General features: G+C 49.2%; 2 protein-coding genes across 4 annotated transcripts in view; both read right to left on the bottom strand.

Annotated features, from left to right (window-relative positions):
• The window catches only part of H1-10 (H1.10 linker histone), a 1,384-nt gene extending 217 nt beyond the window's left edge, over nucleotides 1–1,167 (bottom strand). Inside the window, exon 1 of the mRNA XM_082664931.1 lies at nucleotides 1–1,167. This exon is cut by the window's left edge and continues 217 nt beyond it. Within this exon, the coding sequence (XP_082521057.1) occupies nucleotides 202–843 (642 nt within the window). The 5' untranslated portion in view covers nucleotides 844–1,167 and the 3' untranslated portion in view covers nucleotides 1–201.
• A 21,759-nt stretch (nucleotides 1,168–22,926) lies between these two features.
• RAB7A (RAB7A, member RAS oncogene family) lies at nucleotides 22,927–117,269 on the bottom strand. 3 transcript variants are annotated; one of them, XM_082663068.1, is made up of 6 exons: nucleotides 117,098–117,269; nucleotides 39,003–39,063; nucleotides 36,205–36,331; nucleotides 28,577–28,795; nucleotides 26,971–27,099; nucleotides 22,927–24,308 (listed from the first exon to the last, which is right to left on the bottom strand). In XM_082663068.1, exons 2-6 carry the CDS (start codon nucleotides 39,053–39,055, stop codon nucleotides 24,213–24,215), a joined length of 624 nt encoding a protein of 207 aa, XP_082519194.1. In that variant the 5' UTR covers nucleotides 39,056–39,063; nucleotides 117,098–117,269; the 3' UTR covers nucleotides 22,927–24,212. The 3 variants fall into 3 exon arrangements, with proteins under 3 accessions (XP_082519194.1, XP_082519193.1, XP_082519195.1); XM_082663067.1 differs by lacking the exon at nucleotides 117,098–117,269 and adding an exon at nucleotides 81,803–82,003; XM_082663069.1 differs by lacking the exon at nucleotides 117,098–117,269 and adding an exon at nucleotides 61,376–61,399.
• Nucleotides 117,270–120,558: the final 3,289 nt, after the last annotated feature.

Consider the following 120,558-nt stretch of genomic DNA (forward strand, 5'->3'; position numbering starts at 1 on the left):
AAGGGCGAGAGCCAATAGGAGCATCGCCAGGGCCGTTTCAAAAATCTAAAGCAAACAAAAAAACGCTCCCACGCGGGGGATGGGCAGCCCGGTGCGGGCCCGGGTCCCCTGAAGTTGGAGCGCGCACGGCGGCCCGGGCCGGTGCCCCGCGCAAAACCTACGTGCAGTCGGGGTGGAAAAGCGGGCGCCGGTACCCCGCGTTCACTTGCGGCCCTTGGGCACTTTGGGCACGCTGGGCTTGGCCGCCTTCTTCACCTTCTTGCCGCCCGCGGCTGCCGCCTTCTTGGCCTTGCTGCCTTTGTCCTTCTTGGAGGCGGCACCCTTCTTGTGCGAGCGCTTCTCGGGCTGCGGGCCCTTGGCGGGCTTCTTGTCCGCGCGCCGCGCAGGGGCCGCGCTCGGGGCCGCCTTCTTGGCCTTATGCGCAGCAGGCGCCGGGGCGGAGGCGGGCGCTGGAGCTCCGCGCCGCTCCCCGCCGCCCTCCAGCTTCTTGCGGTTGAGCTTGAAGGAACCGTTGGCGCCAGTGCCCTTCACCTGCAGCAGCGTATCGTTCTGCACCAGCGCCTTGATGGAATACTTGAGGTAGGTGCGCCCGTTTTGCTGGTCGAACCATGCCACCTTCTTGGCCTCCGCGTAGATCTTGGCCAGCGACGAGCCGTTGCGCTCGCCCAGTCGGCGGATGGTCTCCACCACCAGCTGGCTGTATTTTCCTGGTTGGTTCTTCTTCTTGCTATTCTTCCTTTTTTTGGACGGGGACAGCGAGGTCGAGCCGCCGGCCTTGGCCGCCTTCTTGGCCGCCCCCTCGGCGGTCGTTAGCGGCAGGGCCTCCTCCAGCTCCACAGACATGGTGGCGAGCGGGTTGGTGGCGGGCGGGGCGCGGAAGCCCGGGGGCCGCGCCGGGAAGAGAAAGGCGAGGGGCCGCGGGGGCGCCGGGGGGCTGGGGGCGCGCGGCGGCTCCAGGCGGGAGCGGCCGCGGCCGTGCCTGGGGCCGGGCGGCAGGGCTGGGGTGGGGGCCGGGCCGGCCGGAGCGGGGGTCCCGAGCCGGGGCCGGCGCGGGGTCGGCCGGAGCGCAGGAGTCCGACGCGAGGTAGCCGAAGCGGGGATCGTCTCGGAGCGGGTTTAGTCGGCCTCGCGAGCGTCGCCGCCTCCGCCAGAGCTCGTTGGGCGTGCGCGCTGGGCTCTGGTGAGGAGGGCGCCCCGCTCTGCTTTTATGGCTCTACGGCGGACCACGTTGAGAACAACAACAGCCTGGTCCGGGGCCAGCGCCAACTTGTGCTTCTTGGAGCCCCTTCCCCGGCCGCTGGCTTCCCAGACCGCGCCTCCCCGGCGCCGCCGCGCCCGCCGCCGTGCGCCCCGGACAGGGCCCGAGCCTGCGGCGTGGCGGAGAGGCGGCCCGCGCCCAGGAAGGGCTCGGCAGAGGGGAACGGAGGGGCGCACCCCAGGCTGCGGGAGCGCGAGAGGAGGGGGGCACCCCATTTAGGGCCGAATAGCGCGGGCCCCCGGGGAGGCCCCGCGGCCCGGAGCTCGGCGGCAGTCAGCCAAGAGTGGTCCACGGGCCCCCGAGGCCAGACCGCGTCCGGGGGGGCCCTGGCCTGCCCGCTAGACGCGCTTTAATTTGTCCGAACTAACACAGGGCACGCCCTCACGCGGTCGGCTAGGGCAGTGTGGAGGGAGCCGGGACGGCTTCGAGGGGGGTCTCCGCCAGAGTGCAAGAGGAGAGCGGATGCTGGCGCCCTCCCCTGCGCGCCCGGGGTCTCCTTACGCCTCGGGGGCCTGGGCAGGACGCGGGAGGCGGCGGAGAAGACCGCAGGTGCTTCTCTGGGGACATTTCCTAGCCGCCGTCCCCCCCCCGCCCCCGCCCCCGCCCCCGCCCCCGCCGCAGATGCTACAAGTGCCCCATTTTATGGTGGGTGAGCAGCCTCCATCATTCCCCCCCAAAGCCAAATGGCGGCTCCGGCTGGGAGAGAGGGGAAGGCCGCGGACTCCGGACGGTTTCCCGGAGAGGATGGGGGAGGGGAGTTGCTCCTCGTTCCGGGCCACACCCCTCCCCCTCCCGTGTGGGGAGCGCAGTTGAGAGCGGGGGCTCCCTCTCCGGGTACCACGCGGAGGCTTGTGCAAATCTGGTGGCCCTGCCGCTGGGTCCAGTATTGGGGGTGCGGAGGAGGCGCTGGACCATCTTTCTCGAAGCCAAAGGAGCCCCCACTTGGGGAGCTGAGGCCACGGGGAGACGCTCCGGGAGGAGGGCGGATCCCTTTGGGGTGAGTGATTTAGGCCCGGATCCTGCGGCCGCGGCCACGGCCACAGCAGGATAAACAGTTCCCTGAGGCCCGAGCATGGAGGAGAGGGGGTGGGACGGGGTGGGGGTTGGACTGGAGCTCCAGGGGTGAGAAGAGGTGCAGCCCGTGAAAGCCAAAAAAGCGGGGTGCGTTTCGGGCCTTCTGACCCAGCAGGCCCCCTGAGCGGTCTGTGCTTCCCCCTGTCACGGCGGTTGTCCGGCCCCCATTTGCTTTCCGACAAGCTGGGGAATAAGCCCCAGGGGAGAAGGAAATTGAGGCTGGTGGGGTGTTTGCGGGGATCAGGGGCTTGAGCCACAAAAGGGGGCAGAGAGTACAGCCCGTAGGAGAGGGAAGATGGATCTCAGCCCGGGCTCCTGCAGAGAAGGCCAAGACCCTCTCCCAGGGAGGAGGGCCGCTTAGCGAGCCCAGCCCAGGTGACGAAAGACCATCCGAAGTTCCTAACGTGGGGGGGGGGGGGACACGGGTCTGTGAGAGCTGAGCCTTGGGAGGAATAGGGAGCAGTGGCAAGGAGCTTGCAGATACTGCATGGCTTGAGCAAAGATCTTGGGTTCCGAAGATGCAGGGTGTGTGCAGGGTGAGAAGCAGCGAGATGTAGACCCCGTGCCCCCGAGGGGTCTGCCTGGGAGCAGAAGCCCTGGGAGTGAGCAGAGGGTGGGTGTGCTGGGGGTGGGCGTGGCGGCCCTCCCAGGAGGACCAGGGCGCACTGAGGTCGAGTGGGAGCAGGGGCGCCCACGAGAGAGCTGGCCCAGGGCCCCCGGGCGACTGGCACGAGGGGCTCCAGCTTGGGTCTCTGAAAGGTCAAAGGGAGAGCAGAGGGTGATAGCCCAGAAGGACCCCCGACTGAAACCTGCCCAGCCGTCGCCGTGGAGGGGGCCAGGTCGCTGGAAATGTGAATCGAGCTGGTTGCAGCAGCAGGCGGGGTGAGGGCTGTCTCCCCGGGTCATCGGAGGGGAAGGAAGGATGTGGGGCTGGCTGGAGAGGGAGGCTGCCCATTGGAGACAGAGAAAGAACGGTCAGAGGGGAAGGGACGGCCAGGCGTGGCTGGTGTCCTGGAAGCCGAGGAGGAGAGAGTTTCAAGAAAGAAGGGCCGGTCTGTCCAGTGCAGCTCCCTCAGGAAGCTGCTTGGTCCTCAGAGCCGGCTGCTGAGACCCTCTGCCTGGACCCTGCCTGTTTCGCCTGGTGTTTTACTAAGACCTGAATTACTTCCAGGATTTAAAAATCAGGCGATTTCAGTAGAAATGCAGTCCAGATTTCAGATTTCCCTTTTAAAAATCTGAAGATTTGACCGGGGTGGGTTGGGGGGAGTGGGCAGAGGGTGCAGGGCCTGAGTAACAGTTCAGTGAAGGGTGCCGGGAGGCTCCCTTGCCCTGGGGGAGGCCTGGCCGTAACTGGAGGAGAGAAGGAATCAAAGCAGGGAATGGACACATGCAGGCAGGGCAGTCCACAGGGAGGACACACCGGCCCTGCTGGGCTCCTTGGCCTGCCCGGAGGCGGGTTGCTGCCTGGGGCCCAGGGCTCAGGGAGACTAATTCTAGGCTTGGGGAGTGGGCAGGGAGGCGATTTCCTCCCAGTGACCTCATTATACAAGTGGGGACACGGAGGCCTGGGTGGCAGTTAGCAGCTTTACCCAGTTCTCCAGGACGCTAGGCCTTCAGGGATGCCTCTTGAACCGAACGCGCCTGGGTAGCCCCCTGCCATCCTTCTAAGGACGTCACAGGTGGGGAAGGCCTCACGTGGCCAATGGGAAAATGCCAAAATATGGGAAAAGGAGCACCTGGAATTGGCCAGGGCCTGGTGGAGAGGGCCACCCCTTCCCCGGGGCCGGGGGTACATATTCTCCCTAGGCAGGCTCCTCCAGTCCTGGGCTCCAAACACCATTCGTACACTGGTGACGCCCATTTCTGTCTCTCTCCCGAGTAACAGGCGCCGCGGACTGCCCACCGCTTCCCCTGGGATGTCTAAAAAGCATCTCTTCTGTGTCCTCGCTGAAACAAAAACTCCCCATTTTCTCTTGCAATCCTGCTTCTCCCCAAACGTGCAGAAAGCATGGGCCCCTCCTCATCTCTTCTTCCCTCTCCCCCCACCCATAGGTGCCTGTGTGCACTTCTCCCCCAGCCGCCGCGCTTGCCGCCCTCCCTCTCCAGGCTTTTTGTTCCTCCCACACACCAGGGGCTCCCACCTTGGGGCCTTCGCACCTGCTGTGTGGCTAGCTCCTTTCACCCAGAACCCACTCAGTGCAGCCTCCAGGCCAGCCGGGCCAAGACGCCTCTCTGGGATTCCTGTCTCGTTACCCTGCTTTATTTTCTTCATAGCACTTAACGATCATCTGACCCTGTTTTGCGTATTTCTGGGGGGGCTCCGAGAGCGTAGCTGGGTCTGCCTTGCTCCTTGCCGGCCCCCGGCCCCGGGCACACCCTGCTTGGCGACGCAGCAGCAGGAAGGTGGACTCTGGGAGTCAGGAGCTCCCCTCCCCCAAACTCCCTGTGTGACCCACCTGCCTGGGCCCCGGGTGGTCTCAGTGTTGCCATCTGTATAAGGGGTGCACGCACAAAAGGGCAAACAGAGGCACCTCCACCTCGGAGCGTTTCTGACAGCCTGGGCAGGAGCCCCGGGTGGGGAGGCCCAGAGGGCTGTGGGGTCGCCAGCCTGCTGTGGGAAAGGCCCAGTCGGCTGTGGCTGGGCTGCTGGGGTAACAGTTAAGAGGCCAAAGGGTTTGTCTCCCCAGAAGCTGTTTTAAACCGAGAGGTTGGCTCCAGCCTTAGCCTGGGCTGGGCCCAGTTTGGGGTTTGAGATGTAAATAAGAGGCATTAAGTGCTTTTCAGTATTTAAGGGGAGAAAAGGGGGAATTCACCAGACGAGGCTGCGGGGAGGTTGCCTTTAAGATGCAAATGTGTATTGTGAAGCCCTGAATGGGGACGTGGTGAGGGCCTCTGGCCGCTCACCCCCAGGGCCGGCGGTGGGGCGGGGTGGGACCGCCAGGCGGGAGGCTGAGGTCAAAGGAGCGGACGAGTAGATGCTGACGCTTAGAGGAGGTGTAACGGGGGGCTGAGCTGCCACCGCGTCCTGTCCTGTCCCCGGGGCCCCGGCTGCCCACCACCTCTGCAGACACCCCCAAAGTGCTGCTGTCCTTAACGTGCAGGTTGTCAAGAAGGGACTTAGGTGCTTCTCAGTGTGGAAGGAGCCAGACCTCGGCAGGACCCGCCACCCCCTGGCGCTGTGTGTCAGGGTCAGAGTGAGGGAGGCCCCCACTCCGGGGGACTGAGGACCGTGGGTGCCGAGTAAGGACCCCATCCTAGAGACGGGCCTGCAGTGCTGATCAGAGGCGCGGCGTGGAGAGTGGAGCCCATACCCTGGGACGTGAACAGTGGCTCGGCTCCAGGAGGGGTCCTACCACCTCCCTCTTCCGCTTGTGCCCGAGCTGGGGATCTTCTCCAGGACTTTGACTTTTCTTTCCTTTCATTTCTTTAAGTGCTGGGTAGTTTTTTCTTGGTGAAGTTATTTGTGGTATAAAACCCAACGGGAGTAGAAGGATGTGAAGTGAAAACAAAGCCCCCGCCCTTGGCCCCAGCTCGCGAGCCGTGCGCGCACAGGGCTTCGTGTCGCTGACTCTGGACACCGGGGCCGCGTCCAGGTCGCCTGTCCTGACGGCTGCAGCGCCAGCCGTCTGGTCGTGTCCTCCTGCGGGGCAGGCGGGGCTGTTACTAAGGTGTTTCCGTGACTGTCCTTTGTTCACGAGCCCAGAAGTAGCCGCCAGATTCACTGTTATAAATCGGGTTAAGCCTTGCTGCCCCGCGACCGTGCAGCCCTCTGAGCGCCCCCTCCTCCCCGCACCCGCGTCCCCCATGAACGCCCATCCCGGCTTCTGTGACTCCACCCAGCCTGGCCTGTGTGTGTCCCCACCTCCCCGCCCCATTTCAGGCACCGCCATCCCCCCGCCCCCGTGACCTGGCCGCCTCCTCAGGGCTTCCTGACCCCTCATCTCTTCTGGGCCGCGGCCACCAGCCTTTGGGGGTGTGAAGGGACGTGGCATCCTGCCCCCCTCACAGCCTGGCCCTGCCGTCCCCACCTTCCCCTGCCCTTCCTTTCGGCCTCTGCCCAGCCCAGCCTCCCCAGGGGCCTCCCCTGCGGGGGTCTCTGCCTGGCTGGGCCAGGTCTGGGGGGAGCAGTGGAGTTGGATGGCGTTTGGGCCCTTGTTTCAAGGACAGGGGAGCCGGCGACTCTCCTGGCCCAGGAGACGCGGGCTCCCGGCCCCCCTGTCTGCGGGGCAGGGGTCTCCTGGGACCCAGGCTGCCTGCTCCAGTGCCCCCCGGCGAGGGAGCCGGCCCAGTGGGCGAGGCCAGACTTGTCTTCCAGCCTGGGGCTGTGGTAGAGCTTGACATCTCTTCTCCAGAAGGCCCGGGGTTTGAGGCCCGAGGAGCCCGGGCGGGTTTGCGATGGAGAGACCATTTGGGGAGGGGCCCCGGCGACCAGGACAAAACGCTACAAAGAGAGAAACCATCTTCCATCATCGCCCTGCGGGGCGGAGGCGCCGACAAGGGAATCTTGGCTTTATCTCCTTTCTTACAAGTAGCCTCAGCTGTGGAGACGCTCCCGTGGGGGCCTGGGCGGGGAGGGGGGGACGCGCAAAGCCCTACAGGGGGCGAGAGCAGCCTGGGCCCAGGCGCCGGGCATCCACCCATCCCGTGCGGCCGGGGCTGCGTTTCTGCCTGCGGTGGAAAACCGGGACCCAGGAGAGACTGGGTAAGGTCCCCGGTGACCCCTGGCCAGGAAGAGATGGCAGAGCATTTGCTGTTTACCTCGTTTCAAGGCGGCCCCCCCACCCCACTTTTTAGCACGTGGTCTTACACCACCTCTCGCTTTCTCATGCCTGCCACCCCCAGGAGAGCAGGGACCCGATCAACCCATGCTGCACGAGGCCTGGCACGTAGTAGGTCCTCAATAAATATTCGTTGAATGAATGAGATGGGAGTCAAACTCTGGCGGGCTTCCCGTCCCAGTGCGAGTCTGCGCGGTTCCAGGGCCGAGCCGAGAGCCCGAGGGGCCTGCGAGGCTCGCAGATGCTCATGTCAGTGTGACTGGCGATCCCGACATTCTCTCCTGGTCAAGAACAACTCACAGCTGCCCTGAGAGGCTGGGACTCCACTCCCTAACTGCCGTTGTCCGGGGGGGCTGCCACCCCCCAGCCCGGGCCCCCGCCCTCCCCGCTCAGGACCCTCCAGGGCTCCCCGACCGTCCTGCAGCACTCGGGCCTGCTGACCTCTTCAGACTTTATGTCCTGGCGCCCCTGCCCTCCCCGCGGCCTCCCTCCCAGAGCCCACTTCCCACCCCTGGTTTGACTTCCATCGGCTCCTTCAGTCCTGTCATCCTCATTCCTTTTCTCATAAGTTTTCTGTAGCTAAAGTATCTTTTGTTTTAGCATCTGTCCCCCACCCCCAAGAGCTTGTCTGTCTTGTGTAGCATTGAATGATGAGAATCTAGAAAGGAATCTAACTCCAAACTCAGGAGTTAGGTCCGTTAGGACTCAGAATTATATTTGTGAAAGGGGGAAACAAGCCACCAAACCAACACCTAGTCTAGAGCTCGACATAAACGGCTCTCCAAAAATGAGTTCCCTTACTTTATTTCCCTCTAATCAGATATTAATTCCTGAGCGCTTTGGGACCGTCGATGGATCCAGTGGGAAGGACCCTTTGACCCTGTCTTGTGTCCTGTCTGCCCTGTCCGCACCTTACATGCAGAAGCTGAGGTCCAGAGAAGACGCAGGGCTCACACGGTGCCACTGGATTGCGCTCCGAGTCTGATTCCTAGTGCGGGGCTCTTGCCCTTCCTGACACTTCATCTGTCCAGTTAGCCAGGGCCGGGGGAGGGGCAGCAAGGCCAAGGCTAGGTCCCAGGATGAGGACAGGTGTTCGCCAAGCTCCAGCCTGGTTTGGGTGCAGAAGTCTTTCCATCCGGGCCAGGCCCCGGAGCCAGGGAACGGCGGAAGGGCAGCCGGAGGAGGGCCAAGCAGTCTTGAGGCATCTAAGCTCACTCTGGACCTGCCTGTTAGGCGCCATCTGCCCCAGAAGACTGAGAAAGCCTCAGAGTGGATCTCCCTGTTGCCACATCTTCACAGAGGCCAAGGTTTTCTCAAAGCCCTCATTGGACCCCATCAGATCCTGCCCACCCCTCAAACACGCCGGCAGCTTCCCATCACACTTAAGATAAAATACAGGCGTCTCCCCACGGCCTTATGCGGCTTGCCTTCCTGTCCCTGCCCTGGACAGCCGGCCCACCCCACGCGGTGTCTTTGTGCTGCTGTTCCCTCCTCCTTGGACTCTCAGGCCCTATTCCTTCTTGCCAGTCAGGTGAATAACACCTCAGGGAAGCCTTCCCTAAACACCCCGTCTGAAGTAGGGCCACCCACCCCCATCTTTCCCCATCACTTCGACAAGTTTTTCTTTAAAGCGCTTATCACTACTTGAGCTTTTGCATTTATAGCCTAGTCTCTCCTCCCCACCTGGAGTCAGCTTGTCTGGTGTGTGGGTCACCGAATTCTCTGTACTTAGCATACAGTAGATGCTCAATAAACATTTGTTCGAATAAGTGACAGAGAAAGGGCCCTCACAGGGAGTAGTGAGATTCGGCCCGTTTTTTCTGCCCAAGGTATTAAACTGCGCGCCTGGAGAGCCTGGGGGTTAGGTCCAAGAAAGCACCTTCCCCTGCCCTCCCCCAGACCCTAGGCCTTTGACAAGTGAGCGGTTGGCTCCAGTGGAGGAACTAGCATTTCAAACGGGAGAGAGGTTGGGGCCTTGGGGCAGCTTTCTGTGTGGGGAGCGGGGACAGTTCTCGGGAAGGACAGTCTTCACCCTTAGGGTGAGTAACGACCACGGCCGGGGTCAATCGCTGTGGAGGGGACTGAGCGGAAAGGGTCCCTGGGATGCTCGGGAAGGATGCTCGTCTCTGCGTCAGGGGGAGCGGGAGCCGGCGCCCAGCTTCTGCGTTTTCGGCTGCCCAAGTCCCCTCCGGGTTTAAGGGGCGCGCCGCGTGGTCTCACCCGCGTCCCCGGCCCTTCCGCGCTCGCCTCCCTCCCGCCTCGCCCGTGCGGCTGGACTGCCCAGCGGGTAACTGCGCTCGGCCGGCGGGCGTTGGGCGCGCGCCCCGCCCCGTCTCCATGGAAACCGCTGGCCAGCCTCCCTCCCAACAGCCCACCGGCTGCGCGGCTCTGGGGACCAGACGCGCGGATCCTCAAGCCCGGAGACGCATGTCAGCACGGGGACCCCCAGACCCCCTTCTCGACAGGCCCAGGAAGGGACGGGGGGGAGTCTCTCGTTTAACAAAGGGTCGATGCTGGGGCAGGTTTAGGAAAAGGAATTGACCCAAAGCCTGGCGAGCTTGGACCCCTGGGTACTGTTGCTGGTCCAGGACCTGCGCTGGAGCTTTCCTGCCACAGGTCCTCCTGAGGCCTTGCCAAGGTTTCCCTGGGGTGGCACCGAGGCCAGACCCCAGGACTTCGTCCCCTGGGCACAGATCCCTCTGGTCACTCCCCACGGGGCTGCACTGGACGAGGCTCTGAGATGAGGTTCTGTGAAGGACGCTGCAAGACTCCCCCCGACGCCGCCGGGCAGCCACCAGGGAAGGCGTCCCGCTGTGGGGACCGCTTGCCCCCATAGATCCCAGCCAGGCTATGGCAGAAGCTCTGCAAAGCTGACGTTGGTCTTTGACCTCTGCCTGGTAGGCTCAGAGAACAGCCTAGGCCATATCTACGCCCGCCAAGGAGACCAACTGCTGGTTTCCTCCCAAGACCCGCACCCTGCACAGATTTTTAGATGTCCACAGCCCCAGTAGAGGACTGGCTAACCTGAAAGCTGACTTCTCCCGGGATATGGCCAAGTGACCGCTGGTGCACACCTGACCTGCCACTGCACCAACCACTAGAGCTGGCTTCCAGAGTGACCTTTTAACTGGTCCTCACTGGCCACTCCCGATGCTGCCTTCAAGGCCTGTACAGTCGGCACCTGCTGGCCTTTGTATGTCAGGAATCCACGCCACCAGCCCCTGTGGTGACACCGGACACTGGGGACCAGAGCTTTGCAGATTTGCCTGATGGTAAACCACCAGAGATCTGTCCTCGTGTGGAACCACCACACTGCACACCTCTGTGCCTTTCTTGTCCACCTGTCTGGGATGCTTTTCTATTCCAATTTTGTCCCAGGAAACAAAAAAAAGTCCAAACCAAAACAGAAGACAAAAGCATTAATTTTCTCTGTCCCGGGGTTCACAGACTTACAGGCCTACCTGGCCAGGTAGAAAATATCAATGAATGAGATGGTTTGCGAGGGACTGGTGATCTGAGGGGCACGGTGCGCCCATAAGGGGGGCAATGAGCCCAGCCCCCGCTGCTATGCCAGGTAGAAGGCAGGCCCCGGGCTGCAGAACACTCTGAAGACAAGTGGCAAAACGACATTTTTTAGTCTATAATCTCTTCTTCTCTCAACATTATTCAAAATTCAGATTAAAAGACTTCCCTGGTGGCACAGTGGTTAAGAATCCGCCAGCCAGTGCAGGGGACACGGGTTCTAGCCCTGGTCCGGGACAATCCCACATGCCGTGGAACAGCTGAGCCCGTGCGCCACCACTATTGAGCCAGCATTCTAGAGCCCGCGAGCCACAACTACTGAGCCCACATGCTGCAACTACTGAAGCCCACACGCCTAGAGCCCGTGCTCTGCCATGAGAGGAGCCACCGCAATGAGAATCCCGCGCACCACAACGAAGAGTAGCCCCCGCTCGCCACAACTCCAAGAAAGCCCGTGCGCAGCAACGAAGACCCAACACAGCCAAAAATAAATAAATAAAATTTTAAAAAAATTTAGATTAAAGAAAAAATTGTAAGAAGTAAGACAAGGCACGTCTGCAGCTCAGGGTTGGCCTGCCTGGCTTGCTAGCCTGGACTTCAGCGCAGATTCAGCCCTGTCTGCCCGTGATCTTATGAAAACTCCACTTAAGCCTGCTGTGTGCAGACCCCCTGGACACTGTTCTTTGCATGTGCCTGAGCCCCAGAGATCCCTCCGTGTTACTGGCCGGCTGGGGGCTCCTCAGGGTGGGACCCTGTGCCTGGCCCAGCTCCCTCACCTGCTTCTCCCTGAGAAGCAAGGGCTGCCCAAAGATTCTTTACCAAACTGATCTGCAACCAGTCTAGAAGGAGATGGAGAGGGAGGTGGGGGTCTCTGGGCCTCTCAGCACCAGGTGCCAGGCCAGCCGCAGGGCGCACTCTTCCCGCTTTGAGTTTGGCCCCAGACTTGTGAGCCGACTTTCTCAAAAGCCCCTCCCAGCCCCTGGACCTAGAGGTCAGCGTGGAAAGAGCAGCACAGCAGCTTGGCTTCCAAGGCAGCTTCTGGCAGCATCCGCGCAGCACTGAGATTCCCAAACTCAGCCCTGAGAATCTGCACCTCGTTCCTGGCCCCTTTCCGGATGGTTTATGTGCTACCCAGCGACGTGCACTTGTGCATAAGCCAGCGCCCTGCTCTGGGGCCCCAGTGGGCAGCTCAGGGGCCCTGTTGCTCCGGGGAGCCCTGGGCGCCTCCAGGTCCAGGTGTGACTTCCCAGGGGGACGGTTCCTGTGCACAGTGAGGGGCGTGTGACGGTAGTTCCTCGGGCTTCAGGCCTTGACTGAGAAGGGAAGGGGGTTTCTCTCTTCCCCTTTCCAGAAACGTACAAAACAGAAGTAGAAACCAACTGCTGTGCCCTCTAATACTTGTCTGCTGCCAACCCGCCATCTTGCAGGACCACGGACACTGGAACACGATGACCACGGTGACGCCAGCTCCTTTCCTAGTTCCCTAAGGAGCCTTGGGCCACGGCCTCTGCTGATTGGTCACAATCCAGAAGAGTGGTTCTCAACCTGGCTGCCCACTCAGATCACCTGGTGAGCTTTAAAAACTCCCAGCGCCTTCTCCCAGGACAGTGAAATCCACAGTGCCAAAGGTAGAGCCCAGGCATGAGGATTTTTTCTTCCAGTTTTATTGGGATATAATTGACGGGTACTAGGATTTCCGGGGGGGAGGGGGGCATTACCAGAGAAAGAATGCCTGCCTCGGGGCAGTGGAAACACTGCCCTGCCCCCAGCGGGAGGAGGTGAGCCCTGGGGCTCCCTGTGGTCCAGGGGGCAGGCTTCCCAGCTTCCAGGATGCCGGGTGGGTGAGAGCCACTCCAAGGGGGGGGGATGGGCGGCAATCTGAGTCTGGGGCCTTTCTCGGGGGAGGGAGGGGTGCCTGAGGGGGTGTTCTTTGGCCCCCTCCGCTTCCACCTCCTTCAGGTAGTGAGGCTGGCAGGCCTTGCCCACTGGCTCTTTTAGGGCTTGATGGCCAAAGAAATTAGTCCCACACCACTGCGGCCTCCCACCCCTTGGAAGAAGCTCGTGTTCTCTATATACACGGGGGAGTGGCAGCAGAAGTCGAGCTGGCCGAACTGTCTCGTGTGTGGTGTGGCTTTGCCCACACAGGGCGCTTCTGCCGAAAGGGCACCCCGCGCAGGGACATCACAGAGGATGGAGGATGTTTGCGGGCAGAGGCAGGGGCCCCTGGGGTTCTGTGAGGCTGAGGCCTCTTTTCAGGTTTCGTGAGCTGCAGACACTGCCTTTGACTTCTTTAGCTCGGCAGTTTCCTTTTTCCCCTTTTTTAAAAACAAAAATGAAATGCACGTAACAAACTTTTTACCATTTTAACCGTTTTTAAGTATACAGTTCAGTGTCATGACATCTATTCACAATGTTGTGCAACCATCACCACTGTTTATTTCCAGAACTTTTCCGTCATTGCTAACAGAAACTCTGTACCAACTGAAGAGTAACTCTCCATTCCCCCACTGCCCACAACATCTATTCTATTTTCGGTTGATAGGATTTTTCCTATTCTAGCGCCTTCATCTAAGTGAAGTCATACAATATTTATTTTTCTATGTCAGGCTTATTTTACTTAGCAAAATGGCTTCAAGTTTCATCCATGTCGCAGCATTATTCAGAATTTGTTCCATTTTTGTGGCTGAATAGTATTCCGTTATACATATATAAACCACATTTTGTTTACTCATCATCTGTTGATGGACACTTGGGTTGTTTCCACCTTATAGCTATTGCAAATAATGCTGCTATGAACTTGCTATACGACCATCTCTCTGAGTCCCAGCTTTCAGTTCTTTTGGGTAAATACATAGGAGTGGAATTGCTGGCTCATATGGTAACTCTATGTTTAAATTTTTGAGGAATGACCAAACTATTTTCCACGCAGGCACACCATTTTACATTATTTCCATGTGCACAAAGGTTCCAATTTCTCCACATCCTTGGGAACACTCATTTTCTGTTTTTTTTGGGTGTTTGTTTCTTTTGTTTTGGTTGCGTTGGGTCTTCGTTGCTGCGCGCGGGCTTTCTCTAGTTGTGGCGAGCGGGGGCTACTCTTGGTTGCGGTGCGCGGGCTTCTCATTGCGGAGGCTTCTCTTGTTGCAGAGCACAAGCTCTAGGCGCGCGGGCTTCAGTTGTTGTGGCTCGCGGGCTCTAGAGCACAGGCTCAGCAGTTGTGGCGCACGGGCTTAGTTGCTCCGCGGCATGTGGGATCTTCCCGGACCGGGGCACGAACCCGCGTCCCCTGCATTGGCAGGCGGACTCTCAACCACTGCGCCACCAGGGAAGCCCTATTTTATTAATTTTGACGCTATCATAAATGGAATTTTTTTTTGGATTGTTTATTGTTAGCATATAGAAATGCCGCTGATTTGTGTGTTGATTTTTGTATTCTGCGATGTTGCTGAAGTAGTTTATCATCTCTAGTTATATCGTGGACTCTTCAGGGTTTTCTATATATAAGACTGTGCCATCTGGGAACAAAGATACTGTTACGTCTTCCTTTCCAATTTGGAGGCCTTTTATTTTTTTGCCCTAAGTGTTCTGGATAGAACTGCCGGTGCTCTGCGGAATGTGGTGATGGAAGGGGGCACCCTTGTCTTGTTCCTGACCTTAGGGAAAAGGCTTTCAGTCTTTAACCGCTGAGTATGATGTTGACTGTGGGGTTTTCATATGTGGGTTTTATTATGTTGAGGCAGTTTCCTTCTATTGCTAGTTGACTCAGTGTTTGTTTCACAAAAAGGGGTTAAAGTTTTAAACACTGGTAACTGACACCTACCATGACATTAGTTTCAGGTGTACCGCTATTTGTATATACTGTGATCACCACAGTAAGTGTAGTCAAATCCGTCACCATACATCGTTACAAATTTTCTTTTTCTTCTGATGAGAACTTGTAAGGTCTAGTCTCTTAGTGAAACTGCAGGGACTGCTTAGTTAAATCCATTTCACCTGTAACCTGCCTTGACTCATCAAGGCGGTTTTAATTGTTGCTACAAAAAGACCTGCGTGTCCTCCACGCAGCCTAACAGTGTCCGGAAAGCCCAGAGTCAGCTGTACCCGGTTAGAGCTGAGCCGGTTGAAACCGGTTAGGACCGCCGGCCCTCCAACTGGGCCTGCGCAGCTGTTCCCGGGGCGGCCTTTTGAACCTGCAGAGGCCGGGGGCCTAGTTCTACCGGCTCACACCCTTCTTCCGTCACTTTTCTCCGCGCCCCCCATGCGCGGACCCCGCCCTGCTTCCTTATTCCTTATCCCGAAACCACCCGGGCCCCCTGCCTGCCGTGGCGTCTATTCTCGTGTCTCCTCGCTCGGCTTTCCGACCTCGGCATCTCAGCTTGTGGCTTGCCGCGCGTCAGGTAAGACAGCTTGTTTCGGCAGCTTTGAAATATGCAGTCGAATATGACTAACCCTGGTCGCCATCCAGGACGTTACATTCCCAGGACCAACGTTGTAACCGGAAGCCTGGCCCTCTTGACCCATTTCACCCCCCACCCCCGAGCCCCACCGCCCACCCCCCACCCCCGCCAGCTCTGGCAACCTCCAGTCTGTTCTCTGTGTCCGTGGGTTTGGCTTATTTACTTATTTTTAGATGCCACATATCAAGGAGATCATACAGTATTTGTCTTTCTCTTACTTCGCTTAGCCTGATGCCCTAAAGTCCATCCACGATGACATAAATGTCGGGACTTCCTTCGTTTCTTACGGCTAAGAGTCCATTGCATCCGTGTACCACATCTTTATCCGTTTATCTGTTGATGGACACTCGGGTTGTTTCCATGTCTTGACTGTTGTGAATAGTGCTGCGGTGAACATGAGGGTGCAGCTGTCTTTCGAGTTGTGTTTTCACTTCCTTCAGATAAATACTGAGCAGTGGAATTGCTGGATGGGTTGATAGTTCTATTTTTTAAATTTACTTGTTTGTTTTACTTTTTCACAAACCCCTGTGTCGAGGGCCGATTTTCAGTAGATCGCGGCGAGGGAGCCGCTCTGCTGCGTTCGAGGCCCGACCCAGAAGCAGCTCGTCTGCAGACGGTTCAGCTCCAGGTTCCCCACAAACGTGCGGTGCATGATTCTGTTATTAATTTTTGAGGAACCTGCATACTCTCTTCCACTCCCACCAACAGTGCACAAGGGTTCCCTTTTCTCCACATCATCAGCAACACGTGTTATTTCTTGTCTTTGATAAATAGCCATTCTGACAGGTGTGAGGTGGTATCTCATCGTGGTCTTGCCTCGTTTCCCCGATGTAGTGACGTTGAGCATCTTTTCAGGTACCCGTTGGCCATCTGTGTGTGTCCTCTGGAAAAATGTCTCTTCAGATCCTTTGCCTGTTTTTATTTTTATTTTTTGCGGTACGCGGGCCTCTCACTCTTGTGGCCTCTCCCGTTGCGGAGCACAGGCTCCGGACGCGCAGGCTCAGTGGCCGTGGCTCACGGGCCCAGCCACTCCACGGCATGTGGGATCTTCCCGGACCGGGGCACAAACCCGTGTCCCCTGCATCGGCAGGCGGGCTCTCAACCACTGCGCCACCAGGGAAGCCCCTCTGACCATTTTTCAATTGGATTGTTTGTTCTTTTGCTTTTGAATTGTATGAGTTTTTAAATATATTTTGGATATTAAGCGCTTATCAGCTGTATGATTTGCAAATATTTTATCCCATTCAGTAGGCTGTCTTTTCATTGCGTTCATGGCTTCCTGTGCAGAAACTTTCTAGTTGAATTTTTTCAGATGCTTTTTCTGCATCAGTTGAGATCATGTTTTTTTGTCTTCATCCTGTAAATGTCGTGTATCGATAGACTTGAGTATGTTGGATCATCCTTGAATTCTAGGCGTAAATTCCACTTGGACATAGTGTATAACCCTTTCCATATGCTTCAGCAGTCTCCGTTTTTACAGCGAGAATAGCCAGAGAATCAGTGACCTGCCAGGATTCTCAGGATCCCCAGGGTAACCTGAGTTGATCTCAGAGTTGGAGGATCCTATCCCAGCGCCAGAAATGGGGGATGGCAGGCAGTTTCCCTGTCCTTCCACAACCCCTGGACAAGACAGCCCCCAAACAGTCCTTTCCAGGCGTGGAGGGCTGACGGGAGAGAGAACCAGGGTCTTTTTTTTTTTTTTTTTTTGATGTGGACCATTTTTTAAGTCTTTATTGAATCTGGTACAATACTGCTTCTGTTTCATGTTTTGGTTTTGTGGCTGTGTGGCATGTGGGATCTTAGCTCCCCCACCAGGGATCGAACCTACACCCCCTGCATTGGAAGAGGAAGTCTTAACCACTGGACTGCCAGGGAAGGCCCCAGTGTGCTTCTCTGAACTAACAGCCATGCTGGCTTCTCCAAGGAGAAGCAACAGATACAGATACACGTGCAGACCCCAGTTCAGCCAGTTGGCTTTCCTCCTCTAAAGCGAAGGGTTTATTACAGCCCTTACCCTTCCTCCCCTCTGGCCTAAAGTAGGGACTCAAGGTTCACCCATGAGCTAGACTAGACCCTAAGTGGTAATGTACTTCCAGCGCTGGCTCCTTTCCCTGGAGCTCCGGCAAAATGGCGAGTGCCCAGCGACAGGGGCGGTTCTAGCCCTGCAGTGCCAACTGAGGCAGGACTCCCGCCAGCGAGCTCGCTTCTCCCCAGACGTCAGGAAACTCGGGAGACTGAGCCCGCCTGGTGGAGCAGCGCCTCCATCGCCTCGTTTTGTCACACACCAGGGCTCCGGCAGCACCAGGTGGCAGTCACACGCTTCTTGGCCAGCACGTGCAAGTGACACTCACAGGGAGAAGGCAAGTGTGCAACGCGGTGGGTCCTCCAGGGCATGAGGGATCTTCCCAGACCGGGGCTCGAACCCATGTCCCCTGCATTGGCAGGCGGATTCTTAACCACTGAGCCACCAGTGAAGTCCCATCAGAGAATGTTTTGTGTATGATCTCTCCTAGGAGTTTTATGGTGTCATGTCTTAAGTCTTTAAGCCATCTTGAGTTTATTTTTGTGTGTAGTGTGAGGGAGTGGTCTAACTTAATTGATTTACATGCAGCTGTCCAACTTTCCCAACTCTACTTGCTGAAGAGACTGTCGTTTTTCCATTGTATATTCTTGTCTCCTTTGTCAGAGATTAATTGAGCATAGGTGTGTGGGTTTATTTCTGGCCTCTCTTTTCTGTTCCATTGATCTGTATGTCTGTTTTTGTACCCATAAAACTTTTTTTTTTTTTTTTTTTTTTTTGCGGTACGCGGGCCTCTCACTGTTGTGGCCTTTCCCGTTGGGGAGCACAGGCTCTGGACGCACAGGCTCAGCGGCCATGGCTCACGGGCCCAGCTGCTCCGCGGCATGTGGGATCTTCCCCGACCGGGGCACGAACCCGTGTCCCCTGCATCGGCAGGTGGACTCTCAACCACTGTGCCACCAGGGAAGCCCCACAACACTGTTTTGATTACTGTAGCTCTCTAGTATTGTTTGAAGTATAGGAGAGTTATGCCTCCTGCTTTGTTTTTTCCCTCAGGATTGGTTTGGCAATTCCGGGTCTTTTATGGTTTCATATAAAGTTTTGGATTATTTATTCTATTTCTGTGAAAAATATCTTGGGAATTTTGAGAGGGATGGCGTTAAATCTGTAGATTACTTTCGGTAGTATCGCCATCTTAGCAATATTTTTCCAATCTAAGCGCATGGGCTATCTTTCCATTTCTTTGAATCCTTTTTAATTTCCTTTATTAATGTTTCGTAGTTCTCAGGCTGTAAGCCTTTCACCTCCTTGGTCAGGTTTATTCCTAGGATTTTGGTTCTGTTTTAGAAGTTACTTGTTTTTTCCATTCCCTTTCTGATATTTCACTGTTAGTGTAAAGAAATGAAACCGATTTTTTTGTCTTGTTTTGTTTGGCCTCACCTCGTGGCATGCATAACTTCCCCAATCAGGGATGGAACCCATGGCCCCTGCAGTCGAAGGGCTGAGTCTTAACCACTGGACCACCAGGAAGGTCCCTGCAACTGATTTTGGAATATTAATCTTGTATCCTGCTACTTTGCTGAATTCATTTACTAGATCTAGTAATTTTTGTGTGGAGTCTTCAGGGTTTTCTATATATAGTATCATAGCATCTGTACATAATGAGCTTTACCTCTTCCCTTCCAGTTTGCATAACCTTTCTTTTCCTTGTCTGACTGCTGTGGCTAGGACTTCCAATACTATGTTGAATTGAAGTGGTGAGAGTGAGCATCCTTGTCTTGTTTCAGATTTTAGCGGGAAGGCTTTCAGGTTTTCACATTATATTGGCTGTGGGTTTGTCATAAATGGCTTTTATTATGTTGAGATGTGTTCCCTCTATTCTAATTTGGTAAGAGGTTTTATCATGAATGGATGCTGAATTTTGTTTTTGCTTTTTCTGCATCTATTGGGATGATCATTTGGTTTTTGGGTTTTCTTTTGTTAATGTGGTATGTATCACATTGATTTTGCAAATGTTGAGAACCCTCCTTGTGAACTTGGGTTAAATCCCACTTGGATTCAGACTTGGGATTGTGGTGTATGATGGTTTTTTATGTGTTACTGGATTCGGCTTGCTAATATTTTGTTTAGAATTTTTGCACCTATATTCAAAGGTCCTGGCCCGTAATGTTCTTTTTTTATGGCTGAGTAGTATTCCAGTGTATTTATGTACCACGCCTTCTTTATCTATTTATCTGTCGACGGACATTTAGGTTGTTTCCATGTCTTGGCTATTGTAAACAGTGCTGCAGTGAACACTGGGGTGTGTGTGTCTTTTTGAATTAGAGTTTTCTCTGGACATACACCCATGAGTGGGACTTCCAGCTCATATGGTAGTTCGATTTTTAGATTTCTGAGGAACCTCCATACTGTTCTTCATAGTGGCTGCACCAACTTACATTCCCACGAACAGTGCAGGAGGGTCCCCTTTTCTCTGCACCCTCTCCAGCATTTGTTACCTGTAGACTTTTTTTGTGTGTGTGTTTGTGTGTGTTTTTTTTGCGGTACGCGGGCCTCTCACTGTTGTGGCCTGACCTGCCGCGGAGCACAGGCTCCGGACGCGCAGGCTCAGCGGCCATGGCTCACGGGCCCAGCCGCTCCGTGGCATGCGGGATCCTCACGGACCGGGTCACGAACTCGTGTCCCCCGCATTGGCAGGCGGACTCTCAACCACTGCGCCACCAGGGAGGGAAGCCCTAGACTTTTTTTTTTTTTAAGAACAGCTCTCTTTTTTTTTCTTGCCCCCACACATGCAGGATCTTAGTTCCCCGACCAGGGATTGAATCCCCGTTCCCCTTGCAGTTGAAGCATGCCTTCCTAACCACTGGACCACCAGGGAATTCCTGTGGACTTCTTAATGATGGCCATTCTGACTGGTATGAGTAGTTTTGATTTGCATTTCTCTAATAATTAGTGATGTTGAGCATCTTTTCATGTGCTTGTAGGCTATCTGTATGTCTTCTTTGGAGAAATGTCTATTAAGGTCTCTGCCCATTTTTCTACTGGGTTTTTTTGTTGTTGTTGAGTTGTACAGGGCCACTTTCAAATGTGAGGTCAAGTTCTTGCTTATGTGAACTTCAAGGAGGACTGAGGCCAGGTGACTTTCAGTGCACAGGGTCAAGGTGAAGTTCAGGATCAAGCTGAAGAGCGAGGCACAGAACCCTGGCCCGAGGTCAGGTCCAGGTTAGTTTGAAGCTTACCCAAGGTTGCTTCACGGGGATTACGGTCAGGAGCATCCCGGTGTGAAGGACAAGACTGGAGTGGAGAAGTTCAAGGTAAAAGTCAGTTTCTCAGTGTGAGACACTGGCAGCATGATCTGGGCCAGGGGTGAGGGTCAGTTTCAAGGTCAACTTCAAGATGATCAAATTCAAGGACCAGTTCAGCACTGACTTCGGTTAACGTGCAGCATCAGGAGGGTCATTCCAAGGTTGTAACGTAAGTGTGACACAGGGTCAAGTTCAGGACAAGGTAAAAATCAGGGCAATTCACAAGGAACACATATCCATAGGGTGAGAGACTGGATCAGGGTCAGGCTCAGGGTCAGTTTCAAGGTAAACATCTGGTGTGAGGTGAAGCAGGAAGTCACCTAAAATTAGGACATCATGTGGTCAGGTCATTCGGAAGGCAAAGACGCGGCAACATCAGCGTGAGGTCCAGGAAGATCTTTAGGGTCGTGACAAGGCAAGAGGTTCAACCTGAGTGTGTCTGGCTGAGAGTCAGGGTCTGGGTCAGGATTAATGAAACAAGGTGAATATACTCAGCAGTATACTTTCACCCCAACAGCAAGCTCTTGCTGAGAGCCTGAGCCAATTAGGATGAGTGTAATTAGTGGTAATGGGGAGAATCCGTATTACTGTAAGCAGCTTAGTCTCAACCACTGCAGGTCAGCGTAAACCGTGATGGACCTACGTTCAGCTCTAACCAGTGCTACTAGATATGTGCAGACAAGCTCGGCCTCAGGCATTCTTCTCAAAGATAAAACCTTATTGCTGGTTAGTGTTAACTAACATGAACGGAAGCAATGCAACACACCTTCATCTAAAGGCACTTTCTTACTGCGAGGTAGGAGGAATTAGGACCAATCTGAATAGAGGTTTTGATAAGAACTCCCATCAGTGCAACAACGTCAGTCCCAGACTCCTTACAGCTTGTTGGAGTGAAGTGAACGCAAGCGCAGCGATGCACAGTCACAGGGCGACTGGGTTTGCATCAAGCTGAGGAGTACTACTGAGATGAATTTGTATCCGTGCAACTAATCATTCCCATTCTTCTCAAAAGTAACTTCCTCTTGTTAGAACAAACTGAGATGAATGTAAACACAGCAGCACACATTCGTCTCGATTCACATTCTTACCGGGAGGCACAGCAAATTCAAACGAACTCAACTGTGTTACTGAAAAGAATTTGCATTAGTGCAAACACTCCAAATCCCATTCTCCTCAAAAGCAAATCTTACTGCTTGCTGGAGCTAACCTGCTTCTCTCAAAAGCACGTGCTGATGCTGACTCTTAGTAGGAATGTGGGAAAAGATGCTGTATTAGTGCAGAGTTCAGTCTCAGCCTTACTTCTTACTGTGGAGAAACCCAATCTAGGTAAGTGTAGCTGTGCGTACGGAGTTTAGGTAGATAAGGTGAGACCAAGGTCAGCCAGCCATTGACGGGACGTGGTGTGGACTAGTCTCAGGCTGGAGAGGAAGGCTGTCATGGGAGGTAGGCTTCAGTGTTAACTTCAGTTTGAATATGACAGGGTCAGGAGGAGGGTCAGATTCAAGGTCATTTCAAGGGGGACCATGTTTAGGATGATTGTCAGTGACAAGACGAAGCTGAGCACAGAGTCAAGGTCGGTTAAAAGTCAAATTTCGAATCAGCCAGCTACGGCTGCGATCAGGGCCACAAGGTTATGTTCGGGCTCATTTCAAAAATAAAGCAGGTCAGTGTAAGGATGGTCACCAGTTTTAGGGCATGGCTGAGGTCAGAGGTCAAAGTCCATTTCCACGTCATGTTCAGGGTTAGGGCGAGAGGGACCCGCTCTGAGAACAGCAGCCTGGTCCACACAGCACGGCCCAGCACGAGGCCGCCAGCTGGGAAGGACTCTGCTCCTCTTGAGGCCAAACAGCATACCCCCAAGCCCAGCCCAGGGTGCGGGGCCGCAGCAGGGGTAAGCCCCGCTGGCCGCGGCGGCGCTGTGGCTGTGAGCTCCTGAGGACGCCACTTTAACACGTGAAGTCCGGGCCAAGAGCAGCGGGGGAAAGACACGACTGAGGGGCTTGAGAAGTGGACCCAAGTAGAATCCAAAGGCTACGTCTGCAAAACCTACACTGTCCTGCTGCGGGAAACACTAGTTCGTACAGTTGGCTCTGGGCGGCATCTACTCAGTCCCGGCTGTTGCTTATCTATGTTGGAACACGGGGCTGGTGCTGCCAGGTCTTCCTGTCCTGATCCAGAACTATGTGACGGTCGACCATCACAGCATTAAAAACAAGCAGCACAAAGACCGAGTGACACTCCCAGGCTGTGCGTGGTGGTCCATGGGTCCCCAGCAGCTCGTGGTTGCTCCTCTAAAGGGACAATGCTCTCTCCATGCAGGGTCCCCCCCCAATACTGTGATTAAAAATGCAAAAGACAAAAGCCAGGGGCAGGTATGCAGGGCTGGAGAGGAGAAGGCCTTTCTGCCTCAGAGTCCTGCGGGCCCAGAAAAAGCAACGGCAGTGATTAGCTAACAGGGTCTCTCCTGAGCCCGAGTCTGGAAGAGGGAAAAAAGACAGGGCGAAGACAGATGGTCTTTGTTCTTGTTACATTTTATTGGCATCACGTTCATCTCTTTACAGAAGAACTTGGCCCACACCCTAGAATGCAGGCCTCTGGAGAGAGGGAGGTGCTCTGAGAAGCAAGCTACAATGCGGGGCAGGTCCTGGGGCACAGCTGCCTGGCTCCACACCCAGGACACAGGGAAGGCATGGCGGGTTGTACTGGGAAGAAGGAGAGAAGGTCTGCTCACCTAAGGATGCCACAGCCCCGAAAGGAGCACCTTCCAGAACAAAGGTAAAGTCCCTAGGACAGGTCTGGTAGGATTTTCCTTTTCCTTTCTCTCTTGTACGTGGATGCTGATCTAATAAGGGAGTTTCAAAGTGTGGAGCAGAGAAAAAAAAGAAAAATGAGAGTTTTATATTTCTGAAACAGCCGTTTCTCCATTGCACACACCATGGTATTATGCAAATCAACCTCTTGGAAGAATTTAGATACAGAAGGGAACTAGACAGTTTTCCCCCTGGAGAGATGAAAAGCTTTTTGGCTCCTAAGTCTTTGATTAAAAGGCGTACATGATTCTCGTGTCTACTGTACAGAATACTGCCTCCAGCTGGATTTCTGAAATCTGAGTGGCTAAACACTCTGCGATCCAGACAGGCTTCACCCTCCATCTCTACGCCTGCATCTCAGGACTTAAACACGTAATCCAAGAATTTCTTACACTAATTTATACATTTTTAATTGGTTGCATATATTAACATGTACTATAAGATTCTTTTCTAAGAAGCATTACATAATAAATGGATACTGTAAAAAGATCTGATTAGTTAAAAGTAACAAGCATTAACAGATACATACAAAACTCAGCCTGATCAGACTGGGTGTGAGCCTGTAATGAAGCGCAGGGCACCCGCCTTCCCAAGTGGTAGCCTTCACGGGGGTGGGGGGGTAAAAAGACCACAAGACAAGTTAAAAAAACCAGAACTAATTAGACACAGGTTGACTGTAAACAGTTCTCTCTCTCCAGTGGACAAAAAGAAGTCGTCTCCGAGGCCGACTCCAAACCGGAACGATTTCTACAGCCGGCCCGTCCTGCTGCCATCTGAGGGCTGACGCAGGGACCCCGATGGAGCCGGCACAGGCCTGGGCTGTGGAGTGAGTCTGTGTCGGGTGTGTGTGCAGGGGAGACTGTGTTGGGGGCTCTTCGGGCAGCTGGATGTGCGAGATGACCGACTGTGGAGAGGAGAGGGGCTCGTGGTGGAAGGCCTACTTGTGTGCTTGGTGCGCGAAGGGCTCTGCTCTGCTCGCTCTGCCGCCTCAGCAGCTACAGCTCTCTGCCGAGGCCTTGGCCCGGTCGTTCTTGTCCAGTTTGATGGGCTCGGGGAATTCATTGTACAGCTCCACCTCCGTTTCCTGGGCAGGGAGAGAGAGACAGGCTGGTTAGTCCAGGCTCGGGGAGACTCCCGAGCTCAGCCCGGGCAGATGGGGGCATGGGCACGGAGCAGGCCCAGCAGTGCAGTGAGGGCCCTGGCAGAAGGTGCTCGAAGCCAAGTGAGCGGAAGATGGGGCAAGGTGACACTGAGTAGGCAGGCAGGACAGGCCGACGCGCCCTCCGTGTGACGTCAGCCTGCGGGCCGCCGCCTGCTCCGAGGCTTCTACCAACGTCTGACAAGAAGGTAGACGCTCCCGTGGCCTGGATTTGGCCGCTCTGAGCCAGCATGTCCTCAAGGTTCCTGGGCGCTCTTCCTGGGTGCTCCTCCGGCCCCCTACCTGCTCTCATCTTTCTGGACTCAGGGTCTAGCTTCCTTTTTGTATCTCCAGATCTGCACACGCAGAGCCCAGCCGAGGACGGATCCCTTTGTCTGGTGGGGATACAGACTGGGGTCAGTTCAGCGGGCCTTGCGCTGATGAGCATGTCTCCAGGGAGGAGCAGCCTTCTACTTCCTGATGTAGAGAAGTAATTTGTCACTTAAACACTGAGCACCTGTGCAGCAGGAACTGTTCAAGGATTCGGGAAAGCAGGGACTGGTTCTATCCATCAGAAGTTCTCTAGGAAAAATCATTCCATTCACAATTGCTATAAAAGTAACAACCTCTAGGACTACATATTTTAAAAAAAGCTCTGCTGAACACAGCAGTGTGCGTGTGCCGTGTTGTTGGGTATATTCAAAAGTTGCCAGCCGCCACCACGCCGTGATTCCAGGACACTTCTGTCATCCCCAAAAGAAAGTGTGCGCCATGGGCGGCCACCCCGGACCCTATCTGATGCCCTCAGCCCTTCCCACACACTTAGCTACTTCCTGTCGTAACAGAGTCCTCACCGGAGATCGGATCTGCTGGCACCCTGATTATGGGCTTCTGCCTCCAGAGCTGAGAGAAAATAAAAGTCTATTGCTTTAGCCACCCAGTCTGTGGTATTTGTTAAGGCACCCAGAGAGACTAATACAACGGCTGTAATGCAATTCCAATCAGAATCTCAATAAGGTCTTATTTGGAGGGAGGGTGAAGAAAGAAAAAATGAACAAAATGAACCAAAAAGATAAAATTAGTGAGGGGAGGCCTGCCTGATCAGGGGTCAGACGCAGAGGCAGTGAAATCAAGATGGTCCAGGCAAGGAGCAGGCAGACGGCCAGGACAGACCCCAACGTATGTGAATACTGCATACTCAACTAAAAAATTCTCTATGGCCAAAGGAATTGAAAAAATCCACTGCAGTAACAGGTGAAGTGAGGTTCAATTCAAAAGCGCTCCTGAGCACTGCGGGGTCCCGCGGGAGGGCTGCCTACGGGCTCTGCCGTGGGGAGTGTCAGCGGAGCTCCAGGGGGAGGCCCACCGCGCGCTGGCAGGAACTGAAGGATTACTACTGTCCCTGGGAAGCCAGGTGGCGCTTGCCCGCAAAAATACACACACCTTGCAGTCTAACAATCTCACTCCCAAGATGCCAGCTCGCCACTGTAATGAGGCTCTAGGGACAGCAATATTCAGAGAGGAAAACTCCAACAGTGATGCCAGCCAACAGGGAACTGGTGAAAAACGACTCCTGTACAGCCCGCAGGCCAGGTGCCCCGACTGCTGAGAAGCACGCCTTCTGTAAACCCGCTCCCAGGAGCTGCAGAACCACCCTGCCCTCTGCAGCTGCCACGGGCCCTTTGCCTCCGACCGCACCCCTCACCTGCCCACTACAGACAACTGACAATGCTGGGACCTGCCTCAATGCACTGGCCCCAACAGAGCTGCTGAGTCACAAAGTCTTCAACTGGCCCTTGCCAACAAGAAGCCACTGTTATTTCGGGGCAACAACTGAATAAATAAAGAAAGAAAAAATGTAGGAAAACTTTATCCAAGGAACACAATTCCTAGAGCCCGCAATCTCTTACAGCTCAGATATGATTAAAAAAACCAAACAGGACTTCCCTGGGGGCGCAGTGGTTGGGAATCCACCTGCCAATGCAGCAGACACGGGTTCGAGCCTAGTCCGGGAAGATCCCACACACCGCGGTGCAGCTAAGTCCGTGTGCCACAACTACTGAGCCTGCACTCTAGAGCCCGCACTCCGCAACAGAAGCTACTGCAGTGAGGAGCTCACGCACCAGGGCAAAGAGTGGCCCCCACTTGCTGCAATTAGACAGGGCCCGAGCGCAGCAGCAGAGACCCAACACAACCATACATACATACATAAATAATCATACATTTAATTTGTTTAAAAAAACTGGATCCAATGATGGGTTTCAAATTCCCGTTTATCCCCTCCTCAAACAGAAGGACCAGTCTGACCAGGGCCATCTAGTGGCCTGGCCACCTGACAGCTGCAGAAGGAAAGAACAATGCAGCTGGTCAGACCAGGCAGACCTCGGCTGAGGTCTTTGCTGCCCCGCACGGTTGAGGTTATTCACAAGTGAGCGGAATTTCTGGAAGCCTTAGCAGACCGTGCCATTACCTTCCTGGATAAACACAGGGGTTTCTGGCTACCTGGAAAAGAGTCAGCGAGGAAAGAAGGTTAAGGCCAAGGCAGGCAGGCCGGGGCTGGCTCAGCGGCCCGTCACCAGAGGCAGCCAGACCACCGCTGGACACCCACCTGCTTCAGCGCGTTCCGGGCAATCGTCTGGAAGGCCTGCTCCACGTTGATGGCCTCCTTGGCACTGGTCTCGAAGTAGGGAATGTTGTTTTTGCTGTAGCACCAGGCCTGTGCCCGCTTTGTGGCCACCTGGACGAAGAGGCAGGGCATGTGTGTGCAGGGAACAGCGGGAATCCTACCAGGGAAGGACTGTCCCCCCCGCCGCCCCGGTCACCCCTACACACAGTAGAGCCAGGAGCCAAAGCACCCCGCCTACCACCCACGCCTTCGGACCCTCAGCCGCACTAAGATTAGAAGCAGCTTCTGAAGGGAGTAAGACGCCAGCCCAGGAAGAAGTAACCGTCCCTCCTGGGACCTCAGAGGCAGCCCTCAGCACAGGACAGGCCTGGCAGCTTGGTCTTCAGCTCTGCAGCCCCTTCTGTGACTGCTCACGGCACCTCACCTGACCACACCCCTAGGCACCAGAGCCCCGAGGCCCTCACCCTGCCTCGCATGTCCTGACCTCTCCCCACCCTAGCCCATTTTCAGGCATGAGAAGGACCAGGCCACTCAGGAAAGGGAGAAAAAGAGATGAGTGGTCAGAAATACACCTAGCTACACTTAAGAGCCTACGTTCCCCAGACAAGTGCTATTTGAAAGGAACCTAGAGCAATTTTGCTCAAAGCCCAAAGCATCTCCTGTACACACGAGGATCAAGGGAGGCCCCTGAGGCGCTGAGAGAGCACTCGAGAAGGTCACACTCGAATCCCCTCCTTCCCAGCACAGAAAGGGAACGGGAACGAGGCTCAGAGGCAAAGGTAATAATGACCCAAAGTCACAGCTGCAGGGGCAGCATGGGGATGTGAACTGGCCTCCTGGGCCCTGGTCCCCAAAGGCAGCTGGCCAGGAGGTAGTGCACCCCCAGAGTCGGTCTGGCCTCAGCACAGAACCCTCCAAATTCACGCAGTACCCCAGAAGCAGGGGGCTCTCACAGGAGAGGAAAATGCTAGAAAGCTCCTCCTGGGCACCACAGCCCCAGACACACCGTCATCTGGCATCTGAGTGTCCTCGTCAGATGAACACAGCATCAGACTCAGGAAGCATCCCCGATCTAAGAGTGCATGAGCCAGACGAAGTGCAAGTCTGCCTTTGCGTCCCAAAGACCAAATATCACCCGGCCTCAAGGGAAATCCCGTCACCGGGACCGAGAGAGCTGCCGGTGCAGGCAGCCCCACTCGGCGGGCTTCCTGCCTTGTTGCCGTAATTCCCAAGGGAATACCAACCTCTGCAGAGTTTCGCTGCCCGTCTGTCCACGGGGAGGCCAGGATGGTAGGTCTTTACAGGTTAGGGAGCAAGGCCCCATTCCAAGGGCTGGGCAGGTGGCTAGTTAGTTGTCTCCCACATCCACCCCCGCATGGGGCACACACAGCCAGAGACATGGGGTGTAGATCCCTGCGGCATATAGTTTCTTACCAGTCAAATCTAAAAACAGCACCTGTCATCCAAAACTTAGCTGCCCCTTTACAAGAAGGCCCTTCCTGTGACTCAGTAGCCCTTACCCAAGCGAGGGCAGGTTCTCAGGTTCTCAAGCCCCATAGTGATGACCCCCGGCATCGTTGGCACTTACTTGTCTGTTTTCGAGGTCAATCTTGTTTCCCAGAACAACGAAGGGGAAGTTCTCAGGATCCCGGGGACTGGCCTGGATGAGGAATTCGTCTCTCCAGCTGTCGAGGGTTTTGAACGTGTTGGGGGCAGTCACGTCAAACACCAGGACGCAGCAGTCTGCGCCTCTGTAGAAGGCCACACCCAGAGACTGGAACCTCTCCTGTCCGGCCGTGTCCCAGATCTGCGAGAGACAAAACGGTCGTTCCTTGGGGCGGAGTGCCAGGAGTGGGGTGTGTGGAGGACGCCAGGGGCCCCCCCAGAGACAATCACTTCAGGACTCATCAGGAACAGAATTCAGCACCCGAGTGTCCAGAGCACACCGACAGACAGCAGTGTAAGTGGACGTGTCCCATGCGTCTGGAGGACGCTAGAGAAACGTTAATCTTGATCGAGGTGGTGGCCACGTGGGTAGATATTTATGGAAAACCTGAATGTAAACATAAGATCTCTGTGCCCTGGGGACTTCCTGGGGGTGATGGAAAGCTAGGGAGGTGATTATTCATCGGACCGTACATTTATTTTTACTTTTGGCCGTGCCGCGCGGCTTGCGGGATCTCAGTTCCTCAACCAGGGACTGAACCCGGGCCACGGCAGTGTGAAAGCACTGAGTCCTAACCACGGCACCACCAGGGAACTCCCAAACTGTACATTTAAATGTATGCATTTTACTGTATATATAAAGTCGACCTAAAAAAACCCCAGTATGTTTTAGTTATATTATACCTTAATTAAGAGACAAAGGAAACAAAAGTACCAGAAAAGGGGGAGGGGTGGGAAGGAGACAGGGGGAGAGGAATAAAGGGACAAGCAATGTGAGAATACACCAAGGAAGACAGATCGAAGTCGCTTCTCATCAATGGACCACCAGGCGCTCAGCTCAAAGAACTTCCCACCAAGAGCAAGGATGCAGTTCCTCAACGCCCCAGATCCCAACAGGGCCCCCGGTTTGCCTGGAGAGGACTAGTGTTCCCCAGAATGGCCGCACACCCGCGGCGAGCCACGGTGCCGGGGTCCAAAGCGGTTCGCAGTTACTTCCAGCTGACAGGAGTCTTCACCTCTTGGCTCCACTGTCTGCAGGAAACCACTTAGCTTCAGAGCAACATGAGAATCTGGAAAATCCTCATAACCCCCCAAAATTTCAACCTTATGTCCAAACCCCCAGCCAGTGAACCGAAGGCCTGCGACTTAGACCAACACGGAGTGTGGACTGAGCCACGACAGTTTCATCTCCAGAAGCGGCTTCTGCAGAAGCAGGGCTGAGCTCCTCCCCGAAGCTCCTCCCAGGCAGCCCACAGCACTCGGGGACACGCCAACTCCAGCGCGGCCACAGACAGCTTCCAGTTCAGGTAGGAAGAGCCTCACTGCACAGGAAGCGCACAGGATGCCTGCGCAGTGAGTGAATACACAGAGGGATGACGCGGCAGAACGGCAGTATCGTGGGATTTGCATTTCTTTAATACTACCCAACTCATGATGTTCTAAACCCCACAGAACCGCCGAGAGTGTTCTCCAAGAGGAGCCCTGAAACGTAACATGCAAATGCTGAAGGCTGGTTTTCCCTTGGGGACGGGCTCAAACAACATCATGGCAGACAGGAGCAGGGCCAGGACTTAAATATTGTCTGGAAATATCTAAAGCTGGAAACGGCAGCATTAGAACCCCTTAAAGAAGTTCCCATAAAGCAGTGCAACTACACAGGCTAAACTCTGGCTCACAGACAGGCCAAGGACAGTGCACGCGGAAGGGGGCTGTTGTGGTCGCCCATCAGTGCGGGGCAAAGAGTGCCCACCCCAGCCCAGAGGCTACCCTCCAAGGAAGGCAGCTCTGCAGGGCCCACGCAGCCCTCTCTTCCGACGTATGGGGCCCTCCACAACCAGCACACAGACTCCGGGTCACAGCTCTGGCCACAAGGGGCCCGACCACGGCAGCCTACCCCTGCCCACCCCCCACCCCCCGGGAACCTCGAGCCCACGCGTGCTCCAAGCACTCTGGGAAGAACCTTCCTGAAAAGGACACGTCCTAGTGGCCACGGGGGTTCAGCGTGCCTGCAGGCGTGGAGTCAGGAGGCTGTGGTAATGTCCACGCGGGGCCTAGCAGTGCTCACACTACGTGGAAGGAAGCAGCCACTGGGAACCAGAAGAAGTGATGGTAAGGCTGAAGGGCAATGAAAGAAACAGCCGAAGACTGTGGCTGCTCTCAGTGGGCAGGGAAGGGCACCACCCCGCCCCACGTGAGCAGCAGAGCACACGTGCGGACAAACGGTCTCTGTGGACAGCGCGGCAGCAGCCGGACCCTGTGAGGGTCACCTCTGTGCTCTCCTGCTGTCCGACGTCCTACCCTGAATGCGTGTCCCTGAGTGGAGAAAAGAGCCTTTTCCCATAAAAGAAGACCAAGGTGGAGGGAGAATCGAGAACTCTGTCACAGCAGGTAAAAACTGACAACTACTTCTATAAAGAGAAACACAGGAAAAAAAAAATTATAAACAAATATAGGCTTGGACAACAACAACAAAATTCCCATTAGAGAAATAACATTGTCACTATGTAACTATCTGGATAAGTAAAGCAAAAGCCAAAAAATGCCCCGAAACTCTTGGTGTCCTCCCACCCAGAGGTCTTCACGAGCACACATCTTCCTCTAGGTGCCCGCGTTGCAGGGTCACTCACGCAGCTGGAATCTCAGTGCACAGGCCACTCCTCTCCGCCCCACAAAACACACAGCACCCTCCCCGGCGAGAGCGCACATCCTTACTCTGCCCAACACTCAGCAAACCACTTCACTCATTTTAAAAAAATATTGCTTTAAAAAAATATATTGCTGCCAATTTCCCATAATTATAAGTAACTCAGTAATTAATGAGCTTTAACACAGAGAGTCTTTCCTGTGTTTCAGATTGCTTCTTTAGGACAGGATCCCAAGAGCAGAATTACACAGGAACTTTATGACTCTTGGTGGAACCAAATGGGTATTTGGAACTCAGATACTGAGAAGGCAAAGTAAGGAATTAAAAAGAAAAGTTGAAAAACTGGGGGTTATTCTCAGCAAGTTTCCAAAATTAATTTAACTTAACACTTACAAAAGTACAGTCTTGTGGCTATGATCTTTCAAAATTTGTAATATTTAACTGAAATACTTTATTTTCTACCTTCAAAATACACCCAATATATCTATCTACCCAGAACTCCAAGGTGACAACTATTAACACTGCTGTTTCTACATCAGTTCTTCAGGAAGAGAGTCAGCCCTTCCTCACAGCCTTCCTTCCATTCCCTTCCCCCCTTAGAAGTAAGCGGCCCGAGACCTGTGTCACACAGTGTCCGTAACATAATTCCACATATCATGTACAAGATCCTCTGCATCTTTTGTTTTTTCCTCCAGATGTTAACAGCTGTACAGTATCCCGGTGCCTTAAAACACCACCACTGACTCCCTGGTCCTCTACATTATCCGTAGCTTTTCGTGACTGCACAGAGGCTGCAGTGAGCATTCTTCCTCACTTGTCGTCGGGCCCACAGTTTCCTAGGCTCTGAACCCAGATGCAGACCGGCTGCTTGTCAGGGATGTGTGTGTGTGACGTTGGAGAGCCAACAAAAGTCTCCATTTGAAAGGCTGCACGGATATGTTCCCACCATCGGTTTGAGAATATTCTATCTACTTGTAGCCAAAACTCGATTTTGTCAGCCTTTTAAATTTGCAATTCCCTGACGTCAGGCCACAGGACGTGGTTTCTCCTGAGAGTTGCCTGTTACCCACTAGGTCATTCTGCCGAATGGATACTATTAGGCATTATTAACAGTTTCTCCCAGTCTGTAGTTTGTTACTTAGAATCTTGTTATTCAGATGTTTACTGTGGTCTACTATCAATCTTTAACCTTTTATGATTTGTGCTTTCTCTATTTTAAATGCCTGAAGTTAAGAAAACCCAAAAGAACCTGTATTTTCATTTTACAGGTTTTCATTTCGTGCTTTTTCCATTCAGGTCTTGAACACTCTGGCTACGCCTCAGCAAATGGAAAGCCGCTGGCCCAGAGGCCTGTTTACAGTACGACTTGTCCTCTGACTTGTCCTTTCCCCATTCTGCAAAGCCTCCTCTGCCTACCCAGTGTCAGCTAGGTGTGCCTGTTTCTGTGCCCTCCGTCCCCTTGATCTGTGGATCTCTGTGACAATGTCATACTGTTTACATTACTATGGCTTCATAAGTTACCTTTAGGTTTTTCACGCACACTTGACTCCATCTAATGTTTAATACCGATTGATTTCTAGCTTCTTCCTGAACAACGTAAGAAATTTTAAAAATGCACACGGTCACTCATCTTTCCCCACACATTAAATTACACAGTTCCAATCCCGGTTTCCTTGTACTGGTTTGAAGCTACACACTCTTACTATTAGGGTCATAATTCTAAAAACAGATGCATGCATACAATTAAGTTTATCTTATCTCAGACCTTTCCACTTCCGCCTGAAGTGCGTCTCTTAGGATTTCTGCCCGAGCCTAAGGAGGCGCTCGCTTTCCTTCCTGGAGGCGGGCATTTCCAGGGCTCAGAACGCCCTGCTGACAGCCCCGGCTCACATGCCACAGCCTGCCAGTCCCACTGGCAGCCTCACTGCTCCTCCAGGTCATTCCGTTTCCTCTGGCTGCCTTCAAGTTCGTCTTAAAGGAATTTTTTCCATATGGTTCCTCTAGACTTCTGTGTTCCTCCTGAATCTGTGGATCTGGTGCCACATCAGTTCTGAGAAATCCTCAGCAAATAACTTTCACCTATTCGCTCGGCTGAGACTAATTAAAATTAAGTGCGAGCGACCTACTCACTGAATCCTGTTTTTACCTCTTTTGCCCATTTCCCACCATTTTTCTTCCTTTCAGCCCTCTTGTGGTGTATCCTGTCTGTTGCTAAAAACACTCTCTATATTTCCAAACTGTGGTTATTGCATTTCATTTTTAGAAGTTCTACTCACCTACACCACCTGCTTAGTTTCTTCTCCACAGATACACAAGATTGCCTGGTTTCTTTAAATACAAAGACCACTCTGAATGGCCAGGGGGGTTTCCACTGGTTCTTGCCTTGCTGTCTTAATCTGAATTATCTATTTTTGCAAGTGCTGAAGGCCCGTGAAAAACAGGGGAGGATTCCTCAAGATCCAACATGATGACGCCTTTGTCCGGAGACGACGGTTTTCATTTAATTCTAGTCTTTTAAACTGGCTGCAGGAGCACAAGGGCCAGCCTTTTGTTTCAACCTGAGGACCATGTTCTTTCCTCCCACCCTTTCCAGACTCTGCTTTGGTGCCCTGGGTTCTCCAGATGGGGTCGACTCCGGGAAACTCCAAGATCTGAGCTCGTGGTACCTGTGGGGCTCTATCAGAATGGCCCCTGAGCCAGGAGGGACAGAGTCTCGCTTCTCATCAGCCCACCCGGCTGTCAGAACCACAGCGTGGCTCTCCATCTGCTTCTCCTGCTACGCGACACGGGAAATCTTCAGGTGGCGTTTGACCCGGCACCCTGAAGACATCCCATTTCCCTTCTGCTTTCTGTTGCAGCCGAGAACTTATCTAACTGCTGTTCCTTTATCTGTAAGCTGTCTTCTCTCTCCAGTTGCTTTTAGGATTCTGATTTTTGGCACTCCAGTTCCGAGTTTACTCTTGAGGTAATTTGCTCAGCTTAATCTTGAAGTTTACTGTTTTCTTCAGCTATGTTTAATCTGAGGTTTAACTGCTCAGTTGATTTCAGTGACTGTTTTTTCACTTCTTGAAGTTCTAAGCTTCCCATATCCTCGTTTTTTATAGTGCCCCTTTTCATTTATGGTTTCCATTCCAAGAAATCTCTAGTCACTGTGAGCATTTTCTGCAGGCCATTATTCCCCCTTGAGCTCATCCTCTGTCCCTATAGGGTGGTCTTATCTTTGTATTTGCCAGGAGTGACAGAGGGTTAATGTCAGATCCTCCACACTAAACTCTCTGTGCCTGGCAGAGCAGAAACTGAGAATCCACACACGGGCACAGTGGGACTGGGAGTCTGCAACCAGGAAGCAAGTAGCAAAGCCCCAGCCTGCGCCGCACATGCCAGCTTTGCCACTTGCGTGGGCTGAGGTTTTGGGTCCTGTTTTCCCATCTTTCCAAGGTCCTGATGAGTGTGTGTCTATGTGTGCAGGGGGGTTCTGGGCCCGCATCTTGTGCAGTTCACGCCTCTTGTCCTTGATGACAGACAGAACTCAAGTCCCCGTTATAAATTCACAGATCACCATGGCAGGAGCCCCTGAGCTTATGATGAGCTTTCAGTTCTCTCTTCTTTCCTGTTATCTGGTAATTTCCTTTTCTCTCAAGCTTGGCCTATTCAAACTTTAGTTTTATACACACACACACTTACTATTAAAGTATAACTGATGTACAGTATTATATTAGTTTCAGGTGTACGGACACTGTGATTTTTTTTTTTATTTTTGTAAGTTACAAAAGGACCACCACGATGTCTAGCCACCATCTGTCATCACACAGAGTTATTACGATCCTGCCGACGATACATTACCTCCCCAGGACTTATTTATTGTATGACTGGATGTTTGTACCTCTTAATCCCCTTGACCGATTTCGCCCACCTCCAGCGGTACACTGAGCACCTCTGTGTGTATGCTTGCGGTATGGGGGAGCCACATTAGCCCCATCCTGGAGGTCTGAGTTCCCCTGGGAGCATGTGACAGCTTGAGGTCAACACATGTAAAAACTATCTGCAACCTGTACCATCCAAACATTTCAGCGAGCCCGGTGCTCCCTAGGACCCCCATGTCTCAGTCTCCCCAGGACATCATTTAGCAGAGAAAGTAAGGAACAACTGGTGTGGAGGTGGGAGCTTCCAAAGACAACATCTGGGCTGAAAGTTGGCGACTTCAGGATGGGTGCAGCTGTGACCAAAGGGCCTAGCAAACAGAGACACGTTCAACCACAGCTTTGTAAGAGCAGCACATGATTCGGAAGGACTGGCAGGAGATGAAAAAGTGAAGAATAGTTTGTAGCCAGAATGTGAAGGCTTTTAAAGAGCCATGTGAAGGAATCTGTTTTTATCCTAACTGTTGAAAGGGAAGCCCTTGAAATCAGATTAAGCTGATACGTGAAAAACCAGATTGGCTTAATAGAAACACAACTTTAAGGGCTACAGATAGGACAGATTATAAGAAGCCAGAAAAACAGGAAAACTAATTTAACAGCTGCTGTAAGAACCTAGGAGAGACACGACGATTTTTTTGGCCTGAAGAACTAGGCGAGGGTATTAGGAAAGAGACAAGTTACACATTTTGGAGACATAAGACAAGAACCTGTAGGTTACCAAATTTACAGCAAAAAGACAATGAAAACCAGGAAGTCCAGTTAAATTTGAACTCTGGAAAAAAATGAAAAATTTTTAGTACGTCTCACACAGTACTTGGGACATACTTGATGTCTTGCATTTTATATGGCAATCCTATCTATAAGCCAATTATCCATGAATATAATAGTGAGATCTAAAGAACAGGGAGGGGAAGATGCCTGGGCATGAAAGACGGGTGAAGACGGAATGACCAAGGCTTGGCTGGCCAAGGTGAGGCGTGCGCTTACCTGCATCGTAACTAGTCTGTCATCCACCATCACCTCCTTTGTCAGGAAGTCTGCTCCTATTGTGGCTTTGTACTGATTACTGAATTTCTTGTTCACATACTGGTTCATGAGTGATGTCTTACCGACTCTGAAATTGGAGAAAAACCACAAGTGTAAGTCAACTAGGAAGGCACTGAAAACTGACTCTGACACCTGCAGCTCGGAAGGAACCTGCCCACCCCCATCAGAGGAGGAAAACTTCCCAGTTCACTCGCCTGACGACATGCTTTCTCCTGGGACAAAAACACAGGGTACAGATGCAGGCCAGATCTGGAAAAGCTGCTTCTAGGTTCTGGTGTAGTTGGTAGAGCCTAGTGTTATTTCTCTCCTTCTAAAAGAAGCCCCAGCAATAAGATCGCTCCACTAGTCCAAAAATATCTCTGCCGCCTTGGGTGTGTCTCCATTTAGTGGTTGCTGTTCAGTCCAAGCAAATAGCCAGAGGAAGCCACTGGCTCCGAGCAGACATTTACGCCAGTTAACCAATCTGCCGCTTCCAAGTTTAAAATCTGAAGCGGAAAAAAGCACCAGTATTCCACCAAACCAGAATCCACCTCAAAGTATGCTCCTCCAGAGGTATTTTCCAGTAAGAAAACTCAGCAAGAGACAATGTGTGATTTTTTTTTGGTGATGAGGTAGTTAGGACAGGCCAAAGACAACGCAAGCCTTCCTCACAGCCAGTAATACCTTCCTTTTCACAAAGGAACACATGCATTTCACATGCAGAGGGGACCTGGAAATACAAACAGCCCAAGGCAGTGTTCACCTGGTCACGTGCACCAGAATTTCCAGGGGGAAAAGACAGGAAATGTGTAATCAGGCAAGTTTGGGTAACACAGGCTAAAAGCAGTACTTTCAATCCTGACAGCATACCAGAGGCACCAGGAGAATGTATGTGAGCGGAAGCGGGGACAGGGAGAGAGGAGGGGGGACAGGTGAGTGCGCGTGTATTTAAGCACTGCCAACCAGGTCCTACCCACTGGTCTGGGCAAATGCTAATTGTTAAAAGGCTCCTCGGGTGATTAAAAAAGCCAGCCACGGTAGAAAAATCACTGCCTTTTGAAAAGAACTTTGGAAGAAGGACGTGCACCTGCAATTTATTATCATATTGTTTTTAAAAATATGTAGCCTCTGGTCTAAGTTTTCATGGGTCACTTCAGATGCCAAGTCTGAAAAGCTCCCCCCGTAACCCCCTGAATCTTCACAGTGATGAAAGAACTAGCTAGTTACGCAGTAGCGGCAGATCTAAGACCCGAACACAGTTCTCCAGTCCCAGGCTCTACTGACTCAGGCACAGCAGGAGGAGGATGCAGGCATACCCCACTTGAATGCGCTCTGTGCAAACTACGCTTCTCACAGACTGAAGGTCTGTGGCAGCCCTGTGTCAAGCTAGTCTATCAGTGCCATTTTTCCAATGGCATTTGCTCACTTCATGTCTGTGTCACATTTTGTTAGTTCTCGCAATAGTTCAAACTTCTTCATTAGTATATTTGTTATGACGATCAGTGATTCTGATGTTACTACTGCAAAAATATTACGACTCCCTGAAGGCTAAGATGATGGTTGGCATTTTCGAGCCATAAAAGCATTTAAATTGAGGTCTGTACACTGTTTTTAGACATAAGGCTATTGTACACTTAATTGTACAGTATAGTTCAAACATTAACTTTTAGATGCCCTGAGAAACCAAAAAGTTCACGTGACTCCCTTCACTTCGATATGCACTTCGTCGCGGCAGTCCAGAACCAAGCCCGCAGTGTCTCGGGGGTCTGCGTGTGCTGCACAGTGCACCCCAAACCTCCATCTCGTGGACACGGCGCCAACGGCAACAAGCCTACATAAACATCGCTCCCTAGTCTAACCAGCTTGGGAAAGGGATTCCATGAATATTTTTAAAATATATTTTCTTTCTTTGTTTTTGGCTGTGTTGGGTCTTCTTTGCTGCACGCAGGCTTTCTCTAGTTGCGGTGAGCAGAGGCTACTCTTCGTTGCAGTGTGCGGGCTTCTCACTGCAGTGGCTTCTCTTGCTGTGGAGCATGGGCTCTAGGCACATGGGCTTCAGTAGTTGTGGCTCGCGGGCTCTAGAACGCAGGCTCAGTAGTTGTGACACACGGGCTTAGTTGCTCCAAGGCATGTGGGATCCTCCCAGACCAGGGATCGAACCCGTGGTCCCATACATTGGCAAGCGGATTCTTTTTTTTTAAATAAATTTATTTGTTTGCTTGTTTGTTTATGGCCACGTTGGGCCTTCACTGCTGCACGCAGGCTTTCTCTAGTTGTGGCAAGTGGGGGCTACTCTTCCTCATGGTGCACAGGCTTCTCATTGCAGTGGCTTCTCTTGTTGCGGAGCACAGGCTCTAGGCACGCAGGCTTCAGCAGTTGTGGCTCGTGGGCTTAGTTGCTCCGCGGCATGTGGGATCTTCCCGGAGCCACAGGGAGGGCTCGAACCCGTGTCCCCTACACTGGCAGGCGGGCTCTTAACCACTGCGCCACCAGGGAAGCCCCCATGAAACTATCATTAATTGAGTTCAAACAGCCACCCTTTTCCCTAAATCATGCCCCAAATTGGGGAACAAAGGACTACCTGACTAGGGGTCATTCCGATTTTTGCTGTGCTCCCAAGAGCACGGAAACGTAGGGCCCTAATGCCACGGCTATTAGAGACGGAAGCAGCAAATGTCAGCACAGAGGGCATGAGCTCCAAGCGGGTGAAATTTAAACCCAGGTCAGTGTGCTGGCTCAAATTTAGGAGGGACACTTACCCAGAATCTCCCAGGATGATAACCTTCAGTAGCACTTTCTTCCTCGAGGTCATCCTTCAAGCTGGAAGAGAGGAGAACGCACGTTAAGTAGGATGGGAACACCCAGGGGGACCACCTCCCTGGGCACAAAACTCCTCGGCAGCCCCAAGAGCACTGCGCCTGAGCCCTTCTGCAAGTGGCTCCCCGCCGTCCAGGGCCTTCGACGGAACACAGTATCAGTACTGGAACTCTGGACCCAAGAGCTCGGCCACATGGTGTGTCAGGGCCATCCCGCCCCTGGGAGGGGTCTGAAGGAATGATTCTCCCACTTGGATGCTGGATCAATGCTCCATTTACTCAACAGCTGGGTCCTGCTTCAGGCAGGTCTCTGCTCAAACATCACTCCTCGGAGGCGACCACTTGATCTGAAGGAAAGCGGAACACCCTCTCCCCGTTTGCCGTCTATCCTTTACTCTGCCTTATTTTTCCTTCAGAGTACTTACCACTACAGTTGACTCTTGAACATCTCAAGGGTTAGGGGCACTGACCCTCCACTCAGTTGGAAATCGCTTATAACTTAACAGTCGGCCCTCCGCATCCGCGGCGCCGCATCCGCGGTCCTGCAGCCACAGTATCAACCGAGCAGGGTCGCGTCATTCGTGCTGTTCGAGGATAAACTGTACTTGACATTTTAATGTATTATATTCATTTCTCTTCCCCCTTTCCTAATAATTTCTGTGAAAACAGTTTTATTCCCCACGGTTTTATTCTCCAGTGCCAAGTAGAGAATTATCAAATATCGGGTTAGTGCACAAATTAATATTTGACTTCGCAGCTCTTGAGACCACCTTTCCCCAGAAAGCCTTTCGGGTAGCCTTCCACAGCCTCGACCAGACAATACGATCTGTGCTCAACTCTCTGCCACCACGTGACCGCGTGGTCAATTTACTTATTGAGACCGACCTCCTGTCTTAATTGCCCCTCAGTCCTCAGGGCCTGACCCAGTAACTTTCAGAAGATGAACAACTTTCAAGAAAGCAGGAGTCCTAAATTCTGGCCCCCGATGTCCGTGACTTAACTGAAACTACCAGAGGAGCACCCCTCAGGCAGCTGATCCCCAGGAGAGCTGCAACCGCCTCTAGAATCAGGAATTTATGATTGCACGTGAGCCTCAGAAATGACACCCATGCCTTCTGAGAACCTCTAGCCTTGGCCATTGTCCTCGGGAGACGCTGAAACAGCCACGGCAGGAGACTACCACTAACAGTCACGGGGCAATATCCGACTCCTACCTTCACTGGAGCTGGGGGAAATTAAGTGTTTATACTTAAGCAAAGTAGGTAAGGATGTGGGTTAAATAAAGCCTGTTATTTTTCCATAGTTGGGGAAGACAAGACAGTCAAGACTGGGTCTGAAAAAAGCTACCTTTAGTTTCACCTTTATCCACCTGGCTTCCTGAAGGTGAGGATGACCGCACTGCCTACCTACGGTGGGGGTGACTTAAGCATGCAAATCCCGATCCCATGCTCCTCTGGCGTTGCCACTTTCCAGCTGTGTAACCTGGGGCAAGTCATTTAACCTGTTGGCATACATCCCATGGGTGATGTGAGGCCTGGATGAGAAAAATGCTCAGGACACTGACTAGGATATAGTAAGTGGTTAGTAAATGTTGGTGCTATGATTTTCATGTGTGCCAAATACCGAGATGAATAAACAGCAGAACAGAGTCCAGAAGGCAGCAAGAGAAGCAGTAAGTCGCAGGCCCAGGCGAGAGAAGCAGTAAGTCGCAGAGCCCAGGCGGTAACTCAGCTCCACGCCTCGGCTTCCAGATGCCTGGCTGTCAACTGTTCCCTTTCAGCTGGTGGCATCACAAGGAAACTGAAGGAAAGTATCAGAACGAGCTAGTGCCCACAGGGCAGGATTAGGTGGCGAGCCCTACGCGCCTGAAAGTGGTGTCTTCCACAGCTTCAGAAATGGTGTGGGGACGGGAGACAAAGCAGAGGCAGTTAGCAGGCACCACGACCTAGCCTGGGGCAAGCTGTCTCAGCCCAAAGCCTCGTGTCTGTGCAGTCTCTGGAGACACAGACATAGCTTCTGTCTATGAGGCGCCCACCAGTGCTAGCTGGGGGCGGCATAAGACAAGCCCGAGTTCTGCCTGTTTCCTGTAGTCATCCATCAGATCTAGGGTTGGTGTTGGTTTTTTCTCTCTGCAGTTAGAGGTACACACCCCCAATCACCCATGATCACCCACGAGACCCACAGCCCTACCTTCCTCCCTAGGGACTACCTTGACCAAAGTTTAACCTAAGAGTCTCACCCCAAGGTCTGGTACCATATTTTGGGCTAGAGATCAGATTATGACAGTTGGGACAAGTTTCAAATCCAAAGGGCAAATTAAGGAAAGGTATGAAAAGAAGGTGAGCTTTGCAAAGAAATTCTTAAAGAATGTTTAAGTCACTGATTTTGAGAATGGGAAAAGGGATTTCCACGACCTGGTTTAGTAAGGCTCACGGTGCATCCAGTATTATTTCATAATATTAGAAGGAAGTAAGAAACACACTTCACCCATCCTGTTCCCACACGACAGACCTCACGTTTGTGTCCTCTCAGGCTTCTGCTCACAGCGGTGGCAGGTGGGCCCGTGCGGCCACCTTGACCCTCCTGGGCAGCAGAGCACGACGCCTGAGCGTCTTTCCTCACCTGCACACCCAGTCACAGAACCCCGAGAACACAGCGGAGGGCACAGCCAGGAAGTCCCAAGTCCCCATCAGAGCTCACCCAGCCCCACACACAACCCGGTATTCTGTCTCTCCCATGTTACTATTTAGCCTTGTTTTCCAGTACTTGCTTCCATGAGTCTCAGGGTCTAATATTTCTTTGAGTGAATTAAGCATTTAAAAAGCCATTCCTACCTTTTGTTTAATATATCAAAAATCTGGGAAAAACAACGCCATAAGAAACAGCTCTGAACTTCCATTTGTGGGGTCATTTTCCTGGGCCGCAGCAACACCCCTGGGGAGGTCTCTTAGGCTCAAACTCACGTGACTATCACAGGCCACGCCGGCCCTGAGGAACACGGATCGCTGGCTGTCCTCGCGACAGCCCACACCGCAGACAGCTCAGGCATAGGGAGGCGGCCTGGACTCACCACCCTGACTCTGAGCCCTCATTCCTGGGGGGCTCCCCACGAGGGACACGTCCAGCGCGAGAGCCACTGTGCTCCAGTGGGCCTGGGGCCCATCAGGTACTCACAGCCACTCCCCATCTGTCAGATGCAATCACCAACCAGGAGACATTTTATCACAAACCGCGCTGCCTTTAGTGGGGTTCCCAGGGAAACAGCTAGAAAGTTAAACAAAGGGCAAATTCTCACTCACGGGAAAGGGTTTTGTCCACCTTAACCCACGGGTACTGTTTAGGAATGGGGTAACTGAGTCAAAAGTATAAACACTTCCATAACTTTTGCTAATTCACTTTCCTGAAGGATTTTCCAAATTTACACTGCAACCACTGTTGCAGTGATTAACAGCATATAGCATCTAAATGAGAAAAATGACAATTTTACTGAGACAAAGAAAATCTGAATAAATGAAGAGATACCTCCAATAGGAAGCCTTAATGTAAAGATACGAATTCTTCCCTATTTAAACAATTCCAAGGGGTTTTTTTTGGAATTTGATGAAGTAATTATAACTTTATTCATAAAAATAAATGCACAAGAGTCCCTCCCATTCCTCTCAAAAAAAGAGTAATGACAGGGATTTGCCTAACAGTCTTGGAAAGTATGTTACAAAAATACAGTATGAACACCATGGGCTGGAATAAACGGAAGAGGGTCCAGAAAGGAACAATTTCGGCAGGTCCAGCGTTACAAAATTTAGCAGCAAAAGGATGAACAATTTACCAAGTGGTGAGAGCCAGAATTAACATCCTTAAACCTCATCTTCCACAACAGATTCCCACAGGAGTAAAGATGTAAGTGTAAGAATGGCTACGTATGAAGCTGAAAGGAATACATACAAGATTGGCAGGTTTTTCCTGGGTGGTGGGATTCCAAATGATTTCGTTTTCTTTATATTCATGTGAAGAGCGCATTTCTTTTAAACTCAAAAAGCTATTTCCATTTTGGAGGACAATGTTCACCTGTTGATTTTTCAGGTAAATTTTCTGCTTGCAAGAATATTCCTGTTCGCCATGAGGTGCACCTAAAGGCAGACTTTCCTCTTCGCCCGGTGCCTGTGAACAGTCGGGCTTTTGCAAACAGGGCGCCAGCCCGGAGGAAACCCCCGGCTGGCTTCACCAGGACGCTGACGGCTTCAAACTGGCAGAAGCTAAGAGCTATGTTTTTGTACTTAATGTTCTCCAGGACCAAGAATGGGGCACTTGTTTCTAGAAAAGAGCTAAGAAAAAAATAAAACCAAACGAAACCTTGAACACAACTTTTGCCACAAGAAGCAGTGGCTTTAGAACCTTCACTGGCTGTCTCTGCTTTCTGTTATCCATTTCCACCACCATCTTCATGAATTTTTGAAGACTGAAATTACTTTTAAAAATCCTACCAAGTTAGAAATTTCTAAGTGGAAAACCATTCTTCAACGCACAGACCACTTCCCTTTTACACTTTTACAGGAGAAAGGGAAGCAGGCAGAGAGAACAGAAGGAGCTATATGAGGTCCCTAACCCCTGTTGCCTGGAAATGAACATTTTAGATAGCATCCATTAATCCAGGAAGCTCTCTAAAAGCCTTTCTAGAATAAGATATATTCCGAACACACTTCCTTCCTTCTGCTATCAAACCAAACTTGATCAGTGTGCTCTGGGGTGCATTCTTCCTTGGAAGAACAAGCATTTTTTTAGAACACTAACTATTCCATACGCTGAATCGATTCTTTCCCTCACGTACAGTGTTTCCCGTGTAATGAATCAAAAGCCAGAACTTCCCCCCATCAGCTGGAGCTGCCGCCTTCCTCACTGCTGAAGCACAGCAGCCAGCTGGCTATAAAGGCAGACAAAACAAGGAAGCCCCAAGCAGGTAAAAACATCAGGAAAATACCGTCCCCAGCTCTGGGCTAGGCAGGGTCAGTGAGGACAGAAAGGGACTGACGGAGAGGGGTCAGCGGAGGGCAACGAGGATAAAGGGCTGGAGAGGGGAAGAGAGGAAGCTGGGGGTCAGCAGGCCACCACAAAGTCTGAGTTCGTGGAGGTGGAACGACTTTGCCTGGTGATCAGAAACACGCTGACTATGCTCGAGTGGAGGTGAGGCTCTGTAGGGAGATGCAGGGCCAAGGAGGTGAGAGCAAAGTGTCTGCAAAGCCGTCAAGACAACAGTGTAAAACACAGGGGATGAAACTGAACGAGGTGTCATCACGTCCAAGGTCACACAGCAATCAAGTGGCAGAGCTGGAGTTAACAGGTGTGTAAGCCCAGACCCAACACCTGACTGCCCTGCCACTCAGCAATACCAGCTTTCCCCTGGTTCTCCAGGAAGTAGGCATTTAAAAAAGCTCCCTCTGGGGACTGAGGTGCACACACAAGGTTTGGAAAACCAGTGACGTGAGGTCAAAAACTGCTGTTCTGGTTTGCATGTGTGTCTGATACAAAACTAACGATGGCACGAAATATCTGAACAAGTGCTAAAGGTTCAACAAAGCTGGGACAGTTAAACCAATTGATTTTCTATAGTCCATTAACATTTTTACTTGGTGTGTGTTTCCAAGCTGCCTGCCTTTAACAGCTACAGCCTAACCAGACAGTTGACTTTTCTGCCCCCATTAAAGTACTGAACTGTACAACATTCAGAAAAGTACAAAAGAATGACGCAAAGACAAAGGCCAAACACAGTTCCATCTCTTAGAAGCAATCACTATTAGCATCAGGGTATATAAGTCTTTCCAGTTTTCCTTCGAACGGTTGAGATCATGCTGTTCATAACTTTGCATCCCATTTTGTTCTACATTAAATATCTTCCCACGTTATTAAGGCTGGTAATACATCAGCATATGGATAATCCCACTCTTTTGTTATTAATTGGTTGCTTTTAGTTATAACGAGATGAACCCATGTATACAATCTGACCAGACTCACAAATGAGTTATTAACTCAGCTAAATAGTATAAGTATTTGAAAGGCCCTTGAAATACGCTGACAAATTAGTTTCCAGAATAACTATTTCCACCCGTGCCAGCAATGAACTAGTATTTCAATTTCACCACCCCCAGCTATCATTGGCACAAATCACTGTTAATCAGATAGACAGCCACAAATGAGGGTCAGCGGGTTCTATTTGTACTCCTTACATTAGGAGAGTCAAACATTGCCACCATGTACTTCTCAGTTGTCTGATGGTCTCTGCCTATTTTACCTACTAGAATGTGATTTACTGCACACATGGTCTAAATATAACATCGCGAAGGAAGCAACACTGGGACACAGACTTCGCAAGCTGTAGGCTTCTGAGCAGAAAAGAAGTACCATTCTAAACTTTACCCAGCATCCCACTGCCTCCGAGAGTCTGGGCTCTGTTCCTGACCATTAGAGAAACCCAGCCGTCTTCTCGCTCTCCAAACTGATGGACTTCAAGGCTCGAGAGAGGGAGGTAAGCGATGTCTGCTGATAAAGTTTTGAAGAAGGTTACGTGGAGAGACAGGGAAGGCATCTGAACTCACATAATATTACCGTGTTTGGTCGTCAAGCTGAACAGTAGCGTCTGTTGTAGGCAGACTCTTTTTTTTAACTTTCCAAACTAAGGAAGCAGACTAGGACCTAAAGAGTGGAAGGGCACAGCTCATGGAACAGCAAGAAGCAAATTCCAGCTAGTGAACTGCACCCCAGGCCTCCGTGAGGTCGTCTACTTAATCCTCAGGACAAGCCCATAGGGTTGAATTCCCAGTTAACAGATGAGGACACAGAAGCTCATAAGTGATCACTGCATTTCTAAAAATATCCAGACATAAGATTGGAGCCCAGGACTGATTACAAAGGCCTTCATCTCAGCCACTACACTGGGTTGATCACCAAGATCGTAACGGCATTTCATGCTTCAAATAACCTACAGGGTGAGACCACGTGCACAGCCAAAGACGGGGTGAGATGGTAACTGAGGCTGAGTCACTGGTGGGAGGCAGGGAGGTTCATAACACCTGAGATTTCCTGTAGTAAAAACTGTAAATGCAATTCACACTTTTAATACACAAGGAATATCTGGAAGAGATATCAAGACTTTATACATTCGTTTTCATTAACAAAAGCATTTGACAAACTTTTCTGGCAGATGTATCCCAGATTAAGGCTTGGTAATCCTCTCTGGCCATCTGTGATCATCAGCCTCTGGCTGCGGGGCAAGCAGGAGTGTTACTTTTGCCACCGCAGACGTCTGAGGTTAGAAATGTCTAGCAAAAAATTATGTTAGGGTTTTGGTAAGAACAGGTAACTTTTTTTTTAAGATTTATTATTTATTTATTTTATTCATTTTTGGCTGCACTGGGTCTTAGTGGTGGCACACAGGATCTTCTGCTGTGGCACGTGGGCTCTTCGTTGTGGTGTGCGGCCTTCTCTCTAGTTGTGTCATGCGGGTTTTCTCTTCTCTCGTTGTGGTGCGCGGGTTTTCTTTCTCTCGTTGTGGGGCGATGGTTTTCTCTTCTCTCGTGGTGCGCGGGTTTTCTCTTCTCTTGTGGTGCACGGGCTCTGTAGTTTGCAGCACGCGGGCTCTAGTTAGGCACAGGAGCTCAGTAGTTGTGGTGCGCAGGCTTAGCTGCCCCAGGGCATGTGGGATCTTATTTCCCTGACCAGGGATCGAATCTGTGTCCCCTGCATTGTAAGGCGGATTCTTTACCACTGGGCCACCAGGGAAAGTCCCACAGGTAACTTCTTTTAATATCAGTTTGAGAGAGAAAAAGGTGACACAAATATGAATTTGGATTCCGATCCCAGAGGAGCTTAAGAAGGAAAGAGAAAAGTCAGAATGAGATCAGAATTTTCAGCCAATAATACCACCAAGACAACTTCATTCCAGTGGCTAAAAGGCACTGTGCAAGGGTTCTGAAGTATCAGGAAACAGCCATAAAATGTTTGTAAGGTGAATAAAAAATGTTTCTCGTGAAGAACCTAGGGGTAAGACAGGAATAAAGACACAGACCTACTGGAGAATGGACTTGAGGCTATGGGGAGGGGGAAGGGTGAGCTGTGACAAAGCAAGAGAGAGGCATGGACATATATACACTACAAAACGTAAGGTAGATAGCTAGTGAGAAGCAGCCGCATAGCACAGGGATATCAGCTCAGTGCTTTGTGACCGCCTGGAGGGGTGGGATAGGGAGGGTGGGAGGGAGGAAGATACAAGAGGGAAGAGATATGGGAACATATGTACATGTATAACTGATTCACTTTGATATAAAGCAGAAACTAACACACCATTGTAAAGCAATTATACCCCAATAAAGATGTTAAAATAAATAAATAAAATTTTTTAAAAAAACGTCTCTCAACAGCACCTCCCAGCCAGGAGGTGGAACGAAGGAAGGAAGTCATGCTGGGTACAGAAGGGAGGTCTGCCTGACGGGCCTGGGGAACACAGGTCACGAATGCGTGAAGGAGGACTAGTTACCCAGAGGCCTGAGCTCAAACAGACCATTTTGATGTATGTAGTAAGCTCTCATCACCAACTGCTTCCCTTGCAAGCTCACTACTGACTGTCTCCAGGCTAATAAGCATTTTAACCGCTCATCTCACCTGGGGAAGCAGGAAGGTTGAGACAACTTAGTGTTGTTAAGGGTGGCCAGCGTGTCCTTGGGGATGGGAGTTGAAGCGTGGCCACTTTAACGACCCAAGGGTTATTAGCAAATCTAGGAAATATTCTACTACAAGAAAGAGGAAAAAGGACGGGGTGTGACAGACTGGCTTGGGTTAAAAATGAAAATGGCTTCCAAGTTCTAAGCCCAGGGGAGAGGCAAAAGAAAGCATCACTGAGTAACGTCTTAAAAGCTACAGAACTAAAACTGAAGTCGTAACTTCAAACAGTAGCAAAAATGTCCCACCAACAAAGAAAGATGGAAACTGGAGATGTTTTGAAACTCCACGATCAGGTGGTACAGGGACCAAAAGCAGGTACAAGGAAGTGAAGGAGAGAAAAATGTAGGAGGCCAAAAGCCATTTCTGTGGAATCATCCAGTCATTTCCAGGGCACTCAGGACAGTGCTGGTGTTCTAGGAATGCAGACGTGATTAGACTGGAACACAGAACTTAGCAACTGGGCACGACAATCAGTGCCTCTGAATGTACAACAGGCACCTAGGCAGTTAGGCCTCCTTTCGACTTGTGACCGGCCTTTGCCTTGTTTGCACTATTCTCCTCTCCCCTGAGTCATCAGCCTGGGCTAGCACACCTTCTGTGCCCTTCCACTGTCCAGTTCCCAATTTCCCTTCATTCAACACAACTGTTTCAGAATAACCTTAAACCCTTAAATCTTGGTTATGAACTCCGAGGGCACCAGGTTTTGTCTGTGGTGAGCTGTTCCTCACTCCCTTAAGGTCAAATGCCACCTTCACTGAGAAGCTCCCTCTGACCTCCCCAGAGCCCAGGACCGACTCATGCCTCCCTCCACTGTGTCCGCTACATTCTCCCGCACTGCCAGGGGAGGATGGGGCTCTACAGGGCCCTCTGGGTGGAAGAGGTCAACCTTCAGGGCATGGCTCTCTGACCATGTGGAAGCCTGCGGGCAGTGCAGGACACGACGACAGTCACCTGCAAGACCATCTTCACCTCTGCCGCCGTCCTCGAAAGGCTCTCCGCCCTGGACTGCGGTCCTCTAACCGAGCGCCGCTGCCATCCATGCAGGGGTGCCGTTTGTTGTGAGATACTGGGGTTATACAGCTTGAAATACGTGGCCTGCAGATAATGCATAACCTGTACGCTCCAAGTAAGACTTACTACTGTAATGGTACTAGCAGATAGGCTGCTGGTCTGATGTTCCATTTAGAACCACCACCTCCACGTGGGAACTCAGCAGGAAGATGCTACTAGAAGCCTCCGAAAGGACAGTCTGAGGGCCAAGGGTAGGGACGGACACTCTCTCATTACGTAGCACATTAAGGAGGTGCCCAACCACTTTAAAAGACTACCGCGATCGAGACATATTACATTAATTTTAAGGGTAATTACCTCAGCTGGGAGAGTCAGGGAAGGATTCCTCCAGGAAGATCTGACTGAATCTGGATCTGAAGGTGGAAAAGCACGCCAAAATTTCCCTGGCAGGAAAACCAGCGCATGCAGCATGCAAACGCCTTGTTGCAGGGAGAAACGAACACCTGGGGGTTGACGGCCAGACCACAGGGGACCTAGCAGGCCACGGCGGGGCCCTGAAACCAGAGCACTGAGAAGCCCACCGTTTGCGATTCTTACACAGTAGTGTTCATACTGTGAAGCCATCAACCTGTCTGCCGCGGGGGGAGGGGGAAGTGTTCAGCAGCAGGAGAGCCCACAGCAGACGTGAAGAGGCTGCTGTAACCTCCAGGCAAGGGGACTGCACCAGAGCCACGGTGAGACTGAGGGGAACGGAGGTGCTCCCAGGGCCAAGAAAAGCGGGGCAGCACCAAGCAGTGAACTGGACTCAGAAGAGGCAGGACACGAGGGGCGTGCCACGAAGCGCCCAGGTTCATACGCAATGCAACCAAAAGCATCCTCGGACAGGGAACCCTGAAAAAGAGCCAGGTGTTTTCTGGAAGGGAATTATGTTTGATTTAGACATGCTAAGTTTGAAGTGACCCTGACATAAAGAAGAGAAGGGGGCTTCCCTGGTGGCGCAGTGGTTGAGAGTCCGCCTGCTAATGCAGGGGACACGGGTTCATGCCCCGGTCGGGGAAGATCCCACATGCCGCGGAGTGGCTGGTCCCGTGAGCCATGGCCGCTGAGCCTGCGCGTCCGGAGCCTGTGCTCCGCAACGGGAGAGGCCACAACAGTGAGAGGCCCGCGTACCGCAAAAAAAAAAAAAAAAAAGTCTTCACTCAATTAAGCATATGGTTTGCTTGGTTAATGCTCAAAATATCTTTAAGTGGCAAATATATTAACTGAGTGGAGGACAGACATGGATCAAAATACAGATGTGATAAAGAATCTGAGTAATAGTTACCTTTCACTGTAGGAAAACCCCACTAAAAGCAGAGATACTGCCAGTATCTCTGACCAACCCAGAATGGAATATGCCCGAAGAGGGTGCCCACACAAGGGTCGTAAATGGCTGGGGGCAGTGCGCAGGACGTGTGGAATTTCCTGCCTTGCTCAATCAGTTTGTACTCTGCAAAGTTCAAGAGCCACTGCTTTAACTGACTCAAGGATCTGGTAAGGAACAGGTATGCTGAGATTCACGTTCACCTACTTCCGTGTTATAGTTCACAGAGATTTCCAAGACTATGAAAAACATGAACTCAGTTGAATTTTATCATATTCCCCTCTCCTCCAATACTAGAGGGCCTGGGGTAATCTTGCAATCAAATCTATTTTTAAAAGATATGGTTGTACTTAGTTACATCTTAAGTTTCAGTGTTAACTGTGCTGGATTTATGACTTCAGTCTGCGCCGCTGTGCGAACACGGGAACAGCAACACTCCCTGGACGAGAGTGCGAAGGACGATGCTGGTGGGCCTTGCCTCCTAGAGGCTGCTGCCTGGTGGCAAGAAGACAAACAATACGCAGGGCAGGACAAATATGGACTTCTAGACAAGAGTGGTGTAGAAGAGAGAACCCAACCGGCAGAAACACCGAACATTTTCCAAAGCAAGGCTAAACAGCTGCACAGCGAGGCCTCAGAAGGAGCGTTCAGCGTGTCCAAACTGTCAGGACGCTGCAGTGTTGTCAACTCCTCATAAGCTTCAGAGACAGTCCCAGGAAGCCCAGGGGAAAGTGCTAGAGGACTGAGATGAGAAAGCAGGACCGTGGAGCGTCAGGCCTGGGGGGCCAAGACAGGCGGGACACAGGAGTACAACGTCACCAAGGTGGGAGGCCTGAGCTGCACACAAAGCCCAAGACAGCCACCTCGCTGCTCCAGGCAACCTTTCAAGGGAGCTGCCTCGTCTCATCTGGCAACACTGCTCCCAACAGGCCTCATCTCCCCGCAAATGCTCCGTCTCAGGTGCACCTGCCACTCCCCACGGGGCCCCGCACGTGAGGGCTTGGGGACAACTCCCACGGGGCCCCACACGGGCCTGGAGAGCACAGCCTTCCCTGGTGGAGACACGGGTCCAGGGGCTGCCCCCGCGAGCGCCTTCTGCTAGGTTCGGCCCACACGGATGATGCCAAGCTTCCGAGCACAAGGCTAGCGCTTATTCACATGAAGACTTTAAGCCTCCTGCCCATCACTCAGCAGGAAAAGCCTGGCTGACCATTCTCACCAGGGCACATTCTCTGGATCCGCCACAGTATTAACTGTCATCTGTGCTCTCGCTTAAAAGGTGGAGACATTACTTTCTTGTGTGCAGTGATCTGTGATCCTTCAGCAGTAAAGGTTTAAGGGAGTAGGCAAAAATCTAGACGGATTACACAAGACATAAAGAAATGCCCTGGCAGCTCCGTTTCCTCCCCAGGCCTGGATCATTTTCTTTTAAAAAATATTTTTTATGGCTACACCAGCTCTTAGTTGCAGAATGCTCAATCTTCGTTGTGGCACGCGGGATGTTGTTTGTTTGTTTTTTTTTTTTTTTAGTTGCAGCATGCAGACTCTTAGTTGCGGCATGCGGGCTTCTTAGCTGCGGCACACAGGATCTACCTCCACGACCAGGGATCGAACCTGGGCCCCCTGCACTGGAAACGCTGAGTCTTACCTCCTGGACCACCAGGCAAGTCCCAGGCCTGGATCATTTTCGCGGCTAGCCCCGCCTCTCACTAAGGTCTGCCTGGGCCAAGAGGGGACTCGGTGGCTACTCGCGCACAGCGCTGCTCCGTTAGAGGCCTCCGCAGCCTTCGGTGCTGCTCCTCAGCTCTAACCCAGGTAGATTATGTCCAACCATCAGGCAGGTAAAAGGAGGAGGCACACAGCAAGCGTCCCCACCCCTTGGGCACCAGCCTCTGCCACAGGGAGAACTGTCCTGGCATTTGCAATGTTTTTCCATTCAGCTTGGGCTCAAATGGCAGCCTCTCCCTAGAACTCAAAACGTACACACACAGAAAAGTAAGGTAACTTGTCCAAGGCCACACAGCTAGTCATCTTGGAGCCAGGATTTTTTTTTTATATTTATTTATCTATGTTAAATAACATAGTTGTGGCACGCAGGATCTTCGTTGCGGCATGAGGGATCTTTCGTTGTGGTGCACAGGCTCTAGAGCACAAGAGCTCAGCAGTTCCGGTGCATGGGCTTAGTTGCTCCGCGGCATGCGGGATCTCAGTTCCCCGACCAGGGATCAAACCCACGTCCCCTGCATTGGAAGGCGGATTCTTAACCACTGGACCACTAGGGAAAGTCCCTGGAGCCAGGATTTGAAATGAGGCAGTCCAGCTCCAGAGTTCTTCCAACAAGAATCACTGGCTTCTCCAACATTGAAATTTTCACGGGGTATTTAAGTGCAAGGCACCAGGCCAGGTTCTATTTTATAGTTCTGTTCTGACTGTCCCATTCCAGTTTGCTTAAGGAACCTGCGATCACAGACCCACTGAATGATAGTCAGAAGCGGGCGCTCCCAAACTCTCAGGGAGACAGATAAATGGTTGAACTGAACACCAGGGAGAGAAGGACGGCTAGAAACTGACCAAGCAAGGCAATTTAAAGGCCACCCCTCCACAGGGGAGGTGCAACGGCCATGCAAAGACTATGGGCTTTGGATCACAACCATGGGATGAAATCCCATCTCGCACATCCAGCTGTGTGAACTTAAATGTGCTTTCATGTGAAAAACGAGCATCCCCTACAAGTGAGATAATGCAGAGAAAGCTCTATCTGGCTCATTAAATCTACTCAATAAGTGGCTATTATGACATGAGGGCTTTTCTAACAGTGAATAAAAACGTGTACCTAGTCAACTAGCATTACTTCACTTTCCAAATCTCATCACTACAGCCTCTCATACTACCTGTTTGACTTTTGCTATATTTGCATGTTAACCCACATAAATGTGTCTGAGGTCCTAGTTATTCATCTAAGACAAATCGTACCTTCACTTACGTGCTTCCTAAAACCACACTGTACACCAGCACTGAGGCCCTGTGCCGTACAGCAGCAAACACTGCAGTGGAGTCATATCTGGCATGAGACCTGTCACTGGAGGAAGATCCATGGCCAATGCCATGGAAGAAAAAGCAGAACTGAGAAATGGGCACTGGGTCACTAAGCGACTTACAGTTTGAATTCCTGCCTCTGTTCTACTGTTGTGTATTCACTGTATAGGCATGTGCGCCCTAGGAGGGTGGCTCCCAAGATCCTGACCCACGTCGATCAGACGACCTCAGACTAAAACATCCCATGTCCTGCGATCCGTCCTCCATGCTTCAGACTTAAACATGTCCAATCATGTATCCCCATTTTTTTCAGTAACAGTGGTCACTAACCATGACCTAGGGGTAAGAACACATAGTTCAGTTCAAACACCTGCTGAGGGTCCAGTAGGTGTCAGTTACTGGGTTGGAGGCTGGGGTTTACCTACAGAAAACTACAAACACTTCTTATTTCAAAAGGAGGCCATCATAATTCTCTGTAAGCTGAACAAAGCATTCTGTTTTGTAGCTTTCAAGTGTTAAACTGGAAACTTCAGTGGCCACATTCAGCTGGCTATTTCACAACTCCCTGCTGGACAAGGGGTTCTGTGTGATTCTAAAAACAGTGAGGGGGCTTCCCTGGTGGCGCAGTGGTTAAGAATCCACCTGCCAATGCATGAGACACGGGTTCGAGCCCTGGTCCGGGAAGATCCCGCATGCCGCAGAGCAACTGAGCCCGTGTGTCACAACTACTGAAGCCTGCATGCCTAGAGCCCGCAAGCCACAACTACTAAAGCCTGCGCCTAGAGCCCATGCTCCACAACAAGAGAAGCCACTGCAATGAGAAGCTCGTGCACTGCAATGAAGAGGAGCCCCTGCTCGCCGCAACTAGAGAAAGCCCCCAGGCAGCAACGAAGACCCAACGCAGCCATAAATAAATAAATAGATAGGGGAAAAAAAAACAGTGAGGCCAAGGGTAGAACAAAGCCAAATCACCTTAAACTCAGCCATAATGGGTCCTTAGAAGTCATTTTATCCTGAGCTTTTATTAGCAGAGACACTTCTTCCGTGGCACCGACACCTTGCCCAGTTCCTGCCTGCACACTCACAGTGACCATGAAGTACCTCCTGTGCAGTGTTCCCTCCTGTGCAGTGTTCCACTGTCAAAGGCTGCAGAGGGATTTAGAGACACTCAGACACTCCATCACCAGTGCCAACATCTTTCCTCAACTCCTGTCCACGCAACGTGGCTTCCAGATCACTCAACTTCCTGGTTGCTTACCCTGACTAGATCAGATTCACTGTACTTCTTAAAATGCCTGCCTCTTTGTAAAAGTACCGTCCATCACTAACACATGGTGATGCCATAAGGATGTGGAGAATTTTACAAACCTCTAAAAACTCACTCAGCTTTGATGTTCTTAATTGCACTCACAGGTACCACCAGCCTTAGCAGTCATTCTAACTGTTCAGGAAGCGTACTGCCATCGGGCTAAGCTTCTCGACAATGCCAACCCTTGCTTAGTCCAGGCCATGCATTCTCGGCAGGGATGTTATTAACAATGGTTTGTGGCCCTCTAGAAGCTGCAATATAAAAACAGATAGACACAGTACATGCATGGTATTAAAACTTTACTGGGGTAGGGGAGACAATTAGGGGAAAAAAATCTAAAAAGCCCTGCGGAGCAGAAGGGAGGTGCAATAATCAAAAATGGTTGACAGGGCTTCCCTGGTGGCGCAGTGGTTGAGGGTCTGTCTGCCGATGCAGGGGACGCGGGTTCATGCCCCGGTCTGGGAGGGTCCCACATGCCGCGGAGCGGCTGTGCCCGTGGGCCACGGCCGCTGGGCCTGCGCGTCCTGAGCCTGTGCTCTGCAACGGAGGAGGCCACAACGGTGAGAGGCCCGCGTACCGCAAAAAAAAAAAAGAAGGTTGAGAAAGGCTGGTCTAGGCCTGTGCTGTCCTACACGGCAGTCACTAGCCATTTAAATGAAATCAAATACAGCTCCTCAGCCACACCAGCCACACTAAGTGCTCACAAGCCACACAGCTAGCACCTACCGCACTGGCCAGCACAGACAACATTTCCATCATCACCGGAAGTTTTATGGTATGGTGTTGGTCTAAACAACCCTGGAGGATTTTACTAGCATTAGTAGACAGTCCTCAAACATCTCATATCTCGATTTATGGCCATTAATTACCGATTATCTAGCTCATCTTCTTTCACTCTTGAAAACACAGTAAAGATACTAGCTCCTCAAGAGCAAACTTTAGAAAGTATTAGTTAACATGCGAGTTTTTCGTTAGAATATTACAGCAAGATATTGGCTGCATCATAACCACTTCAAAGTATTTGGAGCCACTGGTCCTAGCAGCCTAGGAGTGTCCAAACACTACCCTAGGTCCTTTGTAACCCACTGAGACTGAGGTCCAGTTAACTGTTTGAAAGCAAACCATACTGTGAACCACACAAGGAGCATCAAGGACCAGACACAGGCCACGCTGACCAATCTGCCTGCATAAGGTCAAAGTACGAAAACGTCAACCAAATCTTGAAATCCTCCTTTGATTAGGTGTGAAAGTCTTCTCCTGACAGTGTAGAGAGTTTCATTACATCCTCTTAGGAGCTGGATGCGATTGCAGAAGGTGGTCACACGTATTTTGTTCTCAAGAACCCTTGGAAGAACCATGGTGACTGAGGTGTCTCACACAGCTAGACTTACATTTCAAAACAATTTCTTCCTGGCCACTTCCTAATCAAGAAGCCAAAATAAAACACAAAAATCCAGTCAGGTAAGTGATAATCTGTCTCCACAGCTCCAAAACAAGTACAGCAAACATTGCAGAATGTAATACGCCTGGTCATGTTAGGCGCCAACAAGTTAACGCCACTGCTCACGGGTCCATGTTCTAGAATCTCAGGCAGGGAAGCCCAGGTCACGTGACACAACATGCCACCAAGACAGAGGGAAAGAAGTCAGAGAGGCAGGCTGAGCTCTATCAGATGAGAAGCAAATGTGTCCTTTACCCTCCTAAGAGAGGAAAGGTGGAAACCAATGGAAGACAGATTCAAGCAGAATCCCCAGGAGGGCAAGGTGGAGAGCATCATTAAGCCAGCAGCCTTCCTCCCCAAGTCAACACAAGCTGTGGCCAAAGGCCAGGCTACAAATGTGAAGGTTGCATCAGTGCTGCCTCTCCTCCCCCGCGCTCCTGCTGTTCTCCAGTCAACAGACCCCCAAAGAGGACTCTCCCTGCAGGGCAGCCCACCCTCCTCACGTTTAACTGAAGACATAAGGACTCTCAATGGCCGCTGGCTGTCCAGGGATGCAAGAGCCCTTTAGTTCCAAAGACTGGTTTGCTTCTTCCAAACGGTGAACTTCAATTTCAACTTCTGCACTGTCACACCACCCAAACCCCTCCACCTCTCCAAAGACTAAGGTCAAAGGAATGCAGAACCGTGGCTACACAGCATTTACCTCTCCGCCACTGAAGCGCACAGGTGGAGTTACCCCCGGGGGAAATGCTAGTTACAGCAGCAAACTCTTGCCCAAAGTTTCAGGGTCTACAGGCTCGAAACCTTGGGTATTGCTTCCAAGTCAGATACTAGGAATATAGGAGTACCAGGAGTCCCATACCTTGTCACAAGGGTCATCATTCTCAGAACAGATACTTGAAGAAGAAAATGTTCCCAAATACATCAGCTTGAAAATAAAGACCATATTTCATATCATGTCATCAAAGTACATTAAACCTAATATGTAACCACTGGGGCTTCAATTCACAAAGTCTCCCCAACAAAAACATTTTTAAAACAAGTGTTTAAAAATTTTTAGTATGAAAGGAAAGAAGTAGAGAGAGTAGCATTATCAACTCATATGCTGTAAGGAAACTTGCAATTAAAAAGAGTATAGGGGACTTCCCTGGTGGTCCAGTGGTTAAGACTCTGCGCTCCCAATGCAGGGGGCCCAGGTTCAATCCCTGGTCAGGGAACTAGATCCCGCATGCCGCAACTAAAGATCCTGCATGCTGCAACTAAGACCCAGCACAGCCAAAAAAAAAAAAAAGTATGGGATGCCTCCAATGGGAAATGATGCACTACTTAGACTCTGGGGTCTCACTGCCCTTACCAACTGTAGGTTGTAGTAATGATGGTAGAACAAATGGCTCTTGTCTACACAAATGAATTCTATCTGGACAAATTTCCACCATGGAAAAGACAGTTTTGTGTCCAACTGCAGGTTCCCTGCAACATTACCAACTTCCATGTATGTCTGTTCTTTGTTCATTTCATATTTAAATGACAGTCATGATCTTACATTTTCTTGAAAATTATCTTTTCTTTTTTTTTTTTTTTTTTTTTTTTTTTTGCGATACGCGGGCCTCTCACTGTTGTGGCCTCTCCCGTTGCGGAGCACAGGCTCCGGACGTGCAGGCTCAGCGGCCATGGCTCACGGACCCAGCCGCTCCGCGGCATGTGGGATCTTCCCGGACCGGGGCACGAACCCGTGTCCCCTGCAACGGCAGGCGGACTCTCAACCACTGCGCCACCAGGGAAGCCCGAAAATTATCTTTTAACAGTACCCATTACCTAGGGGCTTCCATGGTGGTCCAGTGTTTAAGACTCCGTGCTTCCACTGCAGCGGGCGCAGGTTTGATCCCTGGTTGGGAAACTAATATCCTGCATTCCGCTCGCCCCCCCCGCCCCCCCAAAACCAAAAACAACAACCAAAAACCCAACAACTAGACTTAAACAGCCAACATTTCCAAAAAAGTTTTAAGCATTTTGGTTCATCTTCAGAGGCAAAAATGCAATACTCTGAAGAGAACACGAGCGACAAGATTCCTACTGGTCTACAGCTGGTCACACAAGGCTGGTCAGCAGGCTATGGCTCCAGGGGCATTCCCAATTCCTTGCCCCCAGAGGGGCTCAGGTCTGCTCCTCACTCACATGCAAGAGGAACTTGGGGGATGAGAGACCAACCAAGGGCTTGGGACCTGAAGGCTCTGGTTCAAATCTGGGCTCTGAAACTTACGAGCTGTGCAAGTTGAGGTAAGTAATTTCCTCTCCTTGGGCCTTCACTGAATTCCTAACTCTGTAAAAGGTGGGTGTGTTCCTGAGAAGATATGAGAATGAAGAGGCAGAGGAGCCAGAGACCAACATGTCTCTACTTCTCACTTCTCAAATTCCTGGAGCTACAACCGGGTCCTGGTGACATTAATCCAGTACAACGTTCTCCAACTCAGTGCGCTGTGGGGCTCCTTGTCCTGTGACAGCTCAATTACAGAACCTATTTTAGTCTCCACCCTTCTTCCTGAGATGAGCCCCATGACTGAGGGAATCTTCCACCAAATACAAAACTTAAAATTAAGATATATTCTTTCTTAACATTTAAAGATACAAGGAACAGCAGCAAGAGTCTAATCAAGAACTAAGCACCTGCTACAAACACACACAGCCCTCAGGGACACCAGTGAGCCCCAGCCAGTCCACCTGTGCTGAAGTACAACTCCAGAACACACATCCCAACGGGCATCAACCAATGAACACAGAACAAACTACACGTAAGCAAAATAATCTGGGCCCCCAGGACTAAAAAGTCAAAAACGGAGAAGAGAGGTGAAATCACGAGATGTCTCACCGTCACCACGCTGGGCGGGACGTGGATTCCCAGGTTCTCCTGGGAGGGTGCCAGGAACCTTCCACCCAGTCCACGGCAACCAGGAGCAGTGCAGTGATGGCCCTGACCACACACCAGGCTCCTGCCCACAGCTTCCCACTTCTCCAGATCCAGTCCCTTTCCAGCGCCCTCAACTCATGTACCTCGGACTCTGCCGTGACATGTTTTTAACTGGAATGACCTTCCTGCCCCTCCTCACCGTCACTGCTTCTCACACCTACTCACCTATCCTGCCTAACCCAACCCAAATAACACCGGAACACCTTCTAATGTGAAGAAATCTCTAGGTTCTCAGCTGGCCCCTCTACCTATACAGACACAAACGCAAAAACATCACATGAACTCTGATGTGCTCCACTGAAAAAAGGCACTCAAACAGTGGCAGCCTCAATACACAAGAAACGTGTGCCCAACTGCATTACTCCAGAGGACAGGATCCGGACCAGTGGTTTAACAAATGAGTTTTGAATCAGGGAAACGGAATAACCACCAGTTGCTGAATAAAGCAGGATATACCAAGAAGCACTGGGAAAACACTGTCATGGTAAGCAGAAGACAGGACACTCATCAGGAGAGCAAGTGTAAGACTGAGCTAAATGTACCATATGATTCCTTTCTGCAGTCATGACTTTATAATCAGCTACCAAAAATGTTACAAAGTGTAAATTCTGATGAAGATTATTTCATATAATAATTCCTCACTCTGAAAGCCCATGATTAGAGAAAAACAATTAGTGTATCCTGCCTTTTCAATAGGAATTGTAGGACTTCCCTGGTGGCACAGTGGTTAAGAATCCGCCTGCCAATGCAGGGGACACGGGTTTGGGCCCTGGTCCAGGAAGATCCCACATGCTGTGGAGCAACTAAGCCCGTGCGTCACAACTACTGAGCCTGCACTCTAGCGCCTGACAGCCACAAATACTGAGCTCACGCACCTAGAACCCGTGCTCCACAACAAGAAGCCACCGCAACGAGAAGCCTGTGCACCACAATGAAGAGCAGCCCCCGATCGCCACCAACTAGAGACAGCCCACGCACGGCAACGAAGACCCAATGCAGACAAAAATAAATAAATAAAATAATTTATGGGGGGAAAAAAAAGGAACTGTACAAGTGGAGAAAAATTTGCCAGTTGACAAGTGGGAAAAAATTTTTAACACATGAATGCCAGTAGAAGGAATACATGATAAAAAAATAAGGACCTACTGTATAGTACAGGGAACTATATTCAGTATCTTGTAATAACCTATAATGGAAAAGAATCTGAAATAGAATAGATATATATCTATCATTTTGCTGTACACGTGAAACTAATACAACATTGTAAATCAACTACTTTAATTTAAAAAAGAGAGTAGAAGGAATACAGAAGGAATGACTGAAATAGAATTTTAAAAAATCATTTTGGGGCTTCCGTGGTGGCGCAGTGGTTAAGAATCCGCCTGCCAATGCAGGGGACACGTGTTCGAGCCCCGGTCCGGGAAGATCCCACATGCCGCAGAGAGGCTGGGCCCGTGAACCACGGCCGCTGAGCCTGCGCTCCGCAACGGGAGAGGCCACAACAGTGAGAGGCCCGTGTACGGCAAAAAAAAAAAGCCTGTTGGCTTGGCGACTGCAATGACCTTTTTGCCAGTCAGAGTACATCTGGCCATTCTCAAATCAGACTAGTTCCCTGAATTGTAAGAAGTACTTGTGAAGCAGAGGTATGGAAAAGATCAGCATAATGATGCTCTGGGGCCTGTCTCTAGGAAGAGTAACTCTATTAACGCCAGATGTACTAGTTAGGGTTCTCCAGAGAAACAGAACCATTAGGATGAAGGAACAGAGCCTAATGGTTCTGTTGACACCATATATAAGCCCACGTTTTACCAGTTACGTTTAAGTGATATTTAAAATCTGTTAAAAATAAACTTCATTAAGTCAGAAAAAGATAAACAAATACCGTATGCTAACACATATATGTGGAAACTTAAAAAAAAAAAGGTTCTGAAGAACGTAAAGGCAGGACAGGAATAAAGACACAGACATAGAGAATGGACTTGAGGACACGGGGAGGGGGAAGGGTAAGCTGGGACGAAGTGAGAGAGTGGCACTGACATATATATACTACCAAATGTAAAATAGATAGCTAGTGGGAAGCAGCTGCATAGCACAGGGAGATCAGCTCGGTGCTTTGTGCCCACCTAGAGGGGTGGGATAGGGAGGGTAGGAGGGAGACACAAGAGGGAGGGGATGTGGGGATATATGTGTACGTATAGCTGATTCACTTTGTTATACAGCAGAAACTAACAACACTGTAAAGCAATTATACTCCAAGAGAGATGTTAAAAAAAAAGAAAAAGAATGTATACATAAATGTACCACTGTCACTTTGCTGTACAGCAGAAATTTACACAAAATTCAACTACAATAAAATTATTTTGTTTGTAAAAAAAACAAAATAAACTTCATATATATGAGATTTCTGTTTATGTAACACTGTATGAGATTATATAATACATACATAAGATTTAGTACTTAGATTTAGTAAGGAAGTTCTCACGTGATTATGGAGGCCGAGATGTCCCACGATCTGCAGTTTGAAGGCCTGAGAACCAGGCGAGCTGGTGGTGTCAGATCCAGTCTGAGATGGAAGACAGGAGAAAACCTGCAGACAAAGTGAATTCTCTTCCTCAGCCTTTCTTTCTAGTTGGGCCTCCCAGGATTGGATGAGGGCAGTCTGCTTTGCTCAGTCCACACATTCAACTGTGAATCTCATCCAGAAACACGGCAAAGACACCCCCAGAATGATGCTTCAGGCAAATACCTGGGCATCCCTTGCCCGGTCAGGTTGACACACAAAATTAACCATCACATCAGGTAGATGTGAAAACCCGGCAGACTGCAGGGCTCAGGCAAAAGTCCAGCTCCTTAGGCTGAGGAGGAAGTGCTAAAGAACAGGATGTCAGAAGTTTCCAAACACTCTGCTTCCATTTCAAAGGTTACTATCCACAGGTTATTACTGAAGTATAGGTTTAAAGGGACTCAAACTGTGCTGGCAAGATTCTGGCAAAATAAAGATCCACATGCCTCAGAAGATCACCAATGCACAGCTTGCCTCGGATAACATTTAGGAATATCACTGCCAAACACTAACTCAAGGTGGAAACACACCAGTACCACGCTGCAAAGGCAAAGGGCCGAACAGTCTGTAACTAGGTCAGGTTTGCGTGCTCTTGCACAGGTCCACGCAGCACTGCTGAGCACACTGCAAGGTGGTGATGCGTGGTCGACTTAGGACAGCAGCTTTAGAATAGAGGTTCTCAGTTTCCCTACTGCTGTTTACCAACCTTGATGTAACTACAAAATCACATTTCAAGGTCAGAGATCTGTCAGTTAAGATGCTGTTTGGCTTTTATTTGGGAGAAAGAACTTGTTTGAAGAGAAGATACCGATCTTAATTTCTGCGTGTGTTAAGAACATCACCCTGTGGTGCAACCATCACAACTACCTATTTCCAGAACTTTTTCATCAGGGCAAACAGAAACTCTATGCAGATTAAGCAATAACCCCATTTCCTGCTCCCCCTGCAGGGGAGAGGTAATCTCTGTTCTACCTTCTGTCTCTGAATTGGCCTTATCTAAATAGCTTTTGTAAGCGGGATCATACAATATTTCTCCTTTCCTGTAATGGCTTATCTCACTTGGCATGCTTTCATTTCAAGATTCGTCCACCTTGCAGCCCACACCAGAACTTCATTCCTTTATATGGTGAATAATACACCGCTGTATCTAGATACCATATGTGACTTATCCATTTACCACTTGATGAGCACACAGGTACTCTCTACCTGTTGACTGTTGTGAATAATTCTGCTGTGAACAACAGTGTACGAGTATCTGTTTGAGATCCTGATTTCAAATCTTGTGGGTATATACACCTAAGTGCCAGGACATACAGTACTTTTGTTTAATCTTCTAAGGAACCACCACACTGCTTTCCACAACTCCAGCACCATATTACATTCCTACCAGCAATACACGAGGGTCCCCATTTCTCTACATCCTCACCAACACAAATTTTTTGCATTTTTAAAAACAAGAGCCATCATAATCCGTGTGAAGTAGTATATCACTGTTTTGAATTTCCTATCGACTAGTGATGCTGTGTATTTTTTGTGTGTGGATCAGCCATTTCTATATCTTCTTTGGAGAAATGTCTATTTGGGTCCTGAACCCATTTTTAATCAAACTGCTTGTTTGTTGTTGACTTGCAGGAGCTTTAAATATGTATTCTGAATATTAAGCCTCATCAGGTGTATGATTTATAAACATCTTCTCCCATTCTGTAGGCTGACTTTTTACTCTCCTAATGCTGTCCTTGGAAACACAAAAGTTTTTAATTGTGATAAAGTCTAATTTACCTTTTTTTTCTATTGTTGCCTGTGCCTTTGGTATCATATCTACAAAATCACTGCTGAATCCATCTCTTGAAATATCCCCGATTTCAACTTTTTTTTTTTTTGGCTGCACCACGTGGCATGTGGGATCTTAGTTCCCCAACCAGGCATCAAACCCACGCCCCATGCAGTGGAAGTATGGAGTCTTAACACCACTGGACCACCACAGAAGTCCCTCAAAGTTTTAACTCTTTAGATTTAGGTCACAAGACGTGACACCATAAAACTCCTAAAAGAGAACACAGGCAAAACATTCTCTGATGTAAATCATACCAATGTTTTCTTAAGTCAGTGTCCCAAAGCAGCAGAAATAAACCCAAAAATAAACAGATGGGACCTAATCAAACTTACAAGCTTTTGTACAGCAAAGGAAACCATAAACAAAACGAAAAGACAACCTATGGACTGGGAGAAAATATTTGCAAACAATGCAACTGACAAAGGTTTAATTGCCAAAATATACAAACAGCTCACACTACTCAATAACAAAAAAACCACCCAATCAAAAAATGTACAAAAGACCTAAACAGACATTCCCCCCAAGAAATACAGGTGGCCAACGGGCACATAAAAAGAGGCTCAACATAGCTAATTATTAGAGAAATGCAAATCAAAATTACAAGGAGGGGGATTTCCCTGGTGGTCCAGTGGCTAAGACTCTGCACTCTCAATGCAGGAGGCCTGGGTCTGATCCTGGTCAAGGAACTAGATCCTACATGCTGCAACTAAAGGATCCTGCATGCCGCAACTAAAGATCCCACATGCTGCAACTAAAGATCTCACGTGCCACAACTAACACCTGGTGCAGCCAAATTAAAAAATAAAATAAAATACAATGAGGTACCACCTCACACAGGTCAGAATGGCCATCATTAAAAAGTCTACAAGGTGGGGGGGGGGCTTCCCTGGTGGCGCAGTGGTTGAGAGTTCACCTGCCAATGCAGGGGACACGGGTTCGTGCCCCAGACTGGGAAGATCCCACAGGCGGTGGAGCAGCTGGGCCCGTGAGCCATGGCCGCTGAGCCTGCGCGTCCGGAGTTGTGCTCCGCAACGGGAGAGGCCACAACAGTGAGAGGCCCGCGTACCGCAAAAAAAAAGAAAAAAGAAAAGTCTACAAGGGGAGGGAGCCTGTGCTCTAGAGCCTGTGAGCCACAACTACTGAGCCCATGCGCCACAACTACTGAAGCCCATATGCTCTAGGGCCCACGTGCCGCCAACTCCTGAGCCCGTGGTGCTGCAACTACTGAAGCCCGCGTGCTTACAGCCTGTGCTCTGCAACAAGAGAAGCCTGCACACACCTCAACGAAGACCCAGTGCAGCCAAAAAAAAAAAAAAAAAAAAAAAAAAAAATGGCTACAAGGGACTCCCTGGTGATCCAGTGGTTAAGAATCCGCCTTCCAATGCAGGGGATGTAGGGTCAATCCCCAGTCGGGAAACTAAGATCCCATGTGCCGTGGGGCAACTAAGCCCACATGCCACAACTACTGAGCCTGAGCACTCTGGAGCACACATGCCACAACTAAGATCCTACATGCCACAACTAAGACCCGACGCATCCATATAAGTTTTTTAAAGTGTACAAATAATAAATATTGGAGAGGGTGTGGAGAAAAGGGAACCCTCCTAAACTGTTGGTGGGAATGTAAACTGGTGCAATCATTATGGAAAACAGTATGGAGGTTCCTCAGAAAACTAAAAATAGAATTACCATATGATCCAGCAATCCCACTGCTGGGCACATAGCCAGACAGAACTTTAATTCAAAAAGATACATTCCCCTATGTTCATTGCAGCATTATTTACAATAGCCAAGATATGGAAACAACCTAAATGTCCATTGACAGATGAATGGATAAAGAAGATGTGGGGTGTGTGTATGTATATGCATGTATATGTGTGTACACACACACACACACACATGCTCTGTAATATTACTCAGCCATAAAAAGGAAAGAAATAATGCCATTTGCAGCAACACAGATGGACCTAGAGATTACCATACTAAGCAAAGTCAGTCAGAAAGATAAATACCATATATCACTTACATGTGGAATCTAAAATACAACACAAATGAACATATCTATGAAACAGAAACAGACTCACACACATAGAGAACAGATGTGTGGTTGCCAGGGGTGGGGTAGGGATGGATTGGGAGTTTGGGATTAGCAGATGCAAACTAGTATATATAGAATGGATAAACAAGGTCTTACTGTACAGCACAAGGAACTATATTCAATATTCTGTGATATGCCATAATGGAAAAGAATATGAAAAAGAATATGCATAACGAAGTCACTTTGCTGTATGGCAGAAATTAACACAACACGGTAAATCAACTATACTTCAATAAAATTTTTTAAAAAAAGATTTAGGTCTGGGCTTCCCTGGTGGCACAGTGGTTAAGAATCCGCCTGCCAATGCAGGGGACACGGGTTCAAGCCCTGGTCCAGGAAGATCCCACATGCCACGGAGCAACTAAGCCCGTGCTCCACAACTACTGAGCCTGCGCTCTAGAGCCCATGTGCCACAACTACTGGGCCTGTGCGCTACAACTACTGAAGCCCGCACACCTAGAGCCCGTGCTCCACAACAAGAGAAGCCACCGCAATGAGAAGCCTGCGCACTACAACAAAGAGTAGTCCCCACTCACCGCAACTAGAGAAAGTCCGCGTGCAGCAACAAAGACCCAACACAGCCAAAAATTAATAAAATAAATTTTAAAAAGAAAAAAATATTTAGGTCTTTGATTGGTTTTATTTTTTTATTTTATTTTTTTTGCAGTACGTGGGCCTCTCACTGTTGTAGCCTCTCCCATTGCGGAGCACAGGCTCCGGACGCGCAGGCTCAGTGGCCATGGCTCAGGGGCCTAGCCGCTCCGCGGCATGTGGGATCTTCCCGGACTGGGGCACAAACCCGTGTCCCCTGCATCAGCAGGCGGACTCTCAACCACTGCGCCATGAGGGAAGCCCGGTTTTAATTTTTTTATATGATGATAGGTCCGGGTCCAAATCATTCTGCAGGTAGATGTTTTCTCAGCACCATTATGATTTGTTGAAGGCACTGTGCTTTCACCACTGAATGGACTTGGAACCTTTGTCAAAATTCAATCCACCATGAATGTGAAGATTAATTTCTGGGATTTCTATTCTGTTCCACTGCTTTACATGTGTATCCTTATCCCGGTACCACACTGTTTTGATTACTATAGTTTATTTATTTATTTAGCTGTGCTGGGTCTTAGTTGTGGCACGCAGGATCTCCGTTGCTGCGTGCGGGATCTTCGTTGTGGCATACGGAGTCTTTTAGTTGAGGCATGAGGAACCTTTTAGTTGCAGCATGTGGAGTCTTTAGTTGAGGCGTGCAGGGTCTTTAGTTGTGGCATGTGGAATCTAGTTCCTTGACTAGGGATCGAACGTGGGCCCCCTGCATTGGGAGCGTGGAGTATTAGCCACTGGACCACCAGGGAAGTCCCCTGTAGTAAGTTTTAAAATCAGGAAGTGAGAGACCTCCAACTTTGAGCTTTCAAACTTGTTTGACTATTGAGGGTCCCATGATTTTCTACATGAATTTTAGGATAAGTTTTTCTATTTCTGCAAAAAACGTCACTGGGATTTTGATAAGGATTGCGTTGAATCTGTAGATGGTTTCCCAAGAATATTAATTTTTCTAATCCATGAATGTGAGATGTCTTTCCACTTATTTACATCTTTAACTCCTCTCAGCAATGTTTATAGTTTTTACTTTACAAGTCTTTCTCACCTACCGAGTTAAATTTATTTGTAGGTATTTTATTCTCTTTGATACTCCTGTACGTGGAATTGTTTCCTTCATTTCCTCTTTGGATTGTTCATTTTTAGTCTATAGAAATGCAGTTGATGGGAACTCCCCTGGTGGTGCAGTGGTTAAGAATCCTCCTGCCGTGCTCGCTTCGGCAGCACATATACTAAAATTGGAACAATACAGAGAAGATAAGCATGGCCCTTGCGCAAGGATGACACGCAAATTCGCAAAGCGTTCCATGTTTTCATTAATAAGGCAATTATATTAAAATATCTCACTAAAAAAAAAAAAAAAGAATCCGCCTGCCAATGCAGGGGACACAGGTTTGAGCCCTGGTCTGGGAAGATCCCACATGCCATGGAGCAACTAAGCCCGTGCGCCACAACTACTGAGCCTGCACTCTAGAGCCCACAAGCCACAACTACAGAAGCCCGCGCACCCAGAGCCCGTGCTCTGCAACAAGAGAAGTCAGAGCAATGAGAAGCCCATGCACCGGGACGAAGAGTAGACCCTGCTCGCCATAACTAGAGAAAGCCTGCACACGGCAACGAAGACCCAATGCAGCCCAAAATAAATAAATTATAAAAGAAAAAAAAAGAAAAAGAAATGCAGCTGATTTTTGTGTGTTCACTTTGTATCCTGAAACTTTGTTGAACTAGTTTATTAGCTCTTAGCAGGTTTTAGTTTTTTAATTTTTTGGTATGAAATCTTTAAGGTACTCCACGTATAAGACCATGTATCTCTTTGCTTTCCAATTTGGATGTTTTATTTCTTTTTCTTGCCAAACTGCTCTGGCTAGAACTTCCAGTAGTGTTTGGAATAGAAGGGGTAAAAGTGGGCATCCTTGCCTCGTTCCTGATTTTAGAAGACAAAGTATTAGTCTTTCACCACTGAGTATAACGTTCACTGTGGGTTTTTCATACATGGCTTTTATTATGTTGAAATAATTTCCTTCTATTCCCAGTGTTTCGTTTTCATTGTGAAATGGTGTTGAATTTGTCAAAGGCCTTTTCTGCATCAACTGAGATGACATGGTTTTTTTCCCTTTCATTCTGTTAATGGGGTGTATTCATGATCGCTGTTTGGTTGTGGAACCATCCTAGCATTCCAGGAATAAATCCCACTTGGTCACGGTATATAATCCTTTTAATATGCTGCTGAATTTGATTTGCTGGTATTTTGTTAAGGGCTTTTGCATCACTGTTCATAAGAGATACTACTCTGTGGTTTTCTTTTTTTTGTAGTGTTTGTCTGGCTTTCATATCAGAGCAATGCTGGTCTCACAGAATGAGCTAAGAAATCTTCCCCCCTCTTCAATGTTCGGGAAGAATCTGAGAAGAACTGGTGCTGTCTTTAAATGTCTGTTAGAATTCACCAGTGGAGCCATTAGACCCAGGGCTTTTCCCTGTCAGGAGGTTTATGATAGCGGATTCAGTCTCCCAGCTTGACCCAGGGCTTTTCCCTGTCAGAAGGTCTATGATAACGGACTCAATCTCCCAGCTTGACCCAGGGCTTTTCCCTGTCAGAAGGTCTATGATAACGGACTCAATCTCCCAGCTTGACCCAGGGCTTTTCCCTGTCAGGAGGTCTATGATAACGGACTCAATCTCCCAGCTTGACCCAGGGCTTTTCCCTGTCAGGAGGTCTATGATAGCGGACTCAATCTCCCAGCTTGACCCAGCGGCACTGTCCCAGAAACAAAGAATGGAACAGAAGCATTCACAAAAGACACATGTAGATGGGAAATCAGTGTGTGTGATAAAAAAAAATTTCTAGTCAGTGAGGAAAAGATGACAATACAATGAAATACTGAGGCAACTATGCATTTGGAAAAAAAGAGTCTGACATCACATCATACAGAAGAATTCCAAACGTGCTAAGTACTAGGAAAAAAATAACCATTGTTTTTATTGTCCTAGGAGAGGAGAAGGCCTAAGTATAATATGAAACCCAGAAAACAAAACAAATTGACAGACATGACTACAGAAAAGTTTTTATACTACAAAAACACAGCATCAACCAAACCAAGCCAAAAGAAACAAGCCAGGAACACTGCGACATGAAAAAGCGTTGATATTCTTCCTATATAAAAAATATTCTTACTATATAAGAAATAGTCTTGATACATATATATGTTTTTCGGGGATTTTTTTGCGGTATGTGGGCCTCTCACTGTTGTGGCCTCTCTCGTTGCGGAGCACAGGCTCCGGACGCGCAGGCTCAGCGGCCACGGCTCACGGGCCCAGCCGTTCCGCGGCATGTGGGATCTTCCCGGACCGAGCAACGAACCCGTGTCCCCTGTATCGGCAGGCGGACTCTCAACCACTGCGCCACCAGGGAAGCCCAGTATAATCTTTTTAATATGCTGCTGATAACAGTTTGCTCTGAGGAAAAAAGACGCATTACCTTCAAAGCAACAGCCGTCAGACTGACAGTTAACTTCTTTTTTTTTTTTTTTTTTTTTTTTGCATTACGCGGGCCTCTCACTGTTGTGGCCTCTCCTGTTGCAGAGCACAGGCTCCGGATGCGCAGGCTCAGCGGCCACAGCTCACGGGCCCAGCCGCTCCGCGGCACGTGGGATCCTCCCGGACCGGGGCACGAACCCGTGTCCCCCGCATTGGCAGGCGGACTCTCAACCACTGCGCCACCAGGGAAGCCCCGCTATACAGTTTTTTAAAAACCCTCACCTGAGCTTTCAAGAACAAAAGCCAATTCACAAAAGAAAAATAAATGGCTAATCTTTTTTTTAAAGTTTAATCCACTTATCAAAGAAATGGAAATGTTAAACAATGAGGCACCATTTAAATTTTCCCCACTAGTTAAACTGGCAAACACTAAGAAAATTGACAATTGGCAACTATATAAATAGAATTCTCCAACTACAAATATTAAGTACACAACCTTCCTGGGGGTACTATAGTAATGAGTAGCAAATTTTACGTAGGTATGACCACTATATCTCAGGGAAACTACCAGGTAAGTGGACAAAGATAAACAGTAAATGATTTTGTGACAGAGAAAAGGCAGAAGTCCCTGAAGTGTTCATTGAGAGGACCGTGAGCCTACGCCAGCAGCAGCAGCGCACAGCCACGAGCGACAGCAGGCACTGACACGGACGGGTGCTGAGTGAAGTCTTTAACAAGCAAGAGACACAGAGTGTGCACTGTATGACCCCCTTTAAACAGAAAAATGTAAGTCTGGAAGTACGGTCACCAACTATCGGAAGGATGACAGAGAACCATTCACTTTAAGACTTCTACACTGCTTCTGTAATTTAGAAACAAGTCATTCTAGGAAAAATCTAGCCACCTAGCAGTGAGGTCCCCCCTGCTCCTCTAAAGAAGTGAATGAGCAGGGCTCCACATAGGTGACAGCTTCTCCGTGGCTGAAAGGGTCCTTTACGTTTCCATGACGTCATCTTGCCAATTAGGATACTGCAAACGCCACTGCAGTATGAGCAAGAGCCAAAGAAAATTAGAATAGGCAGGATCCTGTGGGCACTTAGTCCCCCCTGATCCATGGGAGATACGGGCAAACCCCAGTGGATGCCTGAAACCACACACAGCACCCAACCCTGTTCACTGTGTTCTTCCTATACATACACACCTATGATAAAGTTTAACTTTCAGTCAGGCAAGCAAAGAGATTTACAGCAATAACTAATAACAAAACAGAACAATTATAACAATATACTGTAATAAAATATGAATGTGGTTTCTCTCAAAATATCTTCCTGTACTGTACTCACCCCACCTCTTCTTGTGACGTGAGAGGATAAAATGGTGTTGTGCCACTGCTGGCCTTCTGACTACACATCTAAAGGCGGACCATCGCTTGGAGCGATCCCAGATGGTGGGGCCATGGCAGTGTCAAGGCCTGGACGTCTGGAGCGGAGAATGTGGACAGTTGGGGATTCCAGGTGGGAAGGAGGGAGATTTCATCATGCTACTCAGAACAGCACGCAATTGAAAATTACGAATTGTTTACTTCTGGAATTCTCCATTTAATATTTTTGGACCACGGTTGACCGCAGGTAACCAACCGAAACTGCAGAAAGCGAAACTGGGGATAAGGGGGGACCAGTGTACTCTCATTTTCCAGCAGTGGAAACTGAAGCTTAGCAACTCCATTGAGATCCATCCCATGGCCCTGCTTAAGGAAGCCTCTACAATCCTCCAGCTTCTGGTCCACCAATTTCAAACAAGGTGAGGAATTTTCAGCAGGGAGCACAACAGATGTGTGTGTGTATGTATCTATCAAAAGCCGCTCGGGGAACGTATTTTTAGTTCTTTCTTTCATACGGTTACCTTTGGAGGGAAAACATAAATTAGTCTAGGATCTGGGAGTTCCCTGGTTGCCTCGTGGTTAGGATTCAGGGCTTTCACTGCCGTGGCCCAGGTTCAATCCCTGGTCCGGGAACTGAGATCCTGCAAGCTGCACAGTGCCCGCCCACCGCAAAAGGCTTATTGGTTTAAATAAATAAGTCTGGGTTTTACCCTAAGAACCTCTCCTAGAGCAGGTAGAACATCTATAACACGTGTTTAAGACACACATATACAGGTCCCAGGGATTCAGTGAAAGGTGGGAATATGATGGGAATAACTTAGGAAATGAAGCTGGTGGTGCCTGAGCAAGGCAGGACGCCAACAGACAGAACACAGAGATGAAGGGGAGTGGTAGGAACCGAACTGTAGGAAGCAGGGAACGAAGTGTGGTCAGGAAAAGGTTAAATACAGCAAGTCAGGGCAACACAGGGTCTGCATCAAAAGGACAAAGCCAGGAAGACAAGCTGGAGACAGTTTGTGTAGAAAAACATAGGGTTCTGCACCAGGGAAGGAATGGGACCTAAGGACCACTTCAAGACTATCCAGTAGCACTTCACAAGAAGGATGCGGGGGGCGGGGGGAGCTGGGCGAGGGTACTGAAAATGTAGAAGGCAAGGGAGGGCTCACACTCAAACGTTCCTTTCACGCCTACTTCGGGCAAATCGAATTGAGATTATCCCACTTATCATTTAAAAGAAATAAATTTCTTACGATAGGAAGCTGATTTGTGAGAGAAGATTTATGGGCAACTTGGCATTCTTTTTTGCATTTAAATTACTAGCTAATGGAACAAGAATCTACAAATGAGGCACCTTCCCCCAACAGCTATTACCCACGGAAGCCAGCCACTGTAAAGCTAGCACCATTTCTCCAATATTTCCAACTCTGTGCTTTCCAAGTCAAGCGCCTCTTGATCCCTTGTGCAGTGTGACTCACTCTAACCAGTGAGCTGTGAGCAGAAGTGACGTGTCATCTCTGGGCTGGAACACTTAATCACGGGAGCAAGACCCTCCAACAGTTCTCCTTTACTTTGCCAAGACAGCCAACAGCGTCCCACACTGTTGTGGCTGCTTCTTCAGCTGGAGTAAGGATGACACAGAGCCCCTGGAAAATCCATACTGGACACGCTGGCCTTTTTTTTTTTTTTTTTTTTTTTGCTGTACGCGGGCCTCTCACCTCTCACTGCCGTGGTCTCTCCCGTTGCGGAGCACAGGCTCCGGACGTGCAGGCTCAGCGGCCATGCCTCATGGGCCCAGTCGCTCCGTGGCATGTGGGATCTTCCCGAACCAGGGCACGAACCCGCGTCCCCTGTATCAGCAGACAGACTCTCAACCACTGCGCCACCAGGGAAGCCCCCACGCTGGCCATTTTGAGATTATTTGTTACTACAGAAAAACCCAGCCAATTCAGTCAGATGCTGCTGGAAAACTCACTACCTGGAAATTTACATTTCAAAAGAAACAGAATAGTCAAAGCATCCCTCTTTTCAAAAACACTTTAAAAGAACACTTAAAAAAGATCACTAAAGTTTACAAAGGCTATTCTCTTCCGTAAGGTGCTATTCTGGGCTTCCCTGGTGGCGCAGGGGTTAAGAACCTGCCTGCCAATGCAGGGGACACGAGTTCGAGCCCTGGTCCGGGAAGATCCCACAGGCCGCGGAGCAACTAAGCCCGTGTGCCACTACTACTGAGCCTGCGCTCTAGAGCCCGTGAGCCACAACTACTGAAGCTCGTGCGCCTAGAGCCCGTGCTCCGCAGGAGAAGCCCCGGCAATGAGAAGCCCGCACACGGCGACGAAGAGTAGTCCCCGCTCACCGCAACTAGAGAAAGCCGGCGCACAGCACCAAAGACCCAACACAGCTAAAAATAAATTAATTAAAAAAAAAAACTACTTATCTTTAAAAAAAAAAAAAAAAAAGAGGGCTTCCCTGGTGGCGCAGTGGTTGAGAGTCCGCCTGCTGATACAGGGGACACGGGTTCGTGCCCCGGTCCGGGAAGATCCCACATGCCGCGGAGCGGCTGGGCCCGTGAGCCATGGCCGCTGAGCCTGCACATCCAGAGCCTGTGCTCCAAAACGGGAGAGGCCACAACAGTGAGAGGTGAGAGGCCCGTGTACCGCAAAAAAAAAAAAAAAAGGAAAAGAAAAGAAAAAAGAAAATAAGAAGGTGCTATTCTTCTCAGCATTCTTGGGGTTAAAGACACATCTGCCTGGATCCACTAACCTGGAATATGGAGCGCTAGTCGGGATACTGAGCATGTTCTTTCAGGCTGCTCTTGCTTCGGAAAAAAGATTCTGACAAGGCAAATGCTGCTGCTTAGTTTGAACTTGGAAGTGAAGCATCAAACAAGGTAACCATTAAGCTCTACAAAAAGTAAAGAGATTATTTGTCTGTGTGTATATATACACTCTGTTCAAGGTATCAGATTCATGTGTGGGGAGGGGGAAAACTAAGCCCACCTTCTCAAAGAATCAAGTTCCTTGGAAAGCAATTCTTGTTACGAGGACTTTGCAGCCCCTGGATCAACAGATTCTTGACTATGATGCTCCCACTGTTCTAAATGCAGGTGCCAAACCAAGAGCTAAGAGTCTGTATTAACAGACCACGGCGACAGTGCCTTTTTTTTTATTTGTTGGTAAGACAAAATGGAAAACGAGAGTTACACACAACTATTTTTCAATAGTTTGAACGTTTGATATGAACCCTAGATTATCTCAGGCATTTAGCCAATAAAACATTGCCCATAAACTGGTAAGAAGTGTCCACATGGGCTGACCGGCTCAAGAAGAAAACCAAGCTAACTGCTCTCTTTCTCCAGCCCATCCCCCCCAAACCAGCTCTTACTTTTAACCTGTGTTAAACGCATTTCTGAGCAAGTACCTCTCTGAAGGTTTAAGCATGCCACCTGTATTTCAGTCCTAGCCCCACTCATCCCTTAATGTGTGTTTCTTTAGGTTAACTATAAATCCATAACTGGGACAGCATCAGTCTTACCCAATAGGATTGTGACATCAAGTGAAAGGATTACGCCCTATCCTAGCACCACCCAGTGAAGTACCACTTTGTTAAACATAAATCCTTCAACATGGCACTGGAGTTCGTCCCCTCCCCACCCCCGTCTGGCCCCCATACATACTGCCATTCCCCAATTTGAGGTACCATAGTCCCTCCATCTGCCCTACGTTCCCCCACCTCCATTCGTTTGCTATGCCATTCCCTCCAACTACAATGGCTTTCCCGAGTCTCCCCTCCATATCAATTCATCCAAAATCTACTCAGCACCACCTAACCCAGTCACTGAACACTTCCAGCATTCTTGTGACTCTCACCTGTCTTGTTTTTACAATTATTCCTAAACCTCCAGTGTTTTTTATTTGATACTCCCCACAGCTGTCAGCAGTATTTTCTTACAGTAGACAATAAAACTGTGTCAAATGAACACAGAACACATAATTTATCATTCAGGAAGGCTATCCATATTAATCAGTGGCCCAGAAGCAAAACTTACATGCTACAGATAGTAAAACAGTGTCCAAAGTGAGAACTGGAAAAATATTTTTAAGTTTATTGAGTAATATTTCAAGATCCATGCTAGAATAATGATTCATCCCTGCCCTCAAGGAGATTCGAGTGGGGGAAGGGCAAGGGCATGTACTATTATTCCAATCAAACCGAGGCCTACAGTGGATGCACAAAGCTCAAGATCACGCAGCCAGAAGGCGGCTGGTCAAACACCAACTAATACCTAAATGGTCAGTCAGAACATGCAAAACAGACCTAGTCCCAGCACGTGTATGAGGGAATCCAAGTGTCAGACGGAAAAAGAACTTCAGTGAAAGCACTCTCTACCATGGCTAGATTTATACCCTGCAGGTGACACTTTGAAGCCAATTCCATCCCCAGGAATCAGTCCAGATTATAAATGCAAAAACTAACCCATAAGGGCAACTAAGGGGGGCTAACTGCTCACTAGACTGAAGTCATTCTGCTTTTCTATCCCCAACGGATTTAAAAAGCATTTACAAGAGGCAGTCTCAAGTTATGACACATACGGCTCCAGAAACAACCTCCCCACCCCCTCAAGGATTCCCCATGCTGGTACTGGAGGGAGATACGATGCTAGCACCACAGGGCAAAATGAAAATAAGCGTCAGCAAAGATGTGGAATATCTGGAACTCTCACGTACCGCTGATGGGAGTGTAAAGCAGGATACAGCCTTGGAAAGCTGGCAGTGTCTACCGAGGTGCAGCACATACCGTTACGGACTGAATTTTGTCCCCCACCCCACCCCCCCCAAGAATTTATGAAGTCCTACCCTCTGGTACCTCAAAATGTCAAAATATGACTGTATTTGGAGACGGAGCTCTCAAAGGGGTGATTAAAGTTAAACGAGGTCATGAGGGTGGGCCCTCATCAGACTGGTGTCCTTGTAAGAGGAGGTTAGGACACGGACCCCTATAGAGAAAAGACCATATGCGGTCACAAGGAGAAGATGCTCACCTACAAGCCAAGGAAAGAGGCCTCTGAAGAAACCAACCCGGCCAACACCTCGATCTCGGACTTCTAGACTCCAGAATCATGAGAAGGTAAATTTCTGTTGTTTAAGCCACCCAGTCTGTGGTATTTGTTATAGCAGCCCTAGCAATATACAGATACACACGCTAAAACTTTCCACTCCTCAGCATTAACTTATGGAAATGTGTGCATACAGTCATCAAAAGACAAACCAAGAATATTCATACAGCATTTTTTTTTTTTGGCCGCACCGCGTGGCATGTGGGACTTCCCTGACCAGGGGTTGAACCCGTGCCCCCTGCAGTGGAATCGTGGAATCTTAACCACTGAACCACCAGGGAAGTCCCGATACAGCATTATTTTTACCAGCCACAAACTACAAGCTACCCAAATGCCCATCAATAAGTTAATAAAAACACTACGGTGTATCATATAATCAAATACTACTGAGCAATGAAAATGGAGTTACCACTGCACCCAACAGAAAATCTCACAGGCAACAATGACTCAAAGAAAGGGATACAAAAGGATACACAGTGTATGATTTACACAAAGTCGAGTCAGACAAAATTAAACTACAGTGTTAAAAATCAGCAGGAGGAGGGACTTCCCTGGTGGTACAGTGGGTAAGACTCCAAGTTCCCGATGCAGGGATCCAGGGGTCGATCCCTGGTTGGGGAACTAGATCCTGCATGCATGCCATGACTAAGAGCCCGCATGCCACAACTAAGACTGAGTGCAGCCTAAATAAATAAATGAATATTAAAAAAAAAGGTAAATGGAAAACTAGAACATTTTTTTAAAAAGCAGCAGGAGGGGATGACAATGACCTGAAGGAGGCACAAGGGGGCTTATTTCTGAGTTTATGAAAACTCTCGAAGTTGTTCATTTATCTGTACGCTTTTCATATGCCCTACTGCAAATTCACAGTTCACTAAAATGTAGAAATGACAAGTTGCAACAACTTACTGATCCACTGTCACCACAGCAAAAAAACCTCATTATGGTACTGAATGCATCACCTGTTGCCACTAAACATTTGAAAAATACAGCTAGTCTCCGGATCCCAGCTTCCCACCACTGAGTGTTTATCTAGAGGGGTCCCACAAGTCAAAGGATCCAAAGAATATCCAGGGCCCTCCAAAGTTAATCTCTCATACCATACTTTAAAAATTGAATCTCATTAAAGTATACATTCATAAGAATTAAATAACCAGTTAACACTCCAGTCTGCCTCAGAGTAGTGAATTGAATTTTTCTTCTTTTTACTTCTGAATTTTCCTACCTTTTTTTTTAAAAGAAATGACTTATTTAATAATCAGCAAAAGAGAAATGTCATTTTAAATAAAAAACAGTGGAAGAAAGATACGTTTTTATAAGGAGTCAAATGCTGAGTGCTTTACAGCAATCATGAATAATCAAAAAGCCAGGCTGGTGCATCAGAAAGAGCCTCAGCTGTGTTTCAGGAGACCCAGACTAGCATTAGAGTAGCCGGGCCACCTGAGCACCCAGGCTCGGCCACCCTCTTAAGCCTGCAGGGCTGCTGTGAACACCAGGTGAAATCCTATGTGAACTGTTAAGCACTAGGCAAACATTAAAAAACACTGAAAGACAAATACCATGTAGGAAAAGTTTCTACAAAACATGAATGCAGACTTCCCCGGTGGCGCAGTGGTTAAGACTCCGCCTGCCAATGCAGGGGACACGGGTTCGAGCCCTGGTCCGGGAAGATCCCACATGCCGTGGAGCAACTAAGCCCATGCGCCACAACTACTGAAGCCTGCATGCTTAGAGCCCGTGCTCCGCAACAAGAGAAGCCACCGCAATGAGAAGCCCGTGCACTGCAACAAAGAGTAGCCCGAGCTCACCACAACTAGAGAAAGCCCGCACACAGCAATGAAGAACCAACGCAGCCTAAAATAAATAAATAATTAATTTAAAAAAAAAAAAAAGAACGTTCTTTAACAACCATCAACTGAACAGGACAGGCTGGAGGACTTTAACGTGGCTCTTAACCTGTGGGCTGCCCAAACGACCCAGATTTATTTCTGGGTCCCCTGGCCTGTAAGTACACAGAGAACTGCCGGTAGCCTGACTGAATAGCACATGTAAGAAGGCATTATTTTTCATAAAGTCTGTGCTATTACAATCAGGTTTTTTAAAGGTTAATTCATAGTAGCTTTGTTGTGTACTCTCAAAACAACTCAAATGGTAATAAATTTTTAAAATTAAAACTGCATACCAAGATTGGAAACCAATGATGTAACTTTTTACTTCACAATGGAAATTTTAAAGTATTCCCTAACTGAGCTGAGCTTAAGTCCAGGAAAGGCAGTAGTAAGAGCAAGCCCTCTGGCTGTGAGAGGGTGGGGAGACCAGAGAAGGCGCTTCCCTGCACCTGGGGACGGGCACGCACGCAAGGCCACTTGAGAGCCAAGCAAGGTCCCTGCCTCCCTTGATGGGCTTCCTCAAACGTGCTCTGTGCGGACAGCAAGCAGTCCTAGACAACCAGGATATGGACAACAGAATCAGTGAGACTGATCTCCGCGGCAGTGACGACATCACCAAAACAGAGAGCCCCGGGCAAGGCCTGAGATCCCCTGCATTAAGCCCTGCATCTTCAGGGAGATGAACAAGGCCAATACTGCATGTCACCACTGGAACCAACTCCCAAGCTCTCTTCCTCCCCCATGGAGACATTCTGCAAGTAGCTATTCTTAAATTGTTTCTGAAATCACAGCCTGGAGTACTAAAATTGAAACTAGTCGGAGACAGTGCTAAAAAGCCTGTTCTGATTTCCCGCACCGCATCACTTTTACTTTTGATTCACAAATCACACTAACCACAGCCGCCATTAACAAGTTTTAAAATATAAGTGCAAACTATTTTTCTGTGTTTAATGCCATATGCGGGAAGGAAAAAGCAGAAAATACAAGGAAGGTGCGAGAGCAAATAACTGAAGAGATCAACACATCGCAGCAAACTGCAGACAGAAGCACACAGCTCTAGCAGACGGCAGTCACAGACGCAGGTGTGATCACGCAGAGGAACAAATGCCGGGAATACAACCGCCACCTTACAGGGGAGACAGGAAGCAGCAGAAAGCCAGGAGCAGCGAAGTGGGGGGAGCTAACTTCCCCAGCTCCAGCCTCCTTCAGGCATGACATCAGTGCCAGGTGAACCACCGTCTGGGCCTCATGCAGGAGGACTCCTCCAGACTTCCCCGCAACACCCGGACTCTAACTCCCAGACCAACAGCCTGGTGAGTTCTCCTTAGCCATATGTGAATTACGTAGATGGAGAGCCAGACAACTCATGACAGTAATAATGGTAAATATCTACCTCAAATCTCAGAGAGAAATAGTGCATAAAAGGGCTCTCCCACGTGTGTGGTCTGGGTTTGCTACACCTTTGCATAGAAAGACTAACGCCAAACCGAAGGGCAAGGATGTTCTCAGGGCAGGTCCCTTTGGAAATTTATTATAAGCTAATCAAACAACCAAAACGGTCTGCTTCGCTTGGTGGTGGGGTCAGGAAGTGGATTCAAAGCCACACTGTACTATAAAGCAATGCTCTTTGTTTATGGGGTTTGGGGCAGGGGTTAGGCCTGGTTGGCACCAAGAAATATTTTTGCTCCATGAGGTTGCTAACAATTACCCGAAAAAATGTCCAAATAAAGCTGTTTTAGAGTATCTTCTATATTCCACTCCCCCTTCTGTTTGTCTACTCCTGAAATTCTACCACAAATGCAAAACTCACGTCCCCTCTTAAAGAAGGGGAACCAGAGGACTTGTGGGACGTGGGGTGGCGGAGGGTTTTATCTAGGATGATACTGGTACTGAGACTGGGAGGTGGCACATGAAACTTTCACTGTCGGCTAAAGCAGCAGCCCCAGCCTGCCAAGTGCACCTCTGCTCAGACAGCCCCCGAAGCTGACATTCGCACTGTAAGATGACAGTGACACCAACCCCCTCTTCAGTGAACAACAAAAAATGCTGGAGAGCAAAAGGTAAAACAAGTTTAGAGATGAAAATTACCCTTCAAAAAACACGACCAATTTAGAAACTGTGGTATTATCTTCTACGAACTCTCTTCAAAAGCAAACCAAATCAAATGCTGTTGTTAAAATGAACAAGGCTTTCAAGTTACCCAGAACACCGTGCTGCCTGGATTACTCTGAATGCACTTGCTGAGATGAAAAATAACTCCTTTTACAAAAAAATCTCAAATTCTACCGCCAAGCCATTCCACAAGAGAATTCCTGGCCGTGATCACTCACCATCTTTAAATTCCTTGAGGATAGGAACCAGGTCTATCTCCCTGAGTCAACAGGCAATGCCTGATACATGGTAGATACTCAAAACAGCTGATGAATGGATGAAACGCTACTCATCGTTACACTCCTCTAAATGCGAACAATACTTAAGGCTACCACACTTAATACCCACTTAAGTATATCAGGCTGGGTAACAAAGTTTAAAAACAAAAGAAAAGAAATCAGACTACAACAGGGCTTGGACAGGATCTTCAGGAGAAGTACTCACAACTCACTTTCCAGTTCTTAGACTCAAATCTGAACAAACTCTCCTAAGTCTGGAGAGAGAAGCACACCAAAAGAAGACTTTATCAATCCATGGATGAGAAGTCATGCGGGTAATCAGCTGCTTCAGTCACAAGGAAGAGACAAGAGCCTGTTCTTTCGGAATCCAAAGAGAAGATACAGTATTTTCAACAGGAAAGAACCACATGGCAGGACTGCCAGCCCAACTCATTTGACAGAAGACGTAGGTAACAAAAACTTTCAAACCTCAATTGAGTACTCTGCTATGATGCTAGAGCTCCCAGTTTACTGGCACTACACTACTTGAAAACAAAAAACTGTGTTAAAACTCACAACTGCAAATGGAATATGTTATGGTTTTAAGGCAGAACTAATGGCACCAGAAAAGGCTTCCAAAATGACATCACTAGAAAGAAAGGAGGCGGAGAGAGACAGATACCAGGTGGCAAAAGATACTTCACAAGCTTCAGGGGCATCAGAAAGCAGTACAATCCGGAGGCCGAGCACAGTGCTCTGGAGTCTGGGCGCCTGGACTCAAATCTCCGCTCCATAACTTATTACTTCTGCGACCTTGGGCAAATGACTTAACCTCTCCGATCTTCCATTTCCCTATCTATAAGTGGGCACAGTAATGGTACTTGAGAAGTCTATTCTGAGAATTAAATACAATAATCGGTGCAGAAATATCGCCACGCTGCCTAACATGCAGTAACCGCTCCAATGTTTGCTACTGTTATTTTCAATGTTCCCAGTTTTGCGAACCATTCCTTTCGGGGAAGCCCGAACTGAACGCCCTAAGCGGGCCCCGCCGCGGTGCGAACCAAACACAGCTCTGCACCCAGCCACCGTCTCTCCCCCAGCAAGTTTGGAAACTTCTTCCACGCCTCACCGTAACGTCTTTGTGATAAAAAGCTCCCAGTCGCGGGAGCCCGAGGCGCCCGAGGGAGCCCGGGACACGTGACCCGGGTCTCCGTGGACTCGCGGCGTCGGGGACCCTCATCCGCATCGGTAGGACCGGACGGCGGGCACGCGGCTCTGCCTGGCACCGGAGCAGGGTGGGCGGCGCCCCCGCCGCTGGTCGGCCGGCCCCCGCCCTCGGCCGCCGCCCCAGTGCCGGGCCGCCCAGGCTAGGTCGCCCTGGCCGTCTCGGGCCGGACGCCCCGGGAAACAGGCGTGCGCGCCGCCAGCCGGGGTCACACCCGGCGACCTCTGACACCCCCGCGGACGCTCGGCCGGCCTGACGCCGGGCCCGAAGACACGGAGCTCCCCAAGAGGCCGGGCCAAGACGCGGACGGCGCGCACCGGCGACCTAGGGCCGGGAGGGGGATGGGGCCGGGCCGCCACTTACCGCGGCCGCTCCGCTGGGCTCCGGGCCGGGCGCGTCGCGAGGGCTCCGCCGAGGAGGAGACGAGGGGTCGACAGGAGCGAAGGAAAGTCCAAGCTCCGATTCCGGCGGGCTCCTCGGCCTGTCCAAGCTTCCAACGCCGCCGCCGCCGCCGCCGCCTCGGGCTTTATGGCCCAGACTCCGGCTCCGCTCCCACTTCCGCCACCGCCGCCGCCCCGAGCGGAAGTACCTGTCACGAGACGCTCGACGCCAGGGCTGCGGGGGAGGAGCCCCGCCTCTACCGTGCGTCAAGTTCAGCCGCCTCGGGCCTGGGCCTGGGTCACGTGGCCCAAACATGTCTGCCCCCAGTGGCTGCGGCCATCTTTGAGGCCCGGCCGGGAGCAGGGTGGCGCCATGCTGGACCCACCCACCGATGCCTCAGCCCCTGAACTTAGCACCAAAAGAGAAGCAAAGAAATTGAACCCACTAGAGCTCTGCGAAGGACGGGGCACCCTACCCAGCTCCAGCTCCACCTGCACACATTAGAATCTACTCAGAACTTTGGCTCCATCTTCAAAAACATGCTCCTCTCATAGCCTTTTCTTACTGGTTCATGCAAACTTCATTCTTTTGGTTGCTGGGTACAAAAACTTTGGAATCATTCTTGATCCCCGTAGTGGGTTGAATAGTGACCCCTCCTACACATCCTGGAACCCGTGGGTGTGACCTGATTTGGAAAAAGGGTATTTGAAGGTGTAATTAAGGATCTGGAGAGAGACCATCCTGGATTACCATGGGGGGGCCCTAAATCCAATGACAAGTGTCCTTATAAGAGACACAGAGAAGAGAAGGCCACGTGGAGATGGAGTCAGCGGCTGGAGTGAGTAGCCACAACCCAAAGAATGCCAGCAGCAAGAGCGGGGAGAAACGGTGTTGAGTTTAGACTTTTGTATTTGAGAGAACGTATTTGTTTTTTTTGGTTTTTGCGTTTTTTTGCGGTACGCGGGCCTCTCACTGTTGTGGCCTCTCCCGTTGCGGAGCACAGGCTCCGGACGCGCAGGCTCCGGACGCGCAGGCTCGGTGGCCATGGCTCACGGGCCCAGCCGCTCCGCGGCATGTGGGATCTTCCCGGACCGGGGCACGAATCCGCGTCCCCTGCATCGGCAGGAGGACTCTCAACCACTGCACCACCAGGGAAGCCCATTTCTGTTGTTTTAACTACCAAACTTGTGATGATTTGTGACAGCAGTTCTAGGAAACTAACTCAACTCCCCTTCTCTCGGACCCCTCATCCACAAGCTTCAAAAGATATCCGGAATGTGACTCCCCCTTTTCTGAACCGCCATCATTTCTCACCTGGATTATGGCAACGACCTTGGTTTCCTGCTCCCACCTCATTCCCTATCCAGTCTTAACACAGTAGCCAGAGTAATTCTATAAAAATGTCAAACCATGTCATTCTCCTGCTCAAACTATTCCCATAGGTCAGAATAAAAACTAAAGGCTTTACAAACAAAAGGTCCTATCCTGGGAATTCTCTGGCAGTCCAGTGGTTAGGACTCTGCGCTTTCATTGCCAAGGGCCCATGTTGGATCCCTGGTTGGGGAATTAAGATCCTGCAAAACGCCAAAAAAAAAAAAAAAAAGTCCTGACCCCTTAGATACTTCTCGGACCTCATCTCCTTCTAACATCCCCTCTGATCAGTCTGCTCAGACTACACTAGTTTAAGAAAAGAGAAGGCACACGTGTGACTAAAGCCTTTGCAGTTGTATTTCTTTCGATCCGGACAGTTCTTCCCTCAGATATCTGTATGGCCACTCCCTCACTTTCTTCATGTTTTGACTTAAATGTCATCTTCTCAGTGAGAATGGCCTTCCCTAAATAAAACTGAAGTTCCTCTTCCTATCACACTAGACATAAAACATCCACTTGCTATCTCCCTTCCTGCTTTCTTGTTTCTTCATACTGCTTTCTTGTTTGCTTACTGTCCCTCTCCCCCACTAGAATGGCAGTTCCGTAAGGGTAGGGATTTTGTCTGTTTCATTCATTGCCATATCCTTGATTAGAGCAGTGCTGGGGCACAGTAGATGCTCAGTGAGTACCATTTATAGAGTATTCAGGGCAATGCAAGTTGGAAATGGACTCCGAAGCCAAGAATTATGGTAATTCCACCCCACTCTGCAGCCATTCAAAATGCTAGGCTTAAAGAAACAACTAGAGAACACAGAAAAAGGCAGAGCACAAAAATAAAGAGACCTGTGAACCCCCAGCTTTCTAAGAAGCAGACCAAGATGGCTATTCAAATGCAAACATGGCTATTTCTCATGAAAAAGAAAGGACTACTCCGAAGAAACCCATCAGCCAAGAAGGTGGAGTCGGGAGCTGCAGAGAATTATTCCCAAGGAGCAGGATTGGACCCTTATCAGAAAACTGACAACATGTGCCTAACTGGATTTCAAAATTGCTGTGACCCAGTCGTAGCTATGTCACTCCTGTTTTTCCCCTTTTGAAAAGAAGGGTCTGCTCCGGTTGTCATATGCTTGTCAACTCTGTTTGTTGGCTCTGTGCTGTGGAGAGTAGAAAACATGCCCGTAGCTCACAGGTCTTCAGATCAAGAGAAACATATTCAAGAAACTGTTCTTGAGGAATCACAGGAACTTCATCTTCTGAGGAGCCTCATTTGCACCAGGACCTGATTTACACAAGATCCACTATGAGCCAGTGATGTACTGGGATGAGATTTTTAGGGCCTCTGGGAGGAGGTGAGCATATCTGGCACACAGGAGAACTAGACAAAATCTGTATCCTGAAGGTAGACCACGATAGATTTAAAAAAGTGGTAAATTCTTTGTTCCTCCTTCCTTTGAGTTGTGGAATCTACTTCCCTTCCTTTTGCATTTGGGTTGGCCTTACTTTTTTTTCCCTAATAAATTTATTTTTGGCTGCGTTGGGTCTTCGTTGCTTTGCGCAGGCTTTCTCTAGTTGTGGTGAGCGGGAGCTACTCTTCGTTGCGGTGTGCAGGCTTCTCATTGTGGTGGCTTCTCTTGTTGCGGAGCACGGGCTCTAGAGCGCAGGCTCAGTAGTTGTGGCTCACGGGCTTACTTGCTCCACAGCATGTGGGATCTTCCCGGACCAGGGCTCGAACCCATATCCCCTGCATTGGCAGGCGGATTCTTAACCACTGCGCCACCAGGGAAGTCCCTATATTATCTTTAAGTTTTAACTATGGGACTGTATTAACTACCAAATATTTAAATTAGGGACTTCCCTGGTGGTCCCGTGGTTAAGACTCTGCGCTCCCAATGCAGGGAGCCCACATTCGATCGATCCCTGGTCAGGGGACTAGATCCCCGCACGCCGCAACTGAAGATCCTGCACACGGCAACGAAGATGCCGCGTGCCGCAACTAAGACCCGGTGCAGCCAAATAAATAAATAAATTTTTTCTAATTAAAAAATATTTAGATTAAAAAAAGAAATCCACAGAGTGATAAATGGGATGCAGGCGATAAGATGGGCTTCTCGGACAGTGAGGGAAGTTGGAGGAGAGGTGACATTCGACACAGGTGGTGAGAAAGGCTCCCTAAGGAGGTGACATTTGAGCAGAGAGACCTGTTGACAAGATGGAGCGACCCTGCTGAGATTACCTGAGCAGAAGGTGTTACGGGACAAGGGAACAGCAGAGGCAATAGCTTTGTGCAGAGACAAGGTGTCCTGTTCAAGTGTGGTTGGGCAGAATGGGGAAGGGAGAGAGGGAAGAGAGGGGGTGGGGAGACGGGCAGAGCTGGCTCACGCAGAATCTCATGGGTGGTGGGAAGGCCTTTGACATGTGTGTTGCGTGTGAGGAGAAGTCCGGGGAGGGTCTGAAGCAGAGCGTGTGCGTGTCTATGTGTGAGGTGTGTCTCCCTTCACAGGCTGCTTCACTGCGGCCCTTCCCCTGTTCCCACGGCAACCCATGGCCCGTCCAGGCCCGCCGCAGCCCCAGGATACTGCTTGCTTGATGTCTGCTGATTCACTCCCTCCTCGTCCAGCCTGGGGACCAGCACCTGCCCTGGCCTGCCTCAATGGCCCAGCACCCGCTGGGTACATGTCTGACCAATTCAACGCAGGGTCAAATGTTGAATTTTTCTGTGTGGTGCAGCTTTGCATGATTGATAAAGTTCTCTGAGATTTTCTATTCAAACACAGATGGTTTGGCTCAAGGGTTCCACCCCTGGCAGTTTTCACTAGCCCAGGAGTTAGGCTGGGTGGTCCTCCACCCTGAGCCCAGCACTCAGCCGGAGCCCTGTGCCTTTGAGGTACTCTTCTGAGCTCCCTGGGCCCCAGTGTCCTCGTTCTGAAATGGTGTTGATGAGCCCGCCTCTCTGGGTCACTGGGGACTCACACGTGAATGTGACTTCCAAGGTGCTCCATCACATGTGGGGGAGACCAGAGTTACATGTCGGTTTCTGGGTGGTGGCTTCAGGCACTTTTCTTTAAGATGTGATCACTCATCCATTCATTCAAAAGTAAGTAGGGACTGCCACAACTACTGAGCCTGTGCTCTAGAGCCCGAGAGCCACAACTACTGAAGCCCGCGTGCCTAGAGCCCGTGCTCCGCAACAAGAGAAGCCACCGCAATGAGAAGCCCGTGCACCACAATGAAGAGTAGCCCCCGCTCCCTGCAACTAGAGAAAGCCCATGCGCAGCAACGAAGACCCAACACAGCCAAAAATAAATATATTTAAAAAAAAAATGTAATTAGGGACTTCCCTGGAGGTCCAGTGATTAGGACTCTGCACTTCCACTGCAGAGGGTGTGGGTTCGATCCCTGGTCACGGTACTAAGATCCCACATGCCGCACAGCACAGCTTCCAGGTTGACCACAAGGACACAGAGATGAACCAGCCCAAGTCCCTGAGCTCCAGGAGGTGCCAGTGGGCTGTGTGTGTGTGTGTGTGGAACGCCCACAAAAAGACAACCACACATCACCCTAGACCCTGCTCCTCCGACAACTAGCCACAGGCTGCTTTCCAGAGCCTTCCTGCCCACAAGGCTGCACTGCAGCCCTCTGCCCACAGTGACCCTTTCACGGACGGGCACTCGAGCAGCTCCAGAGCATCACAGTCTTTTTTGGGGGGTGGAGGGAGCAGACCTGTTGGGAGAAAGACGACTTTTTCCCAGGAGAAAGAGTCAGCCATGCCTAGACTTGCTGGGGGCTTCCTGTCACCTGGAGAGCAGAGCCCGCGTGCGGCAGAGCTAAAGTGGGGCGGCAGGGACGCGTCAGAGGGTCACAACCAGGGACACTTCATCCAGAGATGCCCGAGTCCTCCCTGCCCCCCAGCCTCTGCCACGTGCTTACTGGGGAGCCCCAGCCGCTCTCGGGCTGGTCTCCATGGAGCCGAGCAGCTGCAGGGCCCAGGTCCTACCTGCCTGGAAGCTCAGAGGCCTCGGCTCCCCTAGTAACCGCAGCCCAGAAACGTAGGTCGTGGACATCCCCACCGGGAAACTGGCCAACAGGACGGACGCCGGAAGTGGGGAGCTGAGAGGAGAGTCTGCTGTCACCTTCCCACCTTCCCCAGTGGCTGTTCCTAACGGCCTTCCTGGGGACGGCGTGTGCGAATAAGTTTGTCAGAATTAGCAAATAAAAATACTGGTACTAAAACATCGTTCGTGTTCATCGGAATTCCCACGTGGCGGCGTCCTGTGTCAACCTGGCGGCGGTCCTTGCTGAGCATCACGCCAGCATAACATTCACCTCGCACTTCCCTCCCGCTCCCCGCCTGGTTTGCCAGGTCCTGAACCCGGCATAAAGCAGCAGCACGTGAAGCCGGGCCTCAGGCTCTGTTTTCCGGGGAGCTGAGGTAAGACGAGGCAGTTCAAGTAGATGTTTGTCACTTGCATCCAAAAGAGCCCTGGTGACAACTCAGCCTCAGTTTCCTCTTCTGTGGCACGAGGATGACAACTTCCGCCCCACTCACGGCCCAGGATGGACGAGCACGTCAACGACCTTAGGAGGGGCGAGGTGGCCAGGCCAGAGGCAAGAGGTCAGTGCAGCCACTGCTGGAGAGCTGCCCCACTACCCCAAGTCAACGGGCTGGGAGGCAGGCGCTGCGCCCTCAGCAGCTGTGGCCCTCCCACGTTCTCTCCCATGGGCCGCGTCTCTGCGGGTGCCCCTTCTCGGGGTCACTGCGCCTGACTCTTTCAGACTCTGTGCTTCTGATTAACAAGCACTGTGGGGACGGGGGGCGCCCGCCTCCACCCGTCGTTCTTCCTATGCTGTGCACTGAAGCCCTCCTGCGGCTCCATCCTGACAAGCTGTGGGTGTCTCGTCCTGCCTTCACCTGACCAACACGGGCCCCCCGTGTGCACCTTCCATCCCCCCGGAACGGCCTTCAAGGCCCTACATCATCTGGCCTTTGTATCTTTCATCTATTTATTCATTCAACAAACGTAGCTTGAGCACTTACTGCGTGGCGGGCACTGGAGAGACAGCAGAGAACAAAACAGACAAAAATCCCTGCCTTCATGTAACCTATATTCTAGTGGCAGACACAGAATTTCACCATGTAAATAAGCGAAATATATAGTATATTAGGCACTTCCCTGGTGGTCCAATGGCTAAGACTCTGTGCTCCCAATGCAGGGGGCCCAAGTTCGATCCCTGGTCAGGGAACTAGATCCCACATGCATGGCACAACTAAGTGTTCGCATGCCACAACTAAGGAGCCCGCTGGCCGCAACTAAGAACCGGCTCAACCAAATAAAGAAATAAAATATTATGGTATATTACATGGTGATAAGTGTGGGGAACAGAAACAAAGCAGGGCAGTGGGTGGCGAGTGACCCCGGCCCCCGGCCTCCCTGTCTCCTGGCATCAGGTCGCTCCTGCCGCACCAGCTTCTTCCGGCTCCCAGATACACTGAGCTTGCCCCTGCCACTGCCCATCCAGCTCCCCTGGCCCAGACAGTCCCCCTGCCCCCGTTTCCAAGATCTTCTCCGGGTTGGATCCTTCTTACCACTGAACTCAAATGACACTACAGGGAGGCCCTCACGGGCCAATATAACCTTGTTACGTTGTTACATTGTCTCCAAAGCACCTCAATGAGCAAGGATCCCCTGTAATTATTCGTTTCCTTGTTTTATGGGGAAATTCTCCCTCCTCCTAGAATTCCCCCTTCCTGAGAGCAGGGACCTTGTCTACCTGGTTTGATGCTGTGATTTCAACGCCTGGAACAGTGCCTGGGACATGACAGATACTCAGCGAATATTCACTGAACGACTGACAAATTCATTGCTCTCCCATCCCCCTACTCCTCTCCTTTCACATAAAGAATTCCCCCCTTTCCTTTAAGGCTAGTTCATCAAGAATATATTAGTAGGGACTTCCCTGGTGGTGCAGTGGTTAAGAATCTGCCTGCCAACGCAGGGGACACGGGTTTGAGCCCCGGTCCGGGAAGATCCCACACGCCGTGGAGCAACTAAGCCCATGCACCACAACTACTGAGCCTGCACTCTAGAGCCCACGAGCCACAACTGCTGAGCCTGCGTGTCACAACTACTGAAGTCCGCGCGCCTAGAGCCCGTGCTCCGCAACAAGAGAAGCCACTGCAATGAGAAGCCCTCGTACTGCAACAAAGAGTAGCCCTGGCTCTCTGCAACTAGAGAAAGCCCGCACGCAGCAATGAAGACCCAACGCAGCCAAAGATAAATAAATAAATAAGATTTTTTAAAAAAAGAATATATTGGTAAACACACCGTCACGGTACTGTGTTACAGAAGGCAACCCTACCTGCTATAACAAATAGGCCTCCAAATGAGTCAGATCTCAAACAAAACAGAAGCAGGTGGCTTTCCTCCACACACTGACGTGGGGACTGGGCTCATTCTCCCCTGTGGCCACACCATTCCCAAGGGGCTTGCCATCGTCTAGATGGAGCTGGTAGCAGGGGTAGAACTTCGTGGAGATGGTACATCTTCTTCTTGATGCCTGGGTGTGCAAGGGACACCTGCCACCTCTGCTCGTGTTACTTTGGTAAGAGCTAGTCATGCTGCACACCTGGATGCATGAGGACCTACGAAACAGGGGCGCAGGTGAGGCAACAGCTGTGCACTCCAGAAGAGGGAGAGCAAACCTCGCTGGGGAGCTGTCTGCCTCTGCCACTGATACAGCGTGGTGATCGCTGGGTACAGGAAGTGAAGGAGCGAGGGCGGCCCAGGAGAAACACCTGAGGTAGCCTGGGAGACAGAGTAGTCAAGGAGGGCTTCCCAGAGCCGGAGGTGCTGCGGTGACTCATGAAGGATGATTAAGAACCTGCTGGGCCAAGAGGAAGGCGACTGCTTGGGAGGGACAGCTGGGTGCGAACGTTTAGAGAAAAGAGAGCACATGACATAACTCATTCCAGAAATTGCTGACGGCTTAGTGTTCCTGGAGAACAGAGTTCAAGGGAAGGAAGCAGGAGCAGTAAGGAAACTCACGCACAAAGACTGGGTCGTGGTGGGTCGTGAATGCCTTTGATCCAGATGTCAACAGGGCCTTTTCCTGTTTTCCTCGTATTGACAGCCAAGATCCAAAATTGAGGGCAAAGAGCATGGAGGATCTGACACTTCGGATGACTAGGACATCGGCTGAGACGGGGGCGCACAGGCACAGAGAAGCGGCAGGACTGGCCCCGCCACGACGGCTCCCCTCCTCCCCTACCCACACAAGCAGCAGCAGCAGAATCGTGGGCAGAGGGGACAGAGGGAATTCTTGCAGTCACAGGGCTGCTGAGCCCAGAGTACTGGGCTTCCCTCCCCCGCCGTTGCCAAGGTGAGGTGTAAAGCTGGGGTGGGGGAAGCAGGACGGACTGGCATCTCATTCCCCAAGGGAACCTCTGCGTCGTGGGCAGCAGGTGTGTGGATCCTGTCCTCTGCCTTCCCGGCAGGGACAGGAGAGGGGCTCAAAGAGGAGGCTGCAGGGCGGCTGCCTGCAAACCTGCGTGGGTAAAGCCACTAGGCAGGCCTTTCCGAGTCAAGGGGTTGGTCCGAAGGGCAGCAGGCTTGAGCCTCTGTATCAGCAATCTACTACGACAAAACTAAACACTCCCGAGCCTGAGGGCCATAAACTTGGGGTCATTTCTTATCTCATGATCCCTGTGGGCCAGGAGGTCAGACTGAAGGTCACGTGCATGACTTATCTCTACTCCGTGCTGTCTGGGGCCTCAGCTGAGAGCCGTGAAGGATGATCTGAAGGCCTGCCTGGGGCTCGCTCACACGCTGGCCGACCGGTGCTGACCAATAAGCTTATTTCCATAGGGCTGTTTGTGTCCACACAACACGGCAGCTGGCTTCCCCCTGAGAAAACGATCTGAAGAACTGAGGTAGACGCTGGAACGTCGGATAGGACCGAGCCTCTGAAGTCCTGTGTCATCACCTCCACAGAACTCAGCTGGTCACACAGGTCAGCTCCCATTCGGTGGGAGAGGGGACCACGGAAGGACATGAACCCCGGCGGGAAGAATCACGGGGGCCAACGTGGAGGCCGGAGACCACAGCTCCCTCACTGGCTCTGCAGCCAGGAGGGCTGGCCAGGGACGGGGCACCTGAAGAGGATGAGCCAGAGGGGCAGGAAGAGTTCAAACCTGAGTCAGCCCTCCCTCATCACGGACCTGAGCTGTGGGACGGCCCCAAAGGGCTCTGCGGAAAACTCACACACGGCCTGTGCGGGATGCAGGCCCAACAGAGATGGCAGTGCTCACGGAGCAGCTGGGACCTGAAAGATCTGTTCACAAGATGGCCCATTCCCCACTGCTCTCCAGTGTCACCTTTGCCATAAATCGGATGACTGGGTATTTACGGGTCTATTTCTAGACTGTCCTGTTCCATGATCTGTTTACCCATCTTTATGCCAGTACCACACTAATCACTATACTTACATTATAGATCCTGATATCTGGCAGTGAGAGCCCTCCAACTTCCTTCCTCCTCTCCTGGATGGCCTTGGCTATTGTTGGCCTTTCGCATTTCCATGTAAACTTTAGAATCAACGTGTCAATTTCCACCCCCAAAATTCTGCTAGAATACAGACTGGAATTGCATGGCGTTTGTACTCCACTTGGGGAGAATTTTACTGAGTTATACACTTACTTATTATTTGAATGCTTTTTCCTATGCATGTTACACTTCAGACTTTTTAATGTCATTAAGAAACCTGCTGCCCAGAGCGTATTCATAGTATAAGACATTGAGATTCTACAACCAATTAACACTAAGTTTTTTTTAATTTTCCATTCTTTTCCCAGGGGGCCTGTGTTCCCTCAAATTCCATTGTTCGCAAACCATCTTCCCATGCCATCAACACTGCTATTTATGGAAAGGGAGTTGACTTAGAAATTTCTTTAACTTTTTTTAAGGAAAACTTTGTATCACTATCATAAGGGGATAACCAGTCTCTCTTGATATATATAGAAGATAACTGGCAGAAGCAGCACAATGAAAATAAGCATCATTGAATTATAACTAGATATTGTCTGCTGAAGGAAGCCTGCTCTTTCTTTGTTCAAAATGTGCATTTGCAAGTGTCAGAGAAATGCAACATACGCACTGCTAGCATACTTAGAATTTCTCCTTGGGGTATTCAGAAAGATTGGAAAATAACCGGAAAAGGAATAATTTTGTCACTTTTCTCTTTTGGAGCTAATTGTGGGCCCACACGTAGGTGTAAGAAATAATGCAGAGATGGCTTGAGCACTTTACTGAATGTCCCCCAAGGGTGACAGTTTTGCAAAGCTACAGCTCTTCAGCAGAGGACACGGACATTGGTCGTACCCAGAGCTCCTCAGTCTTGTACTCCTTTCTGCACGTGTGCGTGTGTGCGCGCACGCCCATGCGCGTGCATGCTGTGTGCTACGTAACTGACTCCCCTGTGTAGGTCTGTGTCTCCACCACCAGACTGTTTTTTAATTTCGTCCTCACTCAGGAACCCGGGCCGATGGCGCCAGCCTCCACCACTGCAGACCAGCCGCTGCTGTGTTTGTTCCAGCGCGCAAATGTGGAAACTCCTGCTCTGCCTCTTCAAGGCCCCTGCACACATGTAAAACATGATGCCTCCATTCATGTTTCCTTAGACAAAGCCTGTCACCTGGTCACGACAACTTCCATGAGGCAGGGAAGCATGATCTTACTATGACCCTGAAAGGAGGATAATCTGAGTATTAATGAACAGCATTGAATATCTGGACAGTATTTGAATATTAATGACCACTATCACACCGTTGAGACATTCCTCTCCCACTGACTGCACTAGTGAGCAACTTAAAAGGCCAGGACCGTATTCCATTCTTGGAAGAAACAAGGCAAACAGAACACAAACCGTTACGTCAAGCTTTCAAAATAACCTAACGCAGGTATTCCCCACTTTTTGGAAGTTCGCTTTATGCCACTTCGCTTTCACGAAAGACCTACGTTACTACCTGTTTTCACTAACCAAAAGCTCTCTAAAGAGGATTTTCACTTTTACGATCAAAGGCGAAAAGCAGAAGTCGTGTTCATCGTGTGTTCTGCCGCAAGCTGTCACAGAGGCAGCGCACGCGCTCAGCAGCAGGAGCGGCCCCGCCAAGCCCCTTCCCCCAGGAGCCACACTCAGCAGCTCAGCGTCAAGCCACAAGCTTTAAACTGTGTCTGCAAGCATCTTATCCAGATTTATTCTGTGCATCTGTGAGCAAGATGTGTCCTAAGGTAACTGCTCCTTCGCTTTACGCCATTTGGCTCATGAAAGGTTTCTTAGGAACGCTTTACTTTCGGATAGTGGGGGAAGGCTGTTATTAATAATGCTGAGAGAGTAACCTCATTTCCCTTCTCCGTGCTCTCTGGAGGTATCTCAAGTGTGGGACAGTTATCTGGATCATCTCTCTCTCTGCCCTTTCATTAAACCAGGCACCAGGATCCACCCATCTGGTGTCCTATTCCTCTCCTGGGTTCATCCTTTGTTCCATTCCAACGCCTGACCTTGCATCCCATACAGCACGCACCACGATTCCACCCTCCTACTGGGGCCTGGCCTCCACTCTGCCTCAGGGATCTTTCTTTACTTTCAATGTTTCCGCTGAATGGAACTCAATAATTAAACATCGTGATAACAATTAATTTGATACTCAAAACAGAGACTCCAAAGAACTAACTGTTTTGAGTTTTCTTTTCCAGGCTTTGTCCAGATGCAGATGGAATTTTTATGCAATAATATCAGTATACAGACTTTTTTTTTTTTTTGGCTGCACCGCATCTTCTGAGATTTTAGTTCCCCGACCAGGGATGGAACCCAGGCCGTTGGCAATGAGAGCACGGAGTTCTAACCACTGGACCGCCAGGAAATTCCCTATGGACCATTTTTATACTGCCTATTCTACCTAATGTTATACCAAAGGCACTTATGTCACCAAATGCTTCCTAAGCATCCTGAAATCAGCTATCCCTTTCACTTTCTCTCTGATTATGTAAACAACATATGTTCATTAATGAACATTTTAGAAAAATCAGGCATCTGTGAATAGGAAAATGAGGCACCAACAATCATTCCACCTAGAGACAACTGGTAAAACAATATGTGGTATACGTCATTTGTGTCTTTTGTCTATGTTTGATATAACACACTGCAGTAGTTACCTTCAGAAAATATCCAAATCACCTTAAAACTTAGCAGCTGAAAACGACAAGCCTTTATTATCTCATGGTTTCGAGGGTCGGGAATCCAGGGGTAACGTGGCTGCAGTTGACGTGCTGGCTGAAGTCACCTCGAGGCTTGACGGGGGAAGGACCCACCTGGATGCTGACTCTTGCGGCTGTTGGCAGGCGTAGGTCTGCAATGGCTTGTCTGAGACAGCAGTTCCTCCCCACCCGGGAGCTCCACAGAGCTGCTCGGGGCCTGGAGCCACTTCCCCAGAGCGAGGGATGCGTGTGAGAGGAAGGGTGATGGACAGGCTCCATCTTTTTAGAACTTTTTAGAATGTCAAAAGCAACATTCCACCACTTCTGCTGTGTTGTTTGCTATGAGTCCCTCAATCTGGCCCGCACCAAAGACCAAGGGAGACACAAGGGGATGAAAATCACTGGGGGTCATTTTAGAGGCTGCCTTCCTACCACTTAGATGAAACATTATTTTGTAACCTACTTGTTGTTTATTTGAGATATAGCTCATATTCCACAAACCTTACCATTCACCAATTTTAAAGTGTACAACTCAGTGGGTTTTAGTATATCCACAGGGTGTGGAAATAGCACCACTTACTCCAGGGCATTTTCACCCCGTAAAGAAACTCCATGCCATTCGTAGCCACTCCCCATTCCCTCCTTCCCAGCCCCGGAGGCCAGTGACCTACTGTCTGTCTCTATGGATTTGCCTATTCTGAACACTGCACATAAATGCATATATGCAGTATTTGGATATTACATATACGGATACATATGAGTTGCATATATACGCGATCTTGTGTTTTGGCTTCTGAGCACTAACGTTTTCAAGGTTCTTCCGTGTTGTAGTGTGTCGTCAGTGCTCATTCCTCTCTATGGCCAAGAAAGATTCCACTGTATGGAGAGACACATTTTGTTTATCCATTCATCAGCTGATGGACATTTGTTCTCTTTTTTGGCTACTAGGAATCATGCTGCTATTAATACTCACGTACACATTTTTGTGAACCTATGTTTTCAACTCTCTTGGGTATAAATCTGGCTGGTCATACGGTAACTCTACGTATCACTTTTTGAGGAACTGCCAAAGTACTTTCCAATCATTTTACATTCCCACCGGCAGTGGGTGAGAGTTCTGATTTCCTGATACCCTGGACAATGCTTGTCATTGCCCATTTTTCTCTTCCTGTACTCATCCTAGTGGGTGTGAAGTGGTTTCTCATTGTGGATTCGATTTGCGTTTTCCTACTGACTAATGAAGTTTGTATATTTTCATGTGCTTATTGAACGTCTGTATACCTTCTCTGGAGAAACGTCCATTCAAATCCTTTGTCCATTTTTCAATTGGGTTGTCTTCTTATTGTGTTTTTTATATATTCTGGGTAATACATCCTCAGCAGATATATGATTTGCAAATATTTTCTTCCATTCTGTGGATTTTTTCACTTTCTTGACAGTGTTCTTTGACACATGAAAGTTTTAAAATTTGAAGTCCCATTAATTTTTTTCCTTGGTTGCTTGCGGTTTAGATGTCATAGCTAAGAAACCATTGTGTGCTCTAAGGTCGTAAATATTTACATCTACGTTTTCTTGGCCACGAAGCTTGCAGGATCCCAGCCACCCGACCAGGGACTGAACCTGGGCCCTCAGCAGTGAAAGCGTGGAGTCCCAACCACTGGAATGCCAGGGAATTCCCACATTTTCTTCTAAAAGTTTTACAGTTTTAGCGTTACATTTGGGCCTTTGATCAATTTGAATTAACTTCTGTATATGGTATCGTTAGGGATCCAACTTCATTCTCTTGCAGTGGTCCCAGTACCATTTGTTGAAAAGAATATTCTGATCCCATTAAATGAGCTTGTCACCCTAGCTGGAATCAATTGCCTGTAGATGTATGGGTGTATTTCTGGACTCTCTAATCGGTTCCGTTAATCCACATGTCTATCCTGATGCCAGTACCACGTTGTCTGGATTACTGTTACTATGCAGTCGTTCTGAAATTGGGGAGTGTGAGGTCCTCCAACTTTGTCCTTATTTTCCAAGGTTGTTTTGACTTTTCTGGGTCCCTTGCATTTCCAAGAGATTAGGATCAGATTGTCAGTGTCTGCCAAAAAAAAAAAAAAAAAAAAAGGCAGTTGAGTTTTGATACAAATTGCATTGTATCTATACATCAGTTTGGAGTGGATTATCATCTTAACAATATTATGTCTTCCAATCTATGAATGCAAGGTGTGTTTCCATTTATTTAGATCTTTATTTCTTTCAACAATGTCTTGAACTTTTCAGTGTATAAATCTTGCATTTTTGTTAAATTTATTCCTAAGTATTTTATCCTTTTCAATCTATTACAAATGGAATTTTAATTTCATTTTCTTCATTGCTAGTGCACAGATATAGAACTTTTTTGTATATTTATCTTGTATCTAGTAACCTTGCTAAGCTTGTTTATTAGCACTGTGTGTTGTGTACTTATTCCTTAAGAGTTTCTATATGTAAGATCATGTCATCTTTCGTTCCAATCTGAATGCCTTTTATGTCATTTGCTTGCCTAAATGCCCTGGCAAGAACTTCCAGAACAATGCTGAAAAGAAGTAATGAAAGCAGACATCCTTGTCTTATTCCTAATCTCAGGGAAAACTTCTTATTCTTTCACCGTTAAATATGATGGTAGCCATGGATTTTTCTTAGATGCCCTTTATCCATTTGAGGAAGTTCTCTTCTGTTCTTATTTTGTTAAGTGGTTTTTAAAAATCATATAGAGTATTGGATTTTGTCAAATGCTTTTTCTACATCTACTGAGATGCTCATGTGTTTTTTTTTCCATTTTGTTCAATTAATATGGTATATTACATTAATTGATTTTCATATGTTCAACCAGCTTTGCATCCTGAGATAAATCCCAGCTGGTCATGGTGTATCCTTTTTAGATGCTACTGGATTCAGTTTGCTAGTATTTTGTTCAGGACTTCTGTATCTACGATCACAAAACACACTGGCCGGTAGTTTTCTTTTCCTGTGATGTCTTTGTGTGGTTTTGGTGTCAGGGTAATTCTGACTTCAGAAAATGAGTTGGGAAGTGTTCTCATAATTTTTGGTAAAAACTGGACATTTTAAATAACTGAATGTACAGCTCTAGAAATATGATTTTCTCCGTCCCCAAGGTCTGTTGTCATTACTGCTTGTCGTAGTAGTTAAGTAACTACCCTGAGCTAATTCTATAGTGTCTGTATTCTTTGTCACATAAGGTCACTGAAGTTTCTATTCAGTTAATGGTCAGCTAATGATAGGACAGAGATTTCTTTAAATGCCTGGAACAAATAAATCTCCCATTCTTTGCCAAGGGGCTGTAAGTGTGGCTAGGACAGGCTTTCAGGGTGCAGACAGGCAGTTTACAACTCCACCTTAGACTTCATTTCCTGAGTGGGCAATGCTTCAAGGTCAACAAAGGTGAGAGCTTAGGGTTTTCTCAGTTCTTTTCTGAGCAAGTGCACATCCCTGGGCACACAGACCCACATGTGTGCACGACCATCCAGACTTCCCGGAATGCATCAAAGCTTCCAAAGCCCTTATGGAACTCTATTCCCTAAACTTTAAAGTTTTTTTTTTTTCAGGTCTACTGTTTGACCCAACTCTTATCTGTTGCCTCTAACAATCACATAGTTAAAAAACTTGCCTGTAATTGTTCTTTTAAAAATGTCCTCTAGAGAGAAGACTTTTCACACTGAGTGAGCTCCAAGGTAGCCTTGCAACTGAGGGCTTCCAGGGAACCACCAGACTAATCAAATAATGGCATCCATTTTAGAACGTGTCTTTAATGAGTTCTAGCTCCACTCCTCTTCCTCTGGTAGCTGCCATGCGGCACCAGAAATGCAGGCTGTTATTTCTAAAGGCTACTGTGGACCTGGAGAACAGAGGATGACTCTAGGGCCAGTTAAAATGTCATAACACTCACTGCTCACCCTTTTTTTTTTTTTTGAATTTTATTTATTTTTTCATACAGCAGGTTCTTATTAGTTACCCATTTTATACATATCAGTGTAAACATGTCAATCCCAATCTCCCAATTCATCCCACCACCACCTGCCCGCCACTTTCCCCCTGGGTGTCCATACGTTTGTTCTCTACATCTGTGCCTCTATTTCTGTCCTGCAAACCAGTTCATCTGTATCATTTTTCTAGGTTCCACATATAAGCGTTAATATATGATATTTCTTTTTCTCTTTCTGACTTACTTCACTCTGTATGACAGATCTAGATCCATCCAAGTCTCTAAAAATGACCCAATTTTGTTCTTTTTTATGGCTGCATATATGTACCACATCTTCTTTAACCATTCGTCTGTCGATGGGCATTTAGGCTGCTTCCGTGACCTGGCTATTTATTGTAAATAGTGCTGCAATGAACATTGGGGTGCATGTGTCTTTTTTTTTTTAATTTCAGTATGTTGTATTTTTTTCTTAATTTTTATTTATTTTTGGCTGTGTTGAGTCTTCGTTTCTGTGCAAGGGCTTTCTCCAGTTGCGGCGAGCAGGGGCCACTCTTCATCGCGGTGTGCGGGCCTCTCACTGTCATGTCCTCTCGTTGCGGAGCACAAGCTCCAGATGCGCAGGCTCAGTAGTTGTGGCACACGGGCTTAGTTGCTCCACGGCATGTGGGATCTTCCCAGACCAGGGCTCGAACCCGTGTCCCCTGCATTGGCAGGCAGATTCTCAACCACTGCGCCAACAGGGAAGCCCCATGTGTCTTTTTTTTCTTTTTTTTTTGCGTTATGCGGGCCTCTCACTGTTGGGGCCTCTCCCGTTGCGGAGCACAGGCTCTGGACCCGCAGGCTCAGCGGCCATGGCTCACGGGCCCAGCCGCTCCGTGGCATGTGGGATCCTCCCAGACCAGGGCACGAACCCGTGTCCCCTGCATCGGCAGGCGGACTCTCAACCACTGCGCCACCAGGGAAGCCCTCATGTGTCTTTTTGAATTATGGTTTTCTCTGGGTATATGCCCAGTAGTGGGATTGCTGGGTCATATGGTAATTCTATTTTTAGTTTTTTAAGGAACCTACATACGGTTCTCCATAGTGGCTGTATCAATTTACATTGCCACCAACAGTGCAAGAGGGTTCCCTTTTCTCCACACCCTCTCCAGCATTTGTTGTTTGTAGATTTTCTGATGATGCCCATTCTAACTGGTGTGAGGTGATACACCTCATTGTAGTTTTGATTTGCATTTCTCTAATAATTAGTGATGTTGAGCAGCTTTTCATGCGCTTCTTGGCCATCTGTATGTCTTCTTTGGAGAAATGTCTACTCAGGTCTTCTGTCCATTTTTTGTTTCGGTTATTTTTTTTTTTAAGATTGAGCTGCATGAGCTGTTTATATATTTTGGAGATTAATCCTTTGTCCGTTGATTCGTTTGCAAATATTTTCTCCCATTCTGAGGGTTGTCTTGTTTGTAGTTTCCTTTGCTGTGCAAAAGCTTTTAAGTTTCATTAGGTCTCATTTTTGTTTTTATTTCCATTAATCTAGGAGGTGGATCAAAAAAGATCTTGCTGTCATTTATGTCATAGAGTGTTTTTCCTATGTTTTCCTCTAAGAGTTTTATGGTGTCCAGTCTTACATTTAGGTCTCTAAGCACTATGAGTTTATTTTTGTATATGGTGTTAGGGAGTGTTTTAATTTCATTCTTTTACATGTAGCTGTCCAGTTTTCCCAGCACCACTTATTGAAGAGACTGTCTTTTCTCAATTGTATACCCTTGCCTCCTTTGTCATAGATTAGTTGACCATAGGTGCGTGGGTTTATCTCTGAGCTTTCTATCCTGTTCCACTGATCTATATTTCTGTTTTTGAGGCAGGACCATATTGTCTTGATTACTGTAGCTTTGTAGTATAGTCTGAAGTCAGGGAGTCTGACTCTTCCAGCACCGTTTTTTTCCCTCAAGACTGCTTTGGCTATTCGGGGTCTTTTGTGTCTCCATACAAATTTTAAGATTTTTTCTTCTAGTTCTGTAAAAAATGCCATTGGTAATTTGAAAGGCATTGCACTGAATCTGTAGTGTTCACCCTTATTCTTGAATAAGTGCTCTCCAGCTTGTTTCAAGAGCTTGGCTAGTTTCCACACTTCTCAGAAAGTTGATTCTGACAATTTTTGCCAACCTTCTGGTTGACTTTATGGAGGAAGCAATTTTTGTAATCCTCACACTGCCATTTTCACTCACACTGTCATTTTCACTCACAGCTGCTTGTGTTGAAACTTGAAACTAAACCTTGACATTTTTCAAATATGACTAATTATTCCAAAGTATGATCTTCTCATGACTGATTAGTATTCCATTCTATGAATATGTTATTGTTTATTTAACAGCCATCTCCTGAGTGGTAGACATTAGGTGGTGGAAGGCTCCAGGGACATGCAGGAACCAGCTTGTGCTGACTCTGAAGAGCCACTTGTGTACATCTCTTCCCAATTCCCTCCTTCAGTAAAGTTCCATTGGTAGCTTGAAATCAGCCATGGTGGAAACGCTTACACCACAGAAACTGGCAAAATTACAAAATATTTTCCCCCACCCACAAATGACAGGCAGCTTTTAAGCATTTAACTGCACATCACTGGGTGCAAGTATCATAACACAGAGCCATAATAGGACCATATGTTTTTTTTGTTTTGGCTGCGTGGCATGTGGGATCTTAGTTCCCTGATCAGGGACTGAACTTGTGCCCTGCAGTGGAAGTGCAGAGTCTTAACCACTGGACCACTAAGGAAGCCTAGGACCATGTTTTATTAATTTGTGTATCCTTAAGACTCAGCAGGAGGCCTAGCACACAGTAGGTGATCAGGACTTTTTTGTTCTTTTTGTGTACACACTTCCTGACACAGATGGATTCCCAGTTTGAACCTTATTTTATAATCTTCTTTGATTCAGCATAACTTCAAAGCATATTATACTTGACACATAATTGTCATTATTTTAATGCCTGCAATTTTCCTTTGACTAAATGAATATTTCTTTAATCCCTCCCATGTCGATTTATTATTACTTCATTTCCAGTATTTCACAGTGATGAACATCTCCATGAAATGAGCTTTCTATATCTTGCTGAAACTCCTTTAAAGCTGGGAACAGGCTACCTTGCCAAAAGAACACCTGAGACAGAGTAAAAAACACATACGACCTCCTAGATCATTAACTGTTTTACACAGTAAATGTCTTTTCTGGGCCCAACTCTCTATTGCAGGGACTCAGGAAGAACACACCTGCACCACACATTCACAAACAGGTACTACATTTAGGACTTTAATGCTGTGTACACTGTGTACAGATTAAGTCATATCTGCAAGACAGCGGTGCTCATCATATAACCGCATAGTTGCAAACCAGGAATAATCAGGATGTACTTTCAGCTGCTCAAATAGAACCAGAACGCTTGTGTACTTGACAGGTTTCTTTCTCATCTATTAATAGCCCAGCTTTGCAGTATCAAGGAGCCAGGCTTCAAATATACATACTGTTGCTCAACTGTCCCTGGGGTGCCCAGGTCTGCATGGCCCAATGTGGCTGACTGCCTACTGGAAAAGGCCTCTTCCCTTTCCGGGGACCTGAAGTGCACAGAGCACTTGGTCCCACACCCCATAGCCCAGGCTTAATCATATGGCTCACATAGCTGCAAGGGAACCTGGGAGATGTAGCATTTGATCTGGCTGACCATATATCCAGCTAAAAATTGAGGGTCACGATAACATGAAAAGTAGAGAACTGATCTGGGGCAAAATTAGCATTCTCTCCTACAGTTTCCAATACCTTTTAAAAATGAATTAATACTTTTTATGTTCTACAGATTTATCTATTTAATTTTTTTCTGTACTTTTTTTTTTTTTTTTTGCAGTACGCGGGCCTCTCACTGTTGTGGCCCCTCCCGTTGCGGAGCACAGGCTCCGGACGCGCAGGCTCAGCGGCCACGGCTCACGGGCCCAGCCGCTCCGCGGCATGTGGGATCTTCCCGGACCGGGGTATGAACCCGTGTCCCCTGCATCGGCAGGCGGACTCTCAACCACTGCGCCACCTGGGAAGCCCTTTTCTGTACTTATTTTAAAAATGCCCCAGTTATACTGCATCATCATTTTTATGTTAAAAGCATTAGGTTGGTAAACTGAAACCTTCACACTGTACCAGAAAACATACTACCCTGTTTCAGTCTTCTTCTTTTTATATGCCAGGAGCTAAAAGGAATTGGCCCAGACCTTGCTCAGCTGTTTTAACAAAGACAGGTGAGACCTAGTCTCTGCCTACCAGGTCTGGTGCGGGAGACAAACATGTAAATAAATCATTACAGAAGGAAAACACAAAATGCTATAGAAGCCGAGAACCAAACTTCTCCCAGGAGGAAAGAGAAAGCTTCTAAGAAGAGGAAATCCAAATTCATCCAGAAAAAAACAAGAAAGAGCCTTCCTGACAATGGGAAAATCTTGAGCAAAGGCACTGAACGTTGGAGGCACCCCAGCAACTCAACTGAACACAGGGTGGATGGTGGCTAGAGATGATGCTGGGCCCAGGTCTCGGAGGGGAAGGCGCATCACTTGTCCAACTGTGGTGGTATGTGAACTGGCTCTCATCATCCATTTCCACTTCCTCGCGTGCCTTCACAGGCTGAGGCCAAAAACCTGAAAACTACACTTCCCCGTCCTCCTTGCAGCTGGAATTCTGGATGAGTCAGCTCCACCAGTTAAGTGCACTGACGCAGCTAGGAGTGAGGTCATGGCTATCTTTTCGCTTCTCCGGTTGCTACTGCTGGCTAGCAAGCCAGGGAAACACTGTGTTTCAGCAGCAATTCAGCTTTTTAAAAAAAATAAATTTATTTTATTCATTTTATTTTTAGCTGTGTTGGGTCTTTGTTGCTGCATGTGGGCTTCCTCTAGTTGTGGTGAGCGGGGGCTACTCTTCATTGCAGTGCGTGGGCTTCTCGTTGCAGTGGCTTCTCATGTTGCAGAGCATGGGCTCTAGGCACGCAGGCTTCAGTAGTTGTGGCACACAGGCTCAGTAGTTGTGGCTGGCGGGCTCTAGAGTACAGGCTCAGTAGTTGTGGCGCATGGGCTTCGTTGCTCTGTGGCATGTGGGATCTTCCCAGACCAGGGCTCGAACCTGTGTCCCCTGCACTGGCAGGTGGGTTCTTAGCCACTGCACCACCAGGGAAGCCCAGCAATTCAGCTTTGTGTGAACTAAGAGACTGAGAGAGCTGCAGCCATGGCAGAGGCTCCCTTATATCTGGAACATAGCTCCAGTGATGCCCCCTCTTCCTGATTGTGGGAGAGGCTGCAGCTCCCCTGGTAGGCCAGTTCTGCTGTGTTGTTCTGGCTGCATTCTTGAAGGCCCACTCAGAGACATTCCTTGAGGCCCTCCAATGACTTTGTAAGCATCTAACGCCCTCGATTAAATCCCTTTCTGATTAAAATTGGTAGAATGGCTTGTTTCCTCTAACTGAACTCTGATCAGTGCAGAGGCTTGCCGTTAAAACTGACTATTCGGGCTTCCCTAGTGGCGCAGTGGCTGAAAGTCTGCCTGCCGATGCAGGGGATACAGGTTTGTGCCCTGGTCCGGGAAGATCCCACATGCCGTGGAGCGGCTAGGCCCGTGAGCCATGGCCGCTGAGCCTGCGCGTCCAGAGCCTGTGCTCTGCAACGGGAGAGGCCACAACAGTGAGAGGCCCGCGTACTGCAAAACAAAAACAAAAACAAAAACAAACAAACAAAAAAAACCTGACTATTCAACCACATTCCACCTAAAATGTGGCTCAAGTCCAGGCTCTGGCTTACATTCTGGAGAGCCTATTGTTGTTATGCCCAGAAAGCAGCATGGACACCACCACCACCACCAAAAAGCTCCCCTGCCCTGGCCTGCCTCAGTGGAGAACAGACCACTTCTGAGAGCAGCTGAGGGCAAGCACAGACACAGCCTTCGCTGCAGGGATCCTGCTTCTGACAGATCTGTCCTCCTTCCACACCCAAAGGTAAGGCTGTACAACCCTAGCCACTGCTCAGGCCAATTGAGTGTCTGCAACAACACAGGGAAGGAGTTAAAATACCTATGGTCACAGAGATTTGGGTTCTCCTTCACTTCCCTACAAACAAAGCCATGAAGTTAAATGGGAGACTCTGGGGAGAGGGTGGGGGAGGGGGACTGCTGGTGGTTCGTTAGCAGAGAGCAGGGCCATCGCTCTGCATCCATTACCCGGCTGTGGTACACACAGGAACGTTATAAATTTTAATCATTGTCTACTTATTTTAAGGTAGAGTAGGAAAATATAACATGTGAAACAAACCCAATTTCATGAGCAGTATCTCTTCAGGACATGTTTAAAAGGCAAACCAATTGGGGGGATAATTAGGTAAGTAATAGTAAAACTGGCATGAAGATATGGCCAAAATCATGCAGGTGGCACGCCAATTCTAAGATTTGGAAACCCCACTGCAAGATGACATTTGGTCCCTGTGACAACAGTAGGAGTTGCTTAATTTTTGCCTCCACTTTAGAATGGAGAGTGAGGATCAGAACACTGAAATGACCTGTCAGTGTCACATGGCTACTAGTGGTCAGTAACAAAGTTGGGATTCATTCCTGGCTGGTATGGTCTTCACCCCACTCCCACCCCCACCTTATACAGACTCCGAAAGCCACCAGTAAGCATAACTTTGGAGAAGTGAAGAACTCTTCCAGTCCACTTCCTCCTGGCGGCTGTGGTCATCCACCACGTTCCCAGCTCCCCTCTGACGGGGCTGGTGTGCTGCAGGGAGAGCTCAGGAGGTGTGGCCTGGACATCCGAGCAGGCTGCCTCCTCCAGGGTGCAGGCTGGAAGGAAGCAGCCGCCTTCAGGTTCAGGGCAGAGGGGAGGGGGGGCCCTCGCTGGGTCTCTCATGCTTCTTCTTGGCCTCCTCTCTGGGTTACAGTCGATATCCCAGGAAAACAAACGAGAAAGTACAGCTGGCATGGTGTGGGGGGTTGGGATGCTGCCTGGGCACAGGCTGAGAGTCCCTTCTCAAAAGCCGATGACTCGTGTGGCCCAGGTCTCAGGGTCAGAGCTGTTCTAGCCAGCCCTCCTGAGGGGCCAGTGGCCGTCGGTGTGCCTCCTGTGCCCGAGGCTCCAACGCTGTCCCAGGGCGCCAGCTGAGGGCCTCAGAAGCCAACCAGCAAGGAAGGCGAAGGTCTTCTGGGCACGGCTGCAGCTCACTGCTCTTCTGTAACCCAAACAACTTCCATTTCAGCTGTTTTACATTCTAAAAGCAGTTTGAGGGGGAATTCCCTGGTGGTCCAGTGGTTAGGACTCTGTGCTTCCACTGCAGGGGGCCCGGCTTCGATCCCTAGTGGGGGAACTAAGATCCCGCAAGCCACATGCTGTGGCCTAAAAACAAAAGACAACAGTTTGAGAACCACTGCCTTAGCATCTCCTAGGCCTCAGGTTTGAAGAACTGTGCACAGGGCCCGCACTGCCTCTGAAGATATCCAGGGCAGAAATGGATGGGATAGAGGAGTGATGGCAAGTGATGACCGAGGGGCCTGGGGAACCAGATGAGCAGGAAGGACAGCAGGTTCCAGACGCTGGCCTTTACCAAACCCTCTTCTAAAGTGCTTCCTTGTCATTTCTGCCTAGCTTAAAAATACACGTTGGGAGAATGCCTGGGTAGCTCAGTCGGTAGAGCATCAGACTTTTTTTTTTTATTGGCCAGCCATGTGGCTTGTGCGATCTTAGTTCCCCCACCAGGGACTTAATCTGGGGCCATGGCGGTGAAAGCACCGAGTCCTAACCACTGGACCACCAGGGAACTCCCCTAGAGCATCAGACTTTTTTTTTTTTGAATATTTATTTATTTGGATGCACTGGGTCTTAGTTGCAGCACGTGGGATCTTTGTTGCTACGTGTGGGATCTTCTTTTTTAGTTGTGGCATGTGAACTCTTAGTTTCAGTATGTGGGATCTAGTTCCCTGAAAAGGGATTGAACCCGGGCCCCCTGCGTCGGGAGCATGAAGTCTTAGCCACTGGACCACCAGGGAAGTCTCCTAGAGCATCAGACTTTTAATCTGAGGGCCCAGTGTTCAAGTCCCTGTCCAGGTGCAAAAAAATAAAATAAATAAAATTTTAAAAATAAATAACCAATTAAAAAAATAAAATTTATAAACAACCTAAATGCCCAATGACAGATGAATGAATAAAGATGTGGTCGGGACTTCCCTGGCAGTCCAGTGGTTAAGACTCTGCACTTCCACTGCAGGGGGCACGGGTTCAATCCCTGGTGGGGGAACTAAGATCTCACATGCCTCGCAGCACAGCCAAATAAATAAATAAATGATGTGGTACATACAGACAATGGAATACTACTCAGCCATCAAAAAGAACAGAATAATGCCATTTGTAGCAACATGGATGCAACTAGAGATTATCATACTAGGTGAAGTAAGTCAGAAAGAGAAAGACTGGTGGACTGCCACTGTAACCAAATGATCTCACTTAACATTGGCAACATGGGCATAAAGCAACACCATGGACCTCTTGACAAGATGAACAGAGATGGACCCAACATCACATATAGTATTTCTGTCAAAAATGCAAAGCCTGGATGTAATAAGAAGGAAACATCAGGCAGACCCAAACTGAGGGACAGTCTACAAAATAACTGGCCTCTGCCTTAAAAAACCTCAAGGTCGAAAAAGACAAAGAAAGGCTAAGAAACTGTTCCAGTTCAAGAGACTTAAGGAACATGAAAACAAAATGCAATGCCTGGAATGGATCTTAGACCAGGAAAACACCACCACCTCCACCACCATAAAGAGGACATTATTGGCCGCCTGCTGATGCAGGGGACGCGGGTTCGTGCCCCGGTCTGGGAGGATCCCACATGCCGCGGAGCAGCTGGGCCCGTGAGCCATGGCCGCTGAGCCTGCACATCTGGAGCCTGTGCTCCGCAACGGGAGAGGCCCCAACAGTGAGAGGCCCGCGTACCGCAAAAAAAAAAAAAAAAAGAGAACATTATTGGGACAATGGAAGAACCTGAATATGGGCTGTAAATTAGATAACAGGATTGTATCAATGCTGAATTTCCAGATTTTGATAGTTGCACTCTGGTTTTGTACCAGAATGCCTCTGAATTTAGGAAATAATCCCTGAAGTTCGAGGTTAAACACAAAGATGTTTTCAATTCACTCTCAAGTGGTTTAGAGAGAGAGAGAATGATAAAGGCAAAACATTTACCTAAATAATCCATGGTCAAGTCAGACAACAGATCATGGAGGACAGGTGAAGGTTTCTCCCACACCCTTTGCTGCCACCTCCCAGACACAAGCACGATCCTTCACATATTTCTCTGGGCTCAGATAATCATCTATACACAGATGCATGGTTTGCTGGGGTTTAGTTTCTTTTTAAAAACAGGGTCATAGATTACATGTTACCCTACAATTTGATTTTTAAAATAGTTTTTAAGGTTTTTTTTTTAATCAAAGCAATATATGCATATGGTTAAACATTACTAGTACTGAAGGGCTTAAATAAAAGCCAACTGCTCCACCCCTTCCTGACCCCAAGGCTGCCCCTCAGAGCAGTCACTCTCAACTGCTCCACCCCTTCCGGACCCCAAGGCTGCCCCTCAGAGCAGTCACTCTCAACTGTTTGTTTTGCTGGTGCTTACCCCTATAGCTCTAAATAACACGCTGATCCTATTTCTGGGTATATGAATGGTACGCTGACTTCCTGCTTTGTGTGAGGATTTAATTCACTTACACCCTCCTCCACTGTTTCCAAGGGTTTTCATTACTATCTGTGGTTCTTCTTTAATTTCCACTCCGGCCGTATCTGAGCTCCAGCTCTGTACCTTTTCCTTCCCTCACCCTGCCACCTGTCTACTTCCGTTAACTATAACTTTACACTGCCAAACTGATAATGTGTTATGTTGTTCTGAAACCATAATTGTCTTGCTTGCTGAGTTGACAGGTGGACTCTCTCAATAAATACTGCTCATATGATTAGCACGATAGAAATATTATTACCTGCACAACCAAGCAGTGTACTACGGTTACATCTCCTTTCTTGGGCAGCCTTTGATTTTCCTTGCATTCAACTTCTTTTACTTAACAGCATGTCAAAGTTCTTCCAATTTTTTAAATAACCATATGGTAATTTGAGTAAGTAGATTTAAATTTTAAAAATTAAACTAAATTTTCATAGTGGTAAAATATACATAAAAAGGCCATCTTAACCATTTCTAAGTGCACAGGTCAGTGATATTAAGTACGTTCTCACTGTCGTGCGACCACTGCCACTATCCGTTGCGTAACTTCTTCATCATCCTGCACTGAAACTGTCCCCATTAAACAGAAACTCCTCAATCCCCGCCCCCACCCCCAGCCCCCGGGGCCACTGCTCTACTTCCATCTCTAAGGCTACTCTATAGAGATCTCATAAAAAATGGCGTCACACAATATTTGTCTTTTGTCCTTTTGGCTTACTTCACTTAACGTAATTTCCTCAAAGTTCACCTATGCTGTAGAGTATGTCAGGATTTCCTTGCTTTTTACAGATGAATAATATTCAATTGTATGTATGGAGAGGCAGCATTTTGTTTTCTATTCATTGTCCACTGAAGGATATTTGCGGTGTTTCCATCTTTTGGCTACTGTGAATAATACTGCTGTGTGGGGCTTCCCTGGTGGAGCAGTGGTTAGAACCCTCCTGCCAACGCAGGGGACATGGGTTCGAGCCCTGGTCCGGGAAGATCCCACATGCCGCGGAGCAACTGAGCCCGTGCGCCACAACTACTGAGCCTGCGCTCTAGAGCCCACAAGCCACAACTACTGAGTCTGCACTCTAGAGCCCACGAGCCACAACTACTGAAGCCTGTGCTCCACAACAAGAGAAGCCACCGCAATGAGAAGCCCGCGCACCGCAACAAAGAGTAGCCCCCGCTCGCCGCCACTAGAGAAAGCCCGCGCGCAGCGACGAAGACCCAACACAACCAAAAAGAAAATAAATTTATATTAAAAAAAAAATACCGTTGTGAACATTGTTGTACAAATACCTCTTTGAGTACCTGCTTCCAGTTCTTTTGGGAATATGCCCAGAAATGGAATTGCGGGATCATATGGACATTCTGTTTTTTTTTTTTTTAAAGGAACCTCCATACTGTTTTCCACAGCAGCCACACCATTTTACATTCCCACTAGAAGTGTATAAGGGTTCCAATTTCTGCTTTTTTGATGATTCCTAATGGGTGTGAAGCGTTATCTTATTGTGGTTTTGATTTCTATTCCTTAATAATCAGTGATGTTGAGCATCTTTTCATGTGTTTATTGGCCATTTGGATAACTCCTCTGGTGAAATATCTTTTCAAGTCCTTTGGGCATTCTATTTAAAATTCATTTTTTAAATTGTGGTAAAATATTCATAACAAAATTAACTATTTTTCAGTGTACCAGTGGCATTAAATACATTCATATTTTTGTGCAACTCTTACCCAGTTTTGAATTGGGTTGTTTGGTACTGCTGAATTTTAGTAGTGCTTTATATATTCTGGGTATTAATTCTTTACCACATATGTGATTTGCAAATATTTTTTCCCACTCTATACATTGCCTTTTTACTCTGTTGATTGCATTCTTTGATGCACAAACATCTTAAATTTTGATGAAGTCCGATTTATTTTTTCTGTCATTGCCTGTGTCTTTGGTGTCACATCCACAGAATCACTGCCAAGCCCCATGTCATGAAGCTTTTGCCCTATAATTTGTTCTAAGAGTTTTACAGTTTTAGCTCTTACGTTTAGGTCTTTGATCCACACAGAGTTCGTAACTTGTTAAATCAAAGCAATCTTTAAAATGTAAATGCCATCGTGCCTGCTCACACATCTGCAGAGGTTTTCATCTCACTCAAATTAAGAATGATTACCTTATCCTAGCCTACGGGGCTCCACCTGACGTGATTTACACTCCTCTGATTTCACACGACTCTAGGTGCATGGCCACACCATGCTGCCCCTCCCACGTGCGGAGCACATTACCACTGCAGGGCATCTGTGCTTGCTGGTCCCTCTTCCGGGAGATCCCTGATCGCACGACTCCTCCTCAGTGAGGTTGTTCCCTACCACCTTCATCTCTACCCCAACCCCGAGTTTGTTTTCTTATTAGCACGTATCACTGCTATCATTGTTCCTTGTGTTCCCCAGGAGACTATAAACTCTAGGAAGGCAAAGGTCAAGAACACATGGATGCGCAGAGTAAAGCTTTAAGTGGTGGTCAGTGGATGAGAGCTTTCTACATAAGATCCTTAAAATCAGGGTGCACCCCCTTTATCCCTCCCTCCTTCCACCGGCTGGAACCAAACGTGTGGCAACAAGTTTTAGACTATTTAGATGATGGCAACTCCTTAGAGATGACCAAGCAACAAGACAGGTGGCACTTGGGTGCCTGGTGATTTTGGGAAACGGTGCTGTTGAGAAAGCTTGGACTTCTTTTTTCCTTTTGAGGAAGAGCACACTTCATTGGAAAGAGAGCACTGAATGTGACCAACAGATGAAGGCAGCTCGATAGGCATCCTGACCACCATGCTCGAGAAGACACACAGGGTGCTTTGCTGAAAAAGATCAGTGGGAACGTGGACTCCTCTGGGCAACCTCCCCAACCTTTTCCCTCCCAGGAGGACTCCCAGCCATTTCCTCGAAGGCAACCATGGTTCACTAGAGAGAGAGCCCTCAGGGATGCCTTCTTGTTTATGCTATTTTATTTTTTTTCAGTTTTTTTTTTAATGTGGACCATTTTTTAAAAAGCCTTTATTGAATTTGTTACAATTTTTGTTTTATGTTTTGGTTTTTTGGCCATGAGGCATGTGGGATCTTAGCTCCCCAACCAGGGATCGAACCTGCACCCCCTGCACTGCAAGGCGAAGTCTTAACCACTGGTCTGCCAGGGACGTCCCAGCCTTAACTATCTATCTATCTATCTACCTACCTACCTATCTATTTATGTTTGGCCGAGTTGGGTCTTCGTTGCTGTGCACGGGCTTTCTCTAGTTGCAGTGAGCAAGGGCTACTCTTCATTGCAGTACGTGGGCTTCTCATTGTCGTGGCTTCTCTTGTTGCGGAGCACGGGCTCTAGGCACGCAGGCTTCAGTAGTTGTGGCATGTGGGCTCAGTAGTTGTGGCTCGTGGGCTCTAGAGTGCAGGCTCAGTAGTTGTGGCACACAGTCTTAGTTGCTCCGCAGCATGTGGGATCTTCCCAGGCCAGGGCTCAAACCCGTGTTCCTTGCATTGGCAGGCAGATTCTTAACCACCGTGCCACCAGGGAGGTCCCAAGGAAGCTTTATTGTGACAGACACCACTGCTCACATGTCCAGTCTCCCCTTGGTTCCTAGAATGTAAGCCTGATTTGTTCAGGGCAACAATGGGCCCAGCTAAAGAACTCTGTTTCTCAGCAGACCCTACAGCTAGAGGTGGCCAGGTGACAGGACTCCAGGCAACGAGGGGGAAGCTGCTGGGTGGGGCTTCCTGAGCAGCTCAGAACAAGAAAGCTGACTGAGCCGGGCAAACTTGCCGTCTTCCCTTTCCCTTCATCCTGCCTGCAGTCATCTTGTGACCCTGAGGTGACAAGCATGAGGATGAAAACCACAGGGTAAGGATGAGTGAGCAAAAGGACAAAAGTAGCTTCGGCCTCTGATGGCTTCATGGGTCGACAGTACTTCTCAGAACTTCTTGCTCCATGAGAAAAGGGAAATCTATGTTCAGCTAAGGCACTGTGGGTTGGGTTTTCCATCAAAAGATAGGAGTCTGGGTCCTTGATGGTCCCATGGGGCAGCCACTCTAGCAGAAATCTAAACTTCTTTTACAAAAGAGAAAAACGAAGCCCTAATTTGTTCATCACTTGTAGCAGAGACAAGTAACATGCGTTACTCTTGCGTCCTGGGTGAGAAAGGAGAGAATAGTCACGCTTTGGAGATGCTGAGTGTGAGGTGCCGGTGGGATAGACAAACACAGAGAACCAGGAGAGAGCAGGAGGTGTGGGTCTGGAGCTTGGGGAAAAGAGCTGGGTTAGAAAAGGACAGGTCAGGGACTTCCCTGGTGGCGCAGTGGTTGAGAATCCGCCTGTCAATGCAGGCGACACAGGTTCGAGCCCTGGCTTGAGAAGATCCCACATGCCGCAGAGCAACTAAGTCCGTGCATCACAACTACTGAGCCCGCACTCTAGAGCCTGTGCTCCACAACAAGAGAAGCCACTGCAATGAGAAGCCTGCACACCTCCACGAAGAGTAGCCCCCACTCGCCACAACTAGAGAAAGCCCAAGCACAGCAACGAAGACCCAACACAGCCAAAAGTAAATAAATAAATGATAAATAAACTTTAAAGAAAAAAGAAAAGACAGGTCATAAGACTTCAGGGTGGACACTTCAGAGTCCCTCACTGCTGGTCTTGGGTGGGGCACAAACACATCCTGACCATCTCTGAGGAACAGAGCAGGGGTCAGATTTGGACTACAAATAAGGAAGACTGTCACAGTCAGAGCTGTCCAAGAAAGGAACAGGCCCCCTAGTCAGGGAGCACTCTGCTCCTTGAGCAGTGCAAGCAGAGACTGGGTGCTGGAGAAGCGGGAGAGAGGTCCAGAGCAGCGGGAAGTGGAGTCCATGACTGTTAAGGATCTTTCAGGCCTTGAGCTGCTGACATTCTACGCTGACATTCTAAGCATTGGGTCCTGAAGTGTGGTGTTATCAACCTTGGAAAAAGGACCCACCCAACAGTGAGACCAGAGGTCGCAGGGCCCCCATCCTTGCCCTGATGCTATGGTCTTTCACAGAAGCCAGGGGCCATCTGCATGGTACTCAATTGCATGCAAGGTCTCAGACGTTTCTACTGACAAGTATTAGATAACTACTAGACCCCAGAGTTTTATTTAACTACATACTAATGGTTTTTTCTCCATAGTTATTAAACTGATACACGCACAAAACAACAGTAACAGTGACAACAACAAAAAAACCTTGTAAATTCAAGAAAACACCAAAGGAGGGGGAAATATGTAATTCTACCACCCAGAGATAACCACGATTAGCAATTTTAACATAAAAATATCATGTCTTTTTTGCGCACATAAAGTTTTCCTCAAAGTTGTGTTTTACTTTACATGCTATTGTGATGCCTTCGTTTTTTTCAACTTATTTTGATATAAACTTACAAAAAAGTTGCAAGGATAGTAAAAAGAACCCCTGTGAATCCCTGTGTACCCTTCACCCAGATATACTGCTTCCTTTTAATGGCCAGGTGAGCCCTTCATCCACGTGACTCTACTGTCCTCAAAACATCCCCTGAGATGAATACTTATCCACACCTCACACATGAATACATTAGGCCTTAGTCAGGGGCTTCGGATATTTCACTTCACAATCCTTAAAGGTCTTTGATTCCTATCTTTGTGCACCTATTCCTTAGGGTTTCGAGGCCATCTCTAAATAAGATTATCCACAAAATCCCCCAAACCCACTGGCAGGGCAGAAGGGAATCCACGATCATCACAGTACCTTACACCTGTGTCCCATCACCAGGCCACGTCATGGCCCATGATGCACAGTGACTAACTACATCTTTTAATCTTCTAATGACCTTGTAAACAGCTTAATAGTGCATTTTTTATGATTCAGAATTACTTCGTCAAGTGCAACTATATAAAACACACTCTACTCTCTATAATCCTATTAGATATTACTTCATGTTAAAATACTTACGCACCCGTGTTCATAGCAGCATTATTCACGACAGCCAAAAGGTGGACACAACCCAGGTGTCCACTGACAGATGAAGAAACAAAATGTGGTGTCAGGGTGGAAAAATTTTCTTTCCACCCTTCTAGGTTCTTTGGCTGGTCTAATGGTTAAGCTGACATCAGACAGATTAACAGGAGAAAAACAGATCTAATTTCATATGTATGGGAGTCCCATAAAAATGAGACCCAAAGGCAGTCAGGCAATTGAGACTTACCTGCATCCCTGAACTAGGAAAGGGATAGAAGCTGGGGCTGCAGAGGGGAGGAGGGCCATTCACAGCAGCTGAGAAGAGCGGACGCCTGCCCTGCCATGCAGGTTAAGTCTTTAACATAAATAAGTCATCTCTGCTAATTGCTTTCTTGAGGGGCTGGCCCCCTATTGCAATTCTTTTAGGCTGATAAAGAAGAGGTAAAAATTTTTCCTGAAACTGTTGGGTCTTGACAGCCTTTAGCTCAAAGTAATTCACATGAACAAGGTGGCACATTTGGGGTGGCATATTCTGCTCCCCTTCAGTGCTATACACACACACGAGAATATTAATCTGCCTTTAAAGGGAAGGAAATCCTGACACATGCTACAGTGGGTGAACCTTGAGGACATTATGCTCAGTGAAATAAGCCACTCACAAAATATACTCTATGACTCCTCTTATATGAGGTCCCTGGAGCAGTCAACTTCACAGAGACAGAAAGTAGAATGGTGGCTGCCAGGGACCCAGGGGAGGGGAAAATGGAGAGGTATTGTTTAATGGGTACAGAGTTCCATCTTTTTGTAAAACGAAGACTTCCGGAGATTGCTTACACAACAGCGTGAACGTACTTAACGCCACTGAAATATTAACGCCACTTAAAAATATTAAGATGCTGAGTTCTACGTTACCATTATTAAACTAAAAGAAAAATTTTACACATACGTGGTACGTGTTTCATATTAAATGAGCAATGAAATATGAGCAATGAGCCGCAGAAAGGGAGGCTGATGCCTCTGAAAGGCCCTGGAAGACGCTCCGAAGAGGTGCCTGCGAGCTGAACAGTGCAGGTGGCTGTGAGCAAGGAGGCATCTCCGCAAACGGCCTGCAGACCATATCCGCATTCTCCCACTGGAGACGGGAAGCCGGAGGCCCTGAAGCCGGCAGACCTGCTGGCCCCCACTTCTCCTTGCAGGCTTCCTGTGTTAACTGTCACCCTGTGGCCACCTGCTCCTTACCCTCCGGAGAAATTCTGCCTCTGAGTGCGGTATTAGTTCCTTAACCCTGAGGTTGCAATACTGCAGAACTAGAGACCACTACTGAACGCCTGCTGTGTGCCCTGCACAAGGTGCTTTACATACATTGTCTCTAATCATTTCCACGGCGACCCTATGAAAGAGGTTTTGTGATTCTCGTCTTACTCATGAGAAGATTGAAGTCTGCGAAGGTTAGGTAACTTACTCAACGATACACAATAAGGAGCTAAATTCTTTGCATTATATGGCCTCTAAGATGATAAAAATAAAAGTAAGATCCATAGGGCAACTAGCATATTTTTAAAGCCCCTATAAGGTCCCAGAGGCAAAAATGTATCAAGCAACTCAGGGTTGCCCCCAAATAGTAAATGCTCTTTCCTGAGCACTTAGCACAGCTTAGGAACTTGGCTAACTCTATCTAGTTCCATCACCAGAGCTACGGCATTATGTGTATACCACAGGCCCGAGTGGTACGTGCAAGGGTGTCCACTTGTGGTCAGTTGCTTCAGGAAGGAGGACGTTGCTCTCACGTTCAAATATGTGATTCCCAAAACCAATACCACTTCTGAAATTGCTACTACTTTATTTTTTAAACATTAAGAAGACATTTCAGGATGATTTTAAGGCAGAACTTGCTTCAGTTTCTAAGTCAATGCTGCCATTGTGTTTCATGGTACTAACCCTAAAAACACAGAAGATATACCAGCGACTGAACCTACTGAAAATATGTGTGCTTGTAGCAAAAAGGCATTTATTCATTCATTCATTCAACAAACCGGTCTTGAGCGCCTTCTGTTTGCCCGGCTCCTCCTCCCCCCCGCAAAAACAAAAGCAAAAAGAACAAAAATCTCGCTTTCAAGACTCAGGTCGTCTCATCGGTTCGAAACCTTTGCAGCAAGTATTGATACTACAGTACTGACCTCTAAAATTTTATCCTCACAAATTCAATCTCATGAATCTATTAACCACCGTGGCTCCAGCTGAAAAAACCTACTTTTTTTAAACGTTGCCTTCTCGCTTTATGATGTCATAACCTCATAAAAAGACCTGGTGTATTTAGATCACACACTCAAATATCCCCAAACTTATTTCCCCCGCCCCTGTCCCCGTCCTCCCATCTCTGCTGCCTTCCTCACCGCCCGTTTCGGCCCTTCGGCTGGGACTCTGCCTGTGCGAGCTCGTGGGCACCTCTATCCTCGTGGGTCTTTTTAAAAAACACCCAAAACCCGCCAACAATGCACATCCTCACACGTTTTTCCGCGCTTTGCTTTTTTCACTTAGTGTCTGCTGGGGTTGGGTCCACATTACTGTAGGAACCGTCTTGCGGTTTCTAGCGACAGCAGGTCACTCCTCTGAAAGGACAGACTAGCTCATGTCACCTGGTTAATCCTGGTTTCGTGGTCAAGACATGAAGGTCAGCCTTCGTGTCCACGCGAGGCAGCTGAGGGCACCGGCGCCCCTCCCTAAATGGCCGAGAGGGAACCCCTAACGTGGCCGCGGGGCACTGACGGCCCAAAGCCGAGCCCGGGAAGGGCCGGGAGCCCCAAAGGCCGCCCCACCGCGGCAGAGCACGAGCGTCCTGCGCCAGCGGCCGGACCACGGGCCACGCCGCACACTCGCCTCCACTTCCGGCCACGCAGAGTGGGGGCCGCCATCTCTTACTTTCGGCCACCTACCCGACGACAAAGACACCGGGAAACTCCGCGGGAGCCGTCTTTCGCGAGGAGCCTGCTACAATCCCCGCGTGTCCCAGAAACAGGCCAGCCTCTCAGCGTGCCGTACCGCCACACAGGAAGCCGCCATGTTGTACATCTTGTACGGCAAAGCCCTCCATTTCCGGGACCGGCCGCTGACTTGACCCGTGAGGCGCGAGCCAACAAAGGTGGCGTGAGCGCCTTCTGGCGGCGGCGCCGGAGTAGCGCCGCCAGCTTTGACCTGCGGGGAATTCTGCTTCCGGGTCTCCTGGGGGTGGGGCATTGACGTGAGCTCAGAGCTGGGTCGCGGGTGGGGTGGCACCCGAGCGTGCGCAACGGCGATGGCGCGGGGCTGCGGCCTGGGATCGCGTGGGTTGAGGGTCTGCGTGGTCTGTTACCTCGCCCCCTCCTGGGAGGCCCGTGCTGTTATTACCATTTACGGGTGAGAACACGCGCCCTCCTTGCCCACTCTGCTAAACCCCGGTGAAGATGACCTGGAGATCCGTCCCCCCTTTATTTTTGTAAAGTGGGTAACATTACTTAATCGGGGGGTTATTGCGAGGATTGAGTTTTCGGATGACAGTACCTGGTTCTTAACGTCCGTTTCTTCTCCATCGGTCGTAGTGATAACAACCCCGTGCGGATGGCCCCTGGGCTGCCCTGGGTCTGCACAGGTCTCCTGGAGGATCCTCCTGGGCAGGGAGCGTTGAAGTGGTAAAGGACAGTGGGGGCAGCGTGGTGCATGGGGTGGGGACATTAATGACGGGAGCTGAGGAAGCTTCTGCAGAGGGCCTCTCGCGGAGCAGACGAGGCATGAACATACCTGCTTATTTGAACGAGGCCAGCGACACGTTAGAGTGTGTCCAGGAGGTCCGTGAAGCAGACGGCAGTGGTTATGGAGACGGCCCAGGGAAGCACCATCCCCAGGCCCACCCAGAAGTTGTCCCTTATCTGTGGCTGGTGATGGGTCCCCACGGGCTGGTGTTCTGGTAGACCTGGCTATCAGCTCTCTCAGCCCTCAGGGACCTGACTGGTTGGGCAGTGCCCCGGAGGCAGCCCTGGCTCTGTCCTGGCAGCCTGGCCTCCCTTGTAGGGCTCCTGCTTGTCCTCCTTCATAGACGTCTTTGGGATTCACACTTCCAAGATGCGTAGCACTTATATTCTATGTCATAAGTGCAAATACAGTGATTTGAGGACTTTTTAGATAACTACCTGCTCTACCTGCTTCAATCCACCAATCAGACCACCTCCCATTCCATCAGGGTAGCTTCCTGTTTGGATGCATTCCAGAGCTTCAGGAGACCTCTCTTTAAAGTGCAAAAATAACCTTTGTATCTGGTATCAGTTCCCACATAGGTGATGAGTTAGCACCTTAATGGCAGCACGTGTAGTTAAGGGCAAGTCTGAGAGTTTTCATCCTGATCGTCATCACACTCCTGGGCGAGAGCCCAGGACCCAGGGAAGATGCCGTTTCTGTCCTTGGGAAATAGACAAGATTTGTGAAGCCAGGTGCGCAAATGCACAGGTATTATTGCCTTGTCGTGGAAGAAATGAAGGAAGGAAACCTCATCGTATTTTTCTGTTGAACACTGAAATTGTCAAATATCGTCCTTAATGAGTGACATTCATGCTGAACAACACAAACCAAAGCGAACAGGAACATCAGGCCTTTGAACTTGTATCTACATAATGTGTATAATTAATGATTTATGTAGTCTTTTTTTTTTTTTTTTTTTTGGCTGTGCCCCTCGGCTTGTGGGATCCTAGTTTCCTAACCAGGGATCAAACCTGGGCCCCGCAGTGAAAGCACTGAGTCCTAACCACTGGACCGCCAGGGAATTCCCTATGCAGTTGTCTTTTAAATCAGAATTTAAAAGAAAGAAAGAAAGAAAGAAAAAAAAGCCTACAAACAAAAAGTACTTTATATTGTCTTTTATATTTACCGACGTAGTTACTTTGATTGGTACTCTCCCCCCCCCCCGCCCCCGCCGTTTGGAATTGAGTTACTGTCTAGTGTCATTTCATTTTAGCCTGAAAGATTCCCTTTATTATTTCTTGGAATGCAGGTCTGCTAGCAACAAATTCTCTCAATTTTTGTTTATCTGGGAATCTTCATTTCTCTTTCATTTTTATTTTATTATTTTAGTGTATTACTTTAATTGACTTTTGGATGTTAAACCAAGCTCCTATTCTTGGGAAAGCCCACTTGATCATGGTATATAATTCTTTTTATATGTTGCTGGATTTGGTTTGCTAATATGTTGTTGAGAATATTTGCACATATATTCGTAAAAGACATTGGTCTGGGGGCTTCCCTGGTGGCACAGTGGTTAAGAATCCGCCTACCAATGCAGGGGACACGGGTTCGAGCCCTGGTCTGGGAAGATCCCTGCATGCCGCAAAGCAACTAAGCCCGTGTGCCAGAACTACAGAGCCTGCGCTCTAGAGCCCGTGAGCCACAACTACTGAGCGCGCGTGCCACAACTACTGAAGCCCGCGTGCCTACAGCCCATGCTCAGCAACAAAAGAAGCCACCGCAATGGGAAGCCCGCGCACCACAACAAACAGTAGCCCCCGCTCGCCGCAACTAGAGAAAGCCCGCGTGCAGCAACGAAGACCCAACGCAGCCAAAAATAAATAAAATCAATTTATCGAAAAAAACAAAAAAACCCACATTGGTCTGTAGTTTATTTTCACTGGTGATGTCTTTGGTTTTGAAATCAGGGTAATGATGGCCTCGTGGAATGAGTTCCTTCCTCCTTTTTTTTTTTTTTTTGCGGTACGCAGGCCTCTCACTGTTGTGGCCTCTCCCGCTGCGGAGCACAGGCTCCAGACACAGAGGCTCAGCGGCCATGGCTCACGGGCCCAGCTGCCCCGCGGCATGTGGGATCTTCCCGGACTGGGGCACGAACCCGTGTCCCCTGCATCGGCAGGCGGACTCTCAACCACTGCGCCACCAGGGAAGCCCCCTCCTCTATTTTTGAGAAGAGCCTGTGCTTCCAGAGTGGGAGGCGTTGAAGAAGCAGACACGGAGAAGCTGGGGATCAGAGCGGGACCCTGGCCAGCTCTGCAGGCCGCCCAGCGCACATGAATCAGTTCTGCAGTTTTCAGGTGTAGTTGCTGCCTTCAGATTCCAGCTTCTGGGAGAGCGAGTAGTCTGGCCTAGATTGGGTCTCGTTCCCCCAGACGGAACTAATGCAAGTTCCTCAAAAGGATTGTGGAGTTCTGTGGCCCAGACTGCTCACCGTCTACAAGACATCTTCCCTCTCATTCTTCCACATCAAAAGTATGTTCCCTGTTAAAAGGATGTCTTACTGCCTCTCTTTCGGATGGGTATGCAACTTAAAGCTCAATAAATGTTTCTTGAGGGAGTGAAAGGATGAATTAATAAAGAGAATGAAAATGGCTTCATGTTTAACGGAGAATTTGGGGGCAGTACTTTT

Source organism: Grampus griseus (genome assembly GCF_964374135.1).
Source record: "Grampus griseus genome assembly, chromosome: 10".
Classification (NCBI taxonomy): domain Eukaryota; kingdom Metazoa; phylum Chordata; class Mammalia; order Artiodactyla; family Delphinidae; genus Grampus; species Grampus griseus.

Bases quoted from the DNA above. Each gene is read 5' to 3' on its own strand.
- RAB7A (XM_082663068.1), bottom strand. From the start codon at position 39,055: ATGACCTCGAGGAAGAAAGTGCTACTGAAGGTTATCATCCTGGGAGAT. The intron at 36,332-39,002 runs GTAAGTGTCCCT...CTCCAATTTCAG, and splicing joins ATCATCCTGGGAGATTCTGG to AGTCGGTAAGACATCACTCA. The intron at 28,796-36,204 runs GTAAGCGCACGC...TGTCTCTCGCAG, and splicing joins ACAGACTAGTTACGATGCAG to ATCTGGGACACGGCCGGACA.